A 144,179-nucleotide genomic window follows, 5' to 3' on the forward strand; every position below is an offset into this window, starting at 1 on the left:
CTGCTTACCAAATCAGCCAGGCCTGGGTTTGTTTTCCGACTCGGCCCCTCACTAGCTGCGCTGGCCATCACCGATTCACTCCCCCCGAGACCCTTCCTCACGGAAGCTGACGCCACAGTGCCGGAGGCAGAGGTCTTGGCCAGAGGCTGGAAGAATCCATGGCCCCAGATCCAGTTACGGGCTGTCAACAGCCCCGTCCCGATACTCAAGGAGTTGCACGTCTTGCAGCGAAGCGGTGCCACATACAACACGAAGACATATTCGAGAGTCGTTCTCAACGTGGAGAGGTACACAAACACGGCCAAGGATGATCTCAGCAACTGGCAACCAGCTGGGGCTGGAAACCCTTCCAGAGCATACGACCCTCAATTACAACCTGAAGAGAGAGGATGTGGCATGACCAGGGGAGGGAGGGAAGTTACGGGACACAGCTGTTGAGAACATCAGAGACGGGTCACAGATGCTGGGCTCCCGCCACCTGGACCGCTGAGCCTGAGGGCACCAGTCCGGTGTAGGACTGGGATCACAGGCGTTTAGAGTGGACAGCCGTCTGGGGTCCACCAGCTCCCTTGTTCTCCACGTTTTCAGAATTAAAGATGTCTTTTAATAAAAGATGTCTATTGGAAGAGTTGCTTACCAATTACATTGTACAAATTAGAATTAATTCATGTTTCCTGCCTTTTTCACCCAAGAGGGTCCGGTGAGCATGGGCAAAATTAGAGGACCCAGCTGAGCTGACGGATGCCCAACCTCCGGATGTCCTGCTCAGGCTCATGATGGAGAAAAACCCACCACTTTTATGGGAGTTTTGAACACCAAAAATAGCTGGTGAGCCAGCCCCGCTCTTGGCCTCCTCTATCTTCTTTGCAGATCTCCAAGCTCCTCCCAGTTTGGCAAGAGCAAACCTTCCTGTCCAAGCCCCTCAGTTGACTGGTGGGAAAACCAGAGCCCAGAAGGGGAGCTGGCTTGGCCAAGGCCACACAACGATCGATGGAAATATGTGTTGCAGACCTCCACACCGATGGCCACTGCCCTTCCCACCTCCACGCACTCCAAAGCTCCCCTGGCAGGCTGACAGCACGGTGTGGGAACCGGCTCAGCGGAGTTGCAGGGAGAAGCGGGGGGGGGGGGGGGGGGGGGGGGTGGTGGTGGTGGGGGGGTGGGGGGGTGGGGGGAGTTGCTCCCAAGGAAAGAAGTTGAGAATCATCCACACCCAAGGATATAAAGCAGAAAAGGACGCCTGGATCAGAAGGCCAAGGCTGTGCCAAAATGCCAAAGGGACCGTAAATTAAGCTGCCTAACATGCCAGTCTCGTTCTAATTACCCAGCATGCTGATAGCGTGTCTGAAGGCTGCAGTCTTTACGATGGGTCCCATGACATTCATTTGGCTTGTTATATGATCTTACGCAGGTGATAAGTGAAAGTATTGTTTTCCCCAAATACCATCTAGATCAAGCTCAGAACAGACCACCCAGAAAGCAGTTGTAACTGGTCACGCTTAATGGGAGAATAAATCGCAACATGTTTTTATTCCCAGCCTCTGATGAAATCACTGATTGCCTCGTACAAACTGTCAAACGCCCTGTGACAGTGTCAGAGGAATCAAGTGCTAGCTCAGTTTTCTCAGTACCTGCGTGACCTTGACGGCTCTCGGGGGGTCCTCAGTTCCTCCGTCGTCGTAAAGTGGTTAACATCAGTCCCTGGATTCGTTTGCGAGGGCTGCCATAAAAAGCACCACAGATGGGGTGGGGAAGCAACAGAAATGCACGGTCTCTCAGTTCTGGGTGCTGGAAGTTCAAGATCAAAGTGTTACCATGGTCGGCTCTTTCTGAGGGCTGTGAGGGAGTCTGTTCCACGACGCTGCTGTAGCTTCCTTGGCCTTCCTTGGCTCGTAATCACATCGCTCTGATAGCTGACGTCACCGTCACATGGTGTTCTCTCCCTGTGCACCTGTCTCCCCATCTCCCCTTTTCATAAGGACACAGGCCGTATTGGATAAGGGCCCACCCATCTTAACCATCGCATCTGCAATGACCCCGTTCCCATCTCAGCAAGTCCTACAAGCGTCGCAGAAGGCCACGCACGTGAAAGTACTTAGGGGCAGAGAAAGCAGACAGGATGGAAGGGACCCGTGTGGTGTCTTCAGGCCATGAGGGCATGTGGCCGTAACACCTTCTAGGGGCAGGAGCCTGGAGGTGCCAGGGTTCATGACCATTCTGGAGAACTCGGCAGAGAGCTCAGGTGGCCAGCTTACCCATGTTTCCCCGAAACCCTTGGTGCAGAAAGGGAACCCTCTCCAATTGTCTCCCTCCATCCTATGACACAGAGACCTGGAGTGACTTGTCCCAGGCCCCGCAGACAGGTAGCTGGGGGAGCCCACATTCAGACCCAGCCAGTCTGGCTCCCAAACACCGCGGCTGCTTGCATTGGGGGGCGCCAAAGGGCTCAGGGTGGGATGTGGGGCTGAGGAAAGGACTCCACTGACAGGCTCAGCCTGGGAGACGTGTGGAAATTTCCACTTTGTGCTTTAGAGTTTTCCAACTAAGCTCCTTGAAGAAGAGGGGGAGGTCCTGGGGAGCAAAGACCAAACCTGGGTCAGGTGAGGCATTTGGAGAGGGACGAATCCTTCATGCCCTCCCCCCCGCCCTCCATCCTTGGAGAGGTCTAAGTAACTTTTTCCATTACTTGATTTTATTGGAAAACATCAAACATCCAGACAAGGATAGACCATAAAACCCCTTCTGCTATCTGGCTTTATCAAAGTTAACGATACACCATATTTACCTCAGATTTTTACTTCTAAGAAATGGGACAACAGGGGCACCTGAGTGGCTCAGTTGGTTAAGCATGTGACTTTGGCTCAGGTCAGGATCTCACGGGTCACGAGTTCGAGCCCCACGTTGGGCTCTGTGCTGGCAGCTCAGAGCCTGGAGCCTGCTTCGGATTCTGTGTGTGTGTGTGTGTGTGTGTGTGTGTGTCGGCCCCTCCTCTGCTGGTGCTCTCTCTGTCTCTCAAAAATAAAATAAACGTTAAAAAAAAAAAGAAGATTCTCCTAGTGATGAGGCTCCCATGCTCTCCTGTGGTATAGACCTACAAGTGGAGATGCCTGGGTCAGGGAGGCAGGGGCATCTTTGGCTCTTTTGGGTATTCCCAAACTTCTCTTGAAAGTGCTCTCCAATTTATACTCCCGCTTGTAAACGTTTGAACTCACCGCATCCTTGCCACACTTAGTATTATCAGACTTCGGAATTTTTACCAAGCTAATGGGTATGAAATGGTGACTCCCTGGGATTTGAATGTGAATTTCCACTTACTAGCTGTGAGATCAAGAATCTTTTCATGGTTTTATTTTAATGGCCTGAATCTTTAGGTAACTCTCCCGGTGAGGTTCAAGGGGCAGTGCAGAAGGGCCTGAACTTAAATCTTTGTCCTGGCTGTCAGTAACTCCAGAAACTCTCCTAGCCCCTGGGAAAGATATTCCCCATTGCTTGAATAGCCTGAAGTTGTTGATCTTGTGGAGGCTGAAGGGCAAAAGTAAGAGACAAGAGGCCTGTGTTCCACCCCATCATTCACTGATCATCAGCTCAGCACCCCTGGTGGTGACCCATGGGGTGGGAAGACAGACAAAGCTCCTCAGTGATGGCACGGGAGCCCGTGACGGTGCAGGAACCTTCTGGAGAGAATGTGAACAAGAGAAACAGTAAGATCAAGAGACTGCTCCCCTCTTGAGCAGCAACCACAGGGAAATTCTGGGTGCTATTTTTTAAGTGAACTCTATTGAAATTGAACAGACTGGTAGAAAAGTATACAGTTGTAAGTGCTCAGACCAACGAATTTTCATAAAGTGAATGCCTTGGTGTAATCACCACCCAGATCTAGAGTAGAAAGTTACCAGCACCCCAAAAGTTCCTCTCCCCTCCCCTCCCATCACTACCACCTCTCCCTCCAAGATAGGGCTACGTACATACTGTCAATATATAATTCTGGCTGTTGGAGGGTAGAGGCACCGAAGTTTCTGGATTTTTCCCTTGAATCTCACTAGAGAAGGTACCTGAAGTCTTATGTCATCCTAATACCATGTGAACTTTTAAGTATTTGAGCACATAGCCTCCGATCGCAGCAAGGTCACTGAGGTCCCTTGCTTGGCCATGGAAGGAGGTTGGTGGCTGGGATGGGGGTGGAGCCCTGAGGTGGGGAGTGGCTCAGGGCAGTGATCATTTACTAACTGGCCAGACTGTTAGTTATTCTGACATTTTCCTACCCAGCATGCACTTGCTGTGTGAGTAACGGAGACTCAGCAGAGGGCACAAGTGAGAGAGGCAAAGCCACCAAGAAGAGGTTTGTGCCCTGCAGGTGGGGGCGGGCGGTGGGGGCTCGGCGCACGGCTATGCAGAGAGAAGTGAATGGATTGTCAGTATATTTTGCTGGAAGAATTCACAGGACCTGGTGATGGGTTGGACGAGGGGGTGAGGGTGAAGGAGGTGTGAAGGACAACGCCTAGGCTCCCGGTGTGGGCGCCTGGTTGGAGACCAAGGCTGTATACCAAGACAGGGTTGCCCAGAGGAGGAACAGAGTTAGGGTGAAAATCATGAGCTCTACTCGGGACATGTTAAACCTGAGGTGCCTCCAAGCCCGGCCTGTGGAAATGTCAAATAGAGAATTAGAAATAGGGTGTTGGAGCCGAAAGGAAGGTCTGGATTGAAGATTTAAGCCTGGGAGTCAGCGGCCTATGCAGGTTGCTTAAGACCATGGATGTAACTGAGATTCCGAAGGAGAGAGAACTTAACAACCTAACTAGTTATTGTTAAATAAACATGAAGTGCGTTAGCGATATCAAGGCTATGTTTGGAGAGTCCTTATCTTTTAGACAAACATACCAAAATGTTTACATGCAAAATAATGCGTAGCATGGGGTTTACCTACAAGTAAACCAGGGCAAGGATGAATATTATGAATATTTACGCCTTAAATTGGCAATTGTTGAAGATGGGCGGTGAGTACGCAAGGGTTCATTACCCTGTTCTTTCGATTTTCGTCTATGTTTGAAATTTTCTAGACTAAAAAGATTCAAAGGAAAACAAGGATGCAACACAGAGCCTTGAAGACCTCCAGCGTTTAAAGCAGTCAGATGGGGGAGTGTGGAAAATCCTGCAAAGGAAACAGAAGGAAGAAAGGCAACCAGTAGAAAGGGGTCCCTGACGTTCACCAGAGGGAGGGACTCAAGAAGGATCAAGACGGAAACTGTTAGGGACTCAGAGGGCGAGTCGGATAGGCGTTCAGTTGGGCCGGATGGGTTTAACAACATGGAGGTCGTTGGTGACCCCTGCAAAGACAGTGCCAAAAGAGCAGGTTCAGTGTCAGGAATGTCCCTCCGGAGTGAACGGAGGATCAGGAAAGGTGAGAGAGGGCAGGAGGATGTGTGGACAGCCCCGACTGGGAATGAGAGCAGAAGGCGGGCAGTTGAGGGGATGGGAAAGACTGGAGCCTTTTGATCCGAGAGAGAAGGAGACATCAAGACGCAGGGCGTGGCCAGGGCACCAGCGGAGTGAGCCTCCAAGGGACCCATCGTCTACTGTTACAGGAGGGAAGGGGGGAGTCTGGTGGGGTGGGGGGCGGGGTGGGGGTTGCAGGCTGGAAGGCTCACAGGCCAGGGCCCAGCTGATGGCTGCTCTTGCCTCTTCTGGGGGCAGGACACTAGACCATCGGACGCTCACGATGGAAGGGCACAAAAGGACAGTTGAGGAGAGTGAAGTCTGCTCGCAAGGGTCGCGGGGAATGAGGGCTGGACGTGTTAAAGAAACCCCGCAGGACGGTCCCTTCCTCAGTTACCACTTCCTGGATGTGGATTTTAATTCTTGTTTCAAACTCTGAAGTCACGGCCGCTCGCTGATGTTGCAGGACCAGGGAGCCGCGAAGTAACACATCACCGCACTCAAGGGGAAAGTCACGGTGACACCAAAGAGAGGACCCGTGTCCTCAGAGCTGGAGGCCACCTCTGAACCAGAGACAGGGTCAGAACTGAGTCAGGACTAGGCCCCTGGAGTCACGGACGTTCCCGCGCTTGGCAGTGGCTGTGTGAAAACGCCGTAATTCCAAACTGGAGAAATCGAAGAACAAACTGGCCGCTAATGGTAGGCTTGATGCAGTATTTCAGTAATTTGCCGTCTTCCGTTTATTTCACAAGTAAACATTCTCCCTATTCTCTTTTTCCGTAAACTGTGTGTTTCTGTAATACGGCGGAGGAAAAAAAGTTGGGTGACAGTTTTTGGTTAACTGCGAATACTGAGCTCTTGACTTTTCGTTATTGCTAAAGAAAATTCACCTTGACGTAAATATCTTTCATTATCTCCCCTTGTAAAGGCTTATATATTTCCCGTAACTGGCTGTCTCTCCCCAGGCTGGCATTGTATTTATCGGGGAAAAGGAAAAATAGCCACCAGCCTGTATCTGCATAGTACCCTGCGTTTTCTAAGCCAGGCCTTCCAGCCTCAGCTGCCTGGAGCTTCACACAGCCTCATGCTCCATGAGGTTGGCAAGACGGGGTGGTGGTTCTTTTCATTCTTCTTTTTAATCCCCACTTACCAGGTGAAGAACACAGGAGTCCAGGGGGAGACATGATTGCAAAGACGACTTGGCTTGTTAAAGGCCGTTGCCCCAGGAGCCCATCATCCGGCCCTCTCGCTCGTCAGGGCTCTGGGAGTTGCGGGTTTGGGTCCGAGGGACAGGGGACGGAAAGGCTGGGGCTGGGGGCTGAGTGGCAGGAGGGACCCCAGGATGAGAGCTCTGGCCGGTCCTCGGGCGCCCTCTCCTGGTGTCTCATTGTTAACCAGCCACAGCAGGTATGAGCAGGAAGTCTTTTTCCTCCAAAGACAGAGGCCCTCCCCGGGCAGAAAGCTGTGAAAAGGTCCTTCCCTGCCAGAGAAAACCAGAGGCCTGCCAGGCTTGGGCCATCACTTAGACGTGCTCCAAGTTAGAACAGAACTCTGCTTTTTATTGAGCCATGAGCAAAGGGCCAAAGGCAACACGAGTGGGGACCCCCACCCCTGGAAGCCAGGCCCCTGCCCCCAGTGCCTCCCACCGCAGCCTCTACCCCTCTGCAGACGGACAGAGACAGGTCTGGTGACTCACTCCTCCCCAGGGAGCAGCCTGTGGAGGAAACGGCCGGCCCGAGGAGCGCCTGGGAGGAGCTCTGCACGGACGGACCTCAGGAAGGTCCTGGTCTCCAGGAAGGAAAAACAGAAGGACTGAAATCACCACGGTTGGCAACAGTGCCGACCTCCAGGGTGTGTGGGCCCCCGGCGAGCAGCAGGAGGAAAGAGCCGCGTGGGGCTCCCGAGACGTTCTGGGTGGTCAGCCTCTCATGCAAGAGAAGGAAGTCCCAGGATGGAGCTCCTGGGAAGGGAGCACCCTGTCATCTTGTCCTGGGGCACAGGAGCATTAGTGGATGCCTGGAGACAGACCCTGCGGTGCCCCACACAAGGCCAGAAATTCATTCAACTCCTCCTGTGTCATACAGCCATTCGTCCCACCACTCTGCGGGCACGTGGCAATTGCCCTCTTGTGCCCGAGGCCGGGCTGGGCTCCGGCGTAGATCCAGGGAGCGGTGAGACAGTCCTTGCCCACGAGTGGCTCCCAAGGCCAGAGGAAGCAGAAGCTTGAATGACTCTGGCTTGCGGCAGCACGATACAAAGCAGGCCCCAGAGCTGCCCCGGACCCGGGGCTGTGCTGTGGGAACACAGAGCATGTCCCACTCTGTGCGGATGGATATCTGCTCCCCCACTGCCTTCAGGTGCTGCCCAAACTCCTCGGTGCCGGAGGCCTTCCCTGACCCCACCCCATCGCCCCCTGTCCTCTCCCCTGACCCTGCCTTATGTTTCTTCAAGGCACTTATTCCCACCTCCTAGGCTTACACTGATTGATTAGCTCACCCAGAATGCCAGTTCCGTGAAGGAAGAGACCTTGTCCTGCTCACCTTGGAGTTCTCAGCTCCCGCTATAGGGCTTGGCACAGAAGCTGCTCGGTGCCTCTTTGTTGAAAGAAGGAAGGGAGGGAGGGAGGGAGGCAGGGAGGCAGGGAGGCGGGGAGGGCAGCGTGACTCATCAACCCTGGCAGATCTGAGAAGGGCTTCCAGGTGGAGGTGGCCTACGGCTGGGCCTTACAGCACGAGTAGGATTTCCCCGGGTGGGGGAAGAGAGGACAGTCAGACATAGGGAATGGCTGCTACAGAGTTAGGGAGACTGGAAGGAGCCATAGCCCAAGTGCTAAGAGCTTGGAGCAGAGCTGCGGCCAAGAAGGCCAGAGAAGTATGTGGGACGGGTCCTGAAGGGTCCTGAGGGTCCGAGCCATGTCCCTGGGCTGTAGGGAATTGTCTAGAGCAGTTCAGCAGAAGACAAGGAAGGGCGGGGTGTGCTGGAACAGAGAGATGGAGCCTGGGAGGGAGACGTATTGGCAAAGAACTACTTGATTTAACAGCTGTCAGTGCCAGCAGGGCAGGAGGAAATTCAGGGGGCCAGAGGGTCCCAAGCACAGAGGTACAGCCCAGGTAGAGCCTAGGAGGCTTCATGGAGGAGACACGCTCTGTGCGGGCCTCTGAAGGCCCCCAGACCACACCAGAAGGAAGGAGAGCTCCTGCCCAGTGGGTCCCAGGCCTCTTGTTCAGCAGGGTGACGGGAAGGAGGAAAGAGCCGGAAGGAAGGCACCAGAGCAAGCTCTCAGCAGCTGACAGCTTCCCGGATGGACACACTCCCCCGACACGACCAAGATGGGCTTGGACTAAATATCCAGCCGGGAAACCCCTGTGTAGACAGGCCCACGTCCCCGGCAAGCCTACCCCTCCCCTCTGCCTGGGCCGGCCTTGAGTATCCCGGGCCCACCCCTTGCCTGGTGCCATCTCAAGGCTGGCCACTTGCCCCAGACACAACTCTGCCACCCACCCTGCCCGGGGGCCCTCTTTGGGCGCCCTCTGTCCCAGGCCAGGCCCTGCTCCCCTTTGGAGGGCACTGGGGTTTGGGTCTCTCCAGGCTAAGCGGAGCCTGGGCGGGCAGAGGAGGCGCAGGGGCTGGGTCTCCTCTGGTCTCTTCCAGCCCCCTTCCTTCCCACCCCCACACAGGAGAGGGGGCCAAGATTCACCCCAACACAGGCGCCTTCCCCTCAGGACCCACCCACAGCCAACATCAGGCTCCGGAGGCCTTGTGGAGAGACACAAACTCTGACAACCAGCAAGTCCATAGACGTCACCCCACCCAACTTTGGGATGTAGGGGAGACACATTATCTTATATATAGCACTGCTCCTTATAGCTCTAAAGTCACTTTTTGGTGCAAACACATTAAAAAAAATGTATTATGTATGACTCGATATCACATTTGATATATTTAGATAATTTTTCAGCAAAGGAAACCAACAAAACCTCTCTGGGAAAAAGAAATTCCCTTTCCCCCACATTTTCAGGTTCTTTTCGGTGCCTGGGTCCTGGCTCTCCTCTGGAGAGCAGAGAGGTCGGGCCCCTGCTCCCGGCCCCAGGAGCCCGGCTCTGGGGAGAGGCGAGCGAGCAGCCCTTCCTCGGGTGCACACGCCCCACCGAGAGGTGTCAGATTGATTAACTTCTTGATGGTAGACAGCTCCCTAATGGTTTTCTTTGCAATGTCTCCGCTCCAAACGATCGTGACCCAAGGCAATTTACAGTTACTTCCATTTTTTTTAATGAAGTCTGATTTAATAGTCGGAATGGTTAATGGCCTCGTCTGTCACACATAATAAAACAGAGCCTAATTGTATTTTAAAAAGGCCCTTTTGGTATGAACAGAAGCAACAACTTGATTGCATTCTGAGAGAGGGTCTGGGTGTGTGCTAAGATGGCTTCCCAAGGGCACCAGAGCCTCTCCCTGGCTTGCCATTCACCGTCCCTCCCCCCACTCAGCGTGCTTTCTTCTAAAGGGATTTCTCAATTCCCCTCGCCAGTTGAGGCCCATGGCCATCCCACCGGTTTCCTCAGGACGCCCGTCGTGGGCTCCCAGGACTTCACACACCCTGCTGTAATTATAGCCCTCCGGGCCCTCCCACGGGAGAAAATGGCCTGCTGCCCATTTTACACCTGGGAAAACTGAGGCTGGCTTGGCCGACTTGCCCAGAGCCCCAGGGTGGTGAGTCACTGTCTCTGGCAGGCACGGGTATCAGTTCTGCCCACTGACCCTCTCCGACCGCCAGACACCCCACTTGGCCCTCCCCCCGTGTGGCAGAGTGGGGCCCCTCTGAGCCAGGCCCGGTGTCCTGCCCTCTCGGAGTCACCGCGGTTGACCGCTGAAGGCAAAAACCCATGAGGAAACTGAGGCGAAGGGAAGCGACTCCCTCACACAGAGTTTGCTCAAAGGCACCTGAGGTGATGTTTGGGGTCACTGAGCAAATGGCACGCTTGCTTTTTATAAAATGCCAAAGGAGCCTCCTTCCTTTACGAGAGCCTGGGAAACCGCGCAGAAGTCTGGCAGGGGTGGCCCCCCACCCCCACTGGCCTGCTCTATGCAGCAGCCTCCCCTGCCCACCCCCCCCCCCCATCCCCCGGTGTCCCAGCATGCCCTGAGAGAGCCCAGCCCGGAGCCCTGGGCAAGGCCTACCAGTCAGCTGAGGCAGGTGTCACAGGGAAAAGGCCTGAAGAGGCAGCGCAGCTTGGCTGAGGCCGCGAGCTAACACGACACTGGGCGCACAGGGCCCTCTCCCCGGGCTGAGACATGGTGGAAAGAGCACCGGTCCCCGTGGCATGAGGCCACTTCCCCTCGCGGAGGGCCAGCTTTCCCTCTGTAAAACACACCCTCGCTCTTCGAGCCTGCCCCTCCCTACCCCTGGCTGTGGGGTCGTCCCTGCCGTGCCCCTGCCTTCAGGGCGAGTTTTGCCAAGGGCGGATGAGGGTGCCGTGCAGGCCCACAGCGTCTGTCTGGAGTGAGACCGGATTCTTGTGGAAGAAATGCCTGGCCGGGGAGGGGGGGGGGGGGGCTTGGCCCAGCTGAGGCACGTACCCCTCCGATCCTGGGAAGTGGGGCCTGTCTGGACATTCCTATCTTCCGTCCTGTAGCCTCTTTTAAATGCTGGTGCCCAAATGGAGGCTGAGGAGGAGCGTGAAACATGTGGGCTCTTGTCCAGTGTCTTTGGCCAGAAGGGTGGGTGGCTGGGAGAGTCATCCAGGCAGGACTGCCGCTGTTCCCCAGAGCTGGCTGGGCAGAGGGCCTGAAGGCTGGTGCCAGAACTTGCAGATCGTGTCTGTGGGCAGGGCCCGTGGCTGTAGGCTCATCTGGCTTCTCTAATAAGGAGAAGGGGGGCGGGGGCGGGTCACGAGGATGGGAGCCTTCTAGCCCCTTGCTGCTACCATGTAGAAGGAAAACATCAACTTGGAGTTGGGCAGGCCGGGTTCCCGCCTGCCCAGCTTCCAAAATGTCTGACTGGACAGGAAGGAGCATGTGTTCTCTCTCTCTCTCTCTCTCTCTCTGTCTCCAATCTCAAGCTCAAAAGGACAAAACAAAAGTGGGTACCAGGAATGGCTGCAGCAGGGGCTCTGCTGGAAAGAAAATTAAAATGAGCCCTTGCAAAGAGAAAGCTTGATGACTCTCTGTGTTGCCAGAAGTTCCAACTGGGCACAGGGACAATTCTCCTCGGGGACATGAGAAGGAAAGATTTCCTCCCAATTGTCTCTGGCAGCCTTCCTGAAGCTATAAGTATAGTAAAGAACCTCAGGATGAATCTGGAGTCTCTCTTCCTTCCCTTCCCGCCCAGCCTCAGCCTCATTAAACACTCCCTCGGTCTCCTCGTCCCTTGCCCCCTCTGTCATGCCTCTCTAGCAAAATCCCGGCGCTGGGGAAATCAAGAGTCTGTCGTCTCCGCTCCTGCACTCGGGCAGGGAACAGAGCTGGAGAGAAGCACACAGACAGGGTGTATCAGTCAGACAGGGTGACGGTCACGCTACCGTCACAAACATCCCCCAGGCCTCAGGGCCCCGCCATGGCAGAGGCTCACTTTCTACTCAGAGAGGACAGGTGAGCCTCAGGTGGCTCTCGCCCATGGTCCTCTCTCCAGTCCAGGTTGATGGAGCAGCCTCTGTCTGGGATAGGGCCAGCCTCGGGGTCGAGAGAAAAGAGAACATGGTGAACACGCCTGATGTCACAGAGCTTCTGCTTCGAAGGGACACACATCACTTCCCTTCCTAATTCACTGATCTGTGCAAGTCTTCTGGCCAAGCCCAGTGTCCTTAGGGCAGGAAAATAGAGTTCTCCCCCCACCCCCGGCCCCCGGAGTGCTCGTGAATATTTTCGCAAAATAATGCAGTCTACCAAACAGGTGGGCACACAGCCTCTCTTGTAGGGCATGCCATTCACCTAGAATGGGCTCCATCTGGCCCGTCCATTCGGCCCCCCCCCACCCCTACCTCTATTTGATGCCTTTCCCACCCTTCTCAAATGCCCAAGCTCCCCGCTACACACAATTTCACTCTAGCCAATGACTGTCCTTAATTCACAGAAGAGACAGAAGCAACCAGAAGAAACCTCTCAATACTTCCAGCACCAAAGCGACCAACTCTGCCTTCTGTCCTCTCCCCAGATCTGAGCCTTCTGTGTTTCCATCTTCTGCTTGTGACCTAGATGTCCCCGACTCCTGAATACCTCTCTGTCTCCCTGACACCACCCCCCCCCCCATTTTCCCCTCTCTGCTGGACCATTCTCCTTAGAGTCAAACGTGAGGCTTCATCTTCATCCTGAAACACTCCCTTGACCCTACCCCCTCTCCAGCTCCCACCTCGCACCTGCTCCTGTATATGCAAAATTTCTACAAACTGTTGTTCTGCTCTGTCTCCAATTCCTCAACCGCCCTTCTCCCTTGGCCCCCCTCCACCGCACCCACCCCACCCCACACGGTTAATCCGACTCTTAAATGTCAGAGAATCCAAGACTTGATCCTCATACCTCCTTTCCATCCATACTCACTTCCTCGGTGGGCTCACAGACACTCAGCATTGAGCACTGCCTGCATCCTGATAATCTCTACACTGACCTCTCTGGGCCCATCATTGGCCCTGAACTTCAGATTCACATATGCGGCAGCTACACTACCAACAGCTCCATTTGGACAAAATTAAACATGTCCCAAACCAAAGTCTTGCTTTTTAACACCCAAACCCACTGTTCCTACCTCCGTGGTTGTGTTCGCTGTTGCCTCAGTTGTTGGTGGCTCCATTCCTCGAGTCATTGAGGTCAAAAACTAGGAGTGTTCCTTGACTCCACATCCCGTAACCGGGCTCCTTGCTTCTGTCGTTGTCCTCCTCCAGGATGGAGTGATTCTTCAAGGCCAAGTTAAATCAAGGTATTTTCTTCCCCCAATCCTCCAAGGCTTCCATTGCAGAGTAAAACCCAGTGCACCCTCCATAACCTACAGAGGCCTGTGTGATCTGGTCCATTGCTACTGGTTCTCCGTCCCTCCAGGTTTGTACCTCAGCCATCCCGATGCCCCCAAACTCACTAAGCAACTCCCACAGGAGCACTTTGTACTGGCTTTTCCCTCAGACTGGAATGTTCTTCCCCCAGAGACCCACATGGCTTGCTTCCACAAGTCTCTGCGAGGTAGTCCCTGTATCAGAGAGGTCTTCCCTCACCATTCTATATAAAATAGACTTTTGACAACTTCTGTCCCTTTATAGACCCCTGCCTGACTTGATTTATTTCCATATTGTGTATCATACATGACCCCCTTTTTTCCTCTCATCTCTCTCCCCAAAAGAGAATGTAAATGCCACAAGCAGACATCTTATTTGTTCCGTTCATTGATGTACATTGTATGCACATCTGTACATTGATGTAGTCCCAGCCCCTAGAGCAGTGCTCAGCATACAGTAGGCCCCCAACAAATATTTGTTGGATAAAGGAATGTGTGAATGAACCCGTGGGGGAGATAGCAGAGACAGGAAATAACTCACTCTCGTGCAACACAGGGCCTAGGATGTTTTGAGACTTCTATTTTGTGAGACATTAAGCTTCTTTACTACCTAGGCTATTCTGAATAGAGTGTCTGTTCTTTTCAGCCAACAGCATTCTAATTGAATCACTGCCATCTAGGCCACTGGGCAGGGAGAAAGAGGACCCAGGCAGGAGAATCCTGCCAGCAGCCAAGCTGAGTAGAAGTCCATCCATGGTAACATGGGGTTGGGGAGCTGGCACTTTGGATATGGTTTTATGGACCTCTCTCCTGGGTTCACATCTAATATGGTGGGACAGTGTCCCAGATTTCAGCAGTGTTCTAGCAGTGCACCACAAGACCCCACAACCAGCCAGAGCTTGGGGTCCTTGGGTAAGGGGCTTAGAGAGAGGAACGGTCACAATAGAACTCTCGTACTTTCCCCCTCAACACCACAGAGGCGGTCCGTTCTATTGCAGGTACAGGTCAGTGTTGGCCTCCTTCTGGAGAGAGGTAGAGAAAGAACCAGGTAATCGTAGGCCGTTGCTGTGGGCCAGGCATGTTACATGCATTTTACCATTTAATCCTCACCTGGAAGGGAGCATAGAGTGCGGGCTACTACTGACACTATTCTTCTTTTTTCCATTGTTAAACTTCTGTTTTAAACTCATTCTGATCAGGCCTTCATTCCCATCACTGCACCAAATAAACTCCTGTCATACACATCAATGGCCTCCAGGATGCTAAACCCAGTGATGACTTTTCCGTCCTCACCTAACTAGACTTCACAACATCAGCACAACAATGACGGGTTGACCATTCACTTCCCCCACCACCATATTCACTTAGTTTTCCTGTTTCCTTTCAGGCAGCTCCCCATCAGTGTCCTTTGCTGGTTCCTCCTCATTTTCCCAACCTCTTGAGAAAGGACTACCCAGAAGCTGGGTCCTTTTACCTCTTCTGTCTCTATTCATGCCACTTCCTTGGAGATACCATCCGTCCCATGACTTTATATTTATCCACTGCTGTGGACTGAATGCATGTATCCCTCCCCACCATCCAAATTCATATGTTGAAGCTCTAATCCCCAATGTGGTGGTATCTGGGGGGGGGGCTTGGGAGGTTATTAGGTAATGAGTATAGAACCTTCATGATGGGATTAGTGACCTTATGAGAAGAAGAAAAGGCCACAGCCCTCTCTTTCTGCCATGTGAGGATCCGACAAGAAGGTGGCCATCTGCAAGCCATGAAGAGAATGCTCACCAGAACCTGACCCTGCTGGCACCTTGATGTTGGACTTCTCAGCCTCCAGAAACGTGAGAAATAAATTTCTATTGTTTAAGCCACCCGGTCTGTGGGTATTCCGTTATGGCAGACCAAGAAGACACCCTCATACTTGCCCATCCAGAATTCTTCATCCCTTTCTACCTGGTACCATTTCCATTCTGGTATCATTTCCTCTCAGCCTGAAGAACTTCCTTGAGTCTCTTTTCTTGTGTGGGTCTGCTGGCAACAAATTCAGCTTTTGTTTATCAGAAAATGTCTTTATTTCATATCCTTTTTGGAGACATACTTTTGCAGGATATAGAATTCTAGGTTGACAAGGGCTTTTTCTTTCAGCACCCTAAAGATCCATTCCTTGTCTAGTAACTTATTTTTCTGATGAGGAGTCAGTCATCATTCCTAATGTCATGCCCCTGTATGCGATGAATGTTTTTTTCTCTTACTATTTTTAAGATCTGCCCCCCCTCCCCCATATTTGGTATGTTGGTTTAGCAGTTTAAGTATGTGTATTTAGTACTTTTTTTTTTCAAAGCTTGCTTTGGATTCACGGATATTCCTGGATTTGTGGGTTGCTATTTTTGAGAAGACTTGGAAAATGTTGGCTACCATTTCTTCAAATGTTTTTTCTGTCCTATTCTTTCTTTTCTCCTTGTACAATTCCAACTACATGAAAGTCACACTTTTTGATACAGGTCATTGAGACTATCTTCATTTTTTTTTTTCAGTATCTTTTTCTCTGGGTGCTTCATTTGGATATTGGCTTGTCTTCAAGTACATAGTTGTATCCAACTTTTTAATTTTAAAAAATGCTTATTTAGGGGCGCCTGGGTGGCGCAGTCGGTTAAGCGTCCGACTTCAGCCAGGTCACGATCTCGCGGTCTGGGAGTTCGAGCCCTGCGTCGGGCTGTGGGCTGATGGCTCAGAGCCTGGAGCCTGTTTCTGATTCTGTGTCTCCCTCTCTCTCTGCCCCTCCCCCGTTCATGCTCTGTCTCTCTCTGTCCCAAAAATAAATAAACGTTGAAAAAAAATTTTTTTTAAATGCTTATTTATTTATTTAGAGAGAGAGAAAGAGAGAGTGAACAGGAGAGGGGTAGAGAGAGAGGGAGACAGAAAATCCCAAGCAGGCTCCATGCTGCCAGGGCAGAGCCCGACACCAGGCTCAATCCCACCAACCTCAAGATCATGACCTGAGCCAAAATCAAGAGCCAGACACTTAACTGACTGGGCCACCCAGGCACCTCCAATCTTCTGAATTTTTTATTGCATATATTATATAATCCAATTCTAGGGTTTCCATCTGGTTCCTTTCGAGAGTTTTCCTATTAATCCTTAAATTTCTTATCTTGTTACTGATTAATCCATTAATTCAAAAGACTTATCACATTTATTTTAGAGACCTTATCTGTTGATTCCAATATCTGTGTTATATCTGTGTCTGCTTCTGTTGACTTTTTCTTCGACTATGGGTTACATCTTCCTATTTTTAAAAATTTCTTGTAATTCTGGATTGTATATTAGACATCATGATAAATTTATTATAAGGCTCTAGATTCTGTTATCTTCCTCTGAAGAATATTGTATGTTATTCTAACAAGCTGTTAAATTACTAGCAGATCATCTTAAACCTGAGATGGCCTAGTTTTAGTACCTATTACAGTACAGAAATAAAGAGTGGGTTTATTTCACTTTTGTCCTTAGTTGTAGAATGAATCTCAGTCCCAGGATATATCTTTACTCCTAAATCATGGGCTTTCTGGAGTTTCCATGGAAAGTCTGAAACCAAGGCCCCCACTAACTTGAGTGCAATGAGAAGCTGAAATTTCTGCTCAGTTCTGCTCTATCACCTTTCCAGCTGTTGCTTTCCTTGAGGCACCTGGAGTTCTGAGCCCCGCATGCACAGTTAAGAAGTCAGGAAAGGACTTGAGAAAAGTTTCTATACATATTACAGGGCTCCCTGCCCTATAACTCCCCCTTTCGTCCTCAATTTCCAGCTTCTCTAGAAGCCTCAGCCAGCAAGAACTCTGCTTGAGTTCTTCCACTGTGTATTGTGTGGGCCAGTGAACACCCTTAGGAAAACAGTTGTATAAACGTGGGTCTCATTTAATGTGTTTCACTTCTCTAAAGGGTTGAATCTCCTCCAGTAGCTGTTTGCTTTAGGTCGCTCTCCCATGCCTCCAGAGTTGTTATTATCATCAGCACAAGAGTTGGTCTGAGAGAAGCTACTCTGTGATTACCAGAGGCTGGAGGTTCAATCTTTTGGCTTTAGATACTAGCTGTCATCTGAGAACTCTCAAATTTATATCTACACCCCAATCTCTCCTTGATATCCAGACTTGTATATCCAACAGCTTCTGTAATGTCAAATAGGAATTTCAAACTATACATGAACAGAATCTCTTGATCATTTCCTTCACAAAATTCCTCCATGTACAGTCTTCCCATCTCAGCAAATGGTACCTCCATCCTTCACAGCAAACTTTGGAGACGTCCATGCTCTTTTCCCCTCACATTCCACATCCAATTTGTCAGTGAATTCTGGAATGCATATCCAGAATGAAATAAAACATCTGATAATTGCATACAAAGAAAATGGAAAGGGAAAGTGGGGAGGAATATAAATGAAACAAAATCAGCCATGAGATGGTAACTGTTGCATCTAGGTGATGGGTATATGGTTATCTGTTATTCTATTCTGTGTTTATAAATGTTTGAAATACCATATAATAAAATCACTTCTCACCACCTCTATCATGATCACCCTGGTCCAAGTCCTCAATGTCTCCTGCCTGGGTTATTTCACATGGCTTCTATCCTTGCCTCTATACCAATATGTCACTCTCAGCTCAAAACCTGTCACTGGCTTTCAGGCTTATTTGCCTAAAACCCCACAAAAACCTTTAAAATAGTCGTCAAGACTCATTTTTACCTCTCTGTCTTTATCTTACTTAGTCTTCTACCTTCTTGCTAATAATTATTTCCTAGAATGTCTCCAAACTGGAGTTTTTCAACTGTTTACCATGATTAGATTCAGGTTGTGTATTTTGGCAGAAAGCTGTTGGCGACTGAGCCTGGGTGGCCATGTGAAAAGTAGTGTGTCCTCCATGGCCATCTGAACCCTTTCTGCTCCAGAACGTCTGTGTGCTGCTTTCTCTCAAGAATATGTCTGAAGGGGGTGCCTGGGTGGCTGAGTCGGCTAAGCGTTGACTTTGGCTCAGGTCATGATCTCACAGCTGTGAGTTCAAGTCCCGCCTCAGGTTCTGCACTGACAGCTTGGGATTCTCTCTCTCCCTCTCTCTCTCAGCCCCTCCACACTCGCTCAAGCTCTCTGCCTCAAAATAAATAAATTAAAAAAAAAAATGTCGAAGAAGAAACCACACCAGTAAAATGCCTGTGTCAGGCCCAGAGAGGAGAAGGATCTTGCCAAGACCAAATAGCTATTAGTGACAAGTGGGTATGAGACCTTAGATCTCCTGGGTTCCAACCCAGTACCGAGTCATTTCTAGTTATTATAGTCTTGAAACCAAATCCCACCTGCCTCCTGTCCCACTCTCCAGGACTCCACCTTTCCACTGGCCCTACCTGTTAACCTACGGGAAGCAGCACGGGTTCTGTGAACTCTAGTGTCTTTTCTCCTTAGTCTTCCTTTCTTTCCTGCTTCCCACTCCTGCCTTGAAAGCCAATTATGCCATCACTCCTTCTCGGAGATCCTCCCTCCACGCATGTGTGCATGCACACACACACAGCACTAAAGTCTCTCAAGGACTACTATCACAGTGTCTCCACCCAAATGACCTTTCAGGGTGACCCTTTAGACCCCTAGCCTCTCTCTCATATGCCCACCAACATCCTCTTCCACCCATCAGGCTCAAAATTTGCCCATCCCATGTCCCCATTACTTTGAGTCCTTTTTGCTAACTGATATAATGAGTAACAACTCCACCTTGCACTGGTAATGGGATGTTTGTTTTACAATCATTGCTCTGGGTGAAAAGCACATGGGGCAGGCTTTTCAAGCTGTTTCCTTTCAGATCCACTGAGCACAGGTGCTAGGGCACTCCCTACTATACCACCACTGTCCTCCAAGGCTCCCAGAATAGGACACAGGTCTCTAGACCTATGCTAGTTTTATGCTCCCCATTCTATTCATTCTTATCCTAATAATAAACTAAGAAATCAGTGGATTAACCCTGCCCCAGCCCATAAATATGAGCATGTGAACCAGAGACTTTGGGAGCCACTAACAAGAATGACTAATTATGGAAATGACAGTCACTTGGCAGGCAGACAGGAGGGTTTTTTTCTGGGACAGGCTTTCACCTAACTCCAAGGATATCAAATATCTCTCCACCCTTCCTGGGGTGTTGCTGGCTAGAGGGGTCTTGGGATTTAGCTAAGCTTTTGTACTCTGGGAGCCTTCTTGGATAGACTCTATCTTGTTCAAGCGTGGACAACCATTTGATCCCATGACACCGTGTACTTTGACCTCATTGACACCATGAAGAAAAGTTGCATGGATAGACCTGGGGGCAGGCAAGTAAGAAGCCACAGACCTCAAGGTGGAAATAACTCCCTGTGTGCTCACAGCAGCTTGGGCTCTGGGCTCTACCGCCCCCTTCCTTTGTTCAGTGCTTTGTACAGGGTGGGTCACCAAGTAACACAGGCGAATATACATAACTAAAGGCTTTATTGATAATGCACCACGATACATTCAGTGACCTCCCATGACATGTTGAGCAATGCACAGCTCAAGTGCATATGCTCATGTGCATATGAGCAATGCATAGCTCCCATTAGCAATGCATAGCTCAATGTGCTGTGCAAAATCACAACCAACACAGTGCTCTAATGCAACATTTCCACCCATCCTTCACAATGTGTTTGTGATATACTGCCTCAGATAATTTGTATCTGATATTCCCTGAATAAATCTGTGGCGGTAGCATACCCCAAAAGAGGTAATCTCAAGAGGGCTCAATCTGGAAAAATGAATACATGAAGGAACAAATGAATAAATAGCATTATCTACATTTTTAAACTTTATGGCCCCTTTCTAGTTTGTGAAGCACTTTTACAACTGTTACCTGTTAGTCCTGGTGTTCCTCTTCTATCAGCTATAGCCTGGGAAGAGAACCTAAGAGTCACCATAGAGAGTGCCCCAAATACAACAGCCCAAAGGGGGGCTCTGTCCAGAAAGAGTAGAAACCACGTAGGTGTTGCTTCTTCCTTCTCTGTACAAAGCCGTGCCCATCCTCCACCCTGAACTTGAGGCTGTTCTGATCACCAACCAGCCCCATCTCCCCAAGCGAGATTATCCTACAGAGCAGGGAAGGCTGGTGGAACAGTGGGCAAGACTAAGGAGACAGGGAAGGGGTGGTGACAGGAGGAAAACTCAGCTGATCCTCCTTCCTTCCCATGAAAACAGGAGCCACATCCCCCCCAGATGGTGGTAAAGGGGCTGAGCAGAGCCAGGAAGCTTCTAGCTCAAATCCCTGGTCTGCCACTTAAAACCAGCTGACTTTGGGGGAGTTGCTCAACCTGGTTGAGCCTCTATTTCTGCACAGCTCCATAGGGGCACAAAAGAGAAGACCGCCTCTGACCTCATGGCACATAGGAAATGTGACTTGAGTAAAAGTTCTTAAATTAACGGATCTATTCTATTATTTTCCAATGAGAGATGCCCTTCAATGTAGAGAAAGGCAATGCGGTGTCAGGATTGAGGGCTTAAGCTCTGCCTTCAAAAAATCCTGGACTCAAATCCCTACTCTAGCACTTACCAGCTAAGTGGCCCTGGGCAAGACACTTGATCTGTGTGTGACTCAGTTTCCCCATCAGTGAAATGGGAACATTACTAGGAGTGTTGTAGGGATTCAGGGAAATGATGTATGTAAAGCCCTTAGTATAGTATAGTGCTTAGTAGTATAGTATAGTGCCTGGAACAGTGGTTACACCCAAGGCTATCTCCATATCTCAGTGAACCTTGATTTGTTTGAAATATTTCTGGACTTCTAAGAATTGATACCAGAATCAATTGACAAACCACAAGGAAAACCAGTTTCATTGCTTCAGTGCCACTTTTACTGCTAACAGTAAACAGCACCTTCTATGGGAATCAACCCAGTGATTTATAGCTATTTCCAACAGTCTGCCCACTGACCCACATGACGAAAGGAGTCAAAGGCGGTGCTCATGGAAGAGTCTCGGTAATGCTTCTGGCACCTCTGTGGGAGACGGTCTGTGGGGTGAAGTTCTGCACGACTATGAACATAGGCAGTCTACTCTCCCTAGTTGGCCCCAGATCCCCACCTTTGCCTTTATCCAGTTCCCTAAAGCATATGGTAGATGTCAGTTGGTCATAAAGGGATGTCACAGCTTTCCAGGTCAGAGGCCGGCAGGATCAGTGGGGGTGGGAGTGGTGTTGTATCATCCCTCCAGTCTGGAAACTGAACTGGGCAGAGGTTGAGGAAACCCGCAGGGGGCTGCACATGAGACTAGCAGGTATAGATATGTGCACTCATGAAGAACAGCCCGCCCCTGGCCCCCCTTCCCAGGGAGCTAAAGAGGACCCAGAAGCAGAAAGATAATGAAGCACTCTTGTGTCTGTGCCAGGTCTCCCAGACTCCTCTTCCCTCCAGGTCAGAGCTCAAGAACAGGGCAGTGACTCCCATCTTTTAAGAGCTTTGTTGGATGGCATCCAATGTTCAGCCTTGTCTGGGCTGTAATTCTCTTTAAATCTTCTGAGGTTTCCCCATTACCAAGCACTTCCCTGGCCCTCTCCTGGCCTGATGATTAAACATTGAGAGGGATGTTATTTTTTTCCCCGCCACATACCTGTTATTTGGGTGGAGATTTCTTCTTAATTCTTCAACCCAAGAGAACAAGCTACCTACTTCCTTTTGACTCAAGGTCTGAGATACACTTGAACATGGAGAGCAGTGGCCTTGCTGCAGAAAACCTTTCAAAGAGAAGACTGAGTGTAATTTAAATGTGTAATAGAGTTCTATCCCGTTTGCCAAAAGCCATCCTAAAGAGGGCTGATACAGTCTGTTAAGTGCTGCTAATTATATAGTGGAAACACATACCCTTGCAGACATGAAGTCAGAGGGCTCCTGTCATCCCGGCCACCCGGACCAGTTCATCTGAGCAAAGTCACAGAGGAGCCACTGGAAAATACTATAGTCAGGTAATCAGCGTGTGTGGGATGGCTTCTTATCCTAGAAAGAAGGTGCCTGGCCCAGGAATACGAGGAACCCGCATATACATAAAAGAAACAAAGTGGCCACCATTCAAGCCATGTCCCTGTTCATTCCAGAACCTCTTGGGCTTTCTTCTTTTCCACTCCTCCCTCTTCTCTACCACTCACCCCTGCACCCACCTCCCTCCATGGCTCACATCCCCACCGTGCCTCTGCTGTGTTCTCAAGGTCAAAGGCTACACCCTCTCTGCCTACGGCAGTCCACCTTCATTACTCCTGCTGAGACCCTATGGCACTTTGTGCCCCAGCCTGTGCTTTCGATCTTCTGATTCCACGCTGCTTTATAACCTGTACTGGCTACATCCACGACGGCATATCAAGACCCTCCCAAGCAGGTAGTGCCTTTCTCCCGGAGGACCCAGAGTGCTAGGCACAAAATCAGTGTTTTGAAAAGACAAGTTGACCCACCAACATATTTGATTTCGAAATGTACATACAATAACCCCATGGATCAGCAATAGCAGCCATGGCTGAACCGTGAGACTCTCGCACCATCATCCGCGCTCAGCACCGTCTTCCTTGCACGTGAGTCGGGGGATGCGAATCACGGCTTTCTCATGCCCAAACAACTTCTGCGCCTGCCTCGTTCTCTGAAGACAGTAATTACTGACTCAGAGGTTTTTCCTTCGGAATGAGCACTACCATCCCCCAAGGATTGGAGCACCGAGGGGTGTTCGTCAGGACCCCTCGGCAGTACCCACAGCTTCAGCTGAGACCTGTCTAACCTCTAGTCCCCAGGCCCAAATGTACGATAAAGAAGGTAAGAACTACTTGCTGTCTAGCTGGCTTTTGGGGACAGGGTGACAACCACAGAGCCGATGGCCTCCCCCATCAGGCAGCCTACACGGCTGTGAAAGAAACTATCTCTGAAATTCACAGACACGCTTCTGCGCCCTTCAGGGACCACTTCACTTGTACGAGCTAAAATGGGTTGGTCTCCAGTCCTGTCTCTCTACACCGCTCCCACCCCAAATGCACATTTGAAGGCTTGCCAAAACCTGTGATCACAAAAGAGAAAATGAGAACAGCTCATCAGGACGGGATCCCGCGGAAGGCAAAAAAAAAAAAAAAAAAAAAAAAAAAAAGTGGGGTTGGGGGAAGCATACCAACATTTCGAGGAAAACAACTTAAAAATTAATGGGCTCTCAGGAAAGGAAGGCATCACAAGAAAATCAATCGGGCTAGGTTTTCTGAGCACCTGTCAGTTGATCAAAAATATTCACTGCCTGCCTGTTATGCATAAGGCACTGCTGGAAATGCTGGAATGGACGCGAAGATGTAGCATATATAAAAAAAGAAACGTTTGGGGAAAACCGATTTTAGCCTCTGCTCTTACGGAGCTTTAACGTAAGAGGTACAATCGAATCTAAACCACTCTTCCTAAAGGCCCCCTGTACATGCGTACTCACCGCCAAGTTTCCTTTCTTAGGTGCCCCTGACAGTGTCCCCCAGGACCCCCAGCTGGGTCTTGAAGAACGGATAAATTTGGAAGGCCAGAGAGCTTTCCAAGGCAGAAAGGAGCTCACGATTTAGTTAAATGTCAGGCACGTACAGGCCTACTTAGAATATGATGAAGGCTCTCTCACTGGTATAAACAAATTCTGAAGAGAGTGCTCACAAGGGGCAACAGAGTGAGGGAAGAAAGGGGAAAGGTCTGTGGTGGGGGTGGTATCTGAAGCAGGCTTTGCAGAACGACTAGGGTTACAGCCAGCCGTCAACAGAAGGCTGTTCAAGGCTCTAAGGAAGAACGCAACAGGCAAGCACTGAAGTTCAAAAGAGCAGGTCCAGGGCGAGCATGTCTCTGTTGGGCCAATACTTTGAGAACCTTACAGACCCCGTTTTCCTTGTGGCTGTCTCCCCCATCTGTAGTCTTTCCACTAAAGCTAGGCCATGAAGGTTAACAATGGCAGGAAAGGAAAGGATGTGTACTCGGGCAGTTAACAGTTACTATTTCGCTGTGACCCTTAGGGTCTTGTATGGTTTTGTTCTTCTCTGGCATCTCTAGAAAGATGATAAGGAGTCTCGAAAGTCAGGGTTTATGGAGGATGAAAGGGGAGTGTCAAATTCTAAGGGCCCCATTCCCATACTAAAGGTAAAGTTTGGACGACTCTATGGGCAATTTTACTCTAAGCCACAGACAGGAGGAACTTAGCCCCTATGAGATCTAAGGAGAGCCCCTTTGTTAGGGACAAAGTAGAATGACTCCTAAGGCAGGGAGAGAGATTCAGAAAGGAAGAGTAGGTTGCAAGGAAGTTAAGAACACGTGTGACTGTGCCTTCATTCCTGGGGTCAAACCCCATGTGCGTGGGGGGCAGAGCGGTAGGGATGGAGGGGAGACGGAAGCTACATGGTGGCCTCATGGGCTGCTCTTCCAGGCACAGCCTGGGCAAGGCGGCCAGCACTCAAGAGAAGCGCTGCTTGTGCCTGAGACACATCCAAGCAGCACAGAGGCACTGGCTCACCAATGGTAGAGGGAGCTGTCTAGCTAGTCGGAGAAAATGCTGCCGGCTTCCCAAAGCTTAAGCAGGATGTTCAGGATATCCCCAAGTTCCCACCTCCTCCCCCATCCCCCACCCCCAAAGGCCACGCCGATAAACAGTCTTAGTGTTGGAAAATGGAGACCGTTGAAGGTGAAGACCGTGAGACCAGAGGTGATGGCAGAGCTGTGGTCAACAGCAGGACAACGCCAACACGTACGTGAGCAAAAGCCAGGGAGTCACATCACCCAGCACTTTCAGCACTAACAGAGGCCAATGACAGAGACCGCGGCAAGACTGTCCAAGGACCTGCGCGCAAGCCTTGGAGGACCCACTTTCATAACCTCTCCTCTCCCATCTGTTAGATGCCGTCTCGGGGAGGAAAAGAGAAGGGAGGCTCGGCGAAGCTGAGCGTTTATTCTAAGGAGGCAGTCTGAAGCCGGAGACAGACTAAGAGAAGGAGTTATCTCTGATTTGCAAGTTTAAGGCCATCCACCTCTTCCCACCCCCTCCCAAGGCTTGATGGGGCTCCTGAGAGATTTTAAATTAGTGGTATGGAATGAAGAAACTACAGCTTTGTTTGCACAGTCTGAGTCTGAACGTGTGGGAGGTGGGAAAGGAGCAAGGTCTGAAAGCCCACAGGGAACGTGGTCTAACGCAGTGGTTTGCCGGCTGACAATCGCTTCGGGCTTTCTAAAAATGCAGATCCCAGTGTTTCAATTCCAGGCCTACACAGTCAGAATCCTTGGGGAGAGGGGAAGGGTGCGGGGCAAGGAAGCTGCATTTTAACAGCTTTCCTTGTGACTCCAATATGGGAAGCACAAGCACTGATGCGAGCATCAGCCCGGGACAAGATATCCCTTCCTCTGGGTCTGAGGGAAAAGACCAGGGCAGTACCCGAGGGCAACCATGGCAAGTGCAGGTGAGTGCAGTGGGGAGCTGGGACAGGAACCGGAGCTGGCTGGGATCCGCTAGTCTCAATCCACTTGACTACACACAGATGAGACAGGAAGTAGTCATGCAGGTTGCAAGGGAACTTTGTCTTCATTTTCCTGTTGTCTTTTAAAGTGGAGGCTGTGGGCAAAGGGGCACCGGGAATGAAAATCTGAGAAGGAATGTCTGATTGGGAGCACTCTAGACAAGCCGTGCAGAACTAACTAGGTCTCAGAGCACAGGGCTGAGCCCTCCCATAAGACACCTTTTCCTCTGAGCAGGACGCGGTGGTGAGGAGAAAGGCTTTGGAGAGTCACGGTGGGAATCACAGGGGGTCACCTAAGAGATGGTAAAGACACGGTGGGGCTTCTCAGAACCCGGAGACAAGTTCAGCTTCCTTTGAAAATTTTAGCTTCCATTCCACATTTAGTAAAGACCCAAAATACCAAAATACCAAAAATTCTTCAGGGAAGGCAGTAGAGATGGGCTGGAATGGAAGGAAATATAATTTTTTTCAACTGTACCTATGTATTGTTCAGCAGTTGTGGTTTTTTTTAATGAAAAAAATGTTCTTATATAACCATGTAGCTTAAAAAAAAAATACCCAAAGCATCTCACCATCTTTTCAGATTATATGTGAAATGTATAGTATTTCTGAACACACTTATAAGTTGGAAAAAAGACAGATCTTGACTTAACAATTGCCTAAGCAATTTATCAAAACATTAACAAGTAATCACAAATGTTTTAATGTAACGCTACTGATTCACTTGACATCTTGAATAATCTGTAGGTCCAATACACTTTCTATACTCATTATAATTGAATGCTTAGGGGCGCCTGGGTGGCTCAGTCGGTTAAGCGTCTGACTTCGGCTCAGGTCATGATCTCACAGTTCGTGAGTTTGAGCCCCGTGTTGGGCTCTGTGCGGACAGCTCAGAGCCTGGAGCCTGTTTCGGATTCTGTGTCTCCCTCTCTCTGACCCTCCCCCGTTCATGCTCTGTCTCAAAAATAAATAAATGTTTAAAAAAAAAATTAAAAAAAAATAATTGAATGCTTAATGATAGCTGATCACTAAAATTCTTTGGTTCCACTGCGCAATTTTAGGATATTTAAGATAAAGGGATATTTGCTGCCAAAAATCCACTAATCAAAGTAGAAGCTCAATTTAGATACATAAAAAAAAAAAAAATCATGCATGAAAAGGATGTCCAAAATGTTTGTATTTAATTTCAAAGCCCAAGTTTTAAGTAAACCAACACAGATCTTTTGTGTTCCTCAAAGCAAGTAAAAAGAAATTATATTAAACGTCCACTATGGCTTGCTGAATGGGTTGATGTATTTTAAGATTTTTCTCAACGACTTTCAATAGCTCTAACTATGCTGTTAGAGAAGCTCCAAACATTTCCTGTTAAATATATATACACATCCAAAGTAAAGAATGGAAAAAAATATACACCAGTGTTTTTCTCGGATTGTTATGATCTGAGTGAGGTTTTTGTTAGGCGGTTCTGTATTTCATAAAAATGGGTATATTAGAGACAACAAAGATGTTAAAAAGTCCCATTCACCGGGTTGCCAGTAAGACTACAAAAAACTTTGGTGTATTTACATGAACGTGGTAATCAAAGGGAGTTGTGTGACCATTAAATGAGTGTGGGGAAGGGGCGCCCATTTAAATATATATTCAAGGAGAAATGTACTCAGTGCTCTGAGAAACCGTGGTAAATAAATGCTGGACACACAAAAGCTGAAGGCTGAGGTCAACTTTACTTTCGAGGGCTACCCAGCACAGCTGTCCCACCAAAGAGAAGCTCACTTCCTAACTTCCTGCATCGCAGGGACTCAGCCTCCCCAGACAATGTTTGATACTTGCAATATAGAAACAGGCCACAGATGATTGCAGTGTTTCCTTTTTAAAGATTTGTGTCGGTTACAACATACCGCGATCAGTCAAGCAGATCTTTGCTAAAGCATTAGTCTTGGTGAAGCTCCCCGGAAGCACTCCATGCTTCCAAAACGGCCACCGTGCAGTACATACAGCAGGGGTGCAGACTGCATCACCACATTTAAGTCCCACAAATGTCTTGGAAGTGGCACTAATGAATGTAAATGTTTATCATTAACATTTCTTCTGAAGGGAATGCTTCCTGTTACCTCATTTGTGAGGTGGATTCTTCTAGCTCTGCACAAGCAAGGCTCAGAGTTGAGCGGGTGTGAATTCCAGTCATGTGATAACGGCGGGAGCAGCGGCGACGATGAACCTACAAGAGCGGACAGAGAACACATTCCTTTGGTTTTAACTCCCCTTCATGGTGTACGTGAGAACAGGCGTCTACTGCATGCTCTGGGAATGAAAACACCCTTGAACCAAACAGACCCCGGCTTGGGATCTCTTCAGCTTCTCCACGTGTTCCAGTCCTCACTGGCAAACAAACAGACCCGTCCGACAACACGAAGCATGGGTGTGGTGGAGTGTGCATTTAGGGCCCCAGTTCTTCATCCTTCCTTGCCCCCCCCAACCCCCCTCCCCCCAACCCCTTGCCATTTCACTCCGTGGTGACTTTCTGCTCTGAGCTCAGCCCTGTGGCTTGCTTCTGGGGAATGCTGGTCAGCATAAAGGAGGCAGACCTGAAAGGGGCTTTGTGGCCTTGGGTGCTGGTGCTGCCCTCGGCCACCTCCACACAAACATGCTTGGGCCGGCTGATGGAGGAGGACAGGAACATAGAAGGGCTGAGTTGCCCCAGGCAGGGCCGACTTGCCTTGAGGTGAGCCAGGCAAGACCAGAAGTGCCCAGATGCCTGGCCCCGAATCACTGATCAAACTCCTAAACTAAATAAATGTTTACTGTTGCATGTCACTGGACTTTTGGGGTTGTTACACATCACTTGGGTGGCAAGAGAGAATTGCCTCGCTTGACACCTCGGAGTGTGACATGTCTCCCAACTTTTCCGAGAGAAGAAGGATCCGGGAGTAGAGACCTCACAGTTACCCTCCCCTCTCCTGCACACCATGAAGATTCAGTCATCTATCACCGAGCACCCACTTTGGGCTAATCCCCATAGGCACTCTGAAAAGTCACTTCCTCACTTCAGGGAATCTGAGGAAACGAGGAACGCGAGGCAGTCTGATGACATGACGTATCTAACGTCACCATAAATTGGCAGAGTCAGGGCCCAAACCCAAGACCTAGTGCCATTTCCCATTACATCAGAAATGATCACCAAGGCTTCAAACTAGCAGAATGGTACTCTGTCCAAAGTCATCAAAGACAGAAAAAGTTTGTTTAAAGAACACAAGTGAGTTTTTATTCCATCATCCAAGATAACTGAAGTATTTGACCATGACAGTTCACCCTTACTCAGCATTCTTGTTGCCTCAATGGCCCTTAGGATAATGCTATTCCCAGCTGAGAAACACCCAGATGACCTGAGACTAAATCATATAGATCCCCTATTTCCCAGTTTTATCTTAAAGGATTTTACGTTCAACCTCCCTCTTCTTCAGCCAATCACTAAATATGTAAATTGTATATATGAAGATCAGCTGTTGCTTGGTGGGAATACTAATTAGGGAAAAATACCCCGCGTAAATATAAATTAGGGAATAGCGGAAACATAACATATGCACCAATTCTCAAAGGCAGTCTCTTAAAGAATGTAGTAACAGGCCAGATCCTAGGACATCACCCCTGTTTGTGATTTCAGGCCTTACAAAATATGCAAACAAATCCATTACATATTGTAAGATAAGGCAGTTTTCTGGGGGCTTACGTGCAGGTTTTAGGGGCAGAACGGGAAAGGGGGGGGGGACAGGACACAGAGGAGAAAGAAGCTGACATTGGCAGATGAGGACTGCACCACGAGGGAAATTGTACAGACGTTGCTAGAAACTCCAAATTTAGTTTGCCAAATCTAGCTTGACTTTATTAGCATATTTGATTTCATATGTATGTAAAATTTAAGCACCTGGATACTGAAATGGTAAGAGATGCTTTAGTTTAAAGGTAGTTAAGCTTTTAGAGTGTAACATTTTGTCAGTGGTTGTCATTTGAGTTTAAAGACTGAATTTCCTCTGCTGCGTACTTCCTTTATACAAGAATCTTGCAGTGGAAAAGTCCCCTTTGACAACTTCAGAGCATAGGAAGAAACCACAGTGGTTTGCAGGCCGCTAATTCCGTTACAGATGAAAGCATTCAATTATCTCTATAAAACTCAATTCCTTAGAAAATGTGTTTGTGATCAACGTAGTACGTTTTCAAAATGTGGTGCTACCACATGCTATTATTCAAGATTTCGATTTAAAAGTTGGAACGATGTAGTTTGTGGTTCTTGGGTAAAACGAAGACACCTCATCTGTTTTTTCAATATGAAAGTAGTCTCAATATAAAAAGGCAACCTAGAATACTTTTATTCCAGATGTTAAGCTAGGCTTGTTTAAATCTTTGTTTTTAGCCACCGCAGCCCAAACATACTTAAAAACTGCAATCATTTAGAAGGTCATCATTAGCATTAAAATCTTATTTACATGGCATGTATATTTGAAAGTGTGATCAAATATAGTCTAGAGATAAGGTAGCTCATGAATAAAACTTGAACAAGACTTAAAATCAGAGTAAACTCTAGCTTAAGTTCAAGACAGGGGATCTCAATGGAGAATTCCTGTTGGGCAGTGGTTAAGGCCTCTCTGATGATTGCTACTTTTTGTCAGAAAAACCTACATACACACAACATTCCGCATAAAATCCCAGAGGGTTCTCTAGATTAATAATCTCCAGCTGTACGTTGAGCAAAAAGTTGTTTCGGTTAACACACACACACACACACACACACACACACACACACACACACACGAATGTGTTTCAACTCCCCATGCCCAAACAAGCAGCCCATACTTGGCCAGGGTTATGTTGGGTATTCTCCTATCCTTTGCGACGTCCCGCTTTCGTGCACAAAGTCACAGGCAAGAGTTTGGCTCCAAGACCTCATTTCGAACAGCTTCTCAAGTCCTCTCCATCCGTCCACATTCAGCGCATCCTTGAATATTGTGTTTAGACGGTGTTTTGTCCATTCTCTTACCGCACATCATTCAGAAGCAACTTCTTCCTCCTCCGGGGTCATCTTTCCTAAATTACTTTCAAGACTTTTTAAGCAATCTTATTACTGGATAGCATTAAGGTAGGTGAAGAGGCAGCCAACAAATCTATCGAAGACAGAACACAGAAGCGGTGGCCAATCCCTATCTCAAACTCCATTTATCCCATAACCAACCGTAAGGTCACGTAGCTTGCATTGGAGCACAGAAACACAAGGTTTGTTTGCAGCTTCCTAAAGGCAGGCTTAGTCTGTTGTTGGTTATCACTGAACTTGTTACGCATTAAGTCTGATTCAACGTTCTTGCCTTCTAGTAATGTGGTTGATTTTGGAAATGTCTTCCTATGTGCAAGCCAACATGACATTTGCTTTTACACAAAATAACCATCAGCTAAACCGATTCTACACGTTTCCATACCTATTTTATCATAGCAGAAAGTAGCTTTTATATATGCCTTTGTTCTTTGGGATTCCTACATTGGTGAACTATTCATTTTCAGGTCGGGCTCATCTTTATATTGTGATGAAGAGGAGGAAAGGAAGCTGGACAACTGCACGGGACAAGTATGTTCTTGAGTAGCAGATGAACACGGTCTTCACCCTTGGATGTATCAGGTGCTTAAAATGACAGCACTCGAATACATCATTTTGATAGTAAAAGATCTGCTTCCCAAACTAAGGGGCTTTCAATCTATTTTGAAGCAAGGGCGGGGGGGAGGGGAAAGGATTTGTCAAATGGTGATAAAGCCCAAACATACAACATACTCCTCCCCTACTCTTCAGCCCTTTGGTGAGCATGTGCAATTATGGAGACTAGGGTAATTATGGAAATCTCCCAGTGCAGACAACCAGTGTCACTAACAGGTTAATGAGCCAGGAACGTTCCCAGGGTGAGGTGACAATGGAAAATGATCTTCTCCTGCCGTCTGTCTAGTGCAGTGATGTAGTTAATGCTGGAAGATTCCTTTCACGTGGTTTATAAAGTTCCATGGAGTAGCAATTTAAGTAGGATTTGTTTAAATAGGTTTCTACTAATTCAAGATTGTTGATGGAACCATGCTAGTTCCTAGACTGTTCAATTCCAAGCAGAGTAGCACGTACTTCCGCTTGTGAAGTCCCTTTTGTTACATCCTAAAGCGCGTCTGTCTTAAATGATTTGAAGAAAGCAGTCTGCTAACCAGAAGTATTGATTCATCCTAGGAGCTGAGCTCTTGCAAGGCACAGAGGAATTGGCTCATCTAAAAAGTTTTTAGCATTTTCAATTATTTTGTGACACTATAGCTAATTATGAGTAAGCTGTGGCTCTTTTTTCAATGGAATCTTGCTTAAAAGGTTTTTGTTGTTGTTGTTGTTGCTAGGAGTACATTTTGAGAGTAAATGTGAATTTCCCCTTCTAGTCTGTTTTATTTACAGCAGTTGATACATATTGGAGATCATTAGTTTGGCACAAGCAGGCTCTGAAAGAAACTAAACCGTGTAACTTACCGGCACTGGGGGGTATGTATTATGGGTGTGCTGTGGGGTGTAATATCAAGCAGTGTGTATCTGTCTGCCAGGGGAGTAGAATAAACTTTTTATATAGCACAAAACTTAAAGAAAAAGATGAACTCTTCGTATCATACTGCCATTATGTGAAACACACAATTTTTTTTTTGTTTCCATATAATTTAGGGCATGGACAGCAAAATATAATCCCAAGAAAGATCAGTTTAAGTTAAAATCAACTAAAACAATTAAGAATTAGTCCCATAATAACATGGTAAACAACTCAAATGGCTTTTTTTCTTTAATGCTAGGAAAAATGTTCACCTTTCAATGGTGAAAGTACTGTTAACACAGGTAGAGAGCAAACAAGGTAAAAAGTGAGAGCACATACAGACACACACAAATATATATAAAAATTGACCAGAAATCACAGGACATTTAAGCAATGTTTTCTTAAGTAGAACTATTTTTTTTTTTTTTGTACTTTAAATAGACTAAAATATTTGGTGTGGGCGAGGGGAAGGAAATCAGTATTTCACAATTTTAACTTGAAAACCAGCTGCAATAAAGCCTCAGCTCATCGTTTAAAAAAGAAAAAAATGGAACCACATCATACTTTTGACAACCATAGGATTAAAGCTTACAAAGAACACACCTACCATCTACATCACAGTGCACAGAGGACGCAGGCTCCGAGGACTACCACAGGGAAACGACGACAGACTGCATCCCTCATATGTTGCATTACAAAATTAATGCTGTATTAGAAAAATCTCACCTCCCGTGCTTGGCGTTCTAGCTGGTAAACACCTGAGGGGTAGGGGGCTACCAAAACTGAGGGCACCGCTCAGTCTGGATCCGGACACACACTTTCTTCCCCTGCCATTGGCCGATGCGATGCATTTAGTAATCTCAATACAACAGTCACTGAGAATCAACACTACGTCCTGGCCTCTTGAGCAGGACAGTCTGCAGAATGTAGCAGAGGCTAGAGCATCCAAGGCCGTATTTTCTCTCAAGCGAGAAGAAATCCACAATACCACTCAGTTTTCTCTTACTGTGAACCATGTAAATTTCAGATTCGCTTTAACCCCATAAAGACATGATTTGTACTTCCATATACACACAGGTTCTGAGAAACTTAGCTATCTAGTTGCCTCTTCTGTTTCATTAGCCCCCTGGTTACCTTCCCTGGATTACTAAGTGTGAAGTGTCACCACCACGTTGGTGCCATTTGCTGTTCTTTGTTATGAATCTCACATTCCGTCCACAGTAGTAAGTGACTGGAGGACACACATCCAAGTATCAGCAATGTTGACAAGCCCTAAGGCAGCTGAACTTAACTGTAACCATCACAATGTTTTAGGGAGTGAGGGTTAGTCGTAAGAACACCTAGGGTGACAGTTCTTCCCGGCGCACCCAGGACTTTCCCAGGTTTGGAACGGAAAGTCCTGCATGCAGAGAACACCTCAGTCCCAAGTGTCCCAGGGCCGTCGGTCACACTGAGAACACCACTCACTCTTCCCCTTGTATCCCTACGTAAAAGGTAAGAATTTTCAAGATCATAAAGCTACCTATGAGGACGTCAGCTCAAAAAACACTTTTAGGGCATTGCTAATGGCAAGCTCCTAGAAGTCCATGGATTCTTTATTTAATGGCGTCCATTATAAGAACAGTTGGTGGTACCTAAGCAAATTAGTGGTCAGTGTACAAAAGTTCATTCTTGAAACCTGTTTTCAGACAAATCCTCTAAAGCTTCTTCTCGTTTGGTCCAGTTATATAGTATTTCACTGAATCTTTCTGAGATTTTCAGAGCTAAATGAATAATTCAGTTTTATATGTCTTTTCATTTTCTTTTTTTAGGTGAAAACACTCTTTGCCAACTATTTCCCACATTCTTGCTTCATATATTGAAAAGACTGCCAACTGGAGATACTCCCCTCAGATTACAAAGGCCCGGAATTGTTACTTTTTACAGCGTTCTGCCAGAAGGTCTGGCCTTGGGAAGTGATGGCAAAGAGTATTCTCAGATATGAACATTTTTATTTTGCCTACAACGCTGTGATCTAGTTCAACAACTGCACATCTGCTTTCGGCGTAATCTCTAGTTTTTCTTGTTTTGCCCTCTTGTGTAAAAATGGTTCGTGTCACAGCTTCACTATCGCTAATAAAAAGATATAAATATTTATGCCTTAAATGTCAGGGTCAGAGAAGCAACAATGAAGCCTGAGGTAAAGTTGGTCTAAAAAGTGACCAATTTGGGTTCTGCGTCTTGCCAAGAAACAGGATTTTTAAAATTAAATCTATGCAGATTACCTACTTGCTACATGTGATGATTTCCCCCAATTTAAATTAATCTGTGTGTATGGTAGTTACACAAACCAACAAATGACTACATTCTTAAAGCAGGTACATACATTCACCAGAAAAGCACCCTATTCTCACCAATGTACTCTTTTGTTTGAACAATCCAAGAACGTGAATAATAAGACCGACATATTTCTTAAGGGACTTACTGAAAAAAGGAAAATGAAAATCTCTTTGGAAGAGACTTTTAGTAAGACTTCTATCCCTACAGACAGATGCTGAGAATCAACTTTCTGCTACGGCATTGTAAAGGGTAGAACTTAATATAGAACCAGAAATATGGCAAGTTATCTAGTGACTAACAGTGTAAAATAGCCAAAAGCTTTAAAGCCACAGAGAGAAAGAAGAAAAATGGAGTGTGAAACGCAAAATACATAATGAAGTATTTTTCGAGGTCTAAGACTTCACTTTTGTTCTTATATCAGTATATTATGGATTTCATGGTTCAATGAATGATCATCTTTAATTAGAAATAGGAAGTAAATCCTTAACTTCTCACTGAACATTCTGGAGAAACAAAGAGCTTTCTTTCTTTTTTTTTTTTTGAAGGGTAGGAGAAGATGATTTTGCAGGATTTTTTTTGGAGAAAAATCTATACGTCCTTTGTGTGGTGCTAACGAATCCTTCTCGCTCCCATCAACAGCAGCATTATTCTTCCAAGGGCCCTTCTGTCTCCACCAGTGCTTGAAATGTGTGGTCTATTACAGATCTCATGGCAGCAAACCAATGGACACTGAAGTTAACTTAGGCTAACACACTCTGGTCAGGAGTCTGTGAATCAGAGATGACCCAAAGAACTTTGGAAAATCCATTTCTGTTGAGCACAGCTAAGAAAGTCAGGTCTGAACCACCTTCAGGCTGCCCTTAACTACAGGAGAACTTAACTTGGTAGTGCTACCTCCCAGGTATCTTAAGCAGCTCAGCAATCTTAAGCTAAGATGAAAACAGGGGATGGCAATCTGACACTTAAAAAAAAAAGTTAACCCTACTCTAGTACCTTCCAGAGACCACTGGACGTATAATAATTTAATCAATGGTTGTCTATTGTAGTTTTACTTGATGTTAAAGAATTCCAGTTATGATTCTTCATTATCAAGCTGCCTAAAAATGGCATACTAACCGAACCGCCAATCAGGACTCTGGCAGAATAAATAAATTACTCCGAAGGTCTGAAAAGAAAATGTCTGCAAGCAAATTAAGGAACTCTCAGTGAGATCTGAGATTTAAACAACAGAATTACTCCGTGATGCTAAAATGTAAGCAGATAAATGACCCCTACTGTTAAGGTTTTCCTAGGAGTGTGTATGTATCTATAAATCCATACACACACACAATAGAATTTATTTCCTACTAAAAAGATTTAAGGCAGTTATGCTATATATAAAGTTAGCTATAATATCCAAGATAAAACCGTTCCTATTCAAAAAATTACAAGAAATTATTCAAGAAATTAGACAAGTTCTTACCATAAAGGCTATCATGAGGCTGTCTATATCTAGTATAGCTGACGTTTCCTGGTTGAGGCTCCAAACACAGGAATTCCACTCCAAGAGATGATTTGTCCCTCAATCCCCACACATAAAAGGTAGTCTGAACACATAAAATATTCATGAAAGCTTGAAAAGACATAAAAGGAACTCAACAGTAGGATTCTGACCACCTCTAGAGACCACTCACTATCGTCATTACTCTTGATCGTACTAACAACAACCCAATACGCTCCAAGGTGGAAATGGGCTGGTATTAGAGGAAAATCATTGGCTGCAACTGCTGGAAAAGTTCCTAATCCTAAACATAATTTAAAATAGAATCTGTAATTCATGCTATTTACTAGTCACAGAGACATTTAACTGGAGAGAATTTCTCAGCCATCTGTTAAGATTTAAGTGATTGACCAACTGGAACAACATCAACCTTCATGGTGAATTAGGACCCTGGGTATGAAAAGCACCATCGTTTTTGGTCTTTAGTAAAGGTCAATGGAGAGAAACATTCTGATGTCTGCAGATAAAACATGGTTGGCAAGAGGGCAGCCAGCAAGACCACTAGGGATACGTTCTGTCATGAGAAAGGGGGGAAGGATACAATTCAGTTGATGAATTATCAAGAATTTAGCAGAGTAAAGCTCATGAAGGAAAGAAACTGGCCAAAAATTTGTCACGTCTGAATGCTGGTGAGTTGGATCAGAGTAAGAGAAAAGATCACATGTTGCTTACGTCCACAGACTACCTAGTTATCTACAGAGACAGAGGAGATGGTGTGGAAGGGGGTAGTCTGTGAAATTATCATGTACAGCCATGAAAGCAAGTGGACATAAAGGCAAATTTTAAGCAAAGTGAACATTCTCTTGTGTTACTTTATAACTCACCATCAACCAGACTGGGGAGGGTGCTGATTACTGAATAAACGCTCAAAAGCATTTTTGCGGGGGGGGGGGGGGGGGGGGGGGGGGGGTGGGGGGGGGGGTGTGGGGTGGGGGGGGGGTGGGGGGGGGGGGGGTGGGTGGGTGGGGGGGGGGGGGGAGGGGGGGGGGGGGGGGGGGGGGGGGGGGGGGGGGGGGGCGGGAAGACAGATCTTAAAGGTGTATTTGGACATCTTTTGGAAGAGGTAGAGAAACCAACTGGGTATATATAATCCTTTCCTTGATTTCAATTAGCAAGAGACCAGACTGATTGTTCTTCACCTTCAGTGTCTTAGTCTTCATTAAAACTGACCTAAAAGGCACAAATAAACTGAAATTAAAGTAATTTTAACAAAGGAGAAAATCGGACACATTTAAAGGCAGAAGAATCAAGCAAAGTTGGATATGGTTTAAAGTTAAACAAACAAACTAGGTATTAAACAATTTGCAATTATATACTTGGGATACAGAATGAAGAGTACAGAATACGAATATTTAGCTTTTGAGAAAAATTAGGCAGTTTTCCTTCTGGCAAAGTGGCAGGTCCTGAGAGAAGGAGTAACTCCACAGCTTGAGGGCCAGGACTAAATCCCAGTCATCTTTTCATTACTGAGCACCTTCCACCGTGGCTGGATAAAGAGCAGACATCAGTAAATGTTCACGGAATGAATGGATAGCATCCTGTATAATTAGTATAACTGGCGTAGCTCAAACCAAATCAGGAAGGTTCCCTGAAGTAGGAGAAAAGAACACAGGTAGGGTTGTTCCAAAAAAGTGGGCCGAAGTCCAGTCATGTGTTCTAATCCTAAACAGTGCTTACACAGACTTTTCAACTTTTTTTTTTTAAAGCGGTAAAACTCTTTTTTAAAAAGAAATCTATAATAGAACTCCATTATAGGATAAAAATGAAGCTGCCACTGGTTAAACCAAAGTCAGTGGGAACATCACCAGCCTCTGATTCCCTACGACGTCTCTCTATGGACTCTGCTGTGCAAACCACCATTCATCTTAGAAATGTGACAGAAAATATGTTCACTCAGTTCTCATGTGAAACAGAGAAAATTACCGGCGCTGTGGAGGGGGAATTCTAAATAATGTTGCTAACTTAAATAAAGACAAAATTCAACAGACAGGAGAACTTATCACTCAGAAGAATGAAAACAACCCCAATGAGGGGGGGGGGGGGGCAGGGAACCAACAAAAATTAGGCCGCAGCAGACAAAACAGAATGTAAACACAGCATCTCCTTAAAAAGCACGTAAAGTCATCGCACACCAACAGAGTCAACTGCCCGACAGGGTCCCAGTACTACAGGTATTTCCAAAGAGCTGAGTCTCAGTTTCATGTTGCAGAGAAGAATCCCAACACGGTTGTAGAGATGCCATCACTCCTGAGACGCTAGAGCTGGCACTGCTCCACTTGAAACATCGGCGCAAGAGTAGCTGATTACCAGGACCTTCTACCACTTTCAAGGTTGTTCTCTGTCCCTGGAACTGCTCCCCAACATCACCCCAAGCTCTCAAGTGAGCTCAACTCTTCCAAAGGGGCAGAGGCTGGTCTGGGTTATCTCCAGCCGGCCTGACAGTGGTCACACCTGAACACACGAAGCCATCTATCACAAAGTAAGGCCACCCTCCACTCTTAGAAATTACAGAACCCTTCTGATCCTCGAGTTTGGATCTGTGCAGAGACTTCTACATAAGCATTAATACTTAATAGTGAGTTTCCTTCAAAATGAGCCTTTGCATTTGACGTCGTTCTCTTGGCCAGGAAGGCCGATCTCCCTGGCTCCCCGCCATGGCTTACTCCCTTCTCACATCAAATGTCAGCTCGAGCATCACTTCCTTAGAGAAGCCTTCCCTGCCATGCTCTACCACAGTACCCTGTTTATCTCCTTCATAGACACATAAGCTCATTAAGCGTCACAGTAACTGATGTCTCAGCCAAGGCAGGGACCAGATTTGTCTTGTCCACCTTTACCCAAGGCAAAGAAAGTTCCTGGCACACGTAACAGGTGAACAGTAAGTATTCGTTGAAAGAATAAAAAATTACCATACCAGGTTTACATGAACACATACATGTACGCACAAATACAGGAAAATGGGGGAATATCTAATAGAAACCAATCAAATACTGAGAGCCCTGAAAAGGATACCTACAGAGACAGCTAAATATGCTTTCAAAGAACAAGTACCAAAGGTGTCTATCTTCAAAAATATGAAAATTTACTAGAAGGGGGTCAGGAGTGGCTGTTTCCCACTTCTAAAGAGATGCAAACAAGAACTGTTTAAACTGCAGACTTAACATTAGACATAAGGATTATCTGCTGCTGCATGGACTACAAACAGAGTGTCTGGAACCTCCTCTCATGGCAGAGCATAAAATGTCAGCGGGTATAATAGTCAACCACACTTTCAGGATTAGTTAAGAACACCTCCGACTGTAGGTAATTATAAGCTAAAAAAGCTTGCTAAACTGCTTCTCCCCCAATTTTTAAAATTCTCAATTCACAATTAGGTAAAATAACACTTTATAAATTTAATACAACATACTTTAAAAACAAATGGCCCTTATCTGCTGATCATACCTCAGCATCACTTTTGTGGGTATTGTGCAGAAGCAATTACATTTACAAAAAGGTCCATTTCATAATACAACCTGGTACCTAAATCACACGAAACTCAAAGAGCCCTAGGTCCGCTATTGAAGTATTTTAAAATAGCTTTTAAAAAAGTGTTTGTATCTAGAGACTGGCTTTAAAAAAAAAAAAAAAAAAAAGAAAAAAAAAAAAAGGATAAATACAGTGAAATAATTGTAGCATATCCCTGAAAACAATTATACTGCCATTTGCGTTTTTATGAGGTGCAAGGATAAATCACCAGACTGCTTGGTTACGCAAGTCAATTACTATCTGTTGAAATTCGCTGCAAGACGGAGGGGTTTATTCCATATGAATTCGCACTGTGCCCCAGAATTAACTGGTGCTGGCAGTATCAGTGCCACCATTTTAGTGATGGATGTCATGCTACACAGTTTTGGTATCAGGGCAAAAGCGGGAATGGAGAAGAGGTCTGGAAAGATTTTCTGCAAAGTTTCGTTACAGTGAGATTTAGCAGTAAGTAACACACAAAAAAATGACTGTTTAAGACCCACTGAACACATTAAGGTCAAGGATTTCAAAAGTTAATCCACTTTTCTTCCCCCAAGAGTTTATTTTTGGTAAAAGGCAGAAAAATTAGTTTTTCTACAAGGGAAATCTGCTTCTAAATGATAATTTGAAAATCTTGATATATATTATATATTAAAAAAGACACACAAAAATAACGGAGAAGTGGGAATAACAGATTAGGTACTGTAACTTTATAAAGGCTTGCCTAAATCAAGAAGCAGCACACACACACCTAATTTCTGCAAACTAAAAATGTATATAAACAGCACAATACTGTGATACTGGATCATGATACATTACCTGTACACATAACTACTACTGTTATTAATAAACCTTTGGGACACTCAGTTTTATGCCCAACAAGACATCAGTCAAGTCTTTAAAATCTTCTCTTTCTCCTTTATGGGAGGGTATTTCTAGACACTAATTTTCCCATCTAATATTCGAATATAGGAAACCGATTCCACAAGGTGCTTTAATTGACGAGGCCTCAAGTGCTGTTTTCTCTCTGGAATTTTTGGACAGTAAACAGTCCGTGGGGACCACACACAAATACTATGACAGAAGAGTTGTTACATTAAGTCTTTTGATGGCGCTTGACTGGTGCCGAAGCTTTAGGACATGCTTGAACAACGCACTGAAGGGGATCCCATCTGAGTTAACACTTTGTCCAACCACTGCAGAGGCCCATTCAGATGAAGTTCGATCCAGCAAGGAGTGCTTGTTACCGTCTGCCTTCTATTTAAGAGAATACAAGAAAATAATTATGAAGTGAAAAGAACATGGCTATGTTTAGTTAGCTACATGCATTAAGAATTCAGATAAATTAAAAGGCTGTATATACTAAAACCTACATCCTTTTGAACAAGCATTCAGTCTGGATAGCGATTACTTTGAAAACGATTTAATCCTCAAAGTCTAACAAAATACTTCTAACGACTTTTTATTTTTTTATTTTTGCTTTTAAAGAGATGAACAAAAACATCCTTTTCTCTTCAGATTAAAATTAGGAGGGTGACCTATTTACCATCCAAAATGAGACACCTTTAAGAGGAAATCAGGGGTGCTTGGGTGGCTCAGTTGGTCAAGCATCCAACTTCCGCTCAGGTCATGATCTCACAGTGGGTTCGAGCCCTGCGTCGGGCTCTGCGCTGACAGCTCAGAGCCTGGAGCCTGCTTCAGATTCTGTTTCCCTCTCTCTCTCTGCCCCTCCCCCGCTTGCGCGCGCGTGCACTCTCTCTCTCTCTCTCTCTCTCTCTCTCTCTCTCTCTCTAACTCTAAAAAATAAATAAATATTAAAAAAAAAAAGTGAATGTAGTCACTATTAATAACCATGCTAGGACAAGAGACTCCAACCAGAGTGCCCCCAAGCAAACCAGAATATACCTTACTTACTATTCAACCACAGAACACAGGATATTCAAATACCAAAGAAAGTCTAAATGGAACAGGGCTCAAATTTCAAGTATACCAACACAAAACAGAATTCTGACCTAAGCTTATCACAGAATGTTAAGAGTTGGAGTTCAGCTTTTCCCTGACAAAGCCAAAGAAAAACATCCCTGTTAGAAACATCATGTAGGCTTTTAATAAGAAACACCTCTAGTACTTCGACATAATGGGAGACTCTGGGAATTACAAATTGTTCAATGACATCCTGTCACTTGCACATACTGATTTTAGTTCTTATTTATTATACACAGTAAGTTGGTGAGTCTGCTTGCTTCTTACCAGGACAGCCCTTCAAACATGGGAAAAGGCCATTATCAACTCTTCATCTCCAAGCGACACATGCTCAATGAATTTAAAACTGTATTTCAAAGGATGTGGTTTTCTGTAGCAGATGGTGTCAGTGCCCCACTAGCACCTTTGGATTTTTCAGTGTTCTCTAGCCAACTTCCAATTGCATGTATCTGAATTTCGGTGCCTGAGAACTTCTCTGCTCTGGCCACACGTGTATCAGACCACAAGTGCTAGGAAACTAACCTCCCTGGAGCAGCCCTCAACCAATGACAGGGGGGTTGGCATTTAAATGTCCAGTTTCCTTTCCTTCTGGGTCAGATAATTCTGTACGTTCGTTACTATTTCCCAAGTTTCCCTGGCGGAAAAAGCTCTAATGACCCACCCAACATAGTAGATGGCTTAATAATGGTATTGGCCGCCTTCCCTCCCCTACCTCACTTCCCTACTTCCTCCTTCCTTACCAGTGTTTCCTCCAATTCCTGAACAAACTCCTTGCATTTGAATCCTTGTCTCAGGGTCTGAGACGTACACTAAGACATGTTGATATGTGATCATTCCTAAAACATGACACACGGAACACAATACAACAGTCTCAAATCTGATCTGCACAGACTCAGTGTCTTATTTTGACTTAGATACTACATTTTGGTCGATGCAGCCTAAAACTGCACTGGCACATTTCACAAGTTCACTCACGTTATCCATGAGGCAGAGGCAGGACTGACCCTTCTTCATTTTCCCCTCTGTTCTCTGTTGTTCTTCACATAAAGCTTCCCCTGCCTTCTATCTCTCCCTCAGATCAGGCATTCTGCAGGATTTTCCCAGGATCCCTTTTAATTTTGATCCCGTCATTTGTGGACTTCTGGGTATTTCTCAGTTTGTTTTGAATCAGATCATTCATTACTAGATTAGTTTAACCTTAGGGAATAATTCTTAATCCAGGTCACTGAATGGGAAGTAAGTAGGTTTAAGAAGGTTGTCACTATACGTATTTGGGCACAGAAATGCACCCAAAAACTTCTTTATCCCCCTATTTACTCACTTCAGTATCAATCCACTGAGCTCAGGTATATTTCTCAATTAAGTATCAATTCTTTGCACATCTGTATTTCCTGTTCACAATACTTCCTGATTTTTTTTTTTTTTTTTAATGTTGGCAAACATGCTGGCATTTTAAGAAACTGAAAAGTAGTTTTAGAAATGTAACCATTAGCTCTACCTCCTCAGCTCCACTGTCAATAAGGATAAAAGGTTCCTGGTAACTGCCAATAGTTCACAGATAGGAGTATTTGACATTATTGTTAAAGGAAATGTTAAAGGAAACTACTTTATTACCCAAGGTAGATCTATCGGACTTTATACAAATAAAAACATACTGTGTGTTACTGCTTCTCATAATTACAGATTTTCAATTCTCTCTGAGTTAATGAACGGCAGAGTCCGTCATGCATGAAGGGCAGTACCTCTCTCCACCAATTAAAGCTGTGGTTAGCAGGAGACCTACGGACATATGTGGAATTCTCCCTGAGCTCTACAGTTCACATTGAATTCCGCTAAATTTCTGCTCCCATGTTCTGTAATATTCTAATCTTTTGAAGAAAAAAATGTGTGACCTAAAAGCCTGGTATCAGATAGTAACCATTTAAATTTAAATTTTAATATCAACTCAGGTCAATTTAAGTCCAAGGCAAAAAGGAACTCGGCATTCTTTAAAGGCATCATATGTCAAAAGGGAAATGATTAAAATAAAAGAGAAAAGTCACAAAATTAATTATTCTACCAATAGAACTTGGACAAAATAATGACGAGTCTTCATTCTAGGATATAAACATGTAACACACTATATATTTCTTATAAAAGCATTTGACCAGCCGACCTCAAGTCTCATGATCCCAAGAGGCACACACCTCCCAAAATTTGTTCAAGATACAAAATCAGGTCCAAATGAAATGAAATACATTCTGAAGAAGGGCTCAAACTACTGGACAAAACAGGAATACTATTACTACACTATATGAGTATTTTCATACGCAGGCGTTCAGAGAGTGAGGAGTATGAGCGGCAGAAAGGCTAAGTATTTTACTTAAAATTCTAGCCTTAACTATGCTGAGGAAGTCTTTGCTTTCTCTGATGTGGAATTCAATCCACTGTTTAATTTGGTAATAACTTAATCTATCTTATCCCCTGCTGACACATTAGCCTTTGTAAAACTCAATTACGTGACTGTTACTACTACCTTCGGAGAGGGGGCTAAAAGTCAAGGAGAGCTTTCGTCAGGTCCCCCGTCTCCGCCACTTACAGTGCATCCCTGGGCAAATTATCAAATCTTTTCTAAGCCTATTTCCAAATAAGCATTCGTTTGAACCGCTTTTTGCAACCTTATTTAAAAAAAAAAAAAAAAAAAAAAAAGGGAACAGAAACAGTTAATTCTTAGCCATGCTGAAATGAGTGAGATATTGCATTTAAAACAGAGGACAAGACCATGGGGAAGGGGAAAAATATTTATATAAATATAAATATAAATATAAATATAAATAATACAGTTACAAACAGGGAGGGAGCCAAACCATAAGAGACGTTTAAATACAGAGAACAAACTGAGGATCAAGGGAGTGGCGGGGGTCGGGGAGCGGGTGTGTGTGGAGATGGGCATCGAGGGGGGCATTTGTTGGGATGAGCACTGGGTGTTTTATAAAGTAAGTGATGAATCACGGGAATCTACTCCTGAAGCTAAGAGCACACCGTATACACTAGGTGTTAGCTAACCTGACAATAAATTATATAATAAACAAACAAACAAATAAATAAAATTAAAAAACAAAAACAAAAACCACAGCACAGTGCCTGGCCCCTAACAAGTACCCCCTTCTATTACTGAATAAAGTTCTACCTCTTAACCTTATATTCAACTGGTCAACTTGTCTGTCCAGCCGCCTTCTCCTTTACCTTCCATACTCCAGTGACACGGAACTGGATTCTGTTGCCAGGATCACTGTGGCCCAACCCTTCAACCCCTAACTGAAATCCTACGCATCTTTCAGAATCCAGACCATGTGGCATCTCTATCAGAAGAAGCCTTCCCAGAGCCTCAGTGAAAGCGCCTCTCCTTCCACGAACTGACATAGCCTTCAAATATACCCCTTTTATGGTATTTAACACCCTGCATGACGTTACAGCGCATGTCTGCACAGGTTCTAATTCTGTCTTCTACACTGCCGGCATAGGAACTGGCAGTAGTTTTGAACGTAGAGACCTCCAACTCCCTTTTGTGATTTTGCATATGCTCTGCTGACTCCATAACCTTAAGGAAAATAGATCCGTGTGAACTCCAGAAGATACAAAGAATGGGGGAGAAAAGAATCAAACATTATGGAAACTGAAGAACTGAATATGTATTTCATACCGGTATTCTGCTCCCCACCCTTTCACAAAACTCATTCTTATGGTGCACATTCTAGTTAGTTGATACACGGCTTCAAAACCCTGATTGACAGACTGAGCCAGAAGAGCAGCAAATTCCTGGTTGTTGAAGATCTTCAGATTACAGCCTACGATTGAAAAAAGTAAAAAAAAAGAAAAAAAAGAAAAAAAATTGTGTGAAAAGAATATCATGATCAAGAAAATAATTTTAAAGGGGCTACAGATCTTAAAATGCAAGGATGCCAATCATCTCCTGATTCCTAAAATTAATAGCAACTAGAGAAGCTCAGCGCGCTGACACAACAGGTCTGCTGACACAGATGCATCCATACCTGGTGGGATTTTACACACTGTTGCCGGGTGCCAGCCGTATCTCTGATTACAGTTGGGGCTCTGCACAAAGATTGCACTATCGCTTAGGCACTCTGCAAAAACTTCTCCACCTATGTAATATAAGCGTACTCCTCTTCCTAAAACAAAATACATATGGGATTAGTTTCATAACATCTCCTGTTTCAGTATGACTTTGGGAGAGTCTTCTTGGAGGAGGATTAAAATGATAGAAGGTATTTTGATAACCTTTTCCATAGCAATGCTTTTCTGAGGTCTAACATTGAAACATACCACTCTGTATTTTTCCAAGGATTTTTTAACAATGATTTTATTGATTTGAAAAAATACACGCTTGTCAAAAGTACGTAAACGATGTAAAAAAGTACATGTAAAGAATTCCATACAAATTATATATTATTTTAAAACACGTAAAATAAATGGAGTTAAGTCTAAAGGAATTAAGTGTTTGGATAAATACACCTTCGTTATAATAGACAGTATTTCCTTAAAGATGCCACTAAGGTTAAGAAAAAAGTGAATAAAATCATCAAGAAGTTAGTGTCATTTGCCATTTTTACAATTATATTAAGGTGACCACCAAATCCCTAGGTAGATAAGCAGAACTAGGGGAGAAAAAATTATGCTGGAAGATTTTAATATACTTTTTTCAGAATCGGACAAATACACACAAAATATTAGAGATAGAAGGATTTAAAAAACCAACTGTGAAAGGTAGAGATCTCAGACAGCACCTAAGGTTCTCACTCCTGGTGTGCAGACATCTTTTCTATTATTCAGTCAAACACGAATCTAGGTGCTGCCGTTAAGGAATTTTTCGGATGTAATTAAGGCCTCAAATCTGCTGACCTCAAGAAAGGGAGGTCCTCTTTTGGCAGGCCTGACTTAATCAGGTGCTAGCCCTTAAAAAGGACGGGGCTGTCCCTGGTGAAAGTGATTCAAAGTGTGAGCGAGAGGGTTCAACACCAGAGATTCTCGGCTGCTGACCGTGAAGACAGAGGGCCCGCGAGGCAAGGAATGGAGGGGACACCCACTTGTTGAGAACAGCTTCTAGCTGTCAGTCTGCAGGAAATGAAGACCTCGCCGCTGTAACTTGAAGGAAGTGAACCCTGTGACAATCATGTGAGCTTGGAAGAGGCCCTCCAAGCTCCAGAGGAGGACACGACAAAGTCAATGCCATGATTTCCCCTCGTGAGATCCTGAGGAGACTCCTAACCCATGCCTGGACTCCTGACCTGCAGACACTGTGAGATCATAAATCCGTGTTGTTTCAGGCTGGCAAGCGTGTGGTAACATGTTACACAGCAAATGAAAACTAAGAAAACATTTAATACATAAACACAGAACCTGATGCCCTGCTCGTGTGACCACAGAATATTTGTAAAACAACCAAACATACACTTGACCACCAGGAAAAGATTAAATCCAAAAAGCAGAGATTTTCCAAGCTATAGTCTCTCATCAAAACCACCCAATAAGTTAGAAATTGAAAGTAAAAAGATCCAATAATTACGGCAACCTAAAATTATGTAGAGAAGTAAATACGGTAGAGGGAACCTGTTGAATTTTTATGCAGAACCCCAATTAAAACACAGGCAAAACCAGAATTATTTTAGTTAATGTAGGGTGGGTACTCAGAAGCCTTCCTTACCCACAAGACACCTAAGATTACACAAAATTTAAACATCAAGCAAGATTTGAGAAATTCCACACAAAGCAACATGAACAGACCTCTTTAAGTTACAGCACGTTTGCGGAATGATACTCGCTCTTTAGTGACCAGCATTATTTCTCACAAGAGGTCAGAGTTAATTCATTAGAAACTGAAGCAAACTATTGTTAAAAGAGGTTACTTTAAGGAAATGAGAACTATGTTCAGTTATATTAGTCAAACTTTTTCTACCTCATTGCCAAAAAAAATACTGGAGACTCAAAGAGTTGCTGTTTATGTGGATTGCATCTATGGAAACTTAGCACATTAGATATTAAAACTGAGATTCAAAAAAATTTATAATTCATTTAAAGTTCTAAATAATACATCTATTAAATACTAATATAAATAACATTTATGAAAAATAACTATTTCCCCTCCCCACCCCCACCCCGAATTGGTGAGAACAGCAATGTTTTACATTTTTGCAAATCTCTCTAATGTCTGGCTTAAGAGAAGAAAGTTGGAATCTTATCAGATTCTACATGTAATCTCTTGCAAAATCACATGCCTTGTAGCTTCTGGAATATTTCACTGTACATTCATGAGTGAATGAGAGTGAAAAAAAGGCAAATAGCATCTTAGTACCATTATGAAAGAAGTTTTGACCTCACGAACCTGCTGAAAGGGTGTCTGGGACTACCACATTTTGAGAACCTCTGAACTATTTTTTGACCTACGTACTAAATAGTAGTTTTTATTTATAATATCCTGCTTCGGGGGCACCTGGGTGGCTCAGTCGGTTGAGCGTCCAACTTCAGCTCAGGTCATGATTTCAAGGTTCATGGGTTCGAGCCCCCACTGGGCTCTGTGCTGACAGCTCAGAGCCTGGAACCTGCTTTGGTTTCTGTGTCTCCCTCTCTCTCTTCCCTCCCCCACCCCCACTCGCACTCTCTCTTTCAAAAATAAACACTAAAAAATTTTTTTAATAATGAAGTATCTTGCTTTAGATTAAGGGTGAGCAGATTTAATTATTTAGTATATTAATTCCCTGAAGGGGGAAATACTAGGGGACTGGAAAAAAGTCATGGTTTGTTAAAATTGTAATTCGAAAATCTGAACAGGACACTTTTACGGCTGGCAGAGGTGCAGCAAAGTAATTTTAACATGCATTTATCGAAGGACTTCCCGGAACCAAGGGTGCCAAATAAAGAGAAGCCGAAGGTCAGAGTCTGCAGATCTATTAAAGCAGCGAAGCTGTGCACTCACACTGACAAGAGACAAGGCAGGCGTTTCTGCACACAATCTTCTGATGTGGCAAACTGCACGATGCTCACATTATGAGTATATGGCACTGGTTCTTGACACAAGGTAAAAACACATACCTATATGTCTTCTTGTCATTTCTACGGTGGCATTTCGGTTGACGTTGGAGAGCAACCCTAGGCAGAACCTCTCTGAATTGGATGGATCTGTGAAACCGTCTACAGTGAGTGAGGGCTGTGATGCGTGGAAGGTCTCTCCAACCCTCTGGTTTAATTCATAATATGCTATTGAACACCAAAATGCAGGTTCTGAGTAAGTAACTGGCTGCAAATCTGGGGAAAAAAACCAAACCCATAAAAGCAAGAAATGTTGTGTGAACAGTTCAAGCCAAGAAAAGATTGAATATCATCAGATATCTGTACGTGCTCTATGCCAGCCTAAACTGGCTGCAGCTCAGGAAGCAGACTTAACATCTACACCACAGACTCCAGTCTCCATTAGATCATACCAGATTTTCAATGTTTCAAATTTCCCCCATCTCATTCGGTCATCTAATCTTCAAACATCTTTTTTAGACTTTCTGGGGGGTCATGTTCTACTAGTAGTTTTATCCTAGTTCCTGTTCAAATATAAAACCATCACGGGTAAAGTAAATCAACTTACATAATAAAACTAATTTTTCGTAGGATAATGTGGAATAAAGCTGGAGCAAGGACTGAGTCAAACGCCACAAGAAGAAAAATTCTATCATAATCATAGAACACAAAATACGACGTATTTTTGACATTGTCTATTTTAACATGAGATTCTCGGTGAGTTACCCTAGTTACACAAATAGAAAACCCATGCATATACAAGAAACAGAAAGTAATAAAACACAAAAGGCAAGTAAGTAGAAACAGAATATGGAATCAAAAGAATCTACGTATTTCATGGACCACATGAATTTAACTTCTGTAATTTTGATTAAAAGACCCAAGGAGTATCATGAACATTTTGTAGAATAAACTCCTCATGTGTAGAAACTGCAGAGAAATTGGGCAATACTGAGGTAAAACGAAGGCCAAGGGTAAACTACACGATGTACACACGCACGCAATCTTCCATACCCCATGCAGATTTGTGACTGTGTCTGTGTATATATACAGACACACACCTTTTTATATTAGTAATTGCTATTACAAAATATCGTAAAATAAACATACCCATATAAATCTAGCCATAATATATCATAAAACTTTCCATAAAGAATATGATTTCCATGGATAGAAAGATTTATTCGGCTTGATACAGTTTTAATAGTATTGATGTTTTAATAGTATTGAGTTTTAATAGTATTAAGGCAAATTATCATTTTTAAAAAGCACTAATTTGAACAATCATTTGATTATTCATTGAGATCTGTTTCTCAGGTATAGGAAAAATAATTTTCAGAGAAGACATTTGATTAATGGATATATTATAAAATGTGGGGGGGGGGGCGTGGGGGGGAGAGGAAGTATTTGCCACTTACCCAAACTATGATTAACAGGGGAAAGAGTAGTAGGAGACAGTTCTGCTGGAGATCCTGAAACAAAAGGAGTCAATTTTGTAACAGATCTGCAAGTACTCCCAGAACTTCTGACCAAATAACTATAAAACCGGTTGCATCTGGTTGTAACTACCACAAATAATACAGACAGTTTACATCCTAACAATTCAAAATAGGCAACTGCGATATGTGAATTTAATTTTGGAGGCTTCACTATATAAAAGGTACGAGCGTATGAGCAGCCCTAGCTTCTAGCCGCCCAGTTCTCCTTCCCAAAGGCATCCAGTGTTGCCAGTTCTTTGTGCACCTTTCCAGAAACAGTCTATGAGCCACACAAGCAAATATATACTGTTTTGTGCCCTTCCACCCTGATTTTTATACACAAATGGTAACCATTCTGAACTTTGCTTTTTCACTACCGAACTTTATCAAGGATGTCGATGTTTCCTTATTTATCGCTCTCCCTTCCTCCTTCTCTCTCTCTCTCAACATAAGCTGCATAATCTTACATTATGGTGTATTATGATCCCATATTGATGGATACTCAGACTATTTTCGATCTTCTGATTTATGAACCAAGACTGCAATGACTAATCTTGTACGTCTTGCATACTTCCAATCATATCATTCTCTTAAGAGAATCCGCCAGGTCAAAGGGTTATACATCCACAATTTTGATAGATTTTGCCAAAACTGTCATCTATAGAGGTGGTACCAGTTTACACTCCCGGTGGCAACATAAATGGTGAGAGGAGGATGCTGATGTGTTATCACTGACAGGTGAAAACATGGTTTTAACAAGTAGAGTTCTAATTTGTATTTCTCTTATAAGTGGCATGGAACAGCTTTATTAAACTTTTTTATATTGCATTTCCTTTCTGTGAACAGCCTCTTCTTTTGCTCATGTTTCTACAGTGGTGTTGATCACCCTCACTGATTTATACAAGGGTCTTTATGTACTAGGGATATTAGTCCTTTCATGATATGGGTTGTAAATATTTGGTCATCTGTCTTAAGACTGACTCTTCCTAATTTTGATTAAGCAGAATTTTTAAAAACGATCATGTGTTTTAATTCGTGAATCATTTTGGGATATGTCACACTTCGATAAAACAGGTGTGACAGTTGGATATTCCTGACTTACTCTTAACCTTCAGGGGATACTTCTAATATTTTCCCATTAAGTAGGACGCTGATTTGGGGATGAGAGATAAAATTCCTTATTTAGCATTTTTGCATCAATAATCTCAAACAATACTGGTCTGTGGATTTACATTCTAACTGCAATGTTATACTGCCTCATGGAGACAATCTAGAAGCTTTATGTCTTTTTTAAGCTCTGTAACAGTTTACATAGCATTGTAATAAAGCATTTTTAATAGCTGTGTAAAATATAGAATGCCTGTGTAAAATTGTCTGTAGCTAACAATTTTCTAGGGTTTACCCTAAGACATTTCTCTTTTCCTTCCATGAAAGTTCACTGTTAAGACAGCTCTATTTTCTCAAGTCAGTTTTGGTAAATTACATTTTCTTAGAAAACGATCCATTTCTTCCTGTTTTAGGCAAACAGGTTGAACCTAATCAAGACAATAAGGAGAGGGGGCACTGATACATAAAATACACAAACACAGAAGAAAAAACCCAGAACCTTTCAGAGACTACTTCACCCAATTCCATGCAATTACATTTTAAAGCGCATTTGTCGTAAACGCTGTTAAGCAATCTTATAATTACAGAATACGTTGTGTTTTCTGGTCATCTTCTCTTCACGTTTGGGGAAAGTTATGCTAAAAAGCACGACCCACAGCCCCCACACTTCAAACAACACAGCAACAGTGCAGATGCAGAATAAGACAGGTGAGACCCCAGCCTCGCGCAGGTCTCCCCTCCCCCACGCCATTTTAACCAGGACAAAATACCAGGCGGCAACAGGTGAGATGGCAACCCCCAAAGAAACCGATGAACCAAAAATAGAGAACAGGTGACAATTATTTTTCTGAAGACAGAACCGTCTTCCCAAACAAAAAATTAAGTTCTTGAGTTCTTTTTTTGTTCTTCAGTTTGAAAAATCTGCTGGCAAGTCACAACAGGTCCAACTAAGAAAGGTCAAAATATATTTAGAACAATGAACTAAAACTCACCGTTTCCTGAAGCTGGTATAAAATAAACAAAGCTACCATGAGAAATGGAAGAAACTGCCCAAGTATTCTTATCTTTCAGCTATTGATTCCTCTATTAAGTACTTGTCACTTATCAAAAGCGACCAGATCTAGAAAGAATGGCTCACTGTAATCACTCGTAAAATGTGTAAATGTAAGCTAACGATTTATTAGAAACTTTTTTTAAAGATGCAGATTAACGGATAATTAACCAATTAGCTACTCATATATTCACACTGCCACTAAAGTCTGCGACTTCCAGTAACGAGAGTATCTTCAGTATTCAGGCAGTGGTTTCTAGTAGTACTGGAAGCCGAAGCATCTAGAGGAATACCTGTGTATCTTTGCATACAAGTTTGCCTGTAGGTGTAGGATACATTTTTCAATGATGAAATTTTAGATCAAAAGGAACGCATGTTACATTTTTACAAGTGCCAAAGTACCTCCCCAAATGATTGGTCCCACAAGTTACAAGCTAGCGTATCTTCATTCTGCGCCTCTACCTTCTGACGCCTGCCTATTTGATAGGGTTAAAGAGGCTACTCTATTTTTTCATTTTCATTTTTGTTAGAAATAGCACGTTCGTGTACTTTTGTCCATTTTCCTATTACCTACCATCTTTTTCTTCTTGATTTATAAGTGGTTTTAAATTTCAAAATCAGGGGCACCTGGGTGGCTCAGTCGGCTTAAGCATCCGACTCTTGATTTGGGTTCAGATCATAACTTCCCAATTTGTGCCATCAAGCCCTGCGTCGGGCTCTGCACAGAGAGGAGCCTGCTTGGGATTCTCTCTCTCCCCCTCTCTCTCTGTACTCCCCCAGCCCCCACGTGCGTGCACTCTAAGTAAATAAACTTTAGAAAAAAATAAATGAATTTTGAAGTCAGTTATTAAGACTGGTCATTCATTTGCAACTATTTCCCCACATTTCTGGTTTCTTTTGACATAGCTTGCAAGGTAACATTAATTCTTTAAGTCAGACATTACTTTTTTAGAGCAGTAGGTTCACAGCAAAAGTGAGTACAATGAAGTACAAAGAACTCCCATATACCCATGTACACACACACGGACAAACTCCTCTGCAACGAGCACCTCGCACAATGGCTCATTCGTTGCCATCAAAGAAACGACGCCGACACACCGTTATCACCCAAAGCGCACAGTTTACACTAGGGTTTCATTGTTGGAGTTGTACATTCTATGGGTTTTAACAAGAATATAACATATATTCACCATGTAATAATCTAAAAAATAAAAATCCCCTGTGCTCTGTCTATTCATCTCTTCTTCCCCACGAGCCCCTGAGATATCACATATCTTTTTCTTGTCTCTACAGTTCTCCCTTTTCCAGAACGTCATGGAGTTGCAATCATAAAGTATGTAGCCCTTACACTTTGGATTCTTTCACTTGCATTGCGAATTTAAGGTTCCTCTACGTCTTTTCATGACTTGGTAGCCCATTACTTTTTAGCGCTGTGTAATACTCCTTTCTCTGGATGTACCACAGTCTGTTTATCCATTCACCTACTGAAGAACCTCTTAGTTGTTTCCAAGTTCTGGCAATTGTGAATAAAGCTGCTATACACATCCATATGCATGTTTCTGTGTGCCCATACATTTTGAACTCTTTTGGGAAACACCATGGAGCGGGACTGCTGGATCATAAGGTAAGAGTATGTTTAGCTTTGTAAGAAGCTGCCACAATGTGTCTTCCAAAGGGATTGTCCCATTTTGCATTCCCACCAGCCGTGCATGAGAGTTCCTGGTGCTCCACACTGTCACCAGCGCTTGGCGTCACCAGTGTCTGGATTCTGGCCATTCTCATAGGTGTGTGGTAGTAACATTTTAAATTTTATTTATTTAAACTTGTCGATATTGTCTCTGATGGTTTTAAACCTTGTGTATTTCTCGTTCAGATTATTTAGGAAATTCCTCAGTGTCATGTACTAAAACTCAGAGGGTTTCATCTTTAACATTTAAGTGTTTGCTCCAAATGGAATTCATTTGGTATGAGATGAATTACCTGTTCAGGGTTATCTTGCAATTTCTTTTGAGGAGTATTAGTTTGGATTTCTTGAGCAAAATTAATGGCTGAAGCTATATTAGTAAGTTCAAGTGTATTAGTCAACCATAAATGAACAGATCTCAAATGAAACAACAAAAATAGAATTATTCTTTCAAAAGGCATACACAAAAGGACAGTTAAAGGTCTTAAGGCCATTTCACCTGAATGTCTTTGCTTTTATATTACAGTGAAAACCATGAAGAACTAAAATTATCTACTCTTTTGTTTTTATACCACACCTGCTGAAAAGCAAGCTTTAAAAGGACCTAATTTACTGAATACAGACTAATCACTTTCACAAACCTTTCAGGAAACTGGGAATCATGTCGGGGTAACTCCTTCAACCTTAGCTCTACACCTCATTACCAAGCAAGTCGTACCTCAGCCATTAATCTCATTTCTCCCTATGTCATGAAACCAGCCCAGAGAAGTCTAGAGCAGCAGTCAAGAATGAGGTGTCTAGAATCTGACATCCTAGGTGCATATTTCTCTCACTTTTTAGCTCTTTTTCTATGACGTTCACTGCAATCTTGTTTTATTTTTATTCTTTGTAAACACTGAACCTTTTAAAATTAAGAGAATAATTATTGCTGGATGATGTAAATTACATGGAATGTCTGTATTTTCTTTTTTTTAACCTATCTTTAATTTTTTATAATGAACACCCACTTGCAGAATTCAAAATGTTGCAGCATAAGTTCATCTGTAAAATATTCTCCTGTATTTGACACAAAATGGTAGAGACATTAGATAAGGCAAAAAGAGAAAAAAGACACTTGTAATATGTCAATTCCAGCTCAAAAATGTGCTTCTTTATTATGTTATATGCATTTTCAAATTTTCAATGAGAATGAATTCTGTTTATGATGAGAATAAAGGTGCTTTTCTTTTGTTTTATTAATAACTTCTACAGGGTTTCCCTTATAATTAGAATGTAGAAGATGGAGAAAAACCCTGGATCCTAATTAACCAGAAGAAAATACTGGAAACACACAAAAAACTATACTTTTCTTTAGAGCTACCAAAAAGCTGGAGATCTATTTATGAAGCCTAAGTGAACTAGTTTACAGAGGCGGATGAACTCTTCCTATGTAAGCAGAGAGTAGGAACCATTTTCATCACTGAGAGCATCCGCCAAGTCGGGACACAGACACACACAGGACTGGGCTTGCCAAAGGAAAAACCAAGTAACATTTTAATGGCCACGCACAGGCAAATGGAATCTGAAAGACCAAGCACGGACGTAGTCCTCTTCGCCAGTCAGTGTTAACCCACAGGTCTTTAGCTGAGGACAGCGTAGCAGGGGGAGTTGTGGGCGGGGCTGGAAAGCAGTGAGAGGTCCTGCAGTCTTGCCACACTCCTATCTGAAAACCTGCCGAGGGAGGAGGCTGCCCCTACTTTCAAGCCTGTGGTGATCTGATCTGATTAAAACATTAAATCATCATGCATCCAACTCAACTCCTAATCGTGTGGAAGAGATTAGCTCCTCAACTTAGCAACGAGAGAGAGAAAAGGGGAATGCTTTCCAAGGGAGAATGTGATCTACGGGACTCTCTAGTATTATTTCAGCATCCAATTAAAAGAACACATGAGACATACAAGGTAGCAGGAAAGACTGACCCTTAATGAAAAGATAGAAGACAACAGAAGCAGACCTACATGTGAAGCAGATACTGGAATTACCAGATCAAGACTTTAAACTGGAAACTGTAAAACTGAAAAATAGATGATCTGAAATGAATTCACTGAATTGGCTTAACAGCAGACCAAAAGTTAGACCCTCTTATACACCACTTGACTCCCAACAAAGGTGCCAAGGTGAATCAACAGGAGAAAGAAATGTCTCTTCAACAAATGGCACCAGAATGACTGGACAAGTGTCCAGGGAAATGGAAGGGTGGGCAGAGATGGTAAATATGTAGGTAAACACAAAAAGTTACTTTTTAACCCTTTAAAGAAACCACCACCTCAAAGTCTAAAGCAAAAATAACACCCTTCGGGGATTATACACATGTGTAAGTAAAATAAAGGATGACAGAAGCACAAATAACAGAGGTAGGTGAATGGAATTAGTGTTGTAAAATGCTTACACCGCACAGGAAGCTGTAAAATATTACAACTTAACAATCTAAGGAGAAGGTGACCAAACTGGCACTGTAATCACTAGAACACTGAGAGAATACTACTAAGTGCTACTGTTAACAAGTCAAGAGAGTGAATAGAATGGATTCAAACATAAATATATTTGACGAATTTGAAAGAAGGCAGGCAAATTATAAACAGAGGAACAAAAAACAGATGGGACAAATAGAAAAGAAACAGCAAACTGGTAACCCAAACCCAATGACAGTACTAATTACATGAAATAAAAAGAGAGTAAATATTCCAATTAAAAGACGAAGACTGACACAGTAGGACATACAATGCTGTCCACAAGGGACACATTTTAAACACAACGATACAAACAAACTCAAAGGATGAAAAATCTACCATACAACCAATGAAATAAATAAGAAATGGTGATGTTAACAGGAGACACATTTTATAATGAGGGTCGAATTCATCAGAAGGACATAATAATTTTAAACGTGCACCTGTCAATGACTGAGATTCAAAATACACGAAGCAAAAACTGACAGGCCTACAGGAAGAGAAGGGCAAATCCAATATCTGAGTTGGAGACATTAACGCTCCTCTCCATTACTGACAGTACAAGTAGAGAAAAATGAGAGGGGATTAGGAAGATCTAAACACCACCACTGAGCATGCCCGAAATGACGTAGAGAACATCACATGTGCAGAACAGACCTTCTTTTCAATTATACATGAAACTCTTATCTCTACAAATGAGCCACGCTGTGGCATAAAACAATTTTAGTAAATTTCCAAAGACTGAAATCGTGCATGTTCTTTTGGGCCGTAACAGAATTAAGTTAGAAATCTAGGAAGTATCTAGAAAACTCCCACAATTCTAAAAAACCAGAGTTTAAAGAGAGTTCAATTTTGCTCTAAATTGGGGTCCTGCGCCAGTCAGAACTCACTACAGTGCTGAGAGAGGAGTAGATAGCGGGTAGAAGCCTGGTGGTTGAACCAACTTTTAACACCTCATGCATCAAGTATGTACACTGTCATTACGAGAAATAACTTACATGTATCATTTGGAAAAAGTACCATCTCCCCACTGTAACGGAATTAGAAATATTAGCCTCGGTTCAAAGCAAGACCCCAAAACACTGAATCCGTTGTAGTTGATTTCACTTCTTCTCTCCTTCTCAAACTGGACCTTTATCATAACCAATGATTATCTGCACCTCATCACTCCTCCCCTGTGTCAGCCCTATGATCAAATAGGGATTCATGCACTCACTGGAATCCTTGTGACCTTCTGTGTCTGGCTTCTTTCACTTAATATAACGCTTCCAAGGTTCATCTTCGTTGTACCATGGATCAGTACATCATTCTTTTATACGGTTGAATAATATTTCAACATACAGACACACCTCATTTAATTTATCCATTCATCATTTGATGGACAATTGGGTGGCCTCCGCTTTTGCACTACTATGGGTAATACCTAAGTGAACATTTGTGCACAAGTTTAGTGTGAACGTGTTTTCAATTTTCTTGGGTATATACCTAGGAGTGAAATTGCTGGGTCACATTGTTATTCTACATTTAACTTTTTAAAGAACAACAAACTTTTCCAAAGCAACCAAACCACTTTACATTCTCACCAGCAACAAATGAAGACTCCCGACTTGTCCGAATCCTCACCAACACTTGTTATCGTCTCTTTCTGATTTAGCCAATGTAATGGTGTAAAGTGGGATGGTACCGTGCTGTTGATTTGCATGTCCCTGATGACTAATGATGTTGAGCATCTTTTCCTGGCATTCACTTTTAAATGTCACAGTGGCAGTTGTCCATCATGGGGCAAAAAGGAACACGACCGGTTCAAGAATACAGATCTTTGGCATACAGGCGTGACAGGAAGATGTGTTTGGAAAGCCATATAATGTGTGCAGTAAGACAGTGTGCATTAAGATGCACTGTTATTTCCAGTGGTCATTAGATTATCTACATTTCTTGGTTATCTACTACTCTGAACAGTTACAAGTATGATCTGCTACAGGAGAAGCTTCTTCATCTGGGAGTCTAAATAATGGAAAGATGTGAACAACAGAATCATTGTGAAAGCCAGTCCCCAGCCCCCCACTCCCGTCAATGCTAATTCATGTAAAAATAACTTAGATTATCATAACTACAGAATGCTTTAGTATAAACTGTGTAGAAAAACTGATGGTGTAATTTGACAGGCTGTGATACTAAAGTATCCAATCCTTAAGACTGCAGACAGGGAGAAACAGAGGAAATCAGACAATTACCATGTCACCACAACTACCTCACTGGCAACCTAATTAGTTCTGATGGATTATACATTGTATTGCAGAAGAACTGTTTTAAGGCTTTGACACGTAATATTTATTACATGCTGAAACTTTTTCTCCACTGCATCTGGAGCGGAGAGCTAAAGATTAAGAATTAACTGAATCTGGTCAGGTACAAGGTGTTTTGTGTAAACAACCTACTATCATTCAGAACTCACTATTAAGTTAAAGGAGCACAATGGGGCACCTGGGTGGCTCAGTCGGGTAAGTGTCCAACTTCGGTTCAGGTCACAGTCTCACAGTTCATGAGTTTGAGCCCCACTTTGGGCTCTGTGCTGACAGCTCAGACCTTGGAGCCTGCTTCGGATTCTGTCTCCTTCGCTCTGCCCCTCCCCCACTCATGCTCACTCGCTCTCAAAAATAAACATTTTAAAAACTTTAAAAAAAAAAATGGAGTACTGAAAAGCTGATCCTCATCCCCCATCTGCAAATTCCTCAGAAAATCTGTTACTGGGTTCATTATGGTTTTTCATCACAAACACGTTTTTTCATCGGGTAACTAAAACTTTAAACAGAAGTACAGAATACTTAAAAAGAAAAGTATTTGAGAGTTTCTAAATTTTCATTCAATCTAAGGAGAGAAACCGGTAACAATTATTCTGCACAGCAGCATGTGTTAATTTTTCATTGACAAGAGGGCCCTCCCTTCAATGGTTCAAATATGATTATATCAATATAGAAGGTTCTTTTTTTGATGCATATCCCCACTTCTCTAAATTTAAGAGTTATAAATAAGGGGCACCTGGGTGGCTCAGTTGGTGAAGCATCCAACTTCGGCTCAGGTTGGGATCTCACTATTCATGAGTTCAAGCCCCTCATCGGGCTCTGTGCTGATGGCTCAGAGCCTGAAGCCTGCTTCAAATTCTGTGTCTCCCTTTTTCTCTGCCCCTCCCCCACCTGTGCTGTTTCTCTCTCAAAAGTAAACATTAAAAAAAAAAAAAAAAAAAAGAGCTGTAAATAATTCTTGTGGATTCCAAACAGGACAAAAACATATTATCTCATTGTTGAGGAATTTTGAAAGGTAAGTTTTACCTGTATCCATACTTTGGTTCAACTGTTGATCACTCGTTTCTCCATCCTCACTGATATATCCAGGAGGTGGCGTTTCTACAAAAGTTCAGAACAAATCAAGCACAGTTGCAATTTCATCTCACCACCTTTGTCCTACTACCAAAGATAACTAAAGAATCACTCTGAATATTATATAACATTATTATAAAAAGCAATATTTGGGACTAAGGGCTTAAAATTCAGGTTTTGATCCAAATCTTATAGGTGAATCCTTAAAGCCTACTTGTAATATGATCAAGCTCTCTAGGCATATTTTCTTAGCTATTATTTACATATCTGGCTCATTCCCATATGTATATTTTCTGGGGCAAGAGCCAAAAATAGAACTTCAAAGATGCCTCAGTACTGAATCAGTATGCTTCAAAGACATTAGTACCTACAATTTTTTTTTTTTTTAAACTAATGGCCATCATCGATGGGTTACACCTAAGAGGTGATTAAAGGACACACCACACGTACGAAATTTCAGATTACAAAGTACTACGGGCTCACATTAGGTTCTATGGGTAAAATAGGGTAATATGGTTCAGGCCTGGTCTCACTTGAGTTTCACCTACAAAGTATACTTACTTCTCCAGGGATTTCTAACCAGTAAATCCTGAGTGTCTGAAGCAGAAATTTAAATCCAAACAGACTACTGCACAAACCTGAGGTAAAATACTCCCTGAAGGTAAGAAAAGTAAGATTCTAATGTGCCATTTCCAAGATGCTTTATGAACAAGATGTTTACATTCAGGAGGCATCTGAATAGCTGAATAGGCTCCGTGTAAGATAAATACATTTCTATAATTTTACCAACTATAATTTCAAGGAGGAAAACTAAGTTTAAGGGATTATCAACAGTTTAACATTTAGATGGCTGGATAGTTTTAAGCAATTCAAGATAATGTAATTATCAAAAGGGAGAGGGAGAAAATGTGGGTTAAAGGGCTTCTTTGTTTAGCCCTTTACACTCTCCCTTCAACACGCTAACTGCAAATCTGAAGTTTCAAACTCTTCATTAAGTGTCAATACCTTAAAAGTGTTACTGATGAAATTCTCAGAATAAAATACCTTCAAATGCTCAAGCAATAAAGAACACAAAAATAAGACTAATGCACATCCTTATGTGCATATGCACTACCTTAAAGGTTAAAGCTAATAAAATTAAACAGAGCTACGCTTTGCCAGTTTAACCATCCATGTCTCAAAGGTCTAAACAGGAAGAAATACAGAACTTTTAAATACTTTATCCTGTTTTGCTTTTCTCCATTATTATGTATAAAATAATAAATAATAAAGCTATTATCATTTTGGAGAAAATACTAAAATTTCCTTTGAAGTGGAACAAAAAGCGAACCCTTAACTTTCACTGTCAGCTGGAGCTGGGTAAAGCCCCATTGTTCAGAAAGGCGAATAGGTGTGATCCACTTTTGATTTGCTACTTTGTAAAATAAACCAAATCTAAACAAAGAAAGAAAGGAAAATAAACCCAAGCATCTCCACAAGGAAAAACCACTAACCGTTTTGATTAACAGCCTTCCAAATAATTACCGGGTAGGTGTCTTACAAGACTGTATGCTTACGTCTCGGTTTCCTAGTATTGTTGAATAATACAAATTCCCACATCAAAGACTTAAAATGTGCCCCCCACACCACACACAACCATGTCCGGCCAAGTCTTCCCTGGCGAGTGACCTGTTTCAGTCCTGCCCTCCCCTGCTGGTCCTCGAATTCCACCCGGCTCTAGGCCCTGCCCTCTTAACTTCTCAAAAAGTGTGTTTCCCAGCAACCTAAAAGGCAGTCTTAAGCTCTCTTTTGGAACAAAATAATTGTAAAAAAAAAAAAAAAAAAGTATGCACATTAAAACAATCAGGAAACACTTTCTACCTTAAATTTAGCTATTTTTAAAAATCCTTTTTATGTCTTTAAATTGTCAACGAACAAGCATTTCTTCCATGAGACATATTAAAGAGATCTTTTTTTAAATGTACTGGAAACTAACTTCCTTATGTATTTTCTGTTGTATACTGAAAATAAGAGTGGAATGGAGACGCTGTTACAAAAGGAGAAAAAAAATGAGACACTAAAATATCCAATGGGTAGCTTCATCCCCATTTGAATATGGTACCTTTAATTTCTGCTGGGGGGGGGGAACCCCAAAAAACAAAAAAGGGAAACACAAAGTAAGAAAGTAAGAAAATATTAGTTGTTCTCCTAAAAGAACAGTGAAAACTAAAAGTGCGTTGTGGTGTATTACTAGATCACCTACTACAATAATCTGAGCAGGATTTGAGAACCATGTAGTTAAATTCATTCACTTCCCAGCAGAGGTGACTGGGGCCCAGATGAAAAAGAACTGAATTAGAGGATTTATGATTTTCAGTACAGCAGTGTTGCTCCATCTGTAGGAACTCAAATATTTTATCTTCTATAGGCATAGTACTTTTCTCTTTAACATTATCGAGCTATCTATGAAAATGATTATTTGGGTGGTTTTTAGTTACACTTGCTTCAGGAATACCTTTTTCCTGAACAAGTTATTTTGCTTACATTCTGCATCTCTCTTAGCTTCAACAACTAAGACAAACTTACTAAGATCTTTTCTTTTCTGCTTCTCACAGTACTTTGATTAAAGCCACTGCAAAAGAAAATGAAATATAAAGTAAAACTTTTCTCCAGACAAAAGTGTTTAAAGTACGAGGCTTATACATTTCACAAAATAATCAACCAACAAAGCAGATTTTTCTATTCAAAATCCAGAAGCATTTTTTTTTTTAAGTCAAATCACATCTTACTAGCATGTGAATATTTATGAACAAAATCTGTTTATCTATCCCAATTTTCAGGAGATTCAGAAGGTGAAACTACCTGGGATGTAATTACTCTGTGGCTCAATTCCCGCTGGGAAATTAGTGTTTTCTGGAATGGAGTGGGTGTAATCATCCAGGGGAGGCAGTTCGGTCAGGATCTCGGTGTGCCGTGGCACCAATACCGGAGGCAAAACTGAAAGAGTAAAAGGAACCCAGGTTAATGGCAAAGAGCACAGGATGGGCACCAGGGAAGGGGGACAGACCAGACCTTTATTAAAAAAATTCACACACACACAAAAGGAAGTAGCCTGCTTCATTTTTAAAATTTAGGGTCCATCCATTTGGCCTTGTATCAGTTCCTAAGAAATTGACAAATCTGACTGGTCTTAATTTGCCATGGAGTCCAGAATCTAAATTTTCAAGTTTCAATTTATCCTGTACTTTGAGGAACAAGGACATTCTGGTAATACTGTAATATTACCGTAAGAGTTCATATACCCCCATTGGAAAAGTTGCAGGAAGATCTGTGAAGTCGGACTTAGGCCATTTCTAGAAACATAGCTGTACTGAAATTGAAAATTTAAAAATTTTCAAGTATGCAGCTAACTAAGTAAACTAAAAGTCTTGCTGTGGATTTCACAATCTGCTTAGATACAGATGATACCATTAAAGTGCTTCAAAGAAAATACTAAAGAATAAAATGACTGAAAACAGCTCAGGCAGCAGACAGGTACAGAGGTGTATCAGTTTAGTTCCAGCCAGACTGTGAATCCGGAGATTAGAACTTCCTGAATAGGGGCTCCTGGGTGGCTCAGTCGGTTAAGCATCAGACTTCAGCTCAGGTCATGATCTCACAGTTCGTGGGTTCGAGGCCTGCGTCAGGCTCTGTGCTGACAACTCAGAGCCTGGAGCCTGCTTCAGATTCTGTGTCTCCCTCTCTCTCTCTGCCCCTCCCTCCCTCATAATCCCATGCACGTGCACTCTCTCTCTCTCAAAAAAAATAAACATTACAAAAAAAAAAAAGAATTTTCTGGATATGTAATTTTGAGGTCAAATAGTATGCTATCCCAAGAAACTGACATCTCTTATCCTCTCAAGTTTATTTTCCCATATTTAAAACGTTTTAAAAGTAGTTTTAATTATTACCAAATAATACACTAAATTTCAGGTAATTTATTGCAATTTTACACCAAGATTTCCCAGGAGCAATTACATAGCAGTGCCTCATTTACTTAAGTTCAAGCATTTAATTTAAAACAAGGAAACAAATCTAATATTTCTACCTGGTGTTTCAACTCTCTGGTAGTGGTAAGGATTTACACATACTTCATCCTTTTTAAGATTGAAAGCATATTCGCAGTTTTCAATGGCTTTGAGTTCATGGTGACTGTGAAGGTCAGGCCAACGCCACAATCGGCAATATATCACATGTGGCAGTCCTTTTCGATGAGACACTTGCAGACGGCCATCCAGAGACCTGTCGAGAAGCAAGGGGAAAGAAACGTGGGAACTTTAAAAAAAAAAAAAAAAACAGGCGCAGCTGACTGGGCTAAATTAATACAGTACGAGCATAAAGAAAGGAATGACAGACATTTAGTTAGTTTTAGTGAGTACAAGGAAGAAAAATGTACTATTTAATGGGTCGGATATAAAAGCAAGCAGCACCACGCTACAGATGTTTCTCATAAATAGGCTACGTAAATGACTCAGATGTCAATGAATGGCTAACCACTTGGGAAGAAATTGAGTTTTTTAAAAAAAAGATCATAGAGTCTGCTCGAAAAACTTTTTGTCAACTTCTATCTTGAGTAAATCAAACTCTTATTTAGGGATACTTTGAAGGGCACTGATATTGTAGGTGACTGAGTTATCAAAAAAAAGGAACTAGTGTGAGGAATGGGAAGTACCAACAATGATGTAAAGTAACTTACTCAATCTAATGTAACTCATTACCCAGTTGTGACTGTTTTGAGGACCGAGGTATATTCCTACAGCTCACACATAAATGCAGATGGTGATGAGTATGATGAGATGAAATGGACATATACCAAAATGCTCAAAAAGAGAATAAGGTGACTTTAAAAAAAAGAGAACATAAAAATGAGTTAGCCTAGCGTGAATTGTGATAGGAGGGGCTTGGTAAATAACTACGTACTTATTAGTATAAAGAAGATGAGTTTAGATGATAGCAAGAAATTTAGCAAAAACTGGTTAGGTATCTACTTGAAAATTAGGCCAACAACAGATTATAATCTAGTCTCAAAATCAAATGAGAATAGAGTTATTATCGAAGTTCCTATTCTTTAGGGGATGCAGTAATTTAAAGAAGATTCAAAAGTAGAATTTCATTGATCAAAACAGCAGCTGACACATTTAATATATCATTAATACTGGCAAGCAGGTATTTTAAATGCCATGCCTTATTTACATTAAGGAAACATCCTAGGCAAAATGATACTGAGCAACCCCTTACAGGTCTTCCAAAACAGCCCCCCCGCCCCAAGATTGCTAGGATTCCATAGAGGGCAGAATATTCACCTGGTTTGTTCAGAGAAGCTGTAAAGGCCTGCTGTATCCCACTGATCTATCGTATTTGGTGTACTCAGTCCCCAAATTTCAGAGCAAGTGCTGTGCATAAATTGAAAAACAAAAAATTGATGTGAACATGGAAGCATGGTTATTCAAAATACCATGATGTAAAACATGGAAAATGTACAGAATACTTCCTTCACCCAGAAAATATATATACATTGCTTCACTTTTTCACGGGCTTTTAGTGCTGGTTTCTATATTTTCTATATGAAGGAAGCCAATAAAATGGAACATGTGACTCCAGATAAGTTATGATTATGTTTTAAAAATGTGAACACCAATGCTCTCTAGCTTAATGAAATCATACCTATAATGCCCCTTCCAATTTCCACTACTCACAGCAAAAGATCTAACCCCTATGCCATCAGCCTTACTAACAGTGCGTCGTTTTATAATCTAGTTTCAAAACTTAGCTAAAAATGGATGTCGACTGGTCTTTTTAATACAGGAAAAATTTCACTTAAATTAGATACATACCCAAAGTTAATATTTTCACATTATTTGTTTGAGAAACTCACACGTTCAGTTCTACTGGAAGTTATTACTGCTCTCTTATTGCTACGATGGAGAAGGAAGTGCATTTTGAAGTCATTCTAACAAAGCATAACCACCTTAAAAGTTCTGAGAAACTGCTGTGAGGATATGTCAAAGTACCAAATTCTAAAATGGCAGGATGAATATAAAAGATGTGCTGTGTCTCGTTTTCAAAAATCAATGCACCTGAAAGACACAGACCAGAAAGGTCTCAAACTTTTTCTTCCACATCTCCTTCCAGAACATCGGCATGCCCAGAGATAATTCTCCCTATTTTCCCTGCCACAATTTCAAAGTAACTTCTTATCTGTGGGAGGAGGGAAGGAGACCTTCAAAGGCAGTCTGGAATGGGAACTTGTGCCTGTCAACGTGTCTCAAGTCAGAAGCTGTACTTTTACAATCAGAGTCAAAAGGTAATTTCTGAAACAAACTCAAACTCCATTTCTCTCATATTACAAAATCATCAAAATTTCAAAGAGGAGGAAGAATCGTTTCAAAACAATATTTGAAAATAAAATCAAACAACTGATTAAACTCCAGGTGCACACACTGCTAAAGAGCTAACTGAATCAACATTTCAAAGGACAATGGTGAGAAGTGCCGTCTTCCTGTGGCCCGAAAACACACATCCCGGCTGCTGGGCTCTAGGGCTCCAGGGCCTCTCCCAGGGCCTCCAGACACTTTTCAGGCCATGCCTTGGGGGCCACAGCAACTATACTGGTTGGCTTTTACAAATGCATTTTTTGATACTCCCCAGCACCCTTTTAAGATACTTAACAGATTCTCTTGCTTTTCAGGCTTCAGAAATCGATCTTTCATTTTCCAAAAGACAAAAGTCAGAAAAAGCCAAGCAACTGGAAAATAATTTAATCTTTTTCCCCCAAAGACGTCCTGACTATAAATAAAACCCATGACCACACATGGTTCTTCTAAGATATTTATCAAGTGTCTACTGAGAACATATACCACCATGTAGCTTAAATCACGAACAAAATCACCTACATTCTAGAGTGTTACGAATCTGAATTTAAACCTCAGAAGGAAAGGTATACAGCTTACTCTTCAGCCTTTGAAAATAATCCAAGGAAAATTATTAACAAGAGATTAGATTGAGAGGCAACTCTGCTCCTATGAGAGTAGAATGAAGATTTCACTAAAGTAATTCTGACACTGACACAGAACCAGAATCTAAAAGAGAGAAAAGCTTAAGTTGTGCTTTTATTCAAGCCTTGAAATAAATCAGAAAATAATCAACATTATGTTCAGAACATGCAATCAATCAACAGGCAGGCCAACCTAGATCCCAAGCCTAACTCTGCCACTTTCCAACTTGCATATTAAGGTATATTTAAGCCTCAGTTCTACTGTTTATGGTAACATCTCTCTCCACGATTGGAAGGTTTACTTAAAAATAATAAATCTCCTTCTAGCTAGCAAAATTTTTGCTTGCTTATATAAGAAAAAGTATTTTTTAAAAGCATCAACTTATAACAAAACACAAAAGCACCTGGAATAAATGTAAGTACAAATGTGGCAAAACTATACAAAGAAACATTTTCATTATTACTGAAGAACACAAAGGAAACTAAGCAAAGAGAAAAACGCATTATCTTCCTATTCAGGAAGACAACATCATAGTGACATCAATTCTGCCGAATTTATTATTTGATACAATCTCAGTAAAAAGCTCAGACAAAATTCCTCCAAATATAACATACCAAAATAAGTAAGAATGATCAGGAAACCTTTAACAAAGAAGAGTAGAGAACTCTGAAACACAATATAAATTCTCAATGGAAACTGTACACAATTAGCAAAAGAGTACACGAATAAAACAAAATAGAGGTTCTGTCTGTAGAGTAGCCTTAATTAGGCAAACCCTCCTTCAGACAATGACGACAGCCTCTGAACAAAATATAATAAAATCAACCATTTGAAAATGGTAGAGAGGGACCAAAAGGACAACATCAAAGGGAAGTCAAACCTTTGCGAGAGGGGAAAGTGAATGAGATGCATTTATGTGGCCCTGTATCCAAGGATAGCCCCACAGTCTAAGCTAGGCAGGGCAACTAGACCTTAAGCAGAAAACCACAGTTTTACTGACTTGCACAAATAATCAGAGAATGGATCTGGGGCTGCCAGAGAGGCTGAAAAAAGAAGAGGAAAAATCCTATAAAGAAGGAGTCATGCGGGGGAGGGGGGGGGGGAATCAAAATATGAATGTGAACTCTGCCCAAATCCTCGACTGATTTGTCAACTATATACATGGGGGAGACTATGTGGCCTGCCGAAAACCTGCATTTGGAAGTCCGGAAACACCAAGTGCTAAAACCTCAACCGTTGCTTTTACATCAGAGGCAGACAGTCTGGACTATGAGGCCGACCAAAACTATCTGCTAGAACAAAAATCAAAACTCTTCAGAGGAAGATAACAAAATTTAGTCTCTACAGTATTTCATCCCAAATATCCAGTATAAAAAGCACAAATTACTAAACATATGAAGAAATAGGAAAATGTTACCCCTAGTCAAGAGAAAGAATAGCCAATAGAAATAGATCCTCAAAATCCTAAAAGACCAGGATTTTAAAGTAACTACTGTGAACATGTTCACAGACTTAATGAACAGACAGGAATCTCGCTTGGTGATGAAAACTATCAAAATGAATCAAAAGGCAATTCTAGAACTGAAAACTACAAAATCAAAAATAAAAAATGAACCTGATGGTTGGAGAAGACACAACAGTCAGTCAGTTTGAAGATGAGTCAATAGAAATTGTCAAAGCAGAAGAACCAAAATAAAAAAGACTGAATAACAAAAAGGATAGTCTCAATAACACGTGCAGTTCTGAGAGGAAACAAGAAAAACCGGAAAAAAATACCTGAAATGATAATGCCTAAAACATCTTCAACTTCAGTGAAAAATTAAACTGATACTTCTAAGAAATTCAGTGAATAACAAGCAGTTTAACTACAAAGAAAATCACACTTGGGCACATCACTGTCAAAATACTTAAAAGATAAAAAGAAAATCTTCAAAGTGGTAAGAATTACAAAACTCTTGGCACAAGGACTCCATCTAAACTCCTGCACTAAGACACTTAACTAAGCTCTAGCATGGCTTCTAGGAGCCTAAGGCCAAGTCCCTCATAGGACCCAGACCCTTTTGAGCTCCTGTTTGGAAAAGGTCAAGGTGGCCAAAAGAAGTTACCATTTGTTCCAACCAACACTTGTCCATAGGCCCCTGACTTCCTTTCCTTAGAGCATTTATTTTGAAAACTTGCACTTGTCAATCCTTTTCCTGTCTCTTTGAGATGTATTATGTGTCTCCTACAACTCAGGAGTGTCTTTCTCAAGGACCTGAAATCCATTCCTTTGAAATGTAATCAGTCACCAGAAAGGACAAGGCCTCTGTATCCCAGGCTACCCTCAGAGAGAGGGTAGAAGCCTAACTTGAGAAATGCCATTTAGCAGACACAGATGGCCACACTGACACTGACCAACCAACCCACTAACCCATTTTTTTTTTTTTGGTGACTTTTCAGTTCCCTAACTCCGTTCAAGCCTCTATTAATTCCCGCTGCCTACTCTCCTATTCTCCCAGTCACCTCTGTGCAAATCAAAACTGAGCTCAGCTCTTCTCCTACTATTGTGATTACTGAATAAAATCTGTTTTTACCACCTTGAAACAGTACCTGGCTTTAACTCTGACAGCAGCTGGAGTAGAACAATCCACATACACAGAGCCATGAGCACATGAGTAACAATTTCTCATCAGAAACAGAAGCCAAAAGACAATGGGACATCTTTAAAGAGCTGAACGGAAAAACAAACTCAACCTAAAATCTATACCCCACAAAAATATTCTTCATATAGTAAGCCAAAACAAAAATATGTTCAGGTAAACAAAAATTGAGAACTCATTTGTAGCAGACTTTGCCCAAAGAAATGCTAAAGGAAAGTTCTTCAGGATAAAGAGAAACAGCAACAGATGAAAACTCTCAATCACTGAGAAAAATTAAGAGAACTAGAAAGTATTAAGTATGCAGGAAAATGTAAAAGACGATTATTTTTCTCTTAATTTCTACAAAAAGGAGATGACTGGTTACAGCAAAAATTGTAACTCTAAAAGTATGTGGATGCAATTTGTAGGACAACAGCAACAGAAACAAAAGGACGTGTTAGAAACAGCTATACTGTCACAAAGCTAAGGATTCCTACTGTCATTGGGAAAGCAACCCTTGCCCCTGAAAAGGGAAGAGACAGAGAAAAAATGCATATAGAAAATTAAAATGAAACACTAAAAAATAATTAACCTCAAAGGAAGGAAGGAAGAAAAGAGGACCAGATGATAATAGAAAACAAAGAATAAAGTGTAATGGGTAAAAGGGTAAATCCAACCATATCAGTAACAATAGATAAATACACCACACATTCCAATAAGCAGCAGACACTTGTCAGAATGAATACAAGATATAAAACATCTACAAAAAAGATGTATACCGATAAGCTGAAAATATCAGAATGGAAATACACAATTCATGCAAGCAATAAGCTTAATAAAACAGAATATCAGAAATATAACACTTTAACACTAAGAATATTATCAGAGATAACAACATATTTCATAATAAGGTCAATTCATAAGAAGACATTAACAATCCTATGTGCATCTAAGAATACAGTGTTAGGGGCGCCTGGGTGGCTCAGTCAGTTAAGTGTCCGACTTGGTTTTGGCTCAGGTCATGATCTCATGGCTTCATGGGTTTGAGCCCCAGATTGGGCTCTGCACTGGCAGAGTGGAGCCTGCTTGGTATTCTCTCTCTCTCTCTCTCTCTCTCTCTCTCTCTCTCTCTCTCTCTCTCTCCTCTCTCTCTGCCCCTCCTCCACTTGTGCCCTCTCTAAATAAATATAAATACAAATACAAATATAAATACAGTTTTAAAATGCATGAAGCAAAAACTAACAGACCTAAAGGAAGAAATAAACACATCGACAATCAGAAATTTCAGTAACTCTTTGGATAGGCTGCCAAAAAGAAAAAAAAAAAAAGCCATATATCACAGAAGAGCTGCACAATCCTATCAACCAACCATTTGATCTAAGTGACATGTACAGAATCCTTTTCAAGTGTACAGGGAACAATAAGAAAAAGAGATTGTATGCTAGGGCCATAAAAAAAAAGGTCAATTAGGGGCATGGAGGTGGCTTAGTCAGTTAAGCAGCTGACTCTTGACTTTGGCTCAGGTGGTGATCTCAGTCATGAGACTGAGTCCCAAGTTGGGCTCCATGCTGGGTGTGGAGCCTGTGTAAAATTCTCTCCCTTCTTTCCCTCTGCCCCTCCCCTGCTTGCTGCACACTCGCTCTTTCAAAAAAATTTTTGAAGGGTCAATTAATTTGGAAATTAACAACACACTTCTAAATAACCCATGGGTCAAAGAAGAAATCACAAAATAAATTAGAAAATACATGACAATGAATCTACAGTATAAGAAATTGGAGAGGGGGTGCTAAATCTAAAGTAATGATTAAAGGGAAACTTACTGCTTAAAAACTATGTTAGAAGGAAGAAATACTTTAATGACGTAATCAACAATGATATAGTTCTAATCAGCACTGTACTGGAGGTCTTAGCCAGTGCAATACGGCAAGAAAAAGTAAAAACAAAATACTGGAAGGGAAGAAATAAAACCACTTTTTTTTAAAGCCAAATTCAAAGAAACAGAGAGCAGAATGTTGGTTACCAGGGGCTGGAGAGTGGGAAAAATGGAGATATGCTGGTCAAAGGATACAAACTTTCAGCTATAAGATGAATAAATTCTGCGGATCTAATGTACAGCATGGTGACTATACTTAACAATACTGTACTATATATTGAAAACTGTTAAGAGAACAGATCTTACAAAGTTCTCTCTCCCTCCACAAAAAAAGGTAATGTGAGGGGATGGAAGTGTTAGCTAACTTTATTGAGGTAATCATTTTGCAGTAAATGTGCATCAAACTATCACACTGTAAACCTTAAACTTACATGTTATATGGCAATAATCTCAAGAAAGTTGGAACAGAAACCCTGCTTTTGTGGACAATATAATTATTTATATGGAAAATCTCTGAAGCAACTTCTAGAACTCATTAGTAAATTTAGCAATGTTACAGAATATAAGGGCAACTTATAAAAATCCATTATATTTCTATATGCTAGCAATAAACAATTTGAAAATTAAAAAATTTAATTCCATTTATGATAGTGTCAAAAACCAAAATATTTAGACAAAAGGTTTAATGCAAGATATATAAGGCCTGTACACTAACATCTAAAAACTTTAAAGAAACCTAAGTATACAAAGACCTACCCTGTCTCTAAAGATCAAATGACCCAATATTAAGATGTCTATTTTCCCTAATTCCCTGATAATATTGGTCTATGTTTTTTCAAATCCATCCCAATCACGATTTCAGCAAGATACTTTTATAACAATTGACAAGCTGATCAGAAGTGCAAAGGATCTCAAATAGCAAAACAATCCTGAAAAAGAATTACTGATACAACATGGATGAGATTTATTTATCTCGGGAAGACTTAGTTGGCTGAAAGAAGATGAACATAAAAGACTAGACACTGAATGATTCCATTCACATGAAGTTCTAGAAGGGGGGAAAAAACCAAACTGAAAGTAAAAAAAAAAAAAAAAAAAAAAAAAAAAAAAATTCAAATAGTGGTTGCCTCAGAAAAACCACTGGGAAAGAGTATGAAAGAATGTTCTGGGTGATGAAAATATTCTTTATCTTGATACCCTGTACATGCATTTGTCAAATCTAATCTTATTTAGCACTTATGATTTATGTACTTTGCCATTCGAAAACTGAACCTACAAAAACAACAAACCAAAGAAAAATCCCAAAAGAACTCAATGAAACTCAAAATGGAAAGTAACAACACACAAATATTCATACAGTAATTTAGTATATGATAAAGCTCCCTATGAACTGACAGGGAAAACTCTCTAAAATATCATACATATTAAGTGCAAAAAAGCAAATACAGTATGTATAGTAAGGTATCTGTTAAAAAAAAAAGGACAAATAGAAATATCTATAAGTATTTGTGTACACATACAGGAAACACACACACACACACACACACACGAACAGAGGTTATCTGAGGTGAGAATGAAGGCTTTTCAATGTTTGCTGTTTGTAGGTATGCATGCATGTATGTGTATGTATAAATGTATACGAATTTTTAAACCACTGAATATACTGCCTTTTATGATGAAACAAATGAAACAAAAGAAAATACTGCCACAGAATTAAATGCAAGTCAAGTCATCTTGACATTTCTATAAAAAGATCTGCTTCTAACCTTAGTTAACTAAGCGTAAGTACAGATTGTTATTTCCTATTCTGTGTCATTTCAGCTCACTTTGGGCATCGCTGCAGGAGATGATAAAGTGCCAGCTGGAGCCCTGTTGATTCTCTTCTGGCACAATGTCTTCTCTCTCTAACATGGACCTTTGGAACCCATTTTCTTCTACATGCATTTATATCAACAGCCCCTTCCTAGCCTCCTTTTGACTTCACTATTAATTCTTTCGGTTTGCCTACCAAACCAGGTCAATTTTTAAGACCAACCGGAGTCTAGGGGATTTAAGTCAGGCAAGTTTTAATCACCCCCTTTCCTTAAACATTGGTTCTTTATAACCACATGTTATTTTTGCCCATAAGACCCTGAGCTCCCAAAGATCTCTGCATACCTACCAGCTAGTAACAAGGTACTGGTGACTAAATTAGTATTTTTATAGCATAAAAACTGGATCACAGGGGTGCCTGGGTGGCTCAGTCTGAGCATCAGACTTCGGCTCAGGTCATGATCTCGTGGTTTGTGAGTTTGAGCCCCGCTCTGACAGCTCAGAGCCTGGAGCTGCTTTGGATTGTGTGTCTCCCTCTCTCTCTGTCCCTCCCCTGCTCACGCTCTGTCTCTCTCTCAAAAATAAAAAAAAAAAATTAAAAAAACAAAAAAATTAAAAACTGGATCACCAAACTCCTAATCATACTAAAACATCTATTTTAAGTAACAGTGCAGAAAAATGGCTCTCTCAGATTTTCAGTTTGTTAATAAGGAGTGGCAACTTGTAATTGCAAGTATAGACAGTTCCTATAAAAATGTGAAAAGAAACAAATGCAGGAAAAATGTTAAAGAAATAGCACTGACGGTAACAACTACATAAAAGATCTTTTACACATTCCCTATTTCAATAAATCTAGAATGTCACCTATTTAAAATACATTATTTTGTGTTCCGTGAAAAAGAAAAAACTCTTCTAATTTTACTTACAAGATCCATCCCAAGGTGAAAACATGGTCATCTTGGAATCCATGAAATATGGACTAACAATTACCTTCCTGAGTTAGCTACTGCATGTCAGGTACAGGTAAGACTTTTAATATTATGGACCTTATAATAACCTGCAAGCTATGTATTGCCATTTCATTTTAAATTAAAAAAAAAAAAAACAAAAAACTCAGCCTCAGAGGGAAAATAAAATAACAAGGTCATACACCTAACAAGAGACAGGGCCAGGATTCTAGTCCACATCTTACCAAACAACGCTCTCACTCTACCAAGAGCTTTCTAAGCTTTTACTTTAATACCAACTTACATCAGCATTTCTAGGACTAAAGCCTACGGATACCGGGGCATCTCAACTACAGTACTTGCAAGGGTGTGTCTGGTTCCCACAGTAACTTTTTAAGTTACATTTTTATTCTGAGATAATAGTAACTTCCATATCCACATACCCTGGGATATGGGTCACCAGGATAAGCCCCAGTCTTTATTGCTTTATCACCTCAACGTCTGGGTTTGGATCTGTTACAAGCACCTCAGCACCAAGGGTAAATAGATCAACTTAATGTGCAAATGATGACATCACACCAGAAAGGCCAAATGGTATCAGGGTGTGTTCTACTTAAATTATGTTTCACAGCAGTTGTAGAGAAAAGAAGTAGGAGAATGTAGCAACACTGGGCACGTGGCAGTACACTGACCTCCTGAGAACTTTAGTCACGGGTGGCGTGCGGCACCACAACCACAATGGAAACAGAAAACCAGTATCAACAGAAAAACAGCATCATTCATTGAACCGACATCAGAATTTTCTTGGTTACAGAGCTCGGTATACGTAAGCCTTCTTTGATAGGCTTAAGTTTACACTACATTCTGTTTCTATATATTTAAACAATATTAAGGGAAGCCACAAGAAATGTCTGTACAGTACCTGAATGTGAAAAGCATCTACTGGCACAACATTAAACTATTTAGGAGTAATAATAATACAGGATAGATCCGAGAATGCTAAACTAATAAACCGACTTGAAGTCATATACCCCAAAAAAGTATAGACTTTTATTATTATCATTATGACAGCACTATCCCAGACACATCCCCTCAACATTTCCTTAATTTATTTGACCATCTGACTTCAAGACACTCTAAAAACTCTTAAGTATTAAAAAATACCAAGCTAAGTGGCTAAAAACATGAACATCTCAGATAAATTCTGCCTGACCAAAGTTTGATATTGTTCACTAAAGCAATTAACATAGACTGTTGCAAACTATGTTGAAATTGGATGTAATAGACCGTAAATCATCTACAATGCTGTCCCTGCATCAATACACAGACAGATGAGCAAGCGTGCCCATGTAAGAATCTCATGCAAGTCCTGCAGTCCTTTGTATGCAACACAATTTCTTAAAGGCAGATTATCCCCTATCACCTGTGTGAACTTCCTGCTTCTACAGATTGAATTAAAAAAAAATAAGTTGGAAAAGTTATTAAAATCATTAGGACGCTAAAGTGCCAAAAAAGTCGTGTGACGTACAATGTATCAATGATCACAGAACAGCCAGATTAGCTAGGTTTACTTGTTAGTAAACACGGCAGAAATTCCCAGAATTTCCCTAGTAAACTTTTACCGTAAATATCAGTAAAATTAACACACTGAAGCTTTTCTTCACCTAAGAATAAACCAGCCTTTGAAAACTGAAGTTAAAAATTGAAATCTAGTGTACAATTTACCAACTATATACATGCAGAAGTATTTTAGGTGCACATCTCTGTTAACAATTTACCACTTTGGTTCCAAAAGACATTATGTTTGTTAATTAACTTACTGTATTAAGGACATGTATATTTATTGATTCATATACCATGAAGTATTACTGTTCTTGCCTTATTTGCATGATTTACTGATGCAGCTCAACTACCACTGTCAAAAGCAATAAACCTCACTGTTTTACCAATTTATTATTTTTCATTACCTTCTTGCCTAAAGAGTGTATTTCTTCTACAAATCAAGAGGAAGAATCCAGGTTGTCATAGTGGAAAGACTACAAGGCATGCTGAACACACTGAGTGACATTAAAGGGGGTAACAAATTAGGCGTATGATATCAACAAAAGAAACTTCACTCGAGGCTCCAGCTCTTGTTTACAGATGTACTCATGAAATACGGACTTCCACGGAAAAATCAGAAACTACCCATCCATAATTATTTCTACTTACAACACAACACCCCTTTCATTTCATATAGGACTAGCGAAGACTAAAGTGTGTGTTTTTAAATAGCTCAGGAATCAAGAACTGATCATTGTAACAAAAAAAATAAATAAATAAAGTCTTGGGGCGCCTGGGTGGCTCAATCAGCTCAGGTCATGATCTTGCATCCAGTCTGTGTGTTCGAGCCCCGCGTCGGGTTTTGTGCTGATGGCTCAGAGTCTGTGGAGCCTGCTTCGGAGTCTGCGTTTCCCTCTCTCTGCCCCTCCCCAACTCATGCTCTCTCTCTACAATAAACTAAAAAAGTTAAAAAAATTTTTTTTAAATAAAGTGTCTATAATTACACATGCTATACCTCTCTGTGTACGTCATCATCACTATACAGTGAAGAGCTGAGAAACAGAAAAAAAGAAAATGCCTACCTCCAGATAGGTCTTTTGCCTTCCTTCTATCACCAAGAAAGGAGCATTAGGAACACTCTTGTCCTTAACAAATCAGCGAAAGGTCCAAGTAAACAATTAAGAAATTTTCATTGGCTACAGAAAACTTAAGACATTACCAACACTTATTTTAAGTACTTACTATGTACCTGGCATATTCAAAGAACTTTACATATACTATCTGATTTATACTCCTATCAACCCTATAAAGTTAACATCACCATTATTTTTCAAATAAAAAATTGTGAACAGTTAAATAAGCCAAAAGGTCACAGAGCTATTGAAATAAGGACCAGGACTTACATCCATCCCTGGCTGGCTTAAGAGCCTAAATTTTTCATGGTACACATTTCTGCACGATGATGGTATAAATGAACAACCTCAGTCTTTTAGAGGACTATGTATTGACTGTATTTTCTTATTTTCTGTATCAATACCCTGGCATTGGGGGCCTTGATGGGGAAGCTGCTAATTACACAGCTAACTCTTAGAGGTAACAAGAGACTCTCTAGTGAGTGCACCTCTCTTACATAAAAACTAACCATTCCAGGGACCATACCCATAACTGTTCTTTCAAACTCTCACACATCATGCCAATATTCCTCCTGCCCTAAATCACCCTAGGGCTAGGTACTGGACAGCTAGGAATGAGCCCTACAGTCCAGAGCCTGCCAAAACTATTCAAACTATCCAATCCTAATCTCACTCAGCATACCTACCTGGCATTGCTCATTACTTCCCTGGAAAACTCCAACAACAGTTCTGGGCTGTCCTCAGTCCTTGCCCCTCTATTTATCAACCCATCTTATTTTTTGATATATTAAAAATTAAGTTGCAGATATTTCAAATCTAGACACTTAAACATGCATACGTTAACTAGAATTCATTGCTCCCTTGTGGGCTTTTTTGAGGTAATATTTATGGAACGTGAAACTCATGTTAAGAGTGCCATCTTGTTTTATCAATTGTATAAATGGGTTAACCCTCAACCCTGTCAAGAACATCCGTCCAGAATGTTCCTCAGGCTCTTTTATCAGTCATTCCCTGCCATCCCCTTTAGCATCCTCAGAGGCAATCATGGATCTGTGGATATTTTTTGCCATAGCTTTAATCTCTTCCAGAACTTTTATATATGGAATCATACAGTATATTCCCCTTTGGATCTGGCTTTTCTGACTCAGCATTAACGATTTTGAGATTCACCCATGTGACAGCAGTCTACTCTTTTGGTGCTGAGTTTTTCATTACATAATCAATTTTTAAAGTCATTTTTTACTGATGGTTCGGACTTGCTGCCAGATCCGGGATATTATGAATAAAAGTTGCTCTGAACATTCAAGAAGTATGTGCTTTTTTGTGGACATGTGCTTTGTCTTGAGTAAATACCTAGAAGTGAAATTCTTAGAGGTCACTGGGTAGATGTGTGTTTAGTTTTAGAAGAAACTACCAGACCTTTCCTCCCAAGTGGGTAGTACCATTTTATATTCCCTCCTTCGATCTATGAGTTTCTGGTTGTTCCACAGCCTCACCAACATTTGGTGTGGCCAGTTGACTTAATTACAACCATTCTGATGGTTCTGCAGTGGTATTTCAGAATGTTTCAATTTTCACTTTCCTGATGATTAACAATATTGCACTTTCCACTGGTTTACTGGCCCTTTGTATATCTTCTTTGGTGAAGTAGCTGAATCTTTTGCCCATTTTCAAAATTAGGTTTTTATCTTTTTCTTTTTTTTTTTTTAACTGTTGAGTTACAGAAATTCTTTATAAATCCTGGATACAATCCTCTTGTCAGAAATATGTTTCTCAAATATTTTGTTCTACTTTGTGATTTGCTTATTCATTTAAGTGTTTTTTTTGAGGAGATCCCTTTAGTACTGAAGACTAATTTATCAAATTCCTCCCACAGCTTTCTATACCCTTAAAAAAAAAAAAAACACTAACCTTTGCCTATCCCCAACTCAAATATATTTTCCAGTAGAAGCTTTTAGATGAGAACTATGATCCATCTAGAATTGATTTTTTGAATGGTGTATGGGTGGGGTCAAAGTTCATTCTTCCATATGGATATCCAGTTCTTCCAGCATTATACGTTGGCATAGAATGCTGTGGCATTTTGCAAAAATCAAATAACCATGTTTCTCTTTGGAGTTATCTATGCTATCCCATTTATCTACGTTTTTATGCCAGAACCACCCTGTACTGATTACTGTGGCTTCATGGAAAGTCTTGAAGTAAGAGAATTTAAGTCCTCTAACTTGGTTTTTCTTTTTCATGATTGCTTTGAATATTCTAGGCCCTGTGCATTTCTACGTAAACGTTAGGGTAAGTTTCTACATTTCCACAAAAACAAAAACACCTTTTTTAGGAGATGAATTTGAATCACACTAAATTGGAAGAAACTGACGATGTTACTGAGTGTTCCAACTCATAAATATGTCTGTCAATTCCAACATGTAGGTCATCTCAGAGCTGGTCTCCACCGGTTTCCTGTTGAAACAACATCACATTTTCTTTGTTCTTCATATGTTGAGTAATTTGGGACCGTATGCTGGACACTGTTATTGGTGTGATAAAGATGCTAGATTCTGTTTTATTTCTCCAGTAAGTCTTACCTGGTTTTGTTCCAGCAGGCAGTGATTTGTTGGCACTCAAACTGCAAATTATGTCTTTGAAGAAGTCAAATCAGTTTTTTACCATTAGCTAGGCTGCACTAAGTCTACCCCACATATGTGAGGGTTTAAGGGTCAGCCTAGTGATTCTGGTGAAGTTCTTAAGCAGAATCTGGGATTCTTGCTCTGTTCCGTAGCTTTCTCCTTGCTAGGATTCTCCCCTTACTCTTCAGTCATTGTGGTTGTTCCAAACTCTGACCTCTGGTTTTTCAGGACAAAAAAAAAAAAACAAAAAACAAACCCACAGCGGGTTTTCGATTGACATTTTGGCTATCCTGCACATTCTGCATGGATATAAAAAGCTTATTAAAAACAGAAAATTCACCTGTTCTTGTAACAGTCAAATCCCCTCCAAAATATGTGTTTTTGTTTACTTTCTAGTGCCTTATGTTTTTCTTTTTATCTTGTGCAGTTTGTAATTGTTATCTGAGGGAGTGTCATTCTGGTAAAAGTATACCTGCCTATACAAGAATTCTCAATTTGTCTTTAATTTCCCTCAGGGTTTTGAAATTTCAGTGTAGAGATCTTGTGTCTTTTAAAAGAAGTGTATTTTATTTTTTAATGATACTACTTTTAAGTCTGCAACTATTCATAGCATTGTTTTAATATCACTTCCATTTGTTTGCTATTAATATTTACGAAAAAGATTGATTTTTATACATGGGACCTGTAAAGTGCAGCCTTGCTAAATTTACTCATCTGCTTCAGTAGCTGTTTTTTAAACAGATTCCTTTTAAAAGGTTTCTTACATAATCATGTCATCTACAAAATGCAAGAGTTTTGACCCAATCTTTCAGATCTTTATGCCTTTTCCATTTCATATTCCACTGGCTAGGTCCTCCACTAAAATAATGAAATGAAATGAAGACACAAGAGTGGACATCCTTGTCCTGTTTCTGATCTTGGGAAAAAACCCTACTTTATGATTAAGTGTATTCTTAGCTGTCAGTTTTTCTTCAATGACCTTTATCAGACTGAGGAAAACTCTTTACATTTTAGTTTGGTGGGCGTGTTTATCATGAATGGATGAATTCTGTCAATTACTTTTTACCAAGTGAGGTGATAGGTTTTTGATCCTTTGTTAGTGCAGTGAATTACACTAATTTTTGAAATTTAGAAATCAACTTTGCATTTTGGGGATACATCTCACCCATGATGTATTCTTTTTGTATATTGCTGGAGTGTATTTTGTGGTTTTTTCCCATCTAAGTTCCTGACAAATATTAATCTATCAATTTTCTTCTTTCTTAATTATGGTGGCACCGTATCTGTCAGGTTTTGGCACCGGGGTTATGATGGCCTCATAAAATAACTTTTTTTCTGAGCTCCTGTAAGACTGAGGTTATTTCTTGCTCCGGTGTTTGAAATTACCAGTAAAACCACCTATACCAGGAGTTTTCTTTGTGATAAAGATTTCAATTACGAATTCAGTTTCTTTAATTGATATAAGGCTACCCAAATTTTCCACTTCTTCTTCCATCAGCTGGGGTAACATTTTTTAAGGAAGTTGACCATACAAATTTAATAGCATAAAGTTATTTACTAAAGTGTATGCATATTGTGCTTTTAAAAATGTCTGTAGGACGTAGCAGAAAGATACCCCTCTCATTTCCAACAGGTCATTTATGTTCATGGCCTCTCCCATCTTTCTCGTCATTAGTCAAAGAGGGGGTTGCCAACTTTTGATCTTTCTACAGAACCAGCTTTTGGTGTTGATAATTAATTCTGTCCCTTTTCTAGTCACCAATTTCTTATTTTTATTATCTTCCCCTTCTACTTACTCTCCATGTTCTTTGACCTTTTTTTATACTTTCTTAGATAAAGTCTTAGGTAACTTTTCTAGTAGTTATTTAAAGCTAGAAATTTCCCTTTAAGCACTGTTTCAGCTGCATCCCACATAACAGATATGCTGTAATTTCATTATCATTTAATTTGAATTATATTCTAACTTCTCTCAGGGTTTTCTTCTAAATAACCCATCGGTCAAAGAACTGTGTTGTTTAATCTCCATATTTTAATAGATGTTTTATCAGTATTGATTTCTAATTTCATTCTGTTGTTGGCAGAGAATATATTCTGTCGATTTCAATCTTTCAAAATTTACTGAGACTTGTGCCCTGCAAATAGTCTTTCTGGTGAGGTTACCATGAGCACTTGAGAAGATGGTGCATCACACCGATATTAGATTCAGTAGTCTACAAATATCAAGTCAGTAGTTAATAGTGTAACTTAGATCTTCTGTGTCTTTACTGTTTTTTTTTTTTGTTTTTTGTTTTTTTTTGGCCTAACTGAACTCTCCACTGTAAGTGCGGATTTGTGATTCTGATCCATTAATTCTATCAAGTTTTACTATGTGTATCACGAAGCTTTTTTATTAGACAGCTACACGTTTACATTTATGGCTTCTTGATGTCAGCACTTCAGAGATGTCATTTTACAATGTACATATCAGCATGAAGACCTGACACATATATCACTTAAGCTTCCAACAACCCACGAATTAGGCCCTGTTAACCCCGCTGGACAAAGGAGGCAACAGAAGCACCAAGAAAAAGGAACATGTCAGACAGCCAGTTGTATTCTTAATTATCGACGCTAGTCTGCTTCTTATATAGTTATTAAAAAGAAGTAATAAAAACATAGCAAGACAAAACTAAAATAACAACAACTTTGGTACAGTATCCCAGAGAAGGAAAACATTCGTAGTTATCCGTAATTATAAAAACTAGACATTTTGCGCCAAGAGTTACTTTCTCAAGAAAAAAGAATTCTTTAGACAAGTAAATTGGCACAGCCACTCACAAATCAACATAGAAGGAGACAAAAGAATCCCTAGAATCAAAGTTGATACTCTTCTTCTTCTCTGGTTTTGGTAGCGCTCTTCTTAGAAGAAGGACCAGGTAAGGATTGGAAAATTACTTCACCTTTACCTCTAAATGTTATGTTTAGAACACTACTTTGAGACTCTGCCACATGTTTCAACTGCCTTTGAACACCGTCTCCCACACAAAGAAAACAGTCCCCACCACAGAAGTCCCTACAAATGATTTAAATATCAATTCTAAAAATAGTCGCTCACATATTTCAAGTTCATCCAAAACCAAACTTTTCACTTAAAAAAAAAAAAAACTAACGATAAAGTGGGCTCGGAAGTATTCATTTAAATAATGTAGCTGATGGATTTTCTAAATTCATTTTAATATATATGTTGCTTTTAACAATTTAAAAAAGTATCATAAATGACAAAAAAAAAAAAAATCCCAACAGAAGATGTAAGTACATACCATTCCAATCTTTTAAAAGATTAAATGCATAAAACGAGGATTGCAATACAGAATAGAATTCTGTAAAAACTCAACTTTCTAAGTCATACATTTTTGTGATGCTTGTATTCGGGTGTAAAGAAAGCTTTTTTCATTTGACAATTAAAAAAATTAGCATTCTACAAAATAAAAATCAAGTCACATTTGTATCACACTTTGAAGTTGACAATATGCTTTTACATGTAGAAGTTAAAATGCGTAGGTAATAAAGATAAATGTATTATTTATAAGTGTTAATGCAAATTATACAAGCCATCACATAAAAACTATGAGGAAAAAGTTCTTTCTAGTTACTTAAATTATTTTGCCTCAGAAATTTTTGTTCGGTATCTACTTCTGAACTTTCACATTGTCCTGAACACAAATATAGCCTCCCTTCACCCCCTCTGGCACTGGCCTGGCAAACTTGGGAGTAAATCAAATCAGGGAGAAATTATATCCTCTTACAGCCATATAAAGCCATTACAAATAAACCAAATTCAGAAAAGAAAAAGGTACAGGGTGAGGGGGCTAGTCAAAAGTCTTACATACTTCTGTTCTGATGTAAGCATTATTCAGGATCTCAATTTTCGAAGAGCCTGAAGACCACCACTGCACAGGGCTTCCCATAACCACCCAAAAGCAGAGCTAAAGTTGGATTCTGAAAGACTAATCTAACTGTTTGGGGAGGGGGGCAGATGGTGAAAGAAGAAAATTTGAATCATAATAACAGTCTCTTTGGAAATAAAGCCTCATTGGATAAGCTGACTGGTATCATGGTCAAATATTCTGTGTTTGGAAAAGACGTTCTATGTTTTGTGCAAATGGCATACAATGCCCCTCCATTCTCCTCATACATTCTACCCATCGCCAGCACCACTAAACTTGTATTCCCCAGTGTTCACCACAAGAACATAGAGCGCTTGCCTGACAAGCCAGACTAGGTGGACTCCGCCCTCTCTCACATCGTTTCACCCCCAACAAGCCGTCATCCATCTGCTCTCCAGGCTCCTGCATGACAGTTCAGAAAGAACCCGGGGCTGTTGTAGTCATACCCAGATATATGGAGTAACAACAGATCTCTTTTCATAAACTAACGTTTTACCTCGATCTAAGTGAAAACTTCATCCTACCAATTTTGCTAACTCCACCTCCTCCGGGACTCCCCAGCGGTCGTTGTTAAGGGCCCCGTAGCAGCAGGAAGAGGGAATCTTTGAGGAAAAGGGAACAGTCTCATGGGGCTGATCAGACTGAAATCTGATGTGATGGTAACGTGGTGGTCAGGTCCCTTGAAGGTCAGAAACCCAGGGCTGCCTCTTACCTGCGGCTAGTTCCTAGTGAAGGCACTTCCCCGGCCCATCTGCCCGGGTCACTCTGACTCTCTAGGCTGGGCCTCTTGATCACTTCCAGACAACTTCCACTACCTTAGTAAAGTCTACCTGGACCCTGGGAAAACTCACGCATCTCTGATCCATCAAACCCTGAACATGCAGGCCGTTCTCACCGGGCCTACTCTTCATTCTACTGATGCAGAGGCAGCTCCCTCTGGTCTCCCACTTGGTTGGCCATTTTCAGGAGGAAGTCAGGTACCAGTCTATTTCCCAAACCTCAGTAAGTCAAAGGAGTGAGTTGCCCTGAAGTCTCTCAATATGGATGAAAGAAAGGGGGAATGCCACAGCACATACTATTCTCTCCAAAGAAGTTCTCATATGGGATCCCTCTTACAAACTCCTGCATTTTTTGAATATCGCCTAGAGATGAGTGATGGGTTAACTAGAGCAACACCTGTCTCATGGAACCCCTTGTGCAAGTCCTACATCTGAATGGTAGATAGCACCTCAGGTTTGAACGTAGGTTACTTGCAATCTATTGATCTCAGATGGGGAGTCTCTGAAAACATACCAAAGAATTCTCATTTGAACATACTGTTACAATTCTACTTCCAGTTAAGATATAAGCAGGTCACGGAAGGCTAATGTTACTGTTGCAACAACTAGGGGGAAAAAGATAACCACAACCACAAAAAATTGTGCAAAGACACTGGAAAGCTACTGAAGTAATGAGATCGGGAGGAACTAAAGTTGTAAGAAGGAACCCATCTAGGTGAGCTGAGGACTGTGAGCCATCCCTTCCCAGGGCTCATCTGCAGATTCCAGGAATAGGGTAAGGGTCAGGCTCGGTCTGGGAAGAGAAACTCTACTGAATAACAGAACTTTGGACAGTCACAGGATTCTCCTCCCTCAAAGGTGTCTGCCAGATTTTAAAGATGCAATCAATAGGAGGCTCATTAGCCAAACTCAAACCATGGAAGAAAGATGTGAATCTCCCGCAGTGTTTGAGGGAGTAGGTGACAGAGACCTGCCAGGCTTTCAGTGAAAATCCCAGGAGAGCACTATTCAAGGAAAAGGTACGAGCCAGTGCTAGACTGAATCCAAATAAATGGCAACCGAGCCCCAACCCTGCTCAACCCCGATCAGATTAAAGCGATCAGCCCCTCCATCCACCTGACATAGGAAAGGTCAAACACTTTTTGTGAAAACCATCATTTGCAGCACCTATAATGCCCTGACGTGCGATATATGGCACACGATCAAAATTACATGGCACGTAAAAGGCCGGAAAATGTAATAATCACAAGAATGAACAGACAATGATGAAAGCAGACCGAGAGATGATCCAGATATTAGAGCTGACAAACAAACTTTAAAATAACTATTATAAATAATACAGGGGCGCTCGGGTCGCTCAGTTGGTTAAGCATCCGACTTCGGCTCTGGTTATGATCTCATGTGCACTTGCACTGTCTCTCTTTCTCAAAAAAAAAAAAAAATTAAGAATTATAAATAATATTAAAGAAGATTAAGGACAACAGAAATGGATGAAGAATTTCAAATGAGAGTTGGGATTTACAATATCAAAGGAACATATAATAAAACAGAAAAATAAGGTATTTTAAATTAAGAACTTATTAAATGTGTTTAACAGCAGACTAAACAGAGCATAAAACAGGATCAGTAAACACAAAGTTAGGTCAACAGAGAGTATCCAAACTGAAAAAGGGAAAACAAAAGAAAACAAAAAGAACAAAAAGAACAGAGCATAAGAAATATGTGGCATCTAGTCGTTTGAGCCCAAGTACCAGCGAGGATTTAAAACAAGATTGCAGGATATCCTAAACTGGCGTTTTACTATTATTTTCCATCTCCACAGTCCATGTGTGGCGCTTTCTATTTCAGGTCCCTTAGATGGTCGTACGTTTTCTTGTGTACCACTAGTGGGGATCACATCAGCCTGGAAACACTCTACCACAGGACAGGAAAGAGAAGGAGTAAACAGTATGGTTAAACATCCCCAATAATTACAATCCTCCCAGAATGTGGTTAGTGACACAGAAATGGTCTGAGCAAAGCTGGAATGGCTCCAGGTACAACTGGAAACAGACCAAGGATGCCGGCAAAACCAAAGGTGGTTGTAATTTCTTAAATGCCTATTATTTTAGCCAGGTTGATAAATGTATTCTTTAAAGCCGAGCCATTACATTAATGGGACAAAAAACAAGTGGAGACAATGCTTACTGCATCAGGTGTTAAATGTTATATTTACAGACGTTAATTAGTCTGGGTGCAACTCAGTGATTTTATGAAGAGACAAAAGTCCCAGAGCAGGTGGCTGTTTTCCCTGATAAGGTAAGTGATAAAAATGTCCATGTGAGAATATATCATGTACACAGAAGAGCTCTGAATACCAGTGTCCCGCAGCAGGAGCTCCCTCAAAAATCCTAACTGTAAACGTAGGTACCGGATAAAGGCAAAGCGTATTTCCAACTGCGTTTCACAGGACCCTGCCCCTCATCAGAAGTGCTTTCACAACTTAGACACAGAACACATGGAAAATGACAAATTGGATGCTGAGGCTGATAAAAGGTAGCTATTACCCATAATTTCCAAGTTCTAATTCGCATCTATGAAAAGCTTCATTGTTCTGACTGATTGATTTTACGACTAAATGCTATAGTGTGAATAAACTAAATTATACATAATGCAATGTCACCTGGCAGAAACTTTGTCTAAGTATAGACAATACAAGTTAATGTCTACAACTCAGTGTAAAGTCCTCTTAGGAAAAAATGGAAGGAAAATGAAGACGCGGATTATCTGTGAATATTACAAATAAATCACATTCATGTGGTTACAGCGTTTCACAATTCACAAACCAAACTCACGTTATTTCAAAGGACCCAAAAATCGTACCGAGGGAGTACTCAGGTAGTATCTACCACCCCTTTTCACAGGTGAAGAAACAGTAAAAAGTAAGTCACATGCCTCAGGATCCACATTCATCCAGTACTGAAGCCGACTCAATGGGTTACCAGACTTCAAATTCAGAGTTCTCTCACACATATTATGGCTGATACACACACACACACACACACACACACACACACACACACACACACACGCTGACAAGCTGCATATATCTTATGTATGAACGAGGAAAAGAGGGTTATTCTTACTCTCTTCTAAAAAATTAAAAGGAACTAGTTTAAGAAGAACTGAAGGACTAGTTTAAGAAGAACCCATTGCTCGGGTTCAAAAGACTTCTCTTTAAAAATTCTTCCTGGGTTATACAGAGAAGTAAAAGGGTAGGAATACGAAGTTAGAAATCAAAGTGGACAATCCACATTTAAAGTACTCTGATGTTTACAACTTTAGAAGATGGAAAACAAAACCAAAAATCAATAACAGCATTAAAAAGAAGCACATTATCCTGGAAGGATACAGGAGACCCAGTAATACAATGATTTCTGAAGAGGGAAAGTGGGTGAGGAGATGGGGACACTTGGGTAGGGGAGACCTTTCCCACCCTATCATACAGGGGTGAATTCTGAATCATGTACACCTTATATTTTGTTTTTTAGGAACGTACTTTTTGTTTTTAAGAAATATACTTTTTGAAGGAAAATACAGATATAAATGTATATGTTTCTAAAGACTGTTAACAAAATAAAAATACAATTACCCTTTAACAGAAAAATTGACTTCTAAGGGTTAAAAAAAAGTAAATAGTTTATGTATTGCCCAAAAGTCCTATTTAAACATTTCATTATGCTGGCTATAAAAATAAAACACATTTTTATATATAAATATTAGGAAAAGATTATAGGACATTCCTTTTTTTAGAGTATCCATAAATAACTTGGTATATTCTCTCTAAAGATTCATGGTTAAGTGTTAACACTTTTACAAGTATACTTTATCAAGTTAAAGAAATTCCTATTTCTAATTTGTTAACTTGCATAAATACAGAATTTGATAAAAATCTCTTTCTAGATCCATCAAGATGATCAGTGTTATTATTTTTTTTAATATTTATTTATTTAGAGAGTGTGCATGTGTGTGAGCGGGGAAAGGCAGAGAGAGAAAGAGAGAGAGAGAATGAATGAATGAATGAATCCCAAGCAGGTTCCATGCTGTCAGTGCAGAGCCCAACGCAGGGCTTGATCTCACAAACCATGAGATCATGACCTGAACCAAAACAAAGAGTTGGACACTTAACCAACTGAGCCACCCAGGTGCCTCAGAGTTGTCTTAAAAATGACTGTGGAGTATCTCATATTAATAGGTTTCCTGCAGTTGAATCGTATTTGCCTTCCTGCAATAAACCTTTCCTAGTCATGATTTTGTGATTTTGTTTTTAGTAACCCTATTTTTTTCTTTTAATGTTTACTTATTTTTGAGGTGGGGGCGGGGGGACAGAAAGGGAGAGAGACACAGAATCCCAAGCAGGCTCAGGCTCCGGGCTGTCACCACAGAGCCTGATACGGGGCCGGAACCCACAAACCTCAAGATCATGACCTGAGCCAAAGTTGAACGCTTAACCGAATGAGCCATGCAGGCGTCCCAATAAATCTATTTTCTGATATTTATTTACAATTTTTGCAACTGTTTTTATAAGTAACACTGGTATAATAAACTTTTCTTGTACTATTCATGTTCAATTCTGGTATAAAAATGGGTTGGTAAGTTTTCTTTACAATCAGAGGTAAGAAAATGAAGGATCAGGATTGGGATTTTTCTAATTCTTTGCTATTACCAACAAAACTGAAATGAACACCAGCAACCTCTGACCATATTCCTATTTTCTTAGGATGACAGATCAAAAATGTGATTATATGGTCAAAGCACCACTGTAGGAAAGCCTTATAATGCACGTCTATGAAAATGAATTCTTCATTCCTACACATTTACATATAATGGATATTATAAAATGGCCCTTTTAGACCTCACAGCCCCTTTCCTTCAACTTCAGAGTTCCCAACCCTACACCAGTTTAGATTTTGCTTTATTGTAGAGAATATGCATTGGAAGCCTTTTTTTTTTTTTTTCTTCTGATTGATTCATTACCCAAATATCAAATGCCATTTGAATTTTACAACGGAGTTGTCTTCCATTCCTTGGTCTCAAAAGTGTTTGAGATACAAAAACCTCACAAAACTTTACTTTTATACTATTCAGCTCCTTGCAGCTTGGGAAGGTGACGTTCTCCCAATGAATCACTTTGTACCACCACCTTCAACAACAGGGAAGAGGCAGTGACATACATACCTAACCACAGCTTCTATCCCTCCAGAGACAAAGCCATGGAGGCAGAGTAATTGCGTGAGGGGTGGGAGGGACATGAAGCCAGGACGGTTTCCGCCCTAACTTTGGTCCACTCTAACGTTAAAAGAAGAGGGGTCGAGGGGGAAAAGTATGAACAGTCAACAAAACAGGTATCTTAACAGAAAACATTTGCTGTTTTTAAAAATTAAGGGATTTGTTTCCTGTTCATCAGAGGAACTTGTTGGTATTTTTAGGCTTGTAAAACCCTCGTGTTTTTGTTAACAATTTCCTTGCAATTTTAAGTACATCAACTTACACAGTAAAACCATTTTGTGCCGTATTTTCAATAATTCTGCCTAAACTATGGTTTGGATTTATCCATAATAGAACTTTCTCACTCCTATTCCTCAAACATTACAGTCTAGATAAGTAAAGAGTTGCCTGAACGTTTAAGGACACTTCGTTAAGAAATAGCTAATAATCTGATATAACTGAAGTGTTCTCCTACTAAAAAATGAGGCAAACTCTATAAAATACACGGCATCAAACCACAGTATTAGAAACTTAGACTTCTTGATGACAACAACCGATATTAACAAATCTACATGTCTTCCAAAAGCAAAAACCAAAAGCCACCAAATTAGACACGTCAAATTTGTGAGCTTCAAAGAACTCTGGACAGTAAAAGAGACAGGACAATGAACCACCACCACTCCACTTTCCCTATTCAGGTAAAAGAGTAAAATAAATGTTTTTTTAATGATGATAAACCCTAGAAGAACCCTAGAAGGATCTTTCAAAGAGGCTATCAAAAGAAGAATGGGAAATAGGAAAAGAATTCCAAGGTGACCTCCACACATTTCAATCACCAGCTCACCATCCACCGTATCTCCTGAAAGGAAGGGACTGCGCGAGCTCTACTCAGGCTCGGCCCTGTCAAGACTGCCCCGCACCGGCCACTTCAGCCTCCAGTGATGGCGCACAAAACCATGGCGCCAGGTCTTCCCGCACACACGCTCCCTTGGAGGAGCAAGAGAACCTACTCACCAGCCTCCCTGCCTCCACTCCCGCCACTGTCACGAGCATTCTCCTCACCGCAGCCCGATGCTGTGCTAAGACTCTTCAGCGACTCCACCACCCTCACCCACTCAGGTTCAGGTTCACGTTGTGGTTCCTTATTCCTCACACAGCCTCAGCCCAACCACATCCCACCCCCGATCTAGAGCCTCCCAGAACACTCACTAGTTGGCGCAAAATCCTTCAACTAGAGCCCCCTTACCGTCCCTCTCAAGACCACAGCGCCACTCTGGACAAACCGGGCCTCTCTTGACTAAATCCCTCCCTTACACCCATCAAGATTCAACTCTGGCACCGATTCTAGTCCAGAAGCAAACTTCCACAAGCTGCAGAGTAGGCAAAATTCCTCCCCTCCGGACATAACTCCCTGAGCAAACATCTTTCTTAACACCTATGACACCTCATGAGATTATCTTCTTTATTTTGTCAAGTTTATCCCCCTTTCTAGAAACAACTGAAAAGCAAAGACTGAATTTTTACTCCAGTGAGGAAGAGCCTATCACACACGTAGTGGGTTGTTTACTAAATGTTTACTGAACTGAAATACCAGACACCATACGATGAAAAATTAACAAATGTAGCTTGACTTGTCCTAACTGGCTAATTACCCTCAGCCAAGCCAATTCATTACCAAGTCCCTTCAGGTCTACTCCATCCAAATCTGTCCACTTCACGTGTCGGCACAGCCACCATGCCAGTCCAGCCGCCAGCATCTCGAATTTAGACCACTTCACTAGCCTCTTGATCTCCTTCCTTCCAGACCCACTGTCCAATCACACACACACACACACACACACACACACACACACACACACACACACTTTAAATTAGAAACCAGGCTTCAAAGTCCTCATTTGCTTTCTGTTGTATTTAGACTAAACTCCACACTTCCACAGTGCCTTACAATGCCCTATATAATCTGACCCCTTCTACGTCTTGTACTCATTTTGTATTCCTCCATTTCCACGGGGCTCCTTTTAAATCCTCCAATACAATCCGCGATTTCTCAGCTGGGTGTCTTTACACTGGCTCCTTCCTCTCCCAGAAGACTCTTCCTCCAGCTAGATGCTACTTCTCAAAGCCCGGTTTGAGGCTCACAAGCCAATCAAAAGCAGCTATAATTTTTATCCCTCAGTCATTGTCTTCTTTGCACTCATTACCGTCTCAAGTTCTACAATTTGTCCACTTGCTTTCTGCGTGGACCTATCCCTCAGAAGAGCAGGAACTTTGTTTTGGTCACACTGTATCGTATCCCCATGGGTCTAGAAACAGTGCCCTGCACTCAGCAGGCACCCAGAAGCATAAACCAAAAGAGTGACTCTTTGGAAGATATACATGAAACAGGTAAAGTAAAAGAAACGGGTAATTAATTAATCGACTAAATAAGGCAGGAAACATCCTACTGTTAGTATCTGCAAGTAGAGAGGCTGGTGTTACTGGGATCTATTATCAACAAGCATTTGACTGCATTTGCCACACACAGCTCACGGGAAACCTGTGAAGTAGAACGAGGTCACGTTATTTATGCTAGCCTACACGTAGGACACTGCCACAAGTCATTTTAGAAAATGCTGTATGCTGCCACTCCCCAAACCCTGCAAGGCATACGAGGGTAGTGCAACACTTAAAAAACACCCTCTCTGTCAAAGAAACAGTACTTCTGACAGTGGTACTTATCGAGTAATTAGATTTACGCTGATAAAACTTCACCCTCTTAAGTAACAGGCCCTTCCAGTACGAGAGGCAGGTAGGTCTCTGAGTGAGGTTCGGACTCCCTAGACATCTAAGAAGCTGCCTCCTAGACTGTTCTAAGAAGCCATGCTGCAACTCGAGCAAAAATTATGGAAGTAAAATTCATCACTGTGTTGGCAGCTTCCGTTAACTCTTTACTGACCATATTTTTGACCAAGGGGAGAAAAAACGGTCAGTCACTGCTGCGCTAGTGAGAGAAAAAGCTTTCTGACTCTTCATTCAAACGTCATGCAATCAGACACGAGGCTAAGCTACAGTGAAGCATTTAGGCAATGAACGCAGTGAAGATTGAAACACTACAACTAAGTATTTTATTTTGCTTGGTCAAACCTCATTGTTCAAGAAAAGGATCTGTAACATAAACCAGTCTTAACTAGTCACACAAAACTGAAACGACAGGTTAAAGATAGCTGTCATCTTTTAATAAAATCACGATTTACAGGGGACTTGAAGGTAACAAAATCTCAGTGACGTTCCTTCGGATTCCTCTAAGCAACTTAACAGTGTGACCATCGAACTTCTGCTCTAACGACACTTACCTTGGTATGGTAACACATTTAGTATTACAATTTTGAGTGGTGATGGCTTTCTCAAGCTCATCTAATCGTCCTGTTTTCTTTAGCTTCTTCACCAAACTTTTAACCGCTTTCTCACACCACTTTTCTTCTTGTCCGTTCTGCTCTCCTCCACCCGCTCCTCCAGAGCCACCGGCCGATTTCTTCCATCCCAGCAGTCTCTTCACGACTGGCGGAGTGAAGGGCAAGATGGACGACATGCTCTTACCAAAGGCCGCAACCCACACTGAGAAAAGACGCTTCTCTATCTAACCTAGAAGAGATACGGAAAGGATGGTTTAGAGGCTAACTTCAAACTCCAGTAATAACTTCAATGTTGTATCTAAAGCGATCGTGAAAAGGAGGCAGGAAATCAAATCAGGAACTTCCGGAAGTGATCTTTTTCTCCTACGAAAAGGTCTTTACTACTTTAAATGAACGGTAGAAACAAACTTAAAAAACAAAACGTCATAGTATCATAAAGTAAAACCTAAAGTTGTAAGAAGGGAAAAGGCATCAAGTGTGAAGTAAACCAACAAGAATTAGAAAATAAAGGTAAACAAACAGAGTCTGTGAAGACAAGGTCTGGTTCACTTTTACCATCCCTTAAGAAGACTTTCAATTAGGCCTCTTTGTAAAAATATTTTTTCATTTTTGTCTAAGTAACAATATGCATCGTGACTAAAGTCAAATACATTTCCTCTTCTCACACTGAGGTACAATTCCTCAAATCTTTACCCTTTATTCTTGCTATTTATATCTCAAGTAACGGGCTCATGATGGTATCCCCTGAAACATCCAGGGTAGTATTATCTACCGGTTACGGAACGTGAGGATTTACACCACAACCACTCACTTTCCTCCAGCCTTAACAATTATCTCCCAAAGGAGTTTAGCACCTGATGAGACCGGTAGTAAACTACTATATAACCATGTTTCCCTTTTTGTACAACTCTTTCTTATCTCAGTTTGTCATGTGCTTAGTTTTTCTCTGCACCTACCATAAATTCTCCCCACACTCCTCATAAGCCCCATAATTAAATTTTAATGCGGATGACTTTAATCTCAAAATAAGAGACAAGATCATTTACCACTTGAGGACAGAACTGGAGACTTGGGACTTGAGAAGAATGAAGATTTAGAAACGTAGCTCTAAGAAACATCTACAGAAAACCAGCTAGAATGATGGCGGCACACTTGATCAGGTATTTGCCAGGCTACACAGTAAAAAGTATTCCTTCGGAGGAGCCCCACTTCTAATCAGGATGAAGAAATGACAACAGACGATCATTTTCACCTTAACTAGCAAAACAAGCCAGATAAAAGCTATAAAATCATGGTTTTTCTGAACCTGTCAAAGCTCAGGATGCAAAAAAAAAAAAAAGTTCCACCTAAGTGGAACTAAATTCCAGAAAGTGTTGAGCCGTGAAAGAGAGCCCTCCCCCCCCGCCCCCATGGTTTCCTTCCTGGTGGAGTGGCTAAGGAGGAATCATCCCACCACAGAGGAGGGTAAGGAGAAACCAACTTACCCTTTCATAAATTTTAACAGCAACATGTGTGCTGACAAGATCTAGAAAAATTCCAAGGATTTCACAGAGCAAACCTGTACCACCCAGCCACTCACTCCCACTGGGCCCCACTGCAGGCTTGCCAAATTATGCTGAAGGCTGGGAGACAGGCCTGGAAAGCTGAGAGATACCCTCAAATGCAAGTAATCTGTCCTCTGACAAGGAGGGGGAAAGAATGGACAGAAAGGAGAGAAATCAACCCCAGAGATTTCAGCCGTTCAGCTGCCAAGGGCCAAGGTGAGACAGGAGAGCTAAGACCAAAACTTCCACCCAGATACTCTGGACACTGAACTACCAAGGGAAGGACTGCTAAAAGAAATGGTGTTACTAGCACGGAGATACCTCGCCACGCACAAAAGCCTGGGGCAGGACGAGAGCAAAAAGAACTGCAGAATGACTAAGGGACAGACAATTGGGCTGTAAAGCAGAGAAATCACCCAAGGTTCAAGAAAGCTGAAGGCTCATATATAAAGCACAAAGAGATAACTGAAATCACACTCAGACAACAAATCTTGCAGAAGGTCAAGTCTCAATCTGCTCTCAAAACACTGGAACTAACAAACTAAAGTTGCAAAAAACCCTGAACTAGCCCGACAACACAGCTTATGGATTTAACCTGTCTATTAAACTAACATGAGAAATAACAGGCAGTTTTCTGGAAGTAAAGAGTATTTACTTCAATCCGTACTGTTTTTGCATAAATATTCAGCTTTCAGTAAAAAATTACAAGATACAGGGGTGCCTGGGTGGCCCAGTCGGCTCTTAGCCTCGGTGGCTAAGTGTCCGGCTCTTGACTTCAGCTCAGGTCATGATCTTGCAGCTGTGGTAGGGAGCCCCACATCAGGCTCCACGCTGACAGTGCAGAGTCTGCTTGGGATTCTCTCTCCCCCTCTCCCTCTGCCCCTCCCCTGCTCCCACACACTAGCTCGCTCTCTCTCTCAAAAATAAACTTAAAAAAAAAATTAGAAGATCCAGGGAATAGCAAACCACAGGCAAAAGATGAATTTATTAATATAATCAGATTAGACAGGGCCCAGATGTTAGAATTATCAAACAGACTAAAATGGCTATGACAAAAACACTAAAGAAACGGGGAACTTCATTACAGAACTAAAGCTAGAAAAGAAACAATCACAGGGAAATGTTAGAAATGAAAACTATAGTAACAGAAATTAAATATTCCTTTAGATGAATTTAATAAAAGACAGTAACGAACAGTGAACTTGAAAACAGGCCAAACAGTACCCAAATTGAAAATCAAAGAGGGAAAAAAAAAAAAAAAAAAAGCAAAACCCTGAATATCTGAGACCAAATATCTATTAACTGGAGTTTAACTGGAGTCCCAGAAGGAGATGAAAGAGAAAATGGGACAGAAAAAAAATACACGAAGAGATAATGGTCAAGAACTTATTGGAAATGATGGCAGATATCAACCCATAAGTGCAAAGGAAACAGTCACAGTCAATGGGCGGAATGTTAAAGACAGAAGTAAAGACAAAGGCTGAGTGTCAGCTAGGATGACAGCGAAAACTTCACTGAAGATCCAGACAGAAGGGGAACCTGCACTCATTCATAAGCTCTTCTCCAAGGGCTTCAACTGAGATCTCTTGAAAAAGACTCGCATGGGGCGAAAGATGGGAGAGAGCTCTTCCGCCTTGGCAGCAACTCAAATGAAACAAAAGCCTTCAACTAGGAGGAGAGAATCAGGAAAACCTCCCACACCTAGGGCCCAGGGAAAGAGCGTGCCTCAAGAGGAAGAGCAGAGCAAAAGCCACGGTACTACTGGGGGACGGGGCAGAACCTGCTTGCCCACCTGCTACACACACACCAGCCTTTCCCCCTGGAACGATAACCACAGTCTAGTGCTACAAGAAGGCAGGAAACACTGTCACCACCAGTCCCAGACAAGGATACACTGATGCTGAGAAATAAGGAGAAGAAAAAGCTATCGGACACTGGCACAGGAGCAAGAAACTGGCCTGGGACTCAAGATCCTGAACTAACACAAAGCAAAGGTCTGCTGTTCCTAGATGGGGAAATCTGTAACAAGTATCAGCAAGTCACGTTCAGTTATACATACAGAAAAGGTAACACATCATTACCATGCAGGGTTTACCGCACGGAGCAAAACTGGCTCAACGGTAAAATAATAAACAAATAAATAAAGCACCTCATTTATCGTAATAAAAAAGAAACACTTTACGATTCTCTTAACTGATGCAGAAAAAAAGAAAGCATTTGGTATGTTAATTTAATATCCATCCGCAATTAAAAAGTTTCAGCAAACTGGAAACAGAAAAGAGGAAGAAGTTCTTTATTGTGAAAAAGGACATCCATGAAAAACCTAGAGTTAGCAACATATGTAATGATGAAACATTAAATCTCTTTTCCTTATGACTGGAAATAAGACAAGGACGTCCACTGTTGCCACTTCTACTTAATAAAGCCCTGGATGTTCTCGCCAGCCAAGTAGGGCAAGAGACAAAAATAAAATAAAATAAAATAAAATAAAATAAAATAAAAAATAAAATAAAATAAAAAAAAAAAATAAAATAAAATAAAATAAAATAAAATAAAATAAAATAAAATAAAATAAAATAAAATAAAATAAAATAAAATAAAATAAAATAAAATAAAATAAAATAAAATAAAATAAAGTAAAATAAAATAAAAGACTGGAAAGAAAGAAGCATATTCTCTGGTGATATGACTGTCTCCATGGAAAACTGCATGGAATCTGCATGGTGGTAAGGTTGCTGTGATAAAGGTATACATTTGCTAAAAAAAAGAAATGTAATTCTCAAAAAAGGACTTTGGATTCTCAAAAGACCATTCTCAAAATGGTCTTCCAACTGAAGACACTTGGGCCTTGGGACAGTTTGCTAGAAAATAACGGTCACAACCTAATAAATAATCCTACTCATTCCCTCAAAGGGGAAGAACAATTAATGAGGTTAAGGTCCCCAGCCCCAATTCAGGACACTGTCCCAAGGGTCTCCCAGAAGAGCCAATACCGTATGCCAAATTTCATAAATTTATCCGGCCAATGGGTACATTTCTTTAAGGACATCTCCTGGAACCATGTAACAGTGCTGCCCTGGCACTCTTGAAAGTCCAGCTGTGGTTTAGACACTAAAAATGTGAAGGGAGCCAATAAGCAGGATTCTGTGACTTTCTTTAGCAATACAGCAGACATGGCGAGAAGGTGAGGTTTGCCCAGAGCTAGGGATTTGTAAGGTAAGTAAAGAACAGCGAGAACTTGAGTAGCACGGTTAAGCTGTCTACAGTAGTTGACTCTATATACTACCCATAAATAAGCATGCCAGTACACAAAACTACAACTTGAAAAATAAAGCAAACACACAAAATTCCATCAAACACATGTAATAATCCACCGAAGCAGATGTTTGGGACTACCAGGCAGCCAAAGGTATACCTGCCTATCTGTGGCTTCTGCTGAATTCCTCCTCTGCCACAAAGCATGCTAAAGGGGAGCCAGCTGTGTAAACCTCAGGACCATGTGACATAGTCTTTTTGGAGCACAGAGAACATGCTGATTAATTCAACCTTCAGAAGGGAGAGGGATCACAAAAGGGACACCAGAGCAGAAGCCTAAGAGGAGAGAGAGAACATTAGGCAGAAAGTTCAGCATGTTTCCAAAGAGTTTCCAGGAGTTACAAAATCCGCAGGTATCGCTACAATATGGGGTAGAAGGAAACAATGTGGTAGGCATGCCGCAGGGGAGGGGAAGGCCAGCCCAGAGCACAGAGCCAAAGAGAGTCTCCTCCTTCAATTATTCCCAAGACACTTCACCACCCCGATGAGGACATTCCCCGGAAAAGGAGGACTCAGACAACTGCCACTAACCAACCAAACTGAAGAGCGTGTAGTGGCACACGAGTGGCTGTCTGGAACCCAGAAAGAGAAGCAAGTCTGAAGGCTACGGTTTACGGGGTCACTACTACACAGGCCTTAGTGTAAGTCACCGTGCCCCCCACGTGACCAGAAGGCAGCACCGAAGACCGCAGAGGCTCAGGAGAGGGTAGTCGGCACACAGACAAGAGTGTGCCCAAGCAAGGCAGACAACCGTCCCTGCTGAAAAAAGCAGATGCAGCCAGTCTCGAGGCTCGGTTTCTGAAGACTCTCCGGGTCCGTCCCAGCCCCACACCCATTTTACCCTTAGAACAAAACTCTGAGTTCCATGAGGGGGTCCCTGTTCCTTGCGAAAAACTGACAGAAGAAAATATAACAAGAATTTGTCTGAAAGGATCTATACCTTTGGTTCAAGGTTAATCCACTTGAACTTGGTTAATCCACTTATGAGAATTCAGCCTAAGAAAACGAATAAAAATTAAACTGTATCATCAGCAAAACTGAAAGGGATTCTCAGTGGTAGTAACAGGTAGTAACAGAAACCCTTCTGGGAGAAATGTTTCTGAGGTCAGATGTATTCTTGGGAATCTAAAAGTTTTCTGTGAAACCTTTCTAATTTTATTTCTTCATGGGAATAAATACCCGAAAAGTTTAAGCCTATTCTGGGTCATCTGTGAGACCTCATGGCCTAGTAGAACCACACAATCTCCGAGTCCCATGTCTTAGAAAAACAGTTATGAGCACTTTGGAACAATGTAACCACCGAACATTAACAGCCTTCAGTCGTCATGTCTTTGTAACCAGGGCTGGCTGACACCTGGCTAATTATCTCCAGAGAATTTTTAAAGTATTCGGTAAAATATTTTTCAGGAATGCTGATAATACATTTCAACCGGTTGCACGTTTTAAATAGCTAAGATATATTTAGCCAACAGTCTTGAAATGAAATGTTAATGGACTGAATTTAGGTTTTTACAAGGTATCCATGTCAATATGCTCCAAGTTGAAGACAAAATGGAATAAGAAAACTAGATTTATGATCAAGTTATTGAAAAATGAGTCATTTACGGAATATACAGATTTCCTTCCATAGTGTGGCAGCAAGCTCTGTACTGAAATTAGATTTTTTTTTTAACATCTGCAAGAAGTGAAAAACAAGTTCAGATACTAATTCTGTCCCTAATTCCAGCAATAAATGAGACTTACAAAGCAGGATTCATTACAACAGGAAGGCTTTATCTGTACAGCTCAATAAGAAACCTTATCAAGTGATAGATCAGTAAAACTAGGATTCGAAGATTACTCACTGGAAAGTTTCAGTTAAGTAAAAGGTCTGATTATCCTGAACTCAAAAATGAAGCCTTCAAGTTATTAATCACTGTATAACATAGTTTTACAAATAGGACTCTCTACGTATTTTATTAAACTATAGTTCATTTCTTTGAGCCTTCAACGCTGCTCTTTGCTTATTGTTTTTATTCTGATATAAACCTGATCACTTAATATCGATTTAAAAAAAACCTCCAAATCCTGAGAATGTTTTCTCATCTTCCTATACTGTCTTCTAGAGTACACAAATGTTTACTTTAGACTCTTTTAGGACACATTTTGCTTCTTTCTAAAGAAATTCCTTTCTGCCCCCAAGCACCTAGTGCTTACTCTATGACACAACAGGTTAGTCTCAGAATCAGGTAATTAAGCATTAACTCAATTCTAAGCATCCTACCATTACTCACGAATGAAGAATCTGAGGCGTGAAGGCCCCTGATGTAACGATATCCCTCCCTAGATAATTCTTGTGGATGATTTAGTACTGCTTTTCACATTTAAGTTTCCAACATACCAAGAATTTGCTTTTGGTTAAGGCGTGAGATAATGACCAAACATCTCCTGTAGGACAGCCTACTTTATCAGGGCCATTAGTTTATCTTTCCTTTAATAATCCACGTGGCTTTTGTCACAAAGCAAATCCCTAGAAACCAACATCTGACTGCAGGCTTTGTATTCTATTTATTGTACTTGTTCACACCTACACCAGAATCCCAATGTTTTACTTCCTACGGCTCTCTAGGAAGCTGATCATCTGCAGGGTGAGTCCCTCTCTCCTCGTTTTTCAAACGTATGTTAGTTATCTTTAAAGTCCCACAGGATTGAGATTACATCACTTTGTGGAGAACCAACAGGTCTATAATATTGAGTATCCCTATTTATGCAAATGAGCTATTTCTATTTATTTTGAACCTATGATCCATCAGTAAGTTGCAGAATTTTCTCCGGAAAGGTCTCACACATCTTGTTTAATTTGTTTATTCTTCCAAGTACTTGGGTTTCATTCTGAATGGGTGTCTTATCTAAAAAATTAAATATTTCAGTCATACCAAAAAAAATATGGAAACACCCTTGGGCCTCCCACCCAGCTCTGTCAACTCTTAGCATTCTGGGGTATTCTGACCAGATAGAAGAAATAAGACATGCTAGATGGATAGAGCTCAAATCCCCCTAGCTACCCCTTTCCACTTCCATTCCCCTCCTCCTTGCTTCCCAGAGATCATCGTCATCCTGATTTTCCCCTGTTGTCACTTAAATGGTTTGGGTACATACTGTACCCCTAAATTCTTGCACATTTTATAAATTTCTATGACACGTTAATACCGCTCATGTCACTTTGCTTTTTGCACTATTACTATCCACATTGATACATATATAATCCTGAACTCTAGCTGATTCATTTCAGCTGTCATAGAGCATGCCACTGTGTCACTATTACAGCTCACTGTCCATTCTCCTTTTGATTCCTATTTAGATCGTTTCCAATTCTCCACTCTTACAAGCTGCCAGGAGTAGTCTGTGTACCTTCTTACACGTATGTGAGAGCTGTTCAGGGGCAGAAACTTTCAAACTTCTTGATCAAAAGAGCACACCTGCAGTGAGAAATACATCAGTCTCTCTCAATTAAAACAGACATTTTACTGTACGTCACCCTCTGCTATTTCTCTAAATTGAGTGTCGTGAACCACTGGTGAACGTGAAATCAATTTGGTTGGTTCTGAAAAATTCCTTTTAAAAAGCAAAAGAAAAAATAGACAAAAATTAAGTATAAAAAGTAGAGACAATAAAATAGAAAACAGTACATTTAATTATTTTAAAATTTTAATTGTTCTTATCACACGTAAGATACATTTTCCAAGAGTGTCTGTGAAAAACATACGAAAGCCACTGCCTTGGGACATATGCCGAGGAGCTGAAAGGCTGCAGAGTAGGCCATGCACACAGACTCTACGAATACTGTCAACATGGTTCTAGCAACTGTCACTCCCACCAGGGAAGTAGGAGTTCCTCTTTAGCCCCACGTCACCAACATTTGACATTATTTAGTCCCTTGGAACTTTTGCCAAAAGGATGGGTGTGACACGGAGGGTTGCTAATGTTTTGCACTTCCCTGACTACTAAGTCGTCTCAGGATATTTTCATGTTTATTGACTTTTCAGGATTCAATTCCTTTGAATCATTTGTTCATACCACCTTTTTCTTAAATCACGGGATTGATTTACAGATTCTGGATAATAACCTTTTGTTAATTACACCTGCCACATCTCTTCCCCCAGCAAGTGACTTTTGGTGGCTTTTTACACTAAGATTTCACTTTAATGTGCTCAAATTTAATCAATATTTTAAATATTACGTATAAACGGGTATCTTTTTTTTTTTTAATGAAGTGGGTTTTTTTTTTTTAAACGTTTGAGAGAGAGAAAGAGAGAGAGAGAGCACGAAAGCGAGCGAGCAGCGGAGGGACAGAGAGCAAGGGAAACACAGAATCCGAAGCAGGCTCCAGGCTCTGAGCTGTCTGTGAGCAGAGCTCAACGTGGGACTTGAAATCATGAAACACGAGATCATGACCTGAGCTGAAGTTGGATGCTCAACAAACTGAGCCACACAGGTGCCCCTACGTGGATATCTTCTTAAAAATCCCTCCATATGTTGTCATCTTTTAAAAGTCATAAAGTCTCAAGTTTTGCTTTGTGTATTTTGGTGTATGTTGTGAGGTAGGGATCTTTCCCTCCCCAACAAAGATAACCAAGTATACGAGTACTATATATTGAATCTTCCTTAGCAGTTACAATGCTACTTGTGTTTCTGGGTCCTTTTCTTTTTTTCCCCATTAATCTAGATTTAAGGCAAATACCATCATGTCTTAACTACTAAAGTGAAAGTATATTTCTTGATATTGGAGAAAGTGACTTCTTTCACCTCCTGGGATTTTAATTGGAATGACACCAAATATACGAGAAAGAAAACTGACATATATAATAGTGTCTTCCATTCATAAACACAAGTATATACATCTCCCTATAATTATATGAGCCTTAAAATTTTCTCCATTAAGGTCCCACACATTTTGGCTTTATTTTTTCCTAGGTATTTTACAGTTTGTGTTGCCATTTTAAATGGTGACTTTTAAAAATTTAAATTGTCGCTGGTATACAGAAATGCATGGTACTTATGTATTGGCTTTAAAAATCAACTTTATTGAGGCTTAATTTGCATACAATGAAATGCACAGATGCTAAATGTATAGTTTGAGGAGTTCTGACAAATATATACATCCACATAACCAGCATCCTAATCAAGATATAGAACCATTTCCACCATCTCATCAAGTTTTCTTGTGTCCCTTTTCGATTTACCCTCCTCACCCGTTACTGATCTGATTTCTATCAAAGTAATTGTGCCGGTTCTAGAAATTCATATAATTGGAATCATGTCATATGTACACTTTTTTTTTTTTTTAACCAACACCCTTTGCTCAAATTAAGCAAGTTCTCTTATACTCCTAGTTTTCTAAGAATCAGTACAGAATTTAATCATATGCTATTTTCCCCTTCACCCATCAAGATTATCATTTGGCTTTTTTCCTTTGATGTGATTTCATTTATGGGTTTTCTTACGTTTAATCATCTTTACATTCCTGTGACACACCCTGACTAGCTATGGTTTTTTGTTTTAAGCAAATACTAATATTTCACCTAAAATTTTTATTGCCATGTTCATTAGTGAGATGTGGCCTATTCATTTCCCTTTGCCTAGTACATTCGTCCCATCAGGGGTATCTAGATTGCAGGAGCCTAACAAAATCATGTTTTCTGTTATTTCCTATAACATTTCGTGTAAGACTGAAATCATGGATTCTTCGTATGTTCTATACAACTTGCCCATCTGGGGTTTTCACTTGGGGTTTGGTTTCTTGGTTTTGGGTTTTTATTTAATTTTATTTTGGTGTAGGTAGTTATCTAAGTTTTTAAATTATAATCTAGTCAAGTTTCTTATTCTTAAGCCAATTTTAGTAATTTATTTTACAAGAAATTGTGCATTCTGTTTTCAAATTTAAAGGCAAAAAGCTGTTCACCGTGTTCTCAGCTTTAAAAATCTCAATTTGTCTGTAGTCATATCCCCTTTTGATTTCTAATGCATTTGTGCCTTTTTTTCCTCCTCTATCAATCTTGGCAAACGTAGTCTTTTCAACTTGGCACCTTTGGTTCAGTCGATCCGATTATAACTTTTTTTTTTCATTAATGTTTCTCAACTTTATTTCCTTCCTTTTCCTAACTCATCACATTGTACAGTTAACGCATTAGTCTTTAGTTCTTTAGTAACAAACATTTCCTTGTGAATGTGATTAGTGTCCTTATAAAATAAACCCTAGGGGGGAACAAAAACAAAAACCCTAGGAATCCCCTTGTTCCCTTCCACCAGATGAGGGTACAGCAAAGACAGCGGTCTAAGAAGTAGGAAGCAGGTCCCCACCAGACACCAAATCTGCTGGTGCCCTGAACTCGGACTTCAAGCCTCCAGATCTGTGAGAAATAAATTTGTTTTTATAAGCCACCCAAGTCTATAGAATTGTTACAGCAGACCAAAATGGATTCAGACATAAATTCTAACGCCTAGTGTATATTTTTTATTCCTTTACTTTGAAACTATGTCATCATACTTTTAGTTGTGTCTACTAATAAAAAGCATTTGAGGTGTTTTTTTTTGTTTGTTTGTTTTAAGTTGCCACACTGTCCTTTAACCAGCAAGCTTTATTAAAATACCTGGGCCAATTTTCTATCATCTTATTTTGTGTTTTGTAATTCTTCTGCATCTTCTTTGCTTTTTCCTCCTTTTTTGCCTTCTGTTGGAATGATCAAATTTCTTCATTTCCACTCCCTCATCTTCATTTGGAGTTATACATTCAATTCCAATTCTTTTGGGGGGGGAGAGGTGGGGAGATACCCTTAAAAATTTTTTTAATGGAAAACTTTCATCAGTAGGTTGCAGGTGAAAACACAGCTTACTACAAAACCATAATAAAGGAATTAGAAAAAGACAATCTCATGCAAACAGAGAAGGGTAAAAAAGAAAGCAAGTAAAATTTTGATAACTGGAAAATGAATGGATGAACAGATCAGAGACTACTAACTCTACTAACTCTAAGCGAGGTATGGGGAAACATCCTGATTTTCACAGCAGAATCCTCAAAGGGTTAAGTAAAAGACAGCACTAGTCACAGCAAAAATTGAGGGCTCTGAGAGGGGAGATGAAAAAGGCAGGATTGGGTGAGAGATATCTGAGAAGCAATTAGATCCTGAGATCTGCTCTCCAACTCTATCTATGTCACTAAGTACCTGTTCCTGTTCCTCTCCCTCTCTAGAAGACTAAATGTTTATTCTCAGCAGAAAGTAAAACAGTCTCACTGGACTAGGAGATGGCCTGGGGATCACCGGGAAAAGAGAGGGAGTAAATGAACGCGAGTACACTGCATGCTGAACGCAGACTCCCAATCCCTTCCTCCACTGGGTTCTGGCTCCCAAAATACTAGCAGCCAGACCTTTACCATTTAGTCAGATCAAGACTCTGGGGTGCCTGACCCAACCGAGGAGAAAAGACGTACAGATACTAATACTGAGAGTTTACCAACAAACAGCCCACACAGATTACTCTACACTGAAACTGAAAGGAGACAAGCCTCACCCACAGGCTCAGTTTTCAATCGGCTTTTTGGACCCCTACCTTCGTAATCAAGGAGGACTCTCATTATCTGAGGAAAAAATGGCCCAAACCTGAAAAACGCAACTCAAGAAATTTGAGGCCATACAGAGAGAAGAAATCATTGTAAAAATCATCAACATAGCTAGAGAAATGAGGGAAGACAAGAGCAACCCTGAAGCAAGTGCAGCATGCTTTATAAAACAAACATTAAAAAAATTAAAGAGCTTTGGATAGCTTGAGAGTTCTTGATAGCAGAAAGGGCAGACATCAATAGAAGGGTTGGAAAGGTAGAGGAAATCCAGAAAGTACAACAGTAGGATGAAAAACAGTAGAAAAAGTGAAGAGGACTGAAGGACTTAATTCAGGAGGTCCAATGTCCAAAGAGGACTTCAGAAAGACATTAGAGATAACAGCGGGGCAGGGGTCAATCAAAGAAATCAAGAAATATTCCCTGAACCGAAAGACCTAAAGGGCCAATCAAGACCTCAGGACAATAGAAAAGAACACACCCACATACATCCAGGTTGGTGGCTGTGAAACTTCAGAATGCTAATGACAAAGAAAAGTCTGAAGTCTCCTGGCAGAAACAACAAGTTATTTTAAAAAGAATCACAATAGCTTTGGTTTTCTCAAGAGTAACAGTGTAAGTGAGATCAACAGAGCAATGCCTTCATAATTCGGGGCAGGGGGACTACTTCCAACCGAGAATTCTATTACCCAACCAGGGTAGAATAAAGGTATTTTCGACATGTAACATCTCCAGATATTTACCCAACACATTCTCTCTCAAGGAAAGTCTTGACAGACATGTTTCATTAAAAGGAAGGAGAGCCAAAAGAATAAGGGATCTAACAAAGAAAAAAGGTGAAGGAACCTCATAAGATGACCAAGAATGAAGAGGGATCCCAGGATGACTGCTGTGTCCTAGGTATACAGGCAACCAATGCAAACTGGAGCAAGTTCAAAAATATACAGCCAAGAATAATGCCAGGCTTCTCTCCAAAGTGCACAAACATCATAAAAGTCAATGGAAGCGTTGTGATGAGCCCCACAATGGTCATCGTAAATGATTAAGAGTAAATGACACAGTAAAGAACCACCCGATACCTCTCTTTTAACCACCACCTTAGCAAGAGATTTCTGCTCCCACAGACTACAATGCAAAAGAAGAAAAAAACTGCCTGAGAAATTCTCACGTATTCATACATGTCTGTATACACGTGCAATTTCTTTAGACCAGGGCTGCCCAACACAAGTAGGATGCCATCCACACGTAATTGTAAATTTTCTACCAGCCACATTAAAAAACTAAAGTAAAAATATAAAATTAATCATTTAAATAATTTAATAATTTAATCCCACTATATCCAAAATTACTATTTCAATGCACAATCAGTACTAAAAAATAAAATACTTTACATTCTATTTTTTGTTCTAAATGTTATAAATCTCCTGTGTATTTTCCACTTGCTGCCCATCTCAGTTCTGACTCGCTATATTCCAAGTGCTCGGTGGCCACATGTTGGGACACAGCAGCTCTAGAATGATACACCAGAAAGAAGCTCATAACAGTGGTTCCCTTTCTGGAAAGTAGAACTGGGGAGTAGGAGGCGGGAGTTTTCAGGGAGACTTACTTTTCATTATTTACTATTTTGTTCCTTTTGAATTTTGCACCATATTCATGTACTACCTACTCAAAAACATGAATAAAGTCCATTCCATAGAATAAATACATAAACGTAGGTATCCTCTGACCTGCTTCTAGAAACCTACCTCATGTATGTGTAAAATGATGAATAAACTAAGTTTATTTGTTGCGACACTGTTTTTAATACCCTGAGACTGGAAATAACCTAAATGTCCGTCAACAGAAGACTGGTCAAATACATTACAGCACCCATACAAAATAATACTCTGAAACCAAAGTAAATGGGTACTCATTATGTACTGACATGGAATAATCTATAAGATGATTATATAAAATACGTGACCCTTTGTCCTAAAAAGTAATATATGCACAAAGTTGCTCATATATGGACAGAATTACTGGAACATTACACAAAAACCTAGTAACGTTACTAGCCTTTGGAAAGGCAACTGGGTGGCAAGGGACAGGCTCGGAAAGAGACTTTTCACCATATATCCTTTTGTACCTTTTGAGTTTTGAATGGTAATAATGTATTACCTATCTTAAAAGCCCCTCATTCTACATCTAGCTGGTATCTTTTTATTTACCATGTTTGGTCTTCATGTGATATGTAAGTTCATCCATAAAGACTAGTGTTTTTCTAGTTTCTTCATAGACAGCTTTGAGGCTTGTTTTTCCCAGAGGCCAGATACTTGAATGACACTGAAGTAGTTTTTATACATACACACACACTTAGCACATAGTTCCCAGAGTCATATCATTACAACTTCATCCCTAGCAACTGGATTCGTTAGTAAAGTCCCCAAAGTCAGCTTTTCCTGAACACTGACTGATTTCCAAGTTTCTGGTACCTGGAAGCATCTCTCTCCCTCTCCTCCCTTCCTCTCCCCCTCCCTCTCTAGATCAACTATATACATAAGAGAAAAAATTTATATAACCAAGGAAAACTCTTACATCTTATTCAACATTTATAGCAGGTGGAATGGGCCTAATCTGTGTCTGCTTTGGCATGTCTGTGTGATTTTAAGAAATCTAAGTAAAGAAGAGTTTAGTCAATAATGACAAACACTGGAAAAAGGAGCATGATAACTAAAAAAGACTGCTAAACTTGGCTGTTTAGAATTCACTGGTAACTTCTGAAAGGGAGGTAGGAAGCGAATACGAAAGAGTGGCAAAAACGTTTCCAAGGTTCAAGTGTAGAACAAAGGAAGTGATTAAATATAGAAAGCAAATGTAGGTTTCAAATATCTTCAAATTACAAATACAAAATATTCCCCAAATACCTATATGAATTTTTATTTCAAAAGAAAGCTAGATTTTTCAACAGAAAATACTTCAAATGTAATAGTGCTGTCTCAAACACCTAAGGTCCTTCCAGAAAGAGTACAAAATCACCATAAGATTTTTGGCAATCCTGTTCAAACATGTGCTACACAGGTAGACAAAAACAAAAAACAACTAATGACCTGAATTTTGACAATGGTTTTAGTCAAAGAAATGAGGATGAAAAAAGTATTAAAAAATACATATAAAGATAGACAACAACTCACTGAAAAACAGACTTCTCGATTCTCACTGTAACTATGCTCTTTTCCAAAGTTGTAAGCCAGAAAGGAAAGACCCTGCCATTGGAAACATAAGGTGGCCCCACTAGAGAACGATGGGTGTCTTTTAAATGAAAGCAAATAGAAAACATTCATGTGTTCAATTTTATGGACTGTTAAAACCTAAAGTGAGAGCATGAATTTAACCCTGAAAGCAGGTCATTGGCTCAGTGAAAGGCCACATTACATACGGACTGCTGTGTAAAGAGACTACCTATTCTTGGAGTTCTATTCCTTTCTCCTTGAAAGAGTTGTATGGAATCTTTATGTCTGTAAGCAGCTTGTAAACATAAAATTACATGCTGGTTTATCACTCCCAGATTTAAAAAAAAAATATATATATATATATATATATACACACACATATATCCAACTATTAGGAGACCACACTGGCCCAGACTCAAATCGGCATGACGATTCAGTACTCCAAATGCCCTTCCAACTCCCAGAGTCTTGACCTGCTGAAGCAGCCGCTTACAGTCCTCAGGGTGTGCAAGTGCAATCAAAGCAAAGTCTAGAGTAGGCTTGTTCAACAAAACTTTCTATTAAAATTAAATTTAACATTTATTTCCTCAGTTACTGCAGTCACAGTTCAAGTGCTAAGCAGCCACCTGTGGCTAGTGTCTACCATATTAGTTCGGGTCTACAGCCAAGGTTTTTCTCCGCGATCTATCAGTCCTCAGGGGGAGCTTCAAAGGTTTCCCACGGGAGAGGACAACTGAGCAGGCAGGACTTCTGCAACCGCCCATCCCCCTTACATTTTGAGATTCTGCATAATGTTTTGTATGTTCTGGGTGCTGCTGTGTGCATACAGGGGTGTGTGGGGGTGTGTGTGTGTGTGTGTGTGTGTGCGCGCGCGCGCGCGTGCACGTGTTAAGTCTGAAAACTACTGGCTTAGAGCAGAAATGACGTACAAACCTCAGACCAAAGCTGAACCCTCTGATACTTAAAACAGTTTATAAATAAAAGTTTAAATGGCCAGTTTACATGAACTACTGCCTAACCACCTGTCTGTGAAGTAAAAGGCTGGTCTAAGCATGGAAAATTTGCATTCACTGCCACAGATAGAACATCTCTAGTCAACAAAAAAGTTTCCATAGGTCATTCAAATCAAGGGAGAAAGCTCACGGCCCTGCTTCCATTGTAGCATTTATCAGGAGTTTATTCTGTGAATTTTGCAAATCAGATTCGCCGCCCCATATTTTGTCAAGAAGCATGAGATTAAAACAGAGCATTTCCTTAATATTCACAAAAGTTTAACCATTATCTTTTTTTTTTAACATTTATTTATTTTTGAGAGACAGAGAGAGACAGAGTATGAGCAGAGGAGGGGCAGAGAGAGAGGGAGACACAGAATCTGAAGCAGGCCACAGGCTCCGAGCTGTCAGCACAGAGCCCAACGCGGGGCCCGAACTCACAGACCGCGAGATTATGACCTGAGCCGAAGGAGGACGCTCAACTGACTGAGCCACCCAGGAGCCCCTAACCATTATCTCTTTCTAGAATTTTTGGAAGAGCTGAAGCAGCATACAAAAATGCACTTTACCTTAGACACAGGCAAATTACAAGATCACAGATTTCCCATGTTACTTGCTCAGATGGCATCTTTTTTGAATCAAGGTAACGAACTTGATGGACTTCCAATGGCTCCCCCAAGATTATTCTTCCTTACCAACTGAACACATTAAGCCTGAAACTATGCCCTCCCCCAAAATGGAAGGGAGTTAGGAGGAAGACACCAGATTTAAGGAAATGCAGGTTTTCAGACGCAAACTGGGCACATGTACTGAACAGATAGCAACTAAAGTCTACACTTACTTTCCGCTGCTCTCATCCTCAGGCCAAAGTAATTCCAGATTTTGAAAAATTACAGGACTAAAAAAAAAAAAAAAAAAAAAAAAGACAAAAAAAAAAAGAAAGAAAAATCACAGGACTACCTAGAAGAATTAGTGACCATTTCATATTACAATGAAATAAACTCACAAATTTTAATGGGATTAAAGTCACTCACTAGGATCTCTGTTTTCTTAAGAGCCCATACTAAAGAGATCTAAATTACCAGGCACCAGCCCTACTACTGTGGCTCAGTTACATCTAAGAGGAATGTACACCCTGTGTACTCTAGAATGTAAGTCACAGAATTAGCTTAATATTTCTGGCTATCTGGCCAAATCAAAGGCAGTGTCTAAATCCATCTAGCTTGGCAAAATTATATTCTCCCCACATGAAATTACAGAAACTGAAGCGGAGGGCTATCCTTGACATGACTAGCTAGAATCAGCACTGAAATATGCCCTAATTGAATATATCGTAATTATAACAATCTGGAATAATGATCAAAATTGATCAGAGACAAGCCATAAGCCTCAAACTCATTTTTAAATGAGTAAGATTGAATTACTTGTGTACTACTGGAAAAAAAAAAAATGGCTAAGGCGATGTGTTACAAGGTCACCAATTAGCATTTAACGGAGTAGATTTAGAAAGTAACTCTTCCTGGGTAGGAAGGAGAATAATCAAAAAAAAAAAAAATTATTAAGGCTAAATACTGGGTCAAAGTCACGCATAAGAGGCAAGAAGCCCTCAACAGACAGGCTAGCCAACTGTCCATACTTGTTCAGTCCTCGAAATCTCCAGCACACTCTATCTTGAAGCCTGCGTGAAATGTTTTAGCTGACACCCCTGCAGACTGACAAGGAATGACCTACTCCAAAAAAAGGGGGTGGCATGGGGTGCTACAGCACTTAGATCACCTTTCTTTACTACTGGCCTAGCATGAAAGGCTTCTCAGTCACGAACAGTGGCGCTCTAAATAGCAAAACAAATGAAAAACATCTTGCTCATAGTAGGTCCTGTGGATCTTTCACAAAACAAGTCGTTCTATATGGCACAATGTTCTACCCCTTTAAGAACATTTGCTAATCACCCCAAATGACAATCTAAAGCATATTATGTAGATTACTGCACTCTTAAAAAGATTTTCCCAAACATGGCTTAAGCTAATTGATGAACATTCATTACTACGCTTTCAGGTCTGGTCCTGCACTGAATGGTCCCAGACATGCTAGTTAGGCTCTGAATATTTGTTTTGTGTCCTGTAGATTATCTCTATTATCCTCACCAGGCTGTTATCTGTTTTTTTTCTTTCGAGACACACAGAGGCTGAAACAGTTCCCCATCCTCCTACCCCACCCACCCCCCTCCACTCCTCTTAACCTCCCACATTACTCACAATCTACTTGTTTCTAATCTACTGTGGGTTTAGAAGCTAGATAACTTTGTTAGAAACACCTGAAATAAATGCCAACAGGTTCCGATTAAGGGTCTCGATGGCTCTCCTATCACTAGAACTTTAGTTTAAAAAGAACTGCTGAAAGCTACAGCCAGAAGACATGGCGCCTGGGTGGCTCAGCTGGTTAAGGGCCCAACTCTTGATCTCGGCTCACTAAGGTCATGATCTCCGGGTTCATGAGTTCAAGTCCCATGTCGGGCTCTGCACTGATAGGGTGGAGCCTGCTTGGAAGTCTTTCTCTCTGCCCCTACCCAACTCGTGCTTCCGCTCTCACTCTCTCAAAATAAACTCAAGAAAAAAAAAAAGAAAAGAAAAAAGAAAGCTACAAGAGAGCAACAGATCACCTGGGAGGACCCTATGTCTGAGGCAATGTTCTAGGTACTTCAACCACAATCATTTAATCCTCGTAATAACCTGAAGAGGCAGGTATCCTTACAACCATTTTCAGCCAGAAAAACAAGGCTCAGGAGTTAAGCAATTTGCCCAACATAGTAACCGAGAAACCAACTATTAGCCTGTCTCTCTGATGCCACAACCCATGGCCGTCCTACTACATGAGATTGTAGCCCAATCCTTATTCTCGATGTCGGTCATTGTCTTTGCACTTTATTTCCAATTCGTTCACTGGAATGTGTCTGATGCAGGTTTGCTTTCTTTCTCCAGCCACTTTCTATAACTAAAGGGCAATGGATAGTCAAACTAAGGCCGAAGGAAGTTTAGCTCTACAAGTGTTCACCTGTTCAGCAACAAATGTGTTTCTGAAACACTGGCCACATCCTCAGTTGTATAGATAGTGAAAAACTGATGACAAGCTCCTCCCCAAACTACAGACTGTTCCCAGTGACACTATGAGTTAACACTTGTCTTCCCTGGTAATGTCCTCTACGGTAAAGTATGCAACGCAAGCATACTTTAGAAACTGGCTCAGTAACATATCGCAAGCTCCCTCAATTTGTCCAATAAAGTGATTTCCTTACTCTGAAGACTGGAGGACAAGGCAGGAGATAGAAGGAGTTTCTACTTTTCTAATTCCATTAAGGAACAGGGGTATACTTGTTCCCTGTTAGATACTTTATTGCCGAGTCCAGGGTCTGACACACAGCAAAGCCTATTTTACTTGTTGAATAAATGCTACTTGTTCAATAAATACAAGTTATTTGTTGAATAAATGTATAACCTCTCCTGAATGGGTTTTGAAATCTTTGGATTTCTCACTTCTGACATACCCTTGCAATACTTAGTGGAAAACAGCTTTCATCTCACAAAAACTAAAAGCTTAACAACGGTTCCTCTCCTCCCATCAAAAGACAAGGGATCTGAAAGACATGCCCCTTTCCACCCTCTAAAAATGACTCTCGTCCCAAGAACATGAATGAGCCCCCATCTGCCGGACTGCGCCAAATACAGCTTTCATAAGCATTACAAAAACACCTGTATAAAAAAAAAGCTGCTCTAAAACAAGGCCTTTGGAGTCCTAAAGTACAAAACCAATAGAATAAGGAGAGCGTTCAGGCATTTATAAGAGCCAAAACTGAAAATATCACCTAAATACAAAAACTTAATAAATGGCTCTTTGATCAGCAGGCTATGCAGCCACATATCTCCCCTCAACATGAATATTATAACAATATGATTCTAATATTTACAATATGAAAATGAAAAGGGGACCTTTTGCCATCTTGAAATAGAAATAACCTTTGTTCCTATTAAAGAGTGACTGCTGAAATATACAAAACCAACCCCAAATTCCTACTTAGTTAAAACACATACCAGGCCTGACAAGCCACAAACAACAGGAAATTACCCCTCATGGTTTCTTACAGGACTATTATTACACGAACCTTACAGATTGTGTAGATTTGATCACTTTCGGCTAGGCACAGGTAAGTTACAACCATGAAAAAGCAAACTTTTGCTGAACACCTACAATGTAAAAGCACTTTAGAAGACACAACTACAACGCATAAAAGCAAAGCTCTGAGAGCAATTTCTTACTAAACAAGCCCAGAAATGGATACTTCCAATCACATTGATTAAAACTTGCCAATGAACTACTTTAAACTCAATTTTAACATTAAGAGTACTAAGTGAGCACTTAGACTCAACATATTCTTATTTATTACCACGACTAATTTTATGGCAAAAATTAAGGAACTTTAAAAACAAAAATCGGTGTTACTTTTCTAATTTAATATAAATGTCTGGTTGAGAAAATTCCTCCAATATCCTGTATGGTTTTTTTTAAAGCAAATGAGAAAAATCCTCAAACTAGTATACATTTATGAAATCTATTTTACATGATGTCTCCCATCTCTGTTATATCTGCTTCACATATTTATGTATTTACATTAAAACTCCTCAAACTTCATTTAACTACTTAACTTACACTTCTATCTAAAGAAAACGTTTTAAAGGGGGTCAAAACTAGAAAAGCAAATGTATTTTCAGAGTAATAGCAAATTAATTATTTTATGTGGCTCAAGGAAAAACATCCTTACGATCAGTGATACAGGTTCAATTCATATAAAACCAGGAAAAAAAATGAAAAGGAACAAAGATTACAGAATTATGAAGAATTCTATAAATTAATTCAAATTTCAAGGAGCACTTTTGAAAGATGTAATTACTCCCAAGTTTGTGAGACCACTTATTTATCCATTAACAGTTACTTTACATGTGTTACTTCAGAAGTTGAAAACAACCAAATTTAGGACACTCCAAACTGTAACAAACAAGACACGATTTTGATGGAAAAATGCTTCCAAACTCGTTTTACCTGGAGATGCTTTTCTAATTAAAGGTTTAATTGACAAGAAACCGGTAGTATTTAACTTTTAAGGGGTCAAGAGGAAGGAACAACAAAACCAACCTAGGTATTGTTTTCCTTTTGTTTGGGATCAAAAGGAAACCATAACCACAAAAAGGTTAAGTAAAAGCCCAAAGTACCCAACCCAAGGACAGTATCCCCCAAGAGAAAACAAAACAGAGTTGCAATTTGTAAACCAAGTTTGAAATACGCGAATCAATTAGCGTGCTTTCCTAAAGGCGTGTGATAAAAACTAATGGGCTCCGCTCGCAGAGCAACTTTCACAAGTGAATGCAGAAGGATCTCGGCAGAGTATCAGCCGTGTGCGTGCTTGTGAGAGTACACACAAGCAATTCAGAACCCCGGGACTATAATGGTTAACAAAGGTTACGGGGCGAGGGGGGCGGGGGGGGGAGGAAAGTGGAAGCGAAGTATCGCACGCTCCTAACACGGCTTGCCAACAACTCCCGAAACGAGAGCTCCGTCCCTCCGGCTTTGAAAATCAGAACCACAAACTACCAAGCGCGTTCGCGGCGGAGGGGACGGGCCCCGGCCGGCCCCAGCTCCCGGAGGAGCAGCTCGGGCGCCGACCCCTTCCCCTCCGGGCCGTCCGGCCCCGCCACACCCCGGCCCCCAGCCCCCGCGGCCATGTGACGCGGCGAGCCTCGCCGACCCGAGCCCGACACAAACACACCCCTAGCCCCGAGGGCCCGCCGGGCGCCGCCGCTTTACCTGCGCGCCGAGGCTCCGGGTCCCGCCCCGTCAGAGCCGGGGGTCCGGGACCTTTTGTTCCTTCCTCTTCCGAATGGGATGAGGGGCTGGCGGGGAGAGGGGAAGGGGCGATTGGAGGCGGAACTGAAAACACTCTCGCGGCCGCCCGGCCCGCCCCGCCCCCCAGCCACTGCCCGGCCCGCGGCCCGGCGCGCGGGGAGGGGGCGCGGGCTCGGCCACCGCCCGCCGGAGGGAGGGGGTGGGGACGCGCGTCCCGCCGCCGCCGCCGCCGCCCCTCCTCCCCTCAGGCGCGCGCCCGCCCGCATCCCCCACCCCTCGGGCCGCCCGGACGGCCGGGCCCTCCCCCGCCGCTCCCGCCGGCCCACCTCCGCTTCCGCCCTGCGCCCTCCGCCGCCGGCCGCAGCGGCGCGGCGCACCCACCTCCGGGCGGCTCGCTCGGCGCTCGCTGGCTGCTGGCTGGGAGCTGCTCCGCCGCCGCCGCGGCCGCGCGGTAGACCCGCCTCCCACCCCGGGCCGCGAGCCCCGCCGATTCGCCGGCGCAGCCCCGGGGCTGGCACCCTGCCGCCCGCTGATTGGCGCCCCCGGCCGCCCGTTAGGGCGCGAGGCACGCCGGCCGAGCGCAGCGCTCTGCGCGCACGGAAGACGGGGTGAGCGGAGGAGGGAAGGAAGGAGGCCGAGCACCCGAGAAGGGTCGGGGCGCGAGCGGGGTTCGGAGAGTCGCGGGCCACTACCTCCCCACCTTCTTTCCCTTTGGCCGCCCCGCCCTCCCGGCCGGACCGGCGGCGCGCGCAGCCAATCAGCGCGCGCGGTGCTCGGGGTGTGAGCCGCGCGTCGGGGGCCTCGAATCGGAAGGGAGACGTCGCTCGCTGATTGGTCCCGCCTCCCCCGTAGAGCGTGAGGCGAGGCGCGGCCGGGCGGGAGGGCTGCCGGGCGGCCGAGGATGAGGCGGAGTGGGACGCCCGCGGTTTCGGTTGACTACGTCTAGGGCGCGCTCCCACGAGGCTCTGGGAAGAGAAGGGGAAGGGGAGAGATGAGCAGGGGAAGGGAAGGCATGGAACCCGCCGAGCTGCCGACCACCCCTCACTCATCGCCTGGGCCCGGGGCCCCTCCCCGGTCTCCTGCCAGCGCCATTGGGTGGGGCCTGTGGGGGCCGCCGCCTAGTCCACCTTCCGTACTCAAGCCGGGAGTGGACACGTGCTCATCTTTTGAGGGGGCCCGGGGTCCGCCTCGGGGACAGGACGAGATGGGGCAGAAAACGGGTCCGCAGAAACCCGAGGACCCGACCCACCCTGGGCCCGCCCAGAGGCGAATGAGTGGGCGGGGCCCTCGTGGTGGTAAACGGGGCGGGGTCCGAGATGTAAATAAGCCCAAGGAGGGGATTTTTACGGGCTTTAGGAGCCAGGGTAAGGGATGCCAGGTATTTAGGTAGAACCGGAATCTTGGTTCTGTCTTCGTTAAAAATGGTGCTAGTCATGCATGCTCTGAAAGATCCTTGCGAAGTCTAAAAGATAAGCGCTTAGCACGATGCTCCCTAATTGCTGGGTTATCTTCCCTTCCTCTTCAATTCTCCACTGATGAGGCGATGTTCTTAGGCCCGAACTTCGCACATGTGCGATACAAGACCCTAAGCTGCTGGCTGTCCAAGGCTGGTGGGCGGGTGTCCGCACTTCAGTAATCTTGTCGCTTGTACCCTACGGACACCCAAGCCTATGCTGAAACAATGAACCCAGCTGATCACATCAAGTATTTATTAAGCACCTACTACGTTTGGCGGGGAGCACCACAGAACCAAAGACGAAAAGGAACAGGTCTTACACGGGTAGTTGGTGCCAGAGCAAGACCGGAACTCGGTTTTCTTGGTTCCATGGCCCGCACTCATCCCCCTCCATCCTTACTTTGTGGCTTCAACGGGGAGCGCAAGACAAACGAGGAAAGAGACACTTGGTAGTGCACATCTGTTTTCTAACAGGCCAGGTGACCATTTCCAACAGCAAGAGTTTTGAAGCATACTCTTTCTTTTCAGAAATGAAAGCTTCCCTGAAGAGCGTGCCTTCCAATGGACTTGGAGAGATAGTTGGCCATTCTCTGTGTCCTGCAGGTTTTCCAGACCATCAAGATGTTCATTTCTACCACCTCCTCCAATATGGAAGCCCTGGAGTTAAGCAAATTGTAGTTTTGAATGCTGCTGTGTTCCCAGTCTGTGAGCTTTGACAAGTGGAATTCACCTGCAATGATAGTTCTTTAAAAATAGTTACGTGATGGGGCGCTTGGGTGGCTTGGTCAGTTAAGCGTCCGACTTCGGCTCAGGTCATGATCTCACGGTCTGTGAGTTCGAGCCCCGCGTCGGGCTCTGTGCTGACAGCTCAGAGCCTGGAGCCTGTTTCGGATTCTGTGTCTCCCTCTCTCTCTGCCCCTCCCCTGTTCATGCTCTCTGTCTCAAAAATAAACGTTAAAAAAAATTTTTTTTAATAAAAATAGTTACATGGTGATTCAATAAAATAAATATGACCATGAAGAGCATAGGGCTTTGAAGTGGAAGGAAAGTCAATGGTCGTTATCATTTCTTCCTTTCTGTTGCCTTCATGCGTTTGTGCTAAGATGAACGCACTCGGCAGAAATTCTTCACAAGTTTACCTCCAGGGTGGATTCTACCATTGTCAGTTTAGAGACAGCTATATTCACCCCTTTTAAAAATTAGCTTGTGAAGGAGACCCGGGAAGCCAATTGGTGGAGCTGTTCCACCTCCTAAGATTTCTATTTCCACTTCCCAGAGACATCAGGGAGGATAGTCTAGGGCAAAGGCTGTTCCATTTAGAAGTAGGAAGGCTGTTTTTGATTTTTGGTTCTTCTTCCTGCTAACACAAGCCAACTGTTTTAATATGAAATAACTTATAAAAAGCTACCCTGGGTCACACAAATATTTTCTCCTTTGTGACCCGGACGTGCACTTGGGTGTCCATGTGGGAGAGTGGGAGTAGAAACAAAAGCAAGGGTGGCTGGGATTCCAGAAGAATCTGCTCCCAATATGGGAGTTAGGTGCTTTGGGGTACATTAAGTAAATGGGTAATATGCTTGAGGTCTACATTAGACCATCTCTCCGAAGTGTCAGAATCTGGGTTCCTAACTCTTCCCTTTAGGAAGCTGGGATTGAGGAAAGGGGGGGAGGGGAAACCCGACTACAATGATGTCCCCAAAGGGCTTAGAAGTGGGAGCATGCCTACTGTCCCCTCTGCTAGAAATGCATCTAAACTAAAGGGGGTCAAGACAGATACTAAAGGCAGATGGAGCAGAGATTGTCGTGGCAACAACCAGCTTGGAAATCCACTGGGGTACCTCAAGACAGACCTAACAGTAGGTCCCTATTGTATAAATTGTATTGAGTCTTATTTTTAAGTGAATAGACGTTGCAAAATCAATTCAGGGGCATCTAGGTGGCTCAGGCGGTTAAGCATCTAACTCTTGGTTTGAGCTCCCATCATGATCTCATGGTCCATGGGTTCAAGCCCCACATTGGACTCTGTGCTGACGGCACGGAGCCTTCGTGGGGTTCTCTTTCCCTCTCTCGCTCTCTCTCTGGCCCTCCCCTGCTCTCTCGCTCTCTCAAAATAAATAAACTTAAAAAAATCAATTCAGAAGCAATTTAAAAGTAGTTAAATGTGTTGGAAAGACACAGAAGACAAATAGTAATGGTGGTTGCTTTTGGAAAGAGATCTGTGGAGTCACAAGTTGGAAAACTTAAATTCCATCGTTAATTCTTAGGCAGTTTGAGTTTTTTTAAAATCTGTCCTTTCGCTGATATTTCAAAAGATATAACTCCTATTCCATCTCCTCTGATAAATCTATAAAACCCTTCCTGGTTACTCCAGCCCAAAGGATATCACTCACCTCTGAATTTTCTCTCGTAGTCAAAATGATTTACATACCATGACTTCGCTTTGATTAATGCCTTGATCAGTTAGTTTAGTCTTCAGCAGTTTTTTAACTTTTCATGTGTGTGTTTTGTCTCCCCCGTGTAGATTGTAAATTCCTGAAGGACAAGGACAGCATCTTGTTCTCAGTTGTCTTCCCACACTCGCAGATTAAAAAAAAAAAAAAAATTACTAAGTAATTGAAAAAAGGTGAAATAGAGCATTTGTGTAGCAGGAATATGTTCTGTGTGTGTCAAAGGTCTGCAGGCATTCTGCACAGCTTTGTCCAATCTACTGAGTTGCCCTTGACACAACTCTTGAGTATCCTATCAGCATCCAGTCTGTATACTCGCTCATCCTGGTGGAACGCAATTGCAGCAAGCTTACTACCTCTTAAAGATCCAGTCATTTACAACTAAAAGGACACCGATTAAATGAGATAACCTAAGTAGAAATTGTAAAGAACAGAGGTATGGTGTTACTTTTGTTGCAAATGACGATGAAGAAATCTGACACCAGCTGGATTTTTATCTCAATATGACGAAATAGCACTTTTTTAAATGAATTTTTAAATGAATTTTTAAACGAATTCATGTTGAAGATGTGTACCTGCCGCTGTGTACACACAGTCTTTATTCACATGCTAGTTTTTATCAAAAATAAAAATTTAACATCTGATGGAAATGCTGGAGAATAAAGTATGTATAAGAAAAAAGAATTAAATTCGGCATTTATCTGGTGTCTGTTATGTGCCTATCATAAAAGCATAGTGGAAAATTCTCATTTTATGGCCAACATTTCTCAAGAAAAGACATTTGTTTAGGGTTTTTTAGATTTAAGGGGAGAAAGTATTTGAGAAGTTGGCACTGGTTGAGAAAAACATTCAGTGAAAATTAAAAACGTATGTCTCATCGTTCTCCAGGCATCTGATAATTAATATATTTCTTATCTATACATTTAAAAGTGTAAATAATCATTGGATCAATTGATTATTGGATAGCTAATCTAATGACTGCTCAAATATTACTTGGCAAATTATAAAACCGTTTTGATGCAACGAGCATGCCCATAAAGGCATTTAAATATTATTTAAGATCTATATGTTTGGGGAAAACTAGACAAAGGCCCATGTCTAAATGCCAAAAGAACAATGTACAAATTATTTAAAGTTCTATTGTAAAGAGGGGTAACTTAGTAGTCCTATGTCAACAGTAGGGCTTTATGCCTTGATTATAATTGTCTGTGTGTGACAATATTGACTGAGCCAGGCTGCTGCTAGGCAGGTTTAATGTATGAAGGTATAACGCTCTTGGAAAATTTCAAGCATGTTAGCATAATTGCTCTGATGAAGAATGAAGAGCTTATTTAACATTACTGACTAGGGTAGACAATAGATGCATAATCAGTGTCCTAATGATTGAATTAATGAGCCCCAGTTGTTTGTCCTTACTGTAAACAGTCCTCAGCTACGAAAAAGACATTTTGCTGAAAAAGTCTGACGATTGGGTTAGCTGATGAGTGGCCAGAACATCATTAATGGTGGGAAAGGGCCAACTACTATTGGGTCCTAAAGACGTCAATGGTGGATTTCAAGGAGTAAATTATATCGCTACATAGAAGCTTGATATCAGCTCCTGCTTGCCTTGAAGTATGCATACAGTCATGGAGCCTGATCAGTGCTCTTATTTTCAGATAAAGAAACCCAGGCCCGAGCTTCTTCAAAGTCCGATGGCCACTTAGCGCCAGAAATTATACACAGTATCTACCTTTGCTGATCTGGCACTGCCCACTAATTAATATCCCTGTTCCTGGTCTCTACCCTCACCCATGCCTTTGCTGCTCTCTTCAATTCTCCCGTTCCCATTACCTTCTACGCACATGTCCTGACCAACTATTTCACAGTGAAAATAGGGACACATTTCCTATCCACACCTAAACCCCTAGCATTAGACTATATGTCTGTCTCCGGATCTATCCTTCCAGCCATGTCCTGTGAAAAACCTGCTCCTCCTAGAAAAGGCTTTTCCTTCTGTTCCCTTGGCCACCTAGTCTAGGTTAGCATATACCACCCACCCAAAACACGCATAGCAGCCACACTATCCTATCACCTTTTTAAATTTCTCTTCCAAACTCTATTGAGAAGTACATCCACTTATTTCTGTACTGATTTATCATTTGTCACTCCTTCCCACTAAATGTGAGCTCTATAAGAGCAGGAAGCGTGTCTGCTTTGTTCGCCACAGTATCCCTACTCGAGCACGTCTCTCTTGTTCACCACATTCTCCCTAATTTAACCATACACGGAGGCACTCAATAGATATTTTTGAATAGTTGGATGAGTTTCACTCAAACTCAACATCAACTGAAAGTTGACCAACCCCTTTTGTTTTCCTCTCTGAGTGTGCCTTAGCCCGGTTCCCTGGAACATAGAGCCTGGTGCAAGGATGCCTGTGCTTTATTTAGGAGGTATTATCCCAGAGCAGTGACCACAAGAGAAAAAGCAAGGAAGAATGGGGAGTAATGCAGAGAGATGCATCACTGTGCTAAACACTGCTTCATGCTAAGCCTTGAAAAGATACAGCCAGTCTCTTGACAGGTGCAGCCACTGGGCCATACAGGACATCTTCCGATGGACAACAAGGAAAAGTCATGCCTTAGAGCAATCTGAGGAAGGGAAGACATTTATCTGCATGTCGCCTGTCTCCTATTGGTCAAAGCTGGTCCCAAAGGGAGCTCACTTTCCCATACTTCCCACCGTATGATCCATATTCTCTGATAGCGACTCAGAAAGCCAGGTGACCTGCCCTGGAGTCCAGGAGTGGTGTGAGAAGACTATGGATATGTGGCTGGTTGGCCTTAGTCAAACCAGAAGGGACTTAACTAAGTCAATTGTGGTGGCAGCTGAGACACAGCAAGAGGCTCAGACAGGGGCGCCTGGGTGGCGCAGTCGGTTAAGCGTCCGACTTCAGCCAGGTCACGATCTCGCGGTCCGGGAGTTCGAGCCCCGCGTCAGGCTCTGGGCTGATGGCTCGGAGCCTGGAGCCTGTTTCTGATTCTGTGTCTCCCTCTCTCTCTGCCCCTCCCCCGTTCATGCTCTGTCTCTCTCTGTCCCAAAAATAAATAAACGTTGGAAAAAAAAATTAAAAAAAAAAAGAGGCTCAGACAATCTAAGACGTAAACAGAGCTGATATAGAGCAAAGGGGGTACCACAGTAACAGTAGGGTCGGGTCTGTTTCATTCACTGCTAATTAAATTTTGGTTGAATGAATGGATGCATATATAAATGGCATCACCATCTACTGACTCATTTAAGCTGGAACTTCGGCGTCATCACGATCGTCCTTTTTGCTGAATTCCCACATATCAAAGCAAGGGCAGAATTCCTCCTGGCTCTACTTCCTCAACATATCTCGGACCAATGCCTCCTCTCCACGCTCCCTGCCTTGATTCAGGCTACATCATCTTTCGTGGGAATTATTGCTCTAGCTCCTTAACTATAGTCCTCCTGTCTCCACCCTTGCTCCCTTCCAACTCATTCTCCCCGCTGCCAACATTTACTTCCCTTAGAGCATGTTTTACAAATGCAAAGCTGATAATGTCACTATCTTGACTGTATTGATAGTTTCCCCCCCTCCCCTCCCCCCCCTTTTTTTTTCTTTTCAGGATAGAATCAAGACTCTCTAGCATAGCCTGTAAGATCCTTCATGATCTGTGCCAGGCTAGCCTCTTTATCTTTACAGCTCCCCACTCCCTACCTTGCTCCTTAGACCTCAGCCAGACTGAATTCCCAGCAGGACACTGGGCCGTCTCATTCCTCAGTGCCTATGCTGTGCTCTTGGTTGTGCCTGGAATATGTTTGTGCCTGATGAACCCCTCCTCATACTTCAAAACGATTTCCACGAAGTCCCATTCAGCCGTGGATGCCTCCACCCACCCATCCTCCCCCGCCCCCCATCCGGTATTCATGGTTAACAGTCAGGTTTTTCAGTTGCAACTCATAGAAGAAACTGCCATTACTGACTTAGGAGAAAGGGCGCTTGTGACAGGTTATGGGGTGGCTGACACAATAGCTAAGAAGGCTGCAGAAGCAGGCCAGACGATAAGCGAGAACAAGGAAGTCTGGGCAGCAGCTAGGGTCACAGCCAAGATTATAGCACAACGTGTTGCGGGAGGTGACCGTCACTGCCACCACCATTCAACACAGGATACCTCAGCTTACACTTCCAGGTCAATGGCGCTGGACTCTGGACCCCCTGCCACTGGCATTACCAGTGCTGTTGCCCCTGGAAACCAGATGTCCCTGCAGTGCCTGTTACTGTCATCAGAATGGATTCTGCACCCACCCTGCTCTGCATCACCAGAGCTCCCTCTTCGAAGCCTGGGGCAGATCCATCAGGGTTACTAAGCTTAGCGTAAGTTTCTTGCTCTAGTTGCCGGCAGAGCTGGGCCAACAAGGAGCTGACATTTTTTTTTTTTTTTTTTTTACTTCTATATTGTAATTGGGATCTGCTTCCTTCCAGTAATTATGAGATGACCCCAAACAAAGAAAAGTGGGTCAGATGCTAGAGAGCCCCCGGATGGCTGATGTTCACCATGTTCTCAAATTTGCTCAACAAATAAATTGGGCGTCTGCCCGTGCCAGGTTCTCTTTAAGGCACTCAGGATGCAAAAATGGATAAGGTGACCGCTTCATGCTCACGAGGACATCGATGGCCCAAAAGACAAAAAACATGCTTTGGCAAAGATGTAGAGAAATTGATGGGAGGAACGTAAAATGGCACAGTCACTGTGGAGAACAGGCGGGTAGCTCTTCCAAAGATTAAACAGAGTAAACGCACGACCCAGCAATTCCACTCCTAGATACACAACATGTGAGAGAAATGGCAACATTTGTCCACTCAAACATTTGTACACAAGTGTTCACAGTGACATTATTCATAAGAGCCAAAGAGTGGAAACAACTCAAACACTCATCAGCTGATAAATGGACAAATTGTGGCACGTCCATACAATAGGATGTTATTCAGCCATGAAAAGGAAGGAAGTTCTGGGGTGCCTGACTGGCTCAGTAGCTAGAGCATGGGACTCTTGACCTTGGGGTTGTGAGTTTAAGCCTTATGTTGGGTATAGAGATTTCTCAAAAAAGAAGAGCTTTATTTAAAAAAAGGGAATGAAGTGGTGAGACAGGTTGCCCCCTAGATGAATCTTGAAAAGACTGTGCAAAGTGAAAGGAGGCACAAAAGGCCACATACTGTAAGATTCCATTTATGTTAGGGGCGCCTGGGTGGCTCAGTCGGTTAAGCATCCGACCTCGGCTCAGGTCATGATCTCACGGTCCGTGAGTTCGAGCCCCGCGACGGGCTCTGTGCTGACAGCTCAGAGCCTGGAGCCTGTTTCAGATTCTGTGTCTCCCTCTCTCTCTGACCCTCTCCCGTTCATGCTGTCTCTCCCTGTCTCAAAAATAAATAAACGTTAAAAAAATTTTTGAAAAAAAAAAAAGATTCCATTTATGTCAAACATCCCAAAATGTTTGGAAATGTATAAAAAGTAGGTCTGGAGATCCGGTCGGGGAGGGGGCGGGTGGCGAATGGGGAGTAACTGCTAATGGGTTTCTTTCCAAGGTAGTCAACACGTTCTAAAATTAGATTGTGCTGACGATTGTACAAATCAGTAAGTATACTAAAAACTATTGAATTGCATACTAAAACAGATACATTGCTCGGTATGTGAATTATGTCTCAGTAAGTCTGTCTTTGAATAACAAGTAAGACCGAAAAGTCTCCCTTTTCCTGAAGGGGCTGACGCGCTCCTCAGAGAGCAAACAATCAACGGAGAAACAATACGACTTCAATTCATGGCAAGCCTCTTCCTCACCCCTTACCTCTTCTTTCTCCATTCCTCAAGAGGGAATAAGTCCCTTCCTTCCTGTTACACTTACGCTTTTGTATTGTCTGTCTCTGAAAAGTGAGATGCTTGAGGGGGGGTCTGTGTCTTTGAACTTTGGGTCCCCAGGGTTAAAGTGCAATGCTTGGCATGCGGCGGGCTTCCAACAGTTGTTCGCTGCATGGTGAATAAGTGGCAGAGCCGGGACGAGAAGGTGGCTGTCCCGAGTCCCGGATCAACACTCCTTCCAACCAGGCCAATCGCCCGAGTTGGCGATCAGTTGGAAGACTCCCCAGATGTAACAGCGAGCCAGGAAGGGGTCCCCCCTGAAACAGTCCCGTTTCCTACAAGCTGTCAGATTCTAGGCATGGGTTTATACTGTACATCATAAGCGTAATTTTGCCGTGTCCTTCCTAATTACGCTGTGTCCTCTGAAGAGTCTTTCCGCTTTCTTCGCGTCCAGCCCTCCCCACCGATTTCAGCATCAGCTTTGCTGGCACCTGTAGCACCTTGCAATTGTGACTTCTAACCAACTGCCCGGTCAACAGTGAGTGGGGCGGCCTGGCCTGTGGGCCCAGGGTTTCCAAGGCCTAAGTCTTAGAGATTTGGGTTTTTTTTTTTTGCTTACCAAGAAGCATCGAGTAGAACCACTCCAAACAAAGATTATTTAGAAAAATAATTTTTTTTACGGTCTGCTGAGGTATAACTTTGCCACAAATGTTCTCTACTACTTTTTAAAAACAGCTTTATTGAGCTATAATTCACACGCCATATAATTCACCCATTTAGGCTGCACAATCCAATGGTTTTTAGTATATTCACAGAGCCCTGTAACTATCATCACAATCTAACTTTAGAACACTCTCAGCATCCCAGAAATAAACCCTCTAGCATTCACTCCCCACTCTCCCTCTCACCCCAGCTCTAGGCAACCACTGATGTCCTTTTTTTGCCTTTATAAATCTGCCTATTCCGGACGGCTCATGTGAAGGGACTCATATAGCATGTGACCTTACGTGACTGTCTTCTTTTGCTTTGGTTGTTATCAAGGCTCATCCATGTGGAAATGTGTCTCAGGACTTCATCCCTTTTCATGGCCAACTAATATTCCAGTGTGTGCGCATTCCACACTGTGAATACATTCATCAGTCATGGCCATTTGAGTTATCCCCACTTTTTGGCTCTTAGGACTAATGCTGCCATGAACATTCATGTGTCTCTACTACTTTCTAGATCATAATTACTGTACTCTAAACCCTCCTCCCCTATTCTGATGCTTTGTCTCTAAATACACTGCCTATCGGTTTACAAGATTCTCCCAGGCTTTGTACAAAGTATCATTAATGTATATTGAAGGGCTGGCAAACACATAACTTGGCCGCTGTTGGAGTTGGCTGCCAACCTATAAAATATTTTAATGAAATGATGAAGTGATCGTCTCTCCAGTGACATTTTCTGACTTCCTTTCAAGGATGCCAGGAAGCCAGGTTTTCCACTCATTCAACAGAGTTGTGTGTTCCTGGAGAGTCTGCTGCATACTGGGGAATGTGCAGTGTGTGGGGAGAGAGATCCTCGCCCTGCAAAATCTTCTATTCTGTTAGAGGACAGAGCCTTGGGGGAGGCAGCTCACCTGGTCCTGGTGATCAGGGGAGGCTTCCCCGAAGAAGAAGCAACTAGAACTAAGATGATACAGCTAGGAGTTTGCCAGGTGAAGAAGGCAGAAAGCAAAAGAAAACACGAGCGGAAAGGGCCAGAGGTGAGAGGAGCATGTGTGGATGGGAGAGAGGAAAGAGAAAGGAGAAGGGAGGGCATGCGGAGGGGTGGAAAGAGATTAAACTGAACAAGAGAGTGAAGCCGTACCATTCAGGGCTTTGAATGCCAATATAGAAAAGACCCATAGCCTGATGCGAAAGCGTTCAAAATTCGGCAAAATTAAGCACTCACTGAGGGTTGGCCCTCTAAAAAAATTAAATTAAATTAAATTAAATTAAATTAAATTTTTTTTTCCAACGTTTATTTATTTTTGGGACAGAGAGACACAGAGCATGAACGGGGGAGGGGTAGAGAGAGAGGGAGACACAGAACCGGAAGCAGGCTCCAGGCTCTGAGCCATCAGCCCAGAGCCCGACACGGGGCTCGAACTCACGGACCGCAAGATCGTGACCTGGCTGAAGTCGGACGCCTAACTGACTGCGCCACCCAGGCGCCCCAATTAAATTAAATTAAATTAAATTAAACTAAAAAAACACAAGAGTTTATTGAAAAAGGTACAATATGAAAAAGAACTCACGGATTGCTCAAATTTGTAATCTCATTAGAAGCAAAGAGGTTTCTCTTTCAATCAAAAATTTCAGGTTTCATGTCAATGTGTAAGAATAGGGATGTTTAAAATTATTGTCTTATTCTTTAAGAAATGTGTTTAGACCCTCTTATGTGCAAGAGATTATTACTCTGGTCTCTGAGGCTGTCAAATGGTTCATAATGCTGGTTTCTTAACTTCCAGGCAAGAAGTGGTCAATCAAGTGAGACATGAAAAAGAAAAAGACCCACAAAGAGATTTTGCATATTGGATACATTTAAGAAACTATTTATTTAGAGGAACAAGCATTACACAATAATTCAAAGGGCACCAGCACTAATCTCTCTCCTTAGCACAATTATAATTCAATTAAGTTTTATTTATTTTGAGAGAGAGAGGGTGTGTGTATGTGTGAGCACGAGCATTTGGGTGGGGGGGGGGGAGAGAGAGAGAGAGAGAGAGAGAGAGAGAGAGAATCCCAACTGTCAGCATGGAGCCCAATGCAGGGTTCGAACTCACGAACCCTGAGATCATGATCTGAGCCGAAACCAAGAGTTGGACACTTAACTGACTGAGCCACCCAGGCGCCCCTAGAATCTTTTTTTTTTCCTTAAGTTTATTTTTTTATTTTGAGAGAGACACAGAGAGAGAGGGAGAGAGAGAGAAACAGAGACAGAGACAGAGACAGAGAGACAGAATCCCAAGCAGGCTCCACACTGGCAGTGCAGATCCCCACTTGGGGCTCGAACTCACGAACTGTGAGACCATGACCTGAGCAGAAATCAAGAGGCCTCGTTCACATGATTCTTTTAAAAAAAGAATTCTATACCAAAAGACCTTCAACTAAGAGTTATTTAGAAATTTTTGCTTTGGAGATTTTTGTATCCTCTGGTTCAATTCGGGGTGGCCACACCGGGAGTACAATAAATAAGAATTTATTAAACGTTCTACTCCGTGGGCCATGGAGAACATAAAGAAGTGGCAGGTATGGCTCCTTCTCTCAATGAACTTCAGTTCATCTAAGAATATGGGAGGCAGTGTGAAGGTCCGGGGAAAGAAGAGAGTGAAACTTTACTGTTCCTTCTATCACTGTCCAAGGCTCCTAAAACTAACATATTTCACCTCACCTTCAAATGATCCCAGAAAGAAGGGATTTTTCTTACCAGCAACCAAGTCTCCATAGAGGTGAAACAACCTGCCTAAAATCAATAGGCTACAGTGGACACATTTCCAACCGAGGTAAAAACCAGGAAATCCACACCAAGTGCAGACATGTGGGCAAACTCCTAGTTCAACAGGGCAGGAATAGGTCTGAGCTCTCTCATAACTGACCTTCAGGGGTCTCGTTTGCATATCTACTCTTTAGTTCCGGGGAAGGCGATGGAAAAACCTGGGGCTTGGATAGCCAGCCACCAGGGAAACGAGGGTGTGTTTCTATAAGGCCTTGGTTTGACCTCTGGGCCCGGGGGAAGCACAGGGGTAGGTACGCTGCTGTGCAGGCTGGGGTTCCACCCCCGGCCCCCAACTAAGCCTGTTTGAATCCCCAAGATGGGGGTGCGGGTACAAGGGAGTGGGGAGGGTGGGGGAAGGGACCAGAGTTGCAGCCGGGAGCAGAGTGCTTTTGCCTGGACAGAGGAGCAATGAATGTCGCTCAGAGGGTCCAGAGAGAGGTGCCACGTGGCCAGGGGGCTGCATTCCAGAGGGGCTGGGATGGAAGTGTCCCCAGCAAGCAGTTACCGAAGACTGTGAGACAGTCAGGCTTGCCGATGCCAGGGAGCTGTTATTGTACAATTTCCGCAGGGCCTGAGTGAGAGTCACTCACTCAAAATACCTACTAAGCGTGTACTTTGTGTCAGGCGCTATTCTACATACTGGAAATCAGCAAATAGCGGTAAATGAAACAGACAAAAATCTCCATTCTCTCAGGGCTTGCATTCCAGCCGGGGCGGAGGTGGGGAATAGAAAATACAGAAGATGAGCGGTAAACATCAAGGGGTGTTAAGAGAGAAATAAAACAGGGAAGAGGAACGGGGGGGGGGGGCCACTGCGGTTTTCAGTAGATGGGTTGGAAAAGTCCATACCGAGAACGTAACATTGGAACTGAGACTTGCAGGAGGTGAAGGAGCCTGCCATGTCTTGCCGGGGAAGGAGGCTCTCAGGAAGTGGAAAGAATGAGTGCAAAGGTCCTGTGGCAGAAGCGTGCCAGGCAAGCCAGTTCAGGCATAGCAAGGAGGGGCAGAGTAAGGGAGAGAGAGTGGAGACGGGGTGGGGGTGGGGGGCTGTGTTAAGGATTGTGCCTCCTGACCTGGGTAGAGTGAGCATTTCCAACATGCTCTGCTATGAAGCTGCAGGTGTGGAATAAGGCAGGGGAGTTGGATTCGCCAAGGTGGGTAGGATTTTGTCACGTGAAAATAAAGAATTGGAAGAGGGGCCAAAAAATTGAGGAGCGATTGCAATGATGGATTATTCCAGTTATCCCTGTTGTGTAACCAGCCACATCAAAACACAATGGCATAAAGCAGTCACGGATTCTGTGTGTCAGGAATTGGGGCAGGACACAGTGGGGATGGCTTGTCTCTGCTCCATGATGTCTGGGGTCCCAGCTAGGAAACTTCAAGGTTGGAGAGTGGGCTGACTCAAGCTCACCCTGGCATCGTCTGGAGACACCTTCCCTCTGGCGAGTGATGCTGGCTGTCAGCCGATACCCCGGTGCATGGTCTCATCTTGCAGTCCAGCTTCCCCACAGCCCAGAGCCCTTAGACAGCCCACGTGGCCACTCAAGGCGCCCAAGGTGAGCATCCTAAGTGAGAGAAGGTGGAAACTGCCCGTATCTTAAGGCCTAGGCTTGGAAGCTGGCACAGTGCCATTGTCACGATGTGCTACGGATCAAGTGGTTGCAGAGCCCAGATACAAAGGAGGAAGGAGAGAGACCCCGCCCCTTGAAGGAAGAAGGGTCAAAGAAGAATGATGTTTCAAGTACAAGACTAATTGAACTCATCCAAGGAGGAAGGAAGGCCATAGGAACACACCTGGAAGAACACGCCATCATTTAGAAGCAGGAAATAGGAAGAGAATCCAGCCGCCGAGAGCAAGACGGTAGGAGGAAAGCCAGGAGAACAGGACGATTGTTTCAAGAAAGAGGGAATGATCCACTCTGCCTAATGTTGATGAGAGGTCAGGAAGGTTATGCTGAGAAGTGACATTTGGACGTGGAAAGGTGGAGAACAGTGACATGGTGACAGTGGCAGATTTGGTAAAGCCACGGGAATGAAAGTCTGATAAGAAAGGGTTGAAGGGAGAACAAGGGAGAGGAAGAAAAGCAGCAAAGACAGGCATGTCTTCTGAGTTTTTTATAAGGGGTACGGGGGAAATGGGACATGCTGACGAAGCGAGACACAGGTTCAAGGGAGGATTTTCATAGATGGAACATACAACAGTTTTGTAGGCTGAAGGGAATGATCTAGAAGAATGGCGGAAATAATGGCAGAGGAGAGAGGGGACGATGGTGGGAATGATACCCTTGAGTTGGTGAGAGGGGCTGGAACCCAGTGCGCAGCGGAAGCTTTAGCCTATGGTGGCAGCATGGATGGTTCATGTGTTGCATACATTCTCAACGGGCGCGAAAATTGGTTCTTCCTCTTTTTGGGTGTAAAGTGCATATACTTACAGTAGATGAACAGATATACAGTATATCTGTGGTAATAAAATCTCATGGGAGAGGTTGTGCAATTAGCAAAAACTCTATCTAAAAAGACTACCTAAGGGGGGGGTGGTGGCAATGAAAACCAATGATTGTGAAATACTTGTCTTTTATAACTGAAGAGAAGGTAGAGTGTATGAGTAGGTGTTTCTCTAAATACATGGTAGGCAACATGGAAGGAAACATGGAAGATGTCTCCTGATAACATCTCTTTCTTTTGTGAAATAAGGAGCAAGGAGAATCAAATGTGAGGATGAGGAAGGGGGTCTTTCAAGGTTTGGCAAGAGATGAGAAAGTTTGAAACCAATGGTGTTGGAGGGTAGTCGAGGGAATTAATTAAGGATGAACTTGGTGTTGGTGGACCTTTCAATGTGAGACCCATCAGCATGTTTGTGTGCTTTTCTCCAATGACTTCACCTGCTCAGATCAGGAAGGGATTGGGTTTCACTAGGATTGGGATTGTACTAGGGGAGTACAATGGATGGAGTTATGGGCAGGAGTGTATCCTAAGGGATAATGGCCAGTAATGGTCATCAGTGCCTTCCCCACTCTCAGTGCTCCCCATAACAATACATATGTGGGCTCTTTACATGAAGCACCTGCAACTCTCTATCTGGGGACTTCCTGTTGATCTGTGTTGTTGGCATGCCAGAAATGCTGGTAAGTCAGTGTCCCCAGCAATGACCTACAGCCAATGATGAATGGGATATCCCTGTTTCCTTGCCCCTGAGGGGAAAATAACTCTGAGGATTATTCTGCATGCCTGTTCAATAAATGCCCTTTATTCACTTCATTTTCTTCCCTGTAGGACTTCCCTATACTCCCCTCAGCACTTCCTGGGATCACCTCCCAAATAAACTACTCACACTCAGATTCTTGTCTCAGAGTCCGTTTCTGAGAGAACCAAACTAGGACAATGATGAACCATAGTTTTTAAGCCAGGTTGGGAGAGAATTAAGAATATGATGCGGGGTAGGGAAAGCAAGTGTTGATAAGACAGTGAAAGGTGATAAGATCAAAGGATTGGAAGACCCAGTGAGGTCCAAGAATGTTGAAGTTAAGAGTACTTGAAGTAGGGATTGAAGAGTGGGACACTTGAAATTGGAATTATGCCGTTATTGGTGAAGGTAAACTTTAGCGTATAACCATGGGAGTGAGGACTGGTGAAGTGGAGGGTAAGATCATTGCAGGTGAGAGAACAAGGAACGGAGAGGGCAAAATGGCCCATAGAAGGCTGATTGTTTCTCGTTTGCCTTCTATCTCTCCTAGAACATTATTCTGAAGGTTAAATGACCTAATCCACACAAAGGTGCTAGTTCAGAGCTCTGTACATAGTAAGTGCCTAACAAATGTTAGCAGAAGTCCACAGTGGGCATATGATCCAACCCACACCAGCAACCCCTCCCAAGGATTGTTATAACTCAATCCATTGAAGAAGCATTCTCTTTCCTCTTTGGGTGTAAGGTTGGGAAGCTACAGCCGCCTATGGCTACCCAGACTGTCCAACAGAGAGAACAAAGGAGTTGGGGCAACACAAAGGCAGAAGGAGAGAGAAGCTGGAGAGAGAATCCTGGCAGTGTTTGATTCCCTAGAGTCGGTTGTCTCTGCAGTCAGATCCACCCTGACCTCTCTACAATCATTCACTTGGTTTCAATAAGACTTTCGTAAAAACTTTAATTTCGCTTTACTTAAGCTAGTTTGAGTTGAGTTCCTATCACTTCTACAACGACAAAAACAATAAGTTAACTGATAAGGGAGTTCACCTCTTGCCTCACGCTGGCCAAAGGGTTCTAATGCAAAGTTCATACATGGAAATCTTTTCAAGCCTAGAGAGAAGGAAGTATTGTGAGGTTTAAACACCTGAGGAAGCCACGTACCTGAGTTTGTCTCAACTCACCCATTTACCTGCTGAGTGGGCATCAGGCCTTGGCCTCTTATTGGGAGACTCTGTGAGAGTCAGCCTTGCTAATTTACGTTGTAGCAAAGCTGTTGAAAGCGTCGTCTACCCCACCTCTCAGTGTCTGCTCTATGATGCACACAGGTGAAGCTTATTTTAGAATTTGTGGGCAAAAATCTTTACTTTTCTCAAAGAACTGGCAAGTGTTCTCTTGGTGGAAAGAGAGAACTAAGTAATCAATTGTGTTTCTTCACTTTGGTCACCTGGAAGCTCACAGCCAAGAATACAGCCCAACTTTTGGGACCTTATAATCTCTATATGTGAATATGTGAGTTTTATGTTTTTCTACTAATCTTAATATTCTATTTTAACTTGTATTTTCCTTAAGACTTACTTATATTTTACTATTGTAAGTGTTCTATAAAACTTCCTCAAATCATTTAGAGAATAGAGCAAAGTATAAATAAATAAATAAGCACACATACTTTGTATTCAACCTGGGAAATATCCCTTTGCCTCTTTATTGCCAAACGATGGGGTTAAAATTTCCAATGGAGGCGGCAAATCTAATACATCCCTTTACTCTAAAATACAGCAGGAATAGATAACTATAACAAAGCAAAACTAAAATAACACAACTGGGTTCAAAAAGAAAATAAAAATTTCCATGACCCAGAAAAAATAAAAATAAAAACATCAAAAAGTAAACAGGGCTGAAGCCATGGCTTCCCAGGCTTCTGGTCTAGAGGCACAGCCATGGCTAGGAGGTCAGTTCCTGCAGAATAATGGGGACCAAATGCGCTCCACATGAGATTAAGTATTGAAGCCAGAAATACCTACCTGACCATGATGGGAAGCTGTAAAAGACAACTGTTGTTGGCTAATGTGTGAGCTCTCAGCTTTTATAAAGGAAGAAAGGAATCAGAGGGAGGTAGGAAACAGAAACAATCCCACAAGCAGAAAGCAAAACAAGCTGCCCACTGGCCTGGTGACAGGATCTAAAACGTCCTCAGTATCATCATAGGGCAGGAGCCCCCATCCATATACATAAGATCTGGTTCTAGACTCAGATACCTGGGAAAAGGTGGGGGAAACTAATAAGAAGCACTCACAAATGAACTAAACAGAGAAGAGAGATAGGAACAAATCCCCCTCTCAAAATGAGTTTGCAAAATTAAGATGACTGCATTTGAAGAAATCTAAGATAAAGAAAGACTACAATCAAGATCAGGAATTAAAAATACAAATTGTTCCATTAGGAATAAGTTTTAGAGGTTATTTTAAGAAAAGACTTAAACATAAGTGTGGTTAGTATGCTAAAACTAGATTCGTAAAAATAAAGACAAAAAAAGCAGACAGACAGAAATAAAAACAGCTTTACACAATGAAATTGATCCAGAATTTTGAAAGAAAATTAGATTTTGGGGGAGCGTGGGTGGCTCAGTCAGTTAAGCATACAACTCTGGATTTTGGCTCAGGTCATGACCTCATGAGTTCATGGGATTGAGCCCCGCATCAGGCTCTGTGCGGCAGCATAGAGCCTGCTTGGGATTCTTTCGTTCCCTTTCTCTCTGCCCCCCTCCCCGCTTGTGCTCTCTCTCTCAAAATAAATAAGTAAACAAACTTAGACAAATAGATTTTGTAATCAAAAACTTAATAGGTCACTGGGCACTTTTAAAGAGCAACTTAGTGAGTTAGATGACTTATCACAAAATTCACCCAGAACACAAAGTGTTAAAAAATAGTTAAGAGACATGTAGAATAAATTGAGAAACTACACAATACATGTAAAAAGGGTTTCAGATGAAAGAATAGAGGAAATGAAGCAATAATTGAAAAGGCAGTAGTTGAAAACTTATCAGAATTAAGCGTTGTTACATGTCCTTTTTTGCAAGTACCAAGTAAGAAAAATGTAACTAAATCCACATGTAGATACTTAACAGTAAGACTGCAGGACATCAAAAATAAATGAAACATCTTTAAGAATTATTAGAGAAAAAGATAGATCACCTAAAAATAGATGACAATTAGAGGCTTCTTATTGACAATAATACACACCAAAAAACGATGGAATAATATCATCAAAATGCAAGAAAATATATTTGGCAAGCTAGAATTTTATACCCAGCTAAACTGTGATTCAGGAGCTAGCAAAGTACACACATACACATAATCTGAGCATTTAACACCCACAAGTCCTCACTCAAAGAGAATAATTGCACCTTTTAATTTAAGGAAGTAAGAAACAAAGAAGAGAAAGGAAAAAGGAAGAAGAAATGAAGGAAAGAGAAGCAAAGCCTGAGATACAAGAAAAAAATTGTGAGCACAGAATGAGAAGGTATGTTTCTATAAATTTAACAAAAAACTGACTGTAATAAAAATAAAAATAACTAATGATATATGTTTAAAAATAAACAGCAAATTGATCTTCTAAACAATAATAGGAAGTTTAGGGACACATTGTTCAATAGGTAAAGTGTATTCATGTCCATATCATCTTTAAAGAAGGATAGAAATATTGGCTAATTAACTAAATATGTACAAAGTAAACATTTAGAATAACCACTTTAAAGAATAAAAATAATACCTTGATAAAAGGGGAAAATTTTAAGATAGAAGATTTTATCTACATACAGAAGGAATGGAGAAAGAAAGCAAAGAAGAATACCATGAATACAAAATACAAATGAAGAGGGTAGAAACGAGTTCAAACATATCAATAATTTAATATATAGAAAAGGATTAAATTTACACATTAAAAGGCAGAGATTATCATATTGAATTTTAAAAATCCATCTATATAGATCTATACCTTGCTTATAAGGTCCACCTAAAAAAATCTATATTTTTTATATATAGAAAGGTTAATAAAAGGACAGAAAAAATATACTGTGTCAATACCATCCAAAAGAATGCGAGGACAGCAGTAATGATATCAAACAGAATAAATTTTAAGGCATAAAGCCCATATAGGGATACATCACATAATGATAAAAGTAACAACCTAACAAGAATATATACTAACCATGATCACCTAACCACACAGCCTTTAAAAACTGATACATTCACAAGGAGAAATGGACAAATCTGCATTCATGGTATAAAACATTAACCTGCCTCTTTTCGAAACTGCTAGATGGAGCAGACAAAATGTTAGAAAGAATATAGGAGCTTGAAATAATAGTATTAAGAAATATGACCCAATAGATTATTTAGGAACCCTGCTGGCTGGGTTGGGAGAATACTAGAGCAAACACTCACAGGCCTGAGCTTTGGGACATGGGGAATCCTCAGGCAGCACACCAGGCCTCACTGATTCCGAATTCCAGGGCAGAGTCCCAGAGGTGCCAACTGTAGGGCAGGGACCTAGTAGAGGGGTAGAAGCTCAAGACAGGGACTTCTGGCTTGACTGAGCCACTTTGGGCAAGTCATTTTGATTTTCCTAAACTCTACAAAATAGAGATAATAGTAACACATATACATCTGGGTTTTGTTATGAAAATCACGTTGTTGGTTAATGTCTGTAACGAACTTTACAGGGTACTTTACCCATATTGAGTGTCTGCTATGTGCAAAGCGTGATGGTAGTTGTAAGAATTACAAAGACAACGACCAAGAACTCATCTTTAAAGAGGCAAGATGGCAGCAATGGTCCGGCAACAATTTACCAAGTATTGCTCCCTCACTTCATCGCTTCATCACTAGGACAACAAGCACATGTTTTGGTATTGGACACACCCAGCTCTACCATTTTCTGTCTATGTGCCTTTTTTCTACTTTGTTAAACTGACATAGTAACAGTGCTCATCAAATGGGGTTATTGGGAGAAATGATTGGAATAATACATGAAGCAGAGTGTTGGACACATCTAAAATATTCAGTAAGTGGTTATTAATATTACCTATAGGATCGTGTAAATGTGAACTATTACCATAGATATTATTAATAAGATTAAGTAGTAGAAAATAATGCAGGGTTACCATAAATGAAGATGAAGAAAAGACCAAAGGATTTTGTTGGAAAATGTATCTCGATGTACCCAAGTCCACAGAAACACAATATGATTTGGTACTAGAAAAGTACTTCTCTTCCCCAGCCGAACATCTTTGATGTGATATAGGATTATCAAATTCAACCACTTAGTTTTTAATTCCCACATAATGATGGCTACATCACAGTTCCCTGACAAGAGTCAACTGATGAAAGCATAAACATCTATAATTAGGGATCTTACTTGGATTGATGAAGGGAGTCATGTTACCAAATAATGCTTGAAGACTAATCTTAATTTTCTAACACAGATAATTGCATTTTTTATGTTACCAACACTTTCCCACTCATTAATTTTGCTCTTTGGGTTTCTCAACACCTTTCTGAAGTATATCTGGGCACATATAATTCTCCCCATTTTTCAGAAGAGTAGAGACTAAGAGAGTTGAAGGACCCATTCTAAGGTAGCTATCTAATTACCTAAAGTTGGTATCATCCTAAGGTGAAGCCAGGCTTAGAACCCAACTGCCTGCCCACGTCCGTTGAACTAGGCCTCTTCTAAGAGAAACAATAAAAAAATCTTGCATGGATGGCACAAAGGCCAAAGAAAGTAGGTCAATCAGTTCGATGAAAATGTTCCATACTCAGACTAACCATGTAATAAATGACTTGATGTGTCCTTTTAACAAATAGTATTTGCCCTGGCTCTGGGAACACAGAGCCTACCGGAGTTTAAATTTAGCAAAGAAGGAAAGTAGAAGCAAGGAACTTTTTCAAGGGAGAGAGAAATGTACAATAGGCTCACAAAACTGCTCTAGCGCTGTATTGGAAAATTAATGCTATCACCTCCCCAACATATCCCTTTCTTCATGAAACAGTACTTCCCTTCTCCACAAACTGCTCCTCTTCCACTTATAAGGATCCCATAGGGGCTTCCATATGCTTAGATGACCTCAGTCTCATGGCCATAGTTGGCTGGCCCAAGTTGTGTCAATCAGAACCCTACGCAGGGCCACCACCAGTCCATACGGCATCTTTGTGGAAATTAGAAAAGGTGCCCTTCCTCAAGATACTTTATGCCCATCCGTGAGAAAATTGTTGAAATCTACAATGTTTATGGCATGAATGGTGCCTCCGGGTTTGTGCAGTGGCTCCCTATGGCAGGAGTTTTGAACTTGAGACCAAAAACAACAAGGCAGTGTCTTTCCAGTAGCAAAGATAATAACATTCAGGGGTTTAGGACAGACATTGACTCTGACACATGGAGAACGCTGGTGTGCAGTGAGACGGAATGACGTCAGTGTGTGGAAAAAAGCCAAAATGCAGAACAGAGGGAGACGGTTCTGGTCATATTTGGGGCTATGATTCCAATTGTTCCTGGAGGCTCCGCTGCGTCCCTGCCTCTCTCATTGTTTGGTCGTTAAACTCTTTTTTTTTTTCCCCACAAGCCAAAACATTCCTCTTTTTTGCTCATGCAAGATCAAATAGAATTTTTTGTGACTTGCAACTAATGCAGCTGTGAATTTAATTTCACTAATTTCCACATCCCTCAATTTTAAAAGCAAATTGGGGGAGAGCACATTAGCTCTAATCTCAACTTGATCGAGTATGATTTTTACACAAAGGGAAACAGCTCTGTTTCTATCTATTCCAACGCAGTAAGTAGTTTCTCATTCTATGTCCATGCCTAAAAAGAAAATTACATGTTGGCTGCCCACTTTAATTGTTTGTAATCACTGAAATTTGCAATCCTATCCTGTGGTGTGTTCTCAGACCTTTCCTCATGGGGCATTCTTTCAGTGTGTTTTGTTGGCAGTAGCTGTAGCAATTAGAAAATTGGGAAATGTATAAAATCCGGAAGGATATCAATTTTGGCATTTCTTCCCTTTAGTCAGTGTTGTTAGAAATGTGTAAGGCCCTAGAAAAAATTAAATGGAACCATGGGCTTTGCTACTGAGCTCATCCTGTTCCAAGAATCACTTGTTATCCCCATTGGCGAATCTAACTCTAGGGGGCTCGGGGTCCAAAGAGGCTCTTCCTGGAAGGAGAGGAAGACCACTGGGCCATCTTCTTTCCTCAGTGCACATGACCCTTTCTTAGGCTTCTCTTTGTCAGAGTGGACTTTAATTTACAGTTACAGTCAAATATGTAGTGCAGGAAGATGTAGCCTTATTTATGTACTTGCATACACAAACCTGATCAAGTGCAACTATAAAGTCATAAGACTAATTTTATTTTACTTTTTAAAAATTTTTTAATGTTTATTTTTGTGAGAGAGAGAGCGAGTAAGCAAGCACGAGTGGGGGAGGGGCAGAGAGAGAGAGAGGGAGACACAGAATCCGAAGCAAGCTCCAGACTGTGAGCTGTCAGCACAGAGCCCGACACAGGACTTGAACTCACGGAACCGCGAGATCATGACCTGATCTGAAGTCAGAAGCTTAACCGACTAAGCCACCCAGGCGCCCCAGTATAAGACTAATTTTAAAGCATAACTTTCCCCATCTTCAAAGTGCTTCAAAAGTTTATTTTCCCTTTGATAGAGTAGGGACCAATTTGGAACCATGTTATCTGGCAAATAAGGTAAGCTGCAGTTAAGCAATTTTGAGTCCAAAGAAAAGTATTATTAAGTTATAAGACTGGTTTTCTCTGTGGCTCAAAAGCTATTTTCAACAACAATTTCCAAAGGAAATCAGCAAAGAACTTTTCAGCAATGGAAGCATCCTTGAAATAATTATGTAGTCTTCTAAAGAAACTACTCAGAAGGGGAACCACTCATTTGGATATAAGAGGCTGTGTATGCTTACCATTCGAAAGAAGTTCAGTGATGAAAAGCATAAACTAATGCATCTGCACCAAATACAGCAATAGAGATATATGTTTCTAGAATATTCACCAAATGGTTCTGGAAAAATTGGCAACTTAGAAACAGTGAAGTTAGATCTTCACCTTATACTACATTTTAAGATAAATTCACAAAATATTAAAGGGAAAAAATAAAATCATAAAAATGCTGGTGATTGAACAATGTGAGAGAAATATAGGTCAGTATTTTAAGTGGTCTTGGGCCAGATTTTCTAAGCAGACAATTGTGAAAGAAACATAAGTGTAAGAATGATACATCTGTCTACATAAAACATTTTATTATTTTATTTTAAGTTTTTAATGTTTATTTTTGAGAGACAGAGAGCGAGTTGGGGAGGGGCAGAGAGAGAGGGGGACACAGAATCCGAAGCAGGCTCCAGGCTCTGAGCTGTCAGCACAGAGCCCGACATGGGGCTTGAACCCACAAACCGTGAGATCGTGACCTGAGCCGAAGTCAGACGTTCAACCGACTGAGCCACCCAGGCGTCCTTACATAAAACATTTTATAAGATCAAATGCATTTTATACGAAAATGTTACATTAAGTAATGTTTTTAAAAAATGTTCAATCTTACTACTCACCAAAAAATTTCACATTAAAAATTTTGTAACTAGAGTAATATTTCTAAGTATGCTAACATGAATGTTTGCTTAATGGTCCTACGCATGTGATTTTAATCGGCCTATGAAATCCAACTGTGTTAGGTGAAGGGACAGGAGAGGGGGTGAGGGTCTAGGGGGCAGAAGGGGCACATAGAATTCTTACTATAAGAAAAAGGAAGGGGCACCCGGGTGGCTCAGTTAAGTGTCCAAATTTGGCTCAGGTCATGATCTCACGGTTCACGAGTTTGAGCCCCACATGGGGCTCTGTGCTGACAGCTTGGAGCCTGGACCCTGCTTTGGAGTCTGTGTCTCCCTCTCTCTCTGCCCCTGTCCAGCTCATGCACTGTCTCTCTCTCTAATATGAATAAACAGTTTTAAAAAATCAAAAAGAAAAAGGAAGAGTTAATAATTTGCTTTTGATACCCCAAATAGAGTTTGAGACCATGGAAAAGGTCTTGAAAGACAGATTTTGTCAGGAAAAACAGGATTTCTAAATTCCTGTAGCTCCTGTTTAACCAGATTAGAAACTAATCCAAGAAGGCTCAGAGCACACACTTTCTTCCACTGTAGAAGAATCGTCTGCCTCTGCCCTATGATGGTTAAACTCTGAGGTCTGCTGACCTAGGGAAAGGGAAGGTATGACACAGAGACAGCGGAGAGTCCAAAGGCAGTCCTGTTCTGCTCAGATGGGACGAACACAGGAGAAAGACTGTTCTCCTCTCCACACATGCCAGGCAGGCACTTAAACGTCCCAACAGGGGCGCCTGAGTGGTTCAGTCCGTTAAGTGCCGACTCTTGGTTTCGGCTCAGGTCATGATCTCATGGTTCATGAGTCTGAGCCCTGCGTCGAGCTCCACGCTATCATTGTAGAGTCTGCTTGGGGTTCTCTCACTCCCTCTCTCTCTCTGTCCCTCCCCTGCTCACAATCTCTCTCTTTCTCTCTCTCTCAAAATAAACTTAAAAAAATCCAGACAAGTCTTGAGAATCCCAAGGCCATTAGAGCTAGGAGCTCATTTCTACAGAAACAATGTACGAGAAAACTTACCTGCAGCTGCTTCAAGCACCGAGGGACTCTGCGGTGGGATGGGCAGGAGATGGGCAGTTAGACAAACTGGGAGCTCCTGGCTCTCCATGGCCTTCTGGCGGCAAGACAAGGACCTGTAGGAAGCCAAATGCCTTAGTGGGGAATGCAATGGCACTGACAGGGTCAGGGGACCACAGAAGCAAGATGGGGCTAGATTGCTTGGCTCATGGCTGGGACAATGGCGGCTAGCACATGATCCCAAGAGGCCGGGGGTGGGGGTGGGGGTGGGGCAGGTGCCCTTCAGCAGAACCAGGTTCAGGTAACATCACTCCAGTCCCCAAGCAGCCAATACCTTACGGGAAACTGATCTCTGAGAAGTTTGAATTTATAAATTTAAAGTGCGTGTTTGTCAGAGAAAGACAAATGCCATGTGACTTCACTCACATGAGGACTTTAAGACACAAAACAGATGAACACGAGAGAAGGGAAGCAAAAATAATATAAAAGCAGGGAGGGGGACAAAACCATAAGAGACCCTTAAATATGGAGAACAAACAGAGGGTTACTGGAGCGGGTGTGGGAGGGGGATGGGCTAAATGGGGAAGGGGCATTAAGGAATCTACTCCTGAGATCATTGTTACACTCTATGCTGACTCACTTGGATGTAAATTAAAATAATTTAAATAAAAATTTAAAAAATAATTAATAAAAATAATCTAAAAAAAGATAAAGTGCATGTTTAAAACCAGAGGATGTGGGAGTACTGTTCATCAGCAAATCTCAGGGCTCCCATCATCCAGGGCTCATGAGGGATATCAGAGTATTTTCAAAGCACAATGAAACACCAGTTTGTTAGCTAAGTGTAACTTGAGCAATTCATCACCCTAAGATGGTACCTTCTTTTTTTTCAATCACAAGGTTTACTGTCTTCAATCATATATATGTGTTTTCTGACTTTTTTTCTATAAAAAACACGCATTGCCTTTGAAATACAATTACCTTTCTATAAAAGCACGCATTACCTTTGAAATAAAAAAACACTATAAATATTTTCAAAGATGTTTGCATATTAAACAAGATCAGAAGAGAATCTAGGGTGGCGTTTCGGTTCAAATCAGTTTCCACATAGTTAAGCACACACAAGAAAAATTCAAAAGTTAACAAAGTTGTCCTTCTTGATTTAGTCACACTTTACCCGCATGTGTATCTTTCAGTGTGTGTGTGTGTGTGTGTGTGTGTGTTTAAGATGAAAACGAGCCATCTCCTGCACTGATTTTCAATCATCTGTACTGTGGAAATCCAACATACTCTTCCCAATTAAGCATATGCTTGGTGGGATTAAAACTAGAGATGTACCATCTACCGAGGCTCGCTCGGCTCCCAGCACCGTCTACACGGTGAGCTGTGCCTGGAGCAGTCTGGGACAGAGATTTGGTGATTCACTGGAACCTGGTCAAGAGTCGGTGAGACTCTGACAGAAAACAGGATATGGTAATTCTCTCGAGGCTTAGCCCAACTCGGCTGTGGTTTCCTTGATATGCTCTCTGATTTCCCAAGACCAGCCTTCGGTTTTTATTGCTCTGCAGTGGCTTTTCCACACACACCCTGGTTCGGACGGAATGCGTTCGATAATGTATTTGTGCGCTGTTACTTCTCCAGGAGGCCAAGAGGCGACGAGAGGCTTGCCCAAGGTCACATTGTTGGCTGGCGGCAGAATGAAGTCCCAACCCAGGTGTCTGGACTCCTCATCCAGGAGTACAAGAATCAGACCAAAATGCTCACAACCCGAGGTAATATCGCTTGTTTACTTACCAACAGTCATGACACAACCTTTTCATTTTTATGATCCATTTGAGGGCAGCTCAAGTTCAAACTAATCTAATCCCACAAGGAATACACCACAAATGATTGCTAACTGTGGGCCGTGTTGAATTGTATTCAAACAGGCATTCTCCCCTCCCTGGGATCCCCTGGAGGCTGCCCTTTCCAGAGCTTCCCTGCACTTGCCACTAACGGGGGGTTTCTCAGCAAGTCAGCTAAAATTTATTGTTATTGTTTTGAAAGGTAATATAAGCACGTTGCACAGAAGTAAAAACAAAAAAACCCATAAAAACAAACAAAAAATCTAGTGGAAAGTAATTCTTTCTCACACTCAGTTCCCTTCCTCAGACACAGCTACTTTTGTCAGATTTCTGGGTATCTTTCCATGAATACGCAAGTGTATATATTTCTGTACAAATATATGTCATCTAAAACGTGGATGGAAGTGTGCTATTTATACCGTCGCGCTCACTTTGTTTTCACTTGCTGTATTTTGTCGATTGTTCTCCATTAGCACATGTAACAAGACAGCTGTGTATTTTCCCTACCAAATATAAGTGTTTTCTTTCATTCCTTGCAAGATTCATGCTGGGAGGATTTTAACAGTTAATGGTCAGGATACAAACTCACGCACGGACATACACTTTGGATGCTCTCCTTGTACGGGTCCAGCA

At 42.1% G+C, this 144,179-nt stretch overlaps 1 protein-coding gene and 2 long non-coding RNA genes across 5 annotated transcripts; 1 reads left to right on the plus strand and 2 right to left on the minus strand.

Annotated features, from left to right (window-relative positions):
- Positions 1-27,081: 27,081 nt before the first annotated feature.
- Positions 27,082-37,237, minus strand: LOC122470748. The gene is made up of 2 exons (XR_006293985.1): positions 30,771-37,237; positions 27,082-28,140 (listed from the first exon to the last, which is right to left on the minus strand). It is a non-coding gene; the product is annotated as an uncharacterized LOC122470748 (long non-coding RNA).
- LOC122470747 lies at positions 30,285-37,969 on the plus strand. Its single transcript, XR_006293984.1, has 3 exons — positions 30,285-30,296; positions 31,284-31,287; positions 37,390-37,969. It is a non-coding gene; the product is annotated as an uncharacterized LOC122470747 (long non-coding RNA).
- A 2,598-nt stretch (positions 37,970-40,567) lies between these two features.
- Positions 40,568-116,044, minus strand: SMAD2 (SMAD family member 2). Of its 3 annotated transcripts, none has more exons than XM_043558758.1 (11): positions 115,940-116,044; positions 92,953-93,241; positions 65,425-65,514; positions 64,170-64,363; positions 62,945-63,079; positions 60,056-60,130; positions 50,336-50,389; positions 48,942-49,154; positions 45,887-46,024; positions 45,538-45,682; positions 40,568-41,129 (listed from the first exon to the last, which is right to left on the minus strand). In XM_043558758.1, exons 2-11 carry the CDS (start codon positions 93,186-93,188, stop codon positions 41,006-41,008), a joined length of 1,404 nt encoding a protein of 467 aa, XP_043414693.1. In that variant the 5' UTR covers positions 93,189-93,241; positions 115,940-116,044; the 3' UTR covers positions 40,568-41,005. The 3 variants fall into 3 exon arrangements, with proteins under 3 accessions (XP_043414693.1, XP_043414692.1, XP_043414694.1); XM_043558757.1 differs by lacking the exon at positions 115,940-116,044 and adding an exon at positions 115,520-115,669; XM_043558759.1 differs by lacking the exons at positions 65,425-65,514; positions 115,940-116,044 and adding an exon at positions 115,520-115,671.
- Positions 116,045-144,179: the final 28,135 nt, after the last annotated feature.

This window comes from Prionailurus bengalensis, chromosome D3 (genome assembly GCF_016509475.1).
Source record: "Prionailurus bengalensis isolate Pbe53 chromosome D3, Fcat_Pben_1.1_paternal_pri, whole genome shotgun sequence".
NCBI classification, from domain to species: domain Eukaryota; kingdom Metazoa; phylum Chordata; class Mammalia; order Carnivora; family Felidae; genus Prionailurus; species Prionailurus bengalensis.

Excerpts from the sequence above, each read along its gene's own strand:
- SMAD2 (XM_043558758.1), bottom strand. The coding sequence starts at position 93,188 with ATGTCGTCCATCTTGCCCTTCACTCCGCCAGTCGTGAAGAGACTGCTG. Across the intron at positions 64,364-65,424 it reads AGCTTCTCTGAACAAACCAG|GTCTCTGGATGGCCGTCTGC; the intron begins GTGAATATTCTG and ends GCTTCTCGACAG. Across the intron at positions 46,025-48,941 it reads AATGACAAGAAGACATATAG|GAAGAGGAGTACGCTTATAT; the intron begins GTATGTGTTTTT and ends ATTTTGTTTTAG.